The following is a 144,179-nucleotide window of genomic DNA, read 5'->3' on the forward strand; positions in this document are numbered from 1 at the left end:
GCAGCTTTGTTCAAACCAGTCATCAGGCTTGAGCTTAGATTGAGCATTAAATGGCACACCGGGGGCGTAACAAAGGCCCCTGCTGTATTGAGGGGGCCTGAGCTCAAGGAGCCCCCTCAATAGAGTAACCTGGCATGAGAGCTCCTGAGTGTGGTTGGAGGGGGCCCCCTCCATGTACTTTGCAGGGGGGGGCCTTGAAAGTTTGGTTACGCCACTGTGGCACGCCCAGCTCCACCACATAATTTACATAAGGGCAAATAAAGGGGTAGAGGAAGGTTTTCATTTGATTATCAAGAAACACTTTGGTGAAGCAGGATTACCAACTCAATGTTTCAAGATTCATCACTTTCTAACTACACCACATTGTAGTAAGTGAACTATGAGATGGAGCATTCTCTCCCACTCGGTTAATATAAAATGATTGTGGAATTTCAGCGACCTCTTTGCTGAGCTCATGACTCCCACCGCCCTCAGCTCCAATAACTTTTGTCCTCCTCAGCGACCTCAACTTCCATCTGGGTAACTCCACTGACCCCAACACCACAACCTACTAGACAGCATCCTCAACATTAGCCTCACACAGCTCGTGCCAGGCCTCACACACACAGGTCACACCCTGGACCCCATCATCTCCACCAGCAACGTAGTCGAGGTCAGCCACACCCTCCCACTCACCTGGATGGATCACTTCATCATTCATTCCAACATCTTCACATCACCTAACAAGCAAGGATCAACACCCTCAACCTTCACCATCCCACTCTCTCTGATGACACAGACAGAAACGCCCAGTGCTTTAACAAATGGCTCACCACCTGCTGCAACAGCCTCGCTCTCATCAAGGTCAACAAACCCAGAAGAACCTGAAAACATGCAAACTGGTATACAGATATCCTCAGGAATGCAAAGAGACACTGTAAACAGCTGAAAAGGAATTAGCAATACTTTCAGAAGCCCACCTACAGAAGCGCCTAAAGAACTCTCTCAGATCCTACCATCACAAACTGAAAGAGGCCAAGAAGAGGGCCCTGTCCCAGAAAATGAGTCAAAGACAGCAACAACAAACCTAAAGAACTCTTCACAGTCGTCAAATAACTCACACACTTCGCAGCCACATCCAACTCCAGCACACCATCGCAGGACCTCTGCAAACAACTCTCAGACTTCTTCTATGACAACATCTCAAACATCTAAAAGAATGTTGATTGTCCACCTCTTCCAATGACCCTTCCACCTTCACGGACCCTCACTACAGGAGCCCCTCTGCTCTCCAACTGGACCCTTATGATCACCAAAGAAACCACAGCAATTATGGCATCCACCCACTTGGGTGTCCCCATGGATCCAGTGTGTGGCTGCACAAACTTGTGGCCGAACCACACACCAGGCAACTACTTTTATTTCCATGATTTATATTAATACAAATTATTCCAAATTGATGGGCAGGTGCTCCTGTTTTCCTGGTGCTGGCTGAATTGTCTCTGTATAAAAAGATAGTGGCAGCAGATATCGCCTAGCTGAGAATATGTTGTATACATTTATTTCAAGTATAGCTCCTGGTAGCTCGTGATGAGGTCATCTGGTAAATGTATTGTTTTCTTTCACTCGTCCTGGTTCCAGATTCCAGCAAAGCGGTGGGCTAAAGATGCAGGCAAGTTGTGACAGGCCGGCAATCTCAAAACCAAAGTTGTACATCCGCCATGATGGGGAGAAAGGAGGGAAGCAAGATAGAAGGAAAGTGAGAGGGGGAATGAGGGATCGCGAGATAGGGAGGTAGAGGTATAGAGAACAACATAGATGGGAGAGAGACATTACTCAAATAAAAACCAAGAGAACTTTTCTCCCAATGCTGTGAATGCTTCTGAAGCGTAGTTATGTGTTTAATACCAGTATAACTATGGCATTTTGTCTCTTTGGAGCAGAAATTGTTTTGGAAAATGCACAGTTTCACCCCATTTTTTCAAAACGTTTCTCTGTCAAAAACCCACAAAGTCTCCCAAGGACTTGCGTGCTGTGCTTTCGCAGGCTAACAAATTACGTCTTTGATCTTAAATAGATTCTATCTCAGGACAGGAGGCTCAGATTATACTGAGAGTTTCTTTGCTTTCTTACAGCACAAGCAAAAAAGGGTGTACACTGTTCCCCTGGGGTTAAACAAGTAATAAGGTCTCTCTCACAGCTAGCTGAGAGTCAGCTAGAGGGTGTGGGGGTGCCGGGTAGTCAGCAAGTTCCTTGACGGAACTAAGGAAGCCTCACACAACTGATGAGCTGGATGACATGTCTCATTCAGCCTACTGGGGATGTTGTTTATATCATCGGCTTCCTGCTCCTGCGTCGGGCCGGCGCTGCAATGCCCGACGAGTAACAACAAGTGTCACACTTTTGCGGAGGTCTTTTGTTCCTTGCCGTGATAAGTAGAAACTTGTGAGGCTTAAAAAGTGAGGTAGTGAGCAAAACGGTGAAAAATTGTTAAAAAAAGTTGGATAATCCACAGGGAAGTCTTTATTCAGGTGGTTAGCCACTTTATTAAAAGGTATAGGGAGGGGTACTGAGGACCAACGTAGCTATTGGTGTGGCCTCATATCGACCCTCCATCTGGTCAACATGTTTCATGCCCAGCGGGGCAATTCGTCAGGACCGAAAAAATGTGCTCATATGAACCTAATGTGCCCCAGAAGGTGAGCTACAGGCTATTATAGATACAACCTGATAGGTCTAGGTCTAAGGAAGGCGAGGATCACTGCATCACCGTCAGACCCTTAGGAGCCAATTGGCAGTCTTCGCGGCTAGTTCCTGTGGGGACTGCGCTAGGGATATGTGGCCCTTAGCGGCGTGAGATACTCGCCGGTATCATCTACCCCCACACCGTCGGCGTGTGATGTCCGCGGAACAGCCGGTCTTACAGCAGCCAGGCGACAATACAAACAACAAAAATCCCGAACCATAGTGCATAAATAACCAATCAGCTATAAAAAAAAAGTCAATAAATGCATGCCTCTCACAATCAACTTCAGGAAAGGAAACAAGGCTGCCTTTAAAAAGAAAAGTGTTTCTGTTTTGTCTGTTCAAGAGTAGGCAAAAGTCCCCAACACCAATGCCAACCCAAACGTTTTTTTTTTTTAACATTCACAAAGTATGCAAATTGGTTACCATCTCTTCTGAGGTGTTGAAAAATATCACTGTTTTGCATTCGGATTTCAGTGACAAAACAATGATACATCAGCTTCTGATTCAAACAATCAATCAATCCGGGGTTTGTAGAGCGCACTACTCACCTGTTAGGGTTTCAAGGTGCTGGAGGGGTGGGGTGGGGCAGCTCCGTTGGGGGTCATTCGAACAGCCAGGTCTTGAGGTCTTTTCTGAATTCGATATTTGGAAGAGATGCCTACAAAACACCCCCTTCAAGAGACCGAATTAGAAGCCATTTGGGATCCCATTTTAGGAGTCAGAAGTTTTTCCAACTACTAAAAAGCCATTAGTACATAAGACAAAGTATTTTAACGGCCGCAAACGCAGAATTGAAGCATTTGTAGCTGTTAAAATGGCTAGTACATCTGGGACTAAATCTTTTATGAATAAGCACATTAAATGTATACGAGTTGTATGTATCTTCATAGGAAAACAATTTCATTAGAAATCCATTCCTGAGGAACCAAGCGTTTTTTTTTAGCAATTGTAGTAAGATTTGGTATGTTTTAAAATGTTTAAGCTTTTTTCCCAAACTGGGATATGACCTGGATTACACTAATGTTCCCCACTGTTAGCCTATACTTGGTTGCAGATTACCTCTCCTCTATATTTTGTAAGTATAATGAAATATTTGTATGTAGAGATTACTGTTTTTGTCAACTTTAATGTAATTTCCAATTTAATTGTGTTTTGTAAAAGGGTCTTTCCTTTAAAATGCTTCCTTTAAATTTTGATGTTTTTGTATTTCTTCTACCCCGCCAGTGGAGGGCATTTCAGCTACAACTTGTTACCAGGCCACCCTATGCGCTTTGCATGCCTTTCTTTTAAATTACTGCTCCAAGAAAGGGTATCCCTTATGTTGGAACAGGAAATAAAAAAAGTTTTTTATAAACTGATTGCCTCAGTATCATGCTACATATGAATGTATACATACTAACTATTCGGCTGTCCATTTCATGGCTTTAATGTATTTCACTCTTGCTGATGCGGCATAGCCTTGGCAACAACTATTTTTATAATTTTGCAGAGGTAAATTGACATCTGCAACAAGCATTGGCAAAGGTCACCTATCTCTTTTAAAAAGGGAGATCTATTCCATTGCCAATTCTACTTTTATATGTATCCAAATTAAAACTAAAACTAATTTTAAATCAACAAGGACATTCCTGCCAGTATGTAAACTCTTCCAATTAAAAGCTAAAAAGAAGAAATATAAGAAGTATAATACTTAAAGAATTACATTTAGAATAGCTGGACAATTTCTAACATTTTGGGAATTTCTGAGACACGTGTCTGACAGGAAGACATCAGATACAGAGTACATATGTCTTTTTCTGACCCCTTTTGTGTTGTACTATTGTTACTCCACCAACAAAGACACGATTGTGCCAGTGAGCAACAAAAGATATCAAAAATCAAAGTAAAACTACCACTCACACTAAAAGTTGTTTTGTATTGAAAGTTTAAAACACGTGATTGGAAATTATGCAAACATAAAAGAAAAGGGCAGAGCGCTATTTTCAGGAATTGTAACTACATGAAGAGGAAAAAATGAACTGACAACTACCAAAGCAGTGTCCTCTGACATTGCAGAGTGAGCCTGTAGATGTAATACACATTGCAGTTTTTTCTCTGTAAGGCTATGCTTATCTATTTTCCTTTATTTAAATAAATCAATAATATAGAGTAAATGCGTCCTCCATGTCTGTGCAATGATTTAAAAAAATGGATGAACTCACACAAAGTGTTCCGGGCACCCACTCATAACTGGAAATATTTGCTACTCCTGTTTTAAAAAAAATTGTTTCTAATAAATTTCAAATCAAATTCACTGTTTCAAGATTCACATTAATTCTTTACCCATTATGAACTTAATTTAACAATCCAAACATTAAAGGACAATTGATCTTAGATTGTCAGAATGTGGTTAGTACTGGTCTTGCAACTAATGTTGTAATTAACCACTCACTAGTACATTTCTGCTTTGGAACCACTTCCCAGATGTCTAGAGCAAGCCTATCAATACTGAAAGTTTATCTGGGTTCACCTGAGTGTCTAGGTAACTCATTTTAAATCTTTAAACTGTATCCCAAAATCCTCCCAGGTGAACACGAGACCAAATCATAATGGTCTAATTTCTGGTACAGAACACCCTTGGCAATCTCGCGCAATATTAGGACTGCTTTGGTGCAGATAGACAGGGGTGTAGTACACTAACGGGGGAGCATAAAGTATATTTGTCCTGTAATGGGCAGCCAGCAGCACCTTTACATTTAATTCACAAGCCTCTTTCCAGGTTAAAAGGTTTGTTTTTTCAAGGTTTCATTGTGCTACGTCCTAATTTTTTGTTCTAACAGTTGGCTTGTGTTGTTGTTTTCTGACTGTAAAAAACGGGCCCAGTAGTCAATCCCAAGTTGAAACACACACTCCTTATAAAAATGTCTAACTATATATCTAGAACTTTTTTATCTCTGATTTTGAGATGCTAGGTATACAACTACAGGTTTGTTGATAGGGGAAAGGATGATACCACTGTGAAGAAGTACAATGATCCCAGCAGGTATACTAATGCTTCTTTATTGAGGTTCTTTACATGAATAGAAACGTCCTTACACAAGGTACTCAAACAGCCACTGACTATTGAAGTTCTAAGAAACAGAGATTGCAAGATGTACATTCCAGAACACTTAACGGTTCTACAATTAAAGAAACAGGCGGAGAGGCTGCTAGCAACAGGCCAGGGTACGAATACAAGAATACCACACATCTTTCCCTTTCCCTTTTTAAAGAGACCCACAACATAAAAAAAAAATATATAACATTTTAGCGTAGAATAAAGTCATGCAGTGCTACAGGGGCTTTACATGTGCGAAAGCTCCTGCGTAAGGTTGACGGAACATCAGAGGGTACCACAGGGGCATCCAGTTTGGTCTGTCTACCAGAACGCATGAGGGAAATCCTGACCAAGTTCCATATACGTCCATCATCAAGCTTCACTGCATTACGTAACATTTTTGTCACCTTAAAAGGTTGAGAGGATTTAGGAACAGCAAATTTCCGAGGAAGACACACTCTCACGCTGTCACCCACATATACATCTGTCTGAGAAACAGCATATCTAGCATCAACATTCTCTTTTCTCTTGATGGACTTAAGGTCTTGAACTGTTTGCCATGGAACCACATCATGATCCTCATCCACAACACCTTTTACTCTCATCCAGGACTGAAACGTGTAAGTGTTGGGACTCCGGCCCCTAAACAATTCATAGGGTATTTTTCCTGTAGTAGAGTCAGGAATTAGGCGATAAACCATCACCCACTCAACTATACTGTCTTCCAGTTTTTGCCCTGGTCCTTGGCCAACTGAATGTACTCCTTTAGCACTCAGTAGAACCTCTCCACCATACCGCTAGTTTTCAGGATGATGGAGAGCACAACACTTGTGGTTGATACCTCTCTACAGAAGATGTTATACAAGAACTTGACATCATCTTTTATTTCAATACCTTTCGTCACTTTGACTTCGAGCTATATTGAATACATATCCATCAACACAAGGACATAAGATTGACCAGTCTTACTTGACACAGGCCCCAAGCGATCTAAAGCTACTTCTTGCCAACAGCGTGTGGGACCATCCCATATGACCATGGGTTAAACTCTTGTTTTGTATACTTTATCACACGCATTGCACTCCACGCACTCCTTAACGCGCTCACCAGAATGTCAATACCTGGCCACCAGAATTCTAAACTAATCCTCTCCTTAGTTTTGGTAATTCCCTAGTGTCCCTGATGTACTAACTGGATAATTTTCATCCTTGCTAATGTTGGAGGAACAAGCCTAATGCCCCTACAAAGTAAATCTCCATTTAATGAAAGTTCATGCTTGTCCATCAGAACTCAAACAATGTATGAGTAGTGCAGATTTTCTTTCAGCACTAGGGGAGACCCCACACACTCTGGCGTAATTAAGAACAACTTTTTTCCATTTTGACCAACGTATGTTTGGCTCACCAGGTTTTGAGAGAAAGAATGGAGGAGTAACATTTAGCATTTTAGAATAAAGAAAAATGGGTGAAATTAGGAAAATGCATGCTGGCGGGCACTTCAATTTTCACGTTGACCTAAAATTGTATACACCTGTTTTCCACCAGAGTAAATGAGTTTGAGTTTTTTTTTTTTTAGTAATGCTTCATTATTAAAGGTTCTTAACATGAACAGAAACGTCCTATCCACAAGGTACTCCAAGAGCAACTGACCATTGAAGTTCTAAGAAACAGAGATTGCAAGATGTACATTCCAGAACACTTAAAGGTTCTACAATAAATCAAATAGGCTGAGAGGCTGCTGGTAACAGGCCAGGTTATTATTACAAGAATACCACAACCACCCTACATTTGAGCTTTTGTTTTGCTTACATACTCCCAGGATATTGTTCTACCATTAATCAACCAACCTCCCCCCCCCCCCCCAACGCTGCCTAAACCAATTGCTTCACATCGCTAGGGATAATTCTGTAAGAAGTGTGGTCAAATATAATTGTATAATGAGCATTTTTTATTATACAACTGTTTTTGTCTTGTGTTATAAACAGCTGATATTCAATATTTTATTTTATTTTCAAATGTGTTTTATTGATTTTAAGAGCAAATATATTTTACCAGTTTGGGAACATGGATTTTCTATATAGTGCTCTCCCTTCATTATATTAACCCCTTCCACACTCATGACGAGCTGGGCTCGTCATGCAGTAGCCTCCCAGCACGCTCATGACGAGCCCAGCTCGTCATGAATAATGGGTTTTTGCATATTCCAGCACAGGGCTGGAACTCATCGAGCATCGATGTGGTTAAATAAGTAAATTTCAAAAACTTTACTTTTCAACAGATTAAACAGCCTGACAAAGGCCATTAGCGAGGCACCCGATAATAGCTCCTAAAATTAGAGATGGCTAGTCCTCCCTACTACCTTTGGGGCTGTAATTTCTTCATGCATTTTTGGGGCAGCCCTTATTTTTAGAGAAAGTTGCTAATCATTCCCTCAATTCTCTTATTTTTTTTCTCATGTAGCACAAAAGTGTATAAAATTGAAAGATCGGAAATGATAGGATACTCATTTGATTATTTGCAAGTCTCCCTATTATTGATAATGGAAGATTACTCCACCTTTGTAAAAAAAAGACATTGAATGTTTTTGGATTAGCAACTAGATATTTTTAGGCGTCTGCTCATATTTGAATGCTAGGAATTCGGGAAGCCATTCCGGAAGTGATTCAGTTGAGGCATTAGAAAAGAGTATCTTTGTTTTTGGCCTTTTCACATTATACCCTCCTACATTGGAAAAGGTGGCAATGATATAAAACAGGGATTTAGTAGATCGTTCATTAGCAGCTATATATATAGAACCATATTTTCTGCTAAGAGTTTTAGCTTTGGTGACCAAGGAACTGCTGGTTTAATTATGTGTGGCTCTTCTTGCAATTTCCAGAGGGTCAACATACAATCCAAATAAAATGGGTGGCAAAGGACAACCATGTCTGGTTTTCCAAGTGATGTTAATATCCTTAATTACTCTTTCAATTGCTATTAGTTAAGCAAATGAACTTTGCATTAGCAAAGCTATTGTCCTGATTAACAGGGCAGGAAAGTCCATCTCCTGAAGTACTTTAAACAAAAGCCTCCAAGGAAAAAGATCAAGCCACTTTTCTGTGTCAAAAAAAATAATGGCTGCTTGAGTCTTAGAAGATGCATAAGTTGTGAGACGAGACTACTGCACGTATTTGAATTGCAAAATAGTTTTGAAAATATTTTATAATCAGTGAATAGGGTGTTAGGATGATATGAATTTAGATCTTTCCTTTTTTAGACAGCTTATTAAAATACATTTTTAAAGGATGTAGGCACCTTACCTCATGCTAGGATATAGTTGAATAGTGTGTTAAAGGGTTTTTTAATTGCTCATCAAAGGTTTGATACCATTCTGAAGGACAACCATCCTCCGCTGTAGATTTGCCTTTTGGACAAATGAAACGATAGAAGCACTTCAAACTACATTAAAGAGGCTGATAATGGATAATGAATTTGAGGCCCCAAATAAAATCCAAGCATGGGTAAAATTCACTTCAGATCTTACAACATTAATGCCCAGGAAATAAAACAAGACTAAAAACAACAACAACAAAAAATGAAAATAAACAAAAATTAACAGAAGGGGTGAGAGCCTTGAAATGTTAACTAAAAAAAAGCCATCAGGAGGCTAAAAATAACATTCCTCGACCAAGCAGCCTGAGACAATGTACGTCAGCTGAGAGAAACTTATTTTAAAAAGTTACGGGAAGAAAATAGAAACAAATATACATTTTGGGCTGAATTACTCTGTAGTGCAAAGAAAACCAACTTGAATACATTCTGGGAAATAATAAATAAATTGCACAGGCCGGTAAACGTGCTATCTTTAAATATACAAGAACACGAGTGGGCTAAATTCCTAACTACAAAGTTTACAGAAATCACAATTCTCGACAAGCCAGCCTTGAACAACAAGGAATTAATGGAGGTAAAAAAATAAATCGGAAAATATCATACAAGGGGTTAGTGATACAAGCAATCAAGGTGAGGACAGCACAAGCAACTTAATAGTAAAGAAGGATTCTGGTGCTAATCCAATGGAGGAAAACACTAAACTGCAGGGCAAAAATGGCACCAGTTCCCACAAAGCAAAGACAGACCGGTCCTCCATGTCGGCTGATGGAATAATACGCACAATACAGAAAGGCAGTGGAGACGGTGCTCCAGGGCCTAATGGCATTCCTCAAGCCATCTTTAAGAACGATCCATCCTTCTGGAGCGAGTATTTATGCATGTTATTTAAAGAAATAGAGCTGCTAAATTGTATTCCACCTAATTGGCAAGGCTCGATAATGACACCTATTTTTAAAGGAAGAGATACAACAAATCCATCGAACTACAGGCTAATCGCCCTTTTAGATGTCGAAGCCAAATATCATGCCTCACTTATTTTGGAAGACCTGCAGGAATGGTCAAACAATCTTAATCTGATTCCAGTCAACCAACCAGGTTTCAGGCAAGGCATAGGGACGATCACGAACATCTTAGCTCTATCACTAATAGCAAACAAATGGAAGCAGAGGAAACAACAACTTCACCTCTGTTTTGTAGACCTAAAGGCAGCGTTTGATAGTGTAGACCGTCACCTCCTATGGAAAAAACAGCGAGCATGGAATATCCCAGAGAGGTTGCTACAAGGAATACTGCAATTCTATTCTAATACATAGATAAGAATCAAGATAGGAGACTGCTCTAGACTTTCCAGAAAGCTGACTACGACTAAAGGCCTTAAACAAGGTTGTGTATTGGCCCCACACCTTTTCAATTTGTTTATGTCTGATCTTGCACAAAGGCTAGATTGTATTAATTCCCATCATCCGCAAATAGGTAAATTATTACTAACATATCTCTCGTACGCCGACGATGTGGTGTTAATGAGTTTAACTAGGTTCAGTCTTCAAAGAGCTTTAAATGAAATGTCAGATTATATCTCATCTAACAAATGTTATGGAATAAAAACTTGCCATACCAGTCCTTCAAACAAGCAAACATATTATACACAGTTGATTAAAATTATTATTCCTGATTCTTGTCCATTTGCACTGGCAGAATTCCAACCCTTTCAACAAACTTGATTTTATTATTTTTAAAAGTTGGAGTCAATACAGGCCACGCTCACACATACTGCTGATTCATTCCAGAAAACCTGGCAACCGCTTCTGTCACTCCTGTCCAGAGAATTTCACGAAATCACATGCCCGAAATATCTCCGCATTCTGCGGCTTACGGAACACCCACGAGACCAGACACGACCCTGTACGCCTTGATGCATATCAGCCTGTAAATGCTATGATGGAGACTCTGGACAACTGGCATACTGGTCGGGGAGGAGGGCGGGGGTTGGCGTTGGGGGGGAGGTTGGGTTTTTTGTATTGTTTTGTTCGATTACAGCTCTTACATGGCACCTTTACCGATCTGTAGGCAACGCTTCTCGATATAGGCATGATTTATCTGCATTTTTATCGATTCGTAGAGAAGATATTTATGCCTGTCTCGCTCGCCATATATGCCTATTGTATATCTATTGCATTGCATTGCCTGTCTTCTTTGCTCTTAAACTTAATAAAAACACTTTTGAAATTAAAAGTTGGAGTCACATGCTGTACTTTGAAGGATCAAACGTTACCACCATCGGGTTGGCTTTTTAAAAAATCTGTTTTCAGGGCCTGGTCAAAAACATTAAGGAACTTAATCAATTTGCAGTTCAATTGTGGGTCAGATGGATTTAGCCCTGAAATGATTGCGGCTCTGCAGGTCCTGATACCTCTGGCATTAAAAGCTTTTCTAAGTAAAATGACTTGTGCATTGTGGAGTTTATTGCATATACAGATTATATGAATAAAATCCTCTTTAGGATTGCCGCAAAATCGACATGATTCATGCCCTGTGTGCTCCCAGGTAGGATGATCCGCTGTGGACGGTAGCTTTCCAAAACCTATTGCCATCAATTGTTTCTTCAGGTACATTGAGAATGTCATATTCAAGTAAGGAGCTGTTGCAAGAGTTTTATAGTTATTAATCACCATCCAAGCATGCGACCTTGACCTGAAGATATTTTTGTCGAACAGTGATAAATGGATTTTTGCTGCTTTGTTCATATCAGCTACATATTGATGTAAAGTTCTAAAAACTAGAAAATATTATTTGAATTTTTAAATGTCTTTTACATTGTTAAGGTTTTAATTGACTAAACAATAAAACTTACTTTGACTTTGCCTTTTGAAAGAGTTTTTTTAATTACATGTTAGATCTCTTTTTACTGGAATTGGTGCATTAGCTCAAAAGTCTGTAGAGGGGTTAAGAAGGAGATTCCCAAATGGGTTGAAGAATTATGTAATTTTCTGTGTTGAAGATGGGTGCATGTTTTCAATAAATGTTTTAAAAAAATGCCCAGAACTAACTTTCTATCCAAGATGGTTCTCTTATAATGAAGTTTGTTTTAGGATCTAGTATTTTAGTTATTGATTTACTTACAAAAATGGGTTTCAATAAGCCAAATATTCTACCTACATACTCCCCATTTATGTGTAAATGTGCTGCCCTACTGCTCCAGAATTAATGATCTCCATTTCTAAAAGTTATGATATCAATGTATCATTTGCAGCCTCCCATTTGTGATAGTTGGTCTGTTATTTTTTAGATTTGGGTTAGTTCTCCCTTGGTGGAGGGCATTCTGTGATGCCAACAATTCCTGTCTAAGGAACTCATTTATTTGCACAGAGAGGGCTATTACCTTGCCTCCAAGCACGGTGTTTCCTCAAGGAGCTGTCCCTATGTTTTCCCTGAAAGATAATTTGGCTCTTTTTTTTAATTAAAAAAAACATTTGTAACTAAGTAATTTACAAACTAATTCCCAACTAAAGATGGATTTTGGTCCCGGTCTCAAGGATACATTTAAATAAAGCTCTGTGTGATCTAATAAACAATCATTGATAAATGTAACCAAGTATTTTTCTAAGTTTTTAGAAATAATAGAAAATCTTTGTGGAAGGCTGTCTGAAATCTGTTTGAAAAAAAGTTAAATGCTTCCCAGTACTATGCAAGGCACTCCATTGATCTATTGCTCCCACCTCTGCTTTAAAAGTGCTCAGAACTCTAGTAAATCGTCGCTTTCTCAGTATATAATCTTCTTTGGAGAAGTCCATAGTTCTAGATTGAAGAAACTTTAAATCCTCACCTAAATATGAGTAATTTCAGAACTGAAGCTAGATCAGAGGTAGATTTTGGCTCATCCTCCAAAGAGCCGTAGTATGATGGGGCCGTACCATGATATCATTGTCAGACTTCGCTGATTTACCTCAAGAGCCACGGCCACCCAGCCAGCATCATCTTGTTCAGTTTTTAGAATGACTTCAGAGAACTTGTTAGACAAAATTACTACTCATCTACGTGCTGCAGAGGTCAAAGAAAAGGCTGCAGGAGAAAAATGGACCTATGAGAGATTTATTTTCTTTAAGAATTTTCGATAAGTGCCTCTTCCATTAATAATACTGATGGGTTTTGTTTGAAAAGCTAAGATAGCAATGCTTTCTTTTTTCTCTTTTTTATTATTCAGGCCATTTGGAATTGCAGAGAACATTCTAAGTTCTGTCTTCAAAGATGTGATAGTTATGATGGTGTTCATAACAATGATGTTGTCTATTTACAACAATGATTTTAACATTGATCTGGATTCTAATCTTTTTTCCCATATATTCCCGGCTTCTTGGCAACCTCCCAAACCCTGTGGTCTCGCTAATCCACCTTGTCACACTGGATAGCTGTCCCTTCCTAATCCTGGTGCAATACTGTGCACCCATTTTTTCTTTGCTGCCAAGTAAAATCTGTGATCAAATTAGTTCCATAAAGACTTATGCAACTGCTGAGTTTTGGTCTCTCAGCTCTAAATTCCCTAGACATCTCAAAGTGTATCGCCTCATTCTATTTTCCTGCTCCTCCAATTGAGTAAAGATAATAGTTTTCCTCTGAGTAATTAAATTTGCTTTTGGAGAATGCATTAAGACTCTTCACAGTCTGTTACTCTTTGTGGAAGATCTTCAATATGAGTAGCAAGACCATCAATTTACATTTAAGTACTCAAGGATGATGCAGTTGAAGTTTGATTTGCTTTGATTTCCTTAATTGCTTCCCAAATGGCTTGGAATAATGAATCAATCTTTTGATTTGTGGAACGCTGCTGGTCACCCGTGAGAGTATGCAGGTGCTGGCAGGGTCCCTAGGTTTAGCCAAAGAGTGAGGACATGAGCGTCTTACGGAATTCTGGTACAGTAGCCGAGGTCTGGAGGTGAAGGGGAAGCTAATTCGATACGGTTCCTCATGCCCTCTTACTTACCAAACTAGCGGCCATAGGCATAACTGGTTCCGCTCTCGGCTGGCTGACATCTTTTTTAGATAATAGGTCCCAGCAAGTGTGGATGCCGCCTTTTTCCTCCTCTCCCAAAAAACTTTCAACTGGTGTCCCACAGGGCTCCACCCTCAGCCCCCTGCTTTTTAATATATATATGACCCCTCTCATTTATCTTGCAGAACAGCTAGGAGCAAAAATTATGGCCTATGCCGATGATACACAGCTTTTGTTCACATGGCCTAAAAACAACTTGGACATATCGAGAGCTCAATTCTGTTTATCATCGGTCTTTCGCTGGCTGGCTTGTGCCCAACTTAAATGTAATGAGAGCAAATCTGAAATCCTGCTGTATGGCTCCTTTCCAGATAACTTTAGTGACTCCCTCTGGCCCACCGATCTCCCATGTCCCAAATCTATCGGTGGACCTGCAAAAAACCTAGGAGTCCGGTTTAGCGACAACCTCAGATTTGAGGACCATCTGAAAAGACTTACTGGGATTTGCTTTTCCACACTAAAAACCCTGCGCAGATTTCTCCCTCTGCTTCCGAGAGAGGCCAAGGAGGCGGTCATTCGCGCCCTCATATTATCCAGATTGGATTATGCGAATGCCCTCTTCTGTGGACTTCCGGCCTATCTGATTCATCGCCTTCAAGTCCTTCAAAATGCTGCGGTTCGGCTGTTGTTTAATATACCCAGAAGTTCTAGTGTCCGTCAACCTCTTAGAACTCTCCACTGGCTTCCAGTTGCTCAAAGGATTTTATTTAAAATCCTTGTGCTTGCATACCGAGCAGTCCATCAAACGGGCCCAGTTTACCTGAGAAAAAGATTTTCCCTTTATATCCCCAACCGCCCTCTCAGGTCTACCAATCTCCACCAAATGAATGTGCCAAAGTTTAAATACAGCAGGCTCGGCGGCCAATCCATCTCTGTCAGAGCGGCGAGAGCTTGGAATAACCTTCCTCTCCATTTGAGAACATCCTCATCCATTACGGCGTTCAGGAAGGGACTAAAAACCCATTTCTTTAACATCACTGCCTAATGGTTGTCCCTCTAATCTGGATATAATTTGATCTGTCCTCCCTTTCTCCCGCGCCAGGATACTATCATTTTAGTAACAGAGCACGCTACAAAAGCCTCTATAAAAAAATATAAAAAATAAATAATTCCATGCCTTGGCTGTGAGGTAGGAGAAGGAGCGTCCTGCAGTCCTGCTCCGGTGGATGTGGGGGTGTAAGCAAACGCGATAAAGGTGGAGCAGAGGTGTCTGGTAGGTTAGTGGAAGCTCAGGCGAGGGTTGGTATAGGTGGGTCCAAAGTTGTGAAGGACCTTGAATGCGTGGGTGAGTTGCTTGTCCTTCTCTTCTGAACCTGGTGCCAGTGGAGCTCTCTGAGGTGTGGAGCGATGAGCATTTGTCGTGAGAGATTGAAGATGAGTCTAGGTGTGGTGTTCTGGATGGTTTAGAGTCTTTGGAGGAGGAGTTTTGCGATTTCTGCATAGAGTGTTTCCGTATACAAACAAGCTGGTGATCAAGGCCTGGGTGATGGTGCGTCTGGAATTTGAGGGAGCCACTTCAAGATCTTGCATAGCATGTGCAGTATGAAGAAATAGGAAGAAGATACAGCATTGACCTGAGAGGTTATGGAGAATTTGCTATCCATGATGATGCAGTGGTTTCTAGAGTGGTCCGTCGGGGTTGGTGAGTGTTTGAGCTCTGTGGGCCACCAGGAGGTGTCTCAGAGGGAGTTTTCGTTGCCGAAGATCAGTACTTCCATCTTGATCGTGTTAAGCTTCAGGCGATTCTTCTTCATCCAGATTTTGATTACTGGTCATACATTGGTGGAAGTTGGTCTTGGCGGTCGCAGAGTTATCGGAGAGGATGAGTTGTGTGTCATCAGTGTAGGCGACAATGTTGAGTCCATGGCTCAGATGATGCTGACCAGTGGTGTCATGTAGATGTTGGGCTGAGTGATGAGCCCTGAGGGACCACAGATTATCTCCTTGGGTGTGGAGGAAAATGGTAGTAGGCAAACTTGTGTGTTCTACTGGTGAGGAAGGAGTTGATCCATTTGAGAGCCATTCCTTGGACGCTAATGTCATGCATTCTGGCAAGGAACATGTGGTGGGAGATGGTGTGAAGGACATGGAGAGGTCAAGGAGGATTAGTGGCGCTGTCTCCCCCTAGTCGAGGAGGACCCAGGTGTTGTTAGTGGTTGCAATTAGGGCTGTTTCAGTACTGTGGTTGCTGCGAAAGCTGGATTCTGAGTTCTCCAGGAAATTATTCTGTTCTAGGTATGTTTTGAGTTGCTGCCCTTTTCAATTAGTTTTCCTGGAAGAGGCAGTAGTGAGAAAAGTCTGTAGTTATTGAGTTAGCTGGGGTCAGCTGATCTTTTTTCAGCAGGGCATTGACATCTGCATGCTTCTAGTCTCCTGGGAAGGTGGCCGTGGTCAGGGATGCCTTAAGTAGGGTGACATTACATTACAGATTACTTACTGTAGGATGCGAATCACTCCAATAGGAGCATTGCGGCGCTCAGCGCAATGAGCAAATGAATCAACATTCTCGGAGGCTGAAAGAGCAGCACTGAACAGCCATGTTTAACATCTTTTTAAATGTGGTGTGCTCCAGACAGGAACGGATGGAAAGGGGCAGTTTATTCCAGTGCAGGGAAGTTAAGTAAGAAAAAAGATCTGCCACCTTGTCTATAGTGTGGATTTGTGGGATATTTAGGTAGCCCTTGCTAGAAGATCTCAGCAGTCTGGGGGGCTGATAGAAAATAAGTTTAGAGTGAAAGTAAGTAGGCAGGGCCTTATTAAGTGCTTTCTGTGTAAAGCGACAAATCGTAAAAATGATCCTTTTTTTAACGGGCAGCCAATGAAGGTACCTTAAAATGGGAGCAGCAGATGTGCGAGGGGCAAGTTACAGATTCACCCTGCTGTATTTGCACAACTTGAAGTTTAGTCATCAAAGACTTGTTGGCTGCCCCTAATAATGCACTCCTGTAATCAAGACGATATGATAAGGGTCTGGATCAGAGTCTTTCTATATCTGGGAGGGAGCGAGGGAAGGTTTTCCTCAAGACCTGCTGTAGTAGATTCGACATGAGACTTCATAGAAATGGTTTGGTCAATGTTAATGCCCTGGTTTTTCACCACCTGTTTGGGACAGAAGCTGAGCCAAGCTCAGAATGCCGCCAATCGGCTGACCAGATTTCCTGTGCCTTGCCAAAAAGCACAATCTTTGTTTTAGCACTATTTAACTGGAGACAGTTGTTAGTAATTCAAGCCACGATCTCGCTTGTACAATAAGCAAAAAGAGATTGTACTTTTATTAGATCGAGCCAAAAGGAAATGAGTAAATGAGTATCGTCCGTGTACGATACAGTCTCAAATCCATAGGTTCTAACTATCTGTGCCAGAGGCGCTACATAGATGTTGAATAATGTAGGGCTCAGGCAGGAACCTATTCCCTTATTTATTCTCATTGTTCTAGATTGGATAGCGTCTAAGCAGATATTCTGGGTTCGGTTATCAAGAAAATCTCTAAGCCAAAGCAAGGCATTGCCAGAAATCCTAACCTCAAATAATCTATGAATAAGGAGGGAATGAGAGACGTTTCAAAGGCCGCCGACAAATCAAGCAGAACTAGCATTATCGAGGTCCCTGAGAACAATGATAATCTGAGAGAGTAAGATACCGCCACTAGAGCGTTCTCCATGCTATGTAAAGCTCTAAACCCAAATTGTGAAAAGTCTAAAATCTTGTGTTCTTCTAGAAAGAGCTAACATAACTCTCTAGAATTTTAGCAAGGAATGGTAACAGGGAGATCGGGCAATAATTAGAAAACATTTCTGGATTGGCAGAAGGCTTGTTAAGGATGGGTGAGACTTGGGTGCATTTCCATTTCACAAAGTTTGGCTAAGGTTAAGGAGAGATTAAACAGTGCCATAACTTCTAGTGCAATATTGTTGGCAAGACAGGCAAATATCCTTGGAGGACAAGAATCTAGAGGGGAGCCAGATTTGGCTATAGAGTTCTTGGCTGATCCTGGTTATTCCAAGGTTGAAGCTGTGGTGCAGGAAAGGTTCGGCTGGGGCCCCACAGTGTACCGTTTTCATGATGGCTGTGGTTTCCTGTGTGATAAGGTGGCTCGAGGAGGTAAGTCAGGACTCCATTGTGGGAGGGGGGTGGTTTTGCTGGTTGTTGAAGAAGTCGGTGGGCTTTAGTTGGAGGGTGAATTCTTGTAGATTTTGGTAATCTTGTTGTGGAAGAAATTTGCGAGGCGGTTGCAGAGTCCTGTGAGGGTGTGATGCGATTTGTTACAACTGCGGGGTTGGAGAATCCCTTTACGATGGTGAAGAGTTCTTTGCCGTTGTTGGAGTTAGCTTCAATGCGTGTCACCAGGGCTTTCTTCTTTGTCTCCCGTAGTTGTCGGGGGCAGAGGTTGAGTGCCATTTTGAAGGTGTTTCTATTGTTTGCCGAGGTATTTGGAGTACCTCAGGTATCTGTATACGAGCTTGCTTGCTTTGTGAATATCCTGTGTTTTTTATTGCTGATGAGGACAATGCTGTTGGAATAGGGCTTTACTACCCATTGTCAGGTTTGTTACATGAGAGATATGCTTTTCATCCTGATTACTTGATTGTTCGTACAGTAGATCTTTCTGTAGCTCCTTGGCCTTTTTTGCTGATGTGATTTGGCTGGCAGCTTTTTGAGTTTTGTTTTTCTCAATGGGGCAGAGGACTTCTTAGAGGACTTTATAGAGGACTCTGTGGTATCTCCTAGAGAAGCGTATAATTAAATCCTCCATCCCCTTTGTTAATTATTTTGTTGGGCTGTTTAGTTCTTGCACCCGACTGATGAGCTCTGGTTGTGAAAATAGTATGTTTTATTTGAGATTTCTGTATTTCCATATGTAATTTGATTGGTCTGGTGAATCTCTAGTTCATTGGCAAGACTCTCCTCTGACATGTTTCAGTTTTCTTGGTTCTTGCCTTGAATTCCAATATTGCTAATTAATCTTCTTCTGATGCTAATGTCCTGAGTTTGAAAGCTTAGACATTCTTCTGCTATTATAAGCGCTAATGATTGGTAGTAGATGTCAGCTGTGCTGCTTATAGTTTCTGAGGCTGCTGATATATAACTGGAGTACAGCCAAGCATGGGGTAATTTGCTACTGTTTTCCTTGACCATTGTGCCTGTCAGTGTACTGTCTATGGTCTTCTTTATCTCTTTATTGCCTTAGTGTTGCCAATTAACAAGGACATGTTTAGCCTCAAGCAGTTTGACGGCAGTAGTAGTTCTCTAATTCATTCATGTGGACTATTTCTTTTTAAAATGCAGCTGCATTTTATGTCCTGTAATTCAGTTTGGGAGGGCTGGACCTTTTCTAACCGGTTTAGGGCTAATTTTAGCTTTAGGCAATAGCTAAGAAGTTAGCCTGAGGAGAGAATAGGGAATCACGGATGACATTCGAATGCATGCGGACGCTGGCCAGGCAGTATTTCTCTTGCTGCTTGACCTGTCCGCAGCATTCAACACCATCTCACAAGATCTTGCTGGAGAGACTACGAGCCATAGGCATCCAGGACAATGCATTAAACTGGCTGACAGATTTCCTGAAGGAGAGAACCCAAACAGTAAACCTTGGTCCCTTCAAATCTCAGACCACCATGGTATCCAAGGGCGTGCCACAGGGATCTTGCCTTAGCCCCACATTATTTAACATATATGTTGCCCCACTCTCGTCACTTCTAAGGAACATTGGAATCACGCCCATTTCCTACTCTGACGACACTCAACTTCTCCTTTCCTTCGACAAAAACACCCCTAACATCAAGAGCATCTTCGCGGAGGGTATGAAAACCATAACAAAGTGGATGAGCAGCAACTTCCTTCAGTTGAATGCAGAAAAAACTGAAATAATGTTATTTAAAGATGCAATAACATGCTGGTCACCCAATTGGTGGCCTGAGGAACTGGGACCAGCACCATCACCCAAAAAAGTGGTATAGAATCTTGGGGTCCTAATAGATAACAAACTAAACCTAGATGAGCATGTTGCGGCTACCAAGCGGGCATGCTTCCATGCACTCGGCCTGCTTCGTAAAGTCTTCCATTTCCTCCCCTCTTCCACTCGCAAGACCCTGGTACATGCTCTGGTTCTAAGCCGCCTGGACTACAGCAATGCCCTGCTAATCTCTGCAAAGGAAACCTCCCTGAGCAGCCTACAGGTGGTCCAGAATAAGGCCGCCCGCCTAGTAACCAGTGCTGCACCCATAACAACCTAACTCCCCCCTGCTTCGCTAGCTACACTGGTTGCCCATACGCAAAAGGATAACATTTAAAATCAGCTGTATGGTGTTCAAAGCCTTAAATAAAATGGGACCAAGATACCTGGCGGACAAACTGGTAAGATACACTCCTTCACGCGCCCTCCGATCAGGAGGACCTCCTTTCCGTACCTCGTATAAAACAAATCAGACTAGGAGGCAAAGCCTTTTCCTACCTAGCACCTCATACCTGGAACCAACTACCTTTGGACATTCGTCAATGCACCAACTTCATGGCCTTCAGAAAAAAACTAAAAACCTTACTGTTCTGAGCCATCTACTTCACGGTTTCGATTGCGGCCTTAGCGCGGAGATACCCCAACCGGGGTGATTCAAGCGCTCTACAAATGATATAAATAAATAAATAAATTGCGTAATGCTCTTATGGTTAGGAAGAGGGAAAAAAATATCACTACTTTCTTTAAGTTCCCTTTTGATAAAAGTGGGCAGGCTTCTTCTGCGGAACTCTAAAATCTCAACCCTTTGCCCTTTTCCCCAACATAATCAACCTGAACCTTCCAAGGTAGCCGCCCATAGCTTCTCACACGGGCATCCCTATCCGACAGGGAGGCTGGGAGGGTACGCAGAAGGGTCTGTGCTGATACAGATCTCCTGTTTGTAACTGTTGCAGGCGCTGCACAGGCTGGAGTTTGCTTGCTCCCAGTTCATGCCTGTTCCACTGCCCCACCTCAGCGTCTTACACAGATACCCCTGAAGCGTAACCCCTACATGAGTGGGGCCAGCAGGGGATCCATGCACAGGATTCTCGGTTCTGGAGCTTCTTTGTTTGGCGTCCTCAACGCTCAGCCATGTGATGCAATATCGCAGGATGGTGTGGCGTCATCCGTGGATCGCGTTAAGAAGCCACATCCATGCACCTCCAACTATTTGCTATTCATGAACATCGGTGAAGGTCACATAATGAGGAAATATCTTTTTCCCACATCCAACTCAGGGTTGCTGCATATTGGCATGAACGATGCCATCGCGTAAAAATAACAAAGGCCTGGAGGATATTTCTAGTAATTCCGTCGCCACTGGCCCTCAATGGCTATCTGGTCATCTGTTACAGGAAAATTGTTATTCAGGATGGGCATGGTAAAAGTAAGGGAATTTCATCTCATGAACAACTAGTGGATCAATCGTATTTTCTCACCACGGTTCCTTACCCACCCTACCATTCCACACTTAACTACAAAAACTCCTTACTCATTCACTTTAGCCTGATATAACTACACTCTTACCACAAGGACTCAAACACCTGACATGAAGGTTACAGACACACACAGCATACCCTCGCCATACAGCCTGCACATCAAAACACTAAGGTGTCAGGACTAAATACATTTTTTTGGCAAGATAAGTAATGGCTTTCAAGACAAAAAAGTATACACTTAAACAAGGCAAACTTAATTTATGCCTCACAAAAAATAATGTACTAAACTCAACTTTGAGAATTCTAACACACGAACCAAAATCTCTGTCTCTGCACCTCTTTTCATTCTGTCACTATCTGACTGGCAATAGAGTAATCTCTGGCATCGCACACTCTCAAGCCTGAAATCATCAGCCTCATGGTCAGTACCCCCAACTTCCTCCACTCTCGTCCCTCGACAGCCCTACTCTCTAAACCTCAACCCCTCAAAGTCTCTGCCAGGCATCTCCTCAACCATATACTAGTAACCCTATACATTTCGTAGCTCTACACCCTCACCACGCATACACATCCACTTTCCCCCATGGCAAAACCACGCTCCCGACCCCCAGGAAGACCCAAATCCACCACCAACATTCCCTGGAATCTCCACACTTTACCGTAGCATACCCACACCCAACCAAAGCTGGGGAAATAGGCAGATGCTGCTGTTTCCTAGTTTGTTGCTTGATGCATACATGTATTTACAGCCTTAGGGCACAGTGTGCACGCATTTAATACAACATACCAGCAAGACTAGATAGACCTGGTGCTAATAAGTGGATGATATGTTTTTTGTTATTAAAAGCTGTCAAAACGCAACTGCATAAGGAATCATAAATAACTCCACTTTCATTTCCGTTTAGTCCCAAAGAGAATGAAAGCTGAAAATGCTACATAAATACTAAGCAAGTCATTGGCGCGCCATTGCTAGTAAGTGTAGAAGTTAGAAAGGTATTTGCCTTTTTCACTTGTTCTTAAGGAGGCAACATTGTGTGTGCCAGCGCCCTTGCCAATGAATCCTGGATTAGAAAGATCAGGTGCATTGGCTCTCAAATCAGGGGCAATCTAGAACCCAAGCTCTCTTGAAATGATCTTAATCTGCAAATAGCAAATTACACAGACATTGTTGTAACAGCCAGACACTGAAAGAAGCAAAATACAGGCTCTACACTTATGTCTCCAGTACATTAATTAACTCTTTGAACTTTTCTACGAGGATTTGAATCTGTAATACACAGTTTACACAAAGATCTCGGTAATAGGCAGATGCATAGCCTTATGGATGTATTTTGTATATTAAACCCCTTATACGCTGCAATGCAGCAAATAGGTCAGTCTTTGCCTTTAATAATTTCCCTATCTTTCCAGTGCCTTTCACACATTTCACATTGTTGTTTCAGATACCTGATCAGCAGATTACGTTTTTACGCGGTAATCTCCCACGTCTCCTAATCAATATCTTAAAACTAAATGATGCACAGAATAAACTTTACTGTAAACAGCATTTTCTTTTTATTTATTAACAAAATAGAATATCTGATTACACAAAATGTTCATAATTGAGTATTTCGTGATTGTGAGAACTTACCGCAGCATCACAATTAGCAAAAAAGAGGTAGATTAGTTTCCAAAATCTCCTCCACTTACATTATGTTTTGTTGTTAATTACAGCTCACTGTTGTCACTTTGATTACCCTTCGGCCTGGCAAGGAAGGTAGCCAGAGAGTTGTTTATTATCAATGGTGCACGATTGTCGCCCCTGAGGAAAAAGCGGAGTATGCCAGTACCAATGCATCGAGCACCCCCAGCCAAGGCTAGGTAGCACTGTCCCATTATCTTAGACCATGTATTCCTACAGGTGGCAATTTGGGCCAAAGGTAGAGTTTGGCGGATGGCTACTCCATTACAAATGTGACCGGTATCCTGTCCACATTATTAAAGTGCATATTATCGTATGGTACCTGTAAAATTCTAAAATCAGGCCAGTTCCATCCCTGAGTTAATAACAATTTGAACAGTGATTAAAATATATAGATTGCAGAATAAAAGGTCTAGCATGATTTCAGAAAGTCCGCGTGTGCACTGTAGCTCTTACAGCGCATGTCGTGGACACCTTGGCAGTAAGCGACATCTTACAGAAGGATTGCCTGGTTGCAGGCACCTATCAGAAAGAGGACCTTCCCAATGGCACTCCACAAGACTGTTACAAACTCCCCTGCCAGCCTGACCTACTTGCAGGGTTCATACTGGGTGACCAGTGAACGGTACGACTTCCAGATGGAGGGATCATTGGTGCATACTGTGCCCCCACCCCGCTTCTCCTCCTCCATATCCCGGTTCATGTCCCCAATGCAGATCCAGGCTTCCTCGGAATTATCAAGGGAAACACTCCACTTGGAGTGATCGATGTGTGACGTGAAGCTGGTACCACATGGGAAGGTGATGCTCTGCACATTGAAGACATGGTAGGTCTGGGAACAGTTGGAGCACAGAACACCGCGAGAGTTGGGCCAGAACTGCACAAGAAGATCATGCTTTAGGGCACCGGCCAGCCAACCAGAGTAAAGATCTGAGGAGAAGGAGGAACAGTGAGTCACACTGATTGCATCAGTGCTGGCAAAATTGAATGGGTGCAAATAAGTGCTTGATTCTGACATCAATTTTGTAAAAGTTTATCAGCGAACACACAAGCTGAACCAACAACTAGTACGTTTGACTTATGTCTACCATTAAATGTGTCTACATAGCAGTCTTACAATGTAAATAAGCATGTGAGACATTGACTAAAATAGCTTACCATCATAAAACAAGTTGTATTTGGCAAAGCTGATGAATGTCTTGCCCCCCAGGGAATTCAATTGTATTTGGCGGTTCCAGGGCGGAGCCTTCACATGGCAGTGTTTGGCTGCGCTGGCCAAGTCGGGTAGATCCTCAGCGAAAGCATCAGGGACGCTGTAGTCGAACACCAGGATATTATTGTACAAGAGCTGGGTTCCTAATAGAGAGGAGCACACATTCAAATACAATTTTTTTTTAAACCGAAGGGGCAAATAAACTGTCCCGTACTTCCACATTTCTCCCGGTGCTTAGGTCACATCAGGTCTCCATCCTTCAATCTGACGGACATCATTTGGGGATCCAATTTTATTCTCACTCACAAATTTTAATTCCTTAATGTCTGCATTTTCTTAGGAATTTAACAATATGGGGGTGCTTTTTACTGCTCGTGCAGTTAGATCCTTTTTAGGAGAGGTTCAGAAGGTGCCTAAAGGTAGTTATCTGTCAAAGAACTGGCCAGCAGGACTTTCTAGAGCCAAAGGACCATTTCTTTTCTAAACAAGATACAGAGCAAGGGGTCGGCCAACTCTAACCGGTTCCTGTAATGCTATAGCTCGTAACTAACCTTTACTCAGGACTTTGAACATCAATAGTCTAGTTAAAGAGGGTCCACAAAATACAAGAGACAGAGAGGAACATAAAGCAATTCAAAGCAGAAGGAATACATTTGTAACAAAGATCTGACCTCTAGAACTATGAATTTAGAACGCTTGTGGTGAAGTGGACCATGTCACTGAAGGCTTCTAAAAGCTTTGGCTTGTTCGCTGTTTTCAGTGAGAAGGCCATTCCTCACTAAGGGTGATTCAAGACTGGGTTTAAGTATGCTGTATTGCTTCACCCACCATGCCAGGTGGGCCTCACCCTCAATCCATGATCTCCTTGGGGAAGGGAGAAGCTAGTGCACTTGATCAATGAACGAACTGCTCAGTATCTACTGCTGAAACACACAAAAGGTGATGGGAGGCTGCTTGCAATAAGTCCAACCACTGGCAATAGCTTGGGGTAGAAATATAGCCCATTGTTCTTTTGCTCACCATGCCAACTCAGTTTGGACCTAGCCATATGCAAATCAGTCTTGACCATGTTCCTCGTGGGAACAGTCCAGCCCGAACGGCCAAGCCAAGTCCTCCCTGACCAGAACACAAGCATCCCAGGACTGGTTTTGCCCCAGTGATGGGCTCTTCTGCCAGGTACAGCTTGGTTCCAGTGACACCGTGAGCATGGGACCCACGTCTGAGCATACCCATGCCACTGCCAAGGGGATGCAGCGTTTAGAACGCAAGCATTACCACGGAATACCTTTACAACGCGGGCGTAACAACGAAAGTTGTTACCACGCATTGCGCTGGGGGGCGCTCAAGGATAGTAAATGATTTAATTTACTATCCCAACACCTTCCCTACTATCCACGGGGACTGGTGTTGGAATAGTAAATTAAATTAATCAATTTTGCGCCCCCCAGCGCAATGAGTGGTAACAACTTTCGTTGTTACGAACGCGTTGTAAAGGTACGCGTTGTCAATGTATGCGTTCTAACGTCATAGATCCCTGCCAAGACAGCCACAGACTTCCCTGATCCCCCAAGTTGTACTAAGAAGACTCACATTGAGGTGAGTTGTGGGAGGTTTGAAACTTCGACTATTAGATGTCAAACAGTTATGTCAGTAAGGCACTCACACTGGTAGCAATTAAGCAGCCTGGGAAGATGGTGGGCAGGACACAGGAGTGTAACCTACACACTAGTCATTCCTTTAAGAAAAGTTGGGCATATTGTATTTACATTGGGGCATCTATTACGAAGGCCATCCCATCAGATACTGTGCCTCCCACGCAGCCTTTCATCCTCCCGCGGTCGATAAAATGGGTACCATCAAGTTGGGTAGCAATAAACACCTGTTAATCAGTGCCAGGATATCTATTGGGGTGAAGGTGCGCACACACACTAATGTTATGTTTAGCATAGTCTATGTCAACCACAGTTGGGCAGCTTTCCTCACTCTGCGGTAAGGACAGGAAACAGAAACGCATGCAGAGTCGCATCTGCCTGACACAGCGCTGAGATTGTGAAGCGCCACCTGAAGCGCTAGGTAAAACACATTATTGTGTAACGGTCCAGCCTGTAGATATTAAATTAACGATCTTCCCGTCTTCCTTACCTTGTCTGGAGGCAGTCTTTGCAATAAGAATTTAAGATACTGCTGTCTAAATCGCATCAGCAGCATGCAAAGGCACGTCCCCACTACATACACAGAAGTACAATCATGGTATTGGCATGACGGGCATCTCCCACTAAACCACCAAGCAAGTTAAAAATGAAACAGTAACAAAACAAGCCATGTTCGCAGAGGTTACACATAGAAGTAGCACATAGCCCCAAACAACAGCAGTTCATGGTATTCGACGACCAGTCTTTATGCAAACGTTTTGTGGCAACCTGGGATTCGTGGCGGCACTTGTTAGGGAACGCATGGCCTCAAAACCCTGGCATGCAAAGCATGCACCCTGGGGCATGGAGCACAAATGACTGCCTTCACAATAGGAGCAATAGGAGCAGAGCCAATAGGTTTGGTATTCAGCACAATAACAATAATGGAATAACATTTACTTTCAACAGACCTGGGCGCATACAATTCTAATGCATTTTAGTCGCAGCTTCAGCCAGCTGATCTCATTTCGAGTTTCAGAGGCTGAGGAGTTGTCACTTCTTTAGAGGTATGTCCATGGTAAAATTTGTGCTTATTAAGGTTCTCAAAACCAAATCTTTGTTTATTGTATCTTTCCAAGGGGAAGAGATATGTTAGGTACTTAAATCACTTATAAAGTATAACATTAAGGTGGGCATTGTTAAATTTCAAGTTGCAAGCAGGAGATTCTCTCATTAATGTCAGCAACTGCCCACATTGCCAGCAGTCAAGCTGCCTGGGAAGTCTGGGGGCGAACACCTCAGATTAAAATGAACAAGCAATGCCGGTAAAATAGGATGGATATTAAATTGATTGCCCATTTAGCAAAATGACTACTGCACGGGACAATGGAGGGTGATCCAAGGAGGACAGGTGGTGCGATGGCAACGCAAGATTGTCAGCATATGCTGGGTAGAAGGTTCTGTATCAACAACCAGAAGGGTACTAGGTGGCAAAAGCAATAAATAGGTTTAACATATGTGTATCTCTGGTCTTATGGTGTAGAGCCATTCTCATTTAGAGGTATATCCATGCGAAAATGTTGTGCTTATTAAGGTTCTCATGACCGATGCGGTTTGTTGTATCTTTTCAAAGGGGAAGAGATTTATGTTAGGTACTTAATCACTATCAACGAAGCACATTAAGGCAGGCAGTGTTTAATTTCAAGTTGCAACCAGGAGATTCGCTCGTTAACGTCAGCAACTGCTCACATGACCTGCAGTAAGCATCCTGGGAAGTCTGGGGGCAAACACAACAGATTAAACCATACGGGCAAATTCCTGAAAGAAAGGAGGGATACATGGCAAGTACACGAGGACTCCTTTGCCTAATGTCACATATTTCTTAGCTCATTGGATAGTTAAGCCTTTACACATCAAAGTGGGATAGTCACCAAGGTGGAACAGGCTATTGGATATGTCTTGCCGGGACAGTGACACACACTTCACAAAAACTGGAGCCGATATAAAAGATAAATGCTGAAAATAAAGACTGGGGTATGTTTTGGTCAAAAATCATTTTCCCCAAGCAGCAGGGTGTCATGTTGTTGCAAGGTGTCTTTGAGTGCATTAAGGGGCTGTATTAAGTAACGAGGTTACTTGCAGGGAGGCAGAGAGGTCCCAGCGGAACCATACTAGGTGGGCTGCAGCAAAACATGAAACTGGGAATCTTGGATTCCAACACTACCTTGGATTAATAATATGCAAGACTCTCTGGCTATATGGGGTAAAAATGTTCCAACATGAATTATAAGGTGACCAGAATGTAATCCGAACTCTGCTTTGATTCTATGGAGGGCAATTATTCCTGGGAAAAATAAGTGGACTGTGTCTATTGCTGGTTTAAGCATCAAGGATCACAGCTGGTTAGCAGGTACTGTGCATCTGCAATCAGACGGCACTTGAGCAAGCCTGGTGGGCTGCGCAAGTTGTTACTCCAAGAAATGGTGCAGTGACGGCAATAGTGTGCACCATACAAACATTCCCCTCCAGATTTGACACCATTAAAGGGTTCGCTAGGGCTTAGCAATCAAAAAGGTCTATGCAAATCTCTGGTCAAATTTAGAAATGTACGTGCACTCTCGCCAGAGGGCAGGTTACAGGTTGCTTCAGTGAAGCAAAAAATTCCCCACCCTGATAGCCAATGCAATGGAAGCAGTCATCTAACAAGTGTGCTGCTGTCCCCAAAGTTGGGGACACAAGGTGTAAAGCACTAAAAGGCTACAATGTAAACCCCTTCGATGCTCATGACAGAATGGTTCCCTCATGAGCATCGGTGCCCATGTGCTCTCGACGGAACCATTCCGTTATGAGGACAGGGGCCGGAAATCCCTCTGCTGCAGACAGCAGAGGGATTTCCTTCTCTCCCCTGTGACCTCGGGAGGTGGGGAAGAGATGGGGGGGGGAGCTTCCCCAGCTCCCGAGGCCATGACGATCAGCGCGCACATTACGGTCCAGTTGCTCTCTTTATGAATTGGCCATTCATCACAGGCAATGTCCAAGAGCTGGGCGGGATTGGGTGCTTTAGCCCTCTTCTTCACTTTTCCAGCTGAGTGACAGCGTATTCTACAATTTAAGGCCACAAGAGAACAGCCAGCGAGAACACGAGACAACAGTCAGTGAGAACACAAGACAACAGTCAGTGAGAACACGAGACAACAGCCAGCGAGAACACGAGACAACAGTCAGCGAGAACACGAGACAACAGTCAGCGAGAACACGAGACAACAGCCAGCGAGAACACGAGACAACAGCCAGCGAGAACACGAGACAACAGCCAGCGAGAACACGAGACAACAGCCAGCGAGAACACGAGACAACAGCCAGCGAGAACACGAGACAACAGCCAGCGAGAACACGAGACAACAGCCAGCGAGAACACGAGACAACAGCCAGCGAGAACACGAGACAACAGCCAGCGAGAACACGAGACAACAGCCAGCGAGAACACGAGACATCAGCCAGCGAGAACACGAGACAACAGCCAGCGAGAACACGAAACAACAGCCAGTGAGAACACGAGATAACAGCCAGCGAGAACACGAGACATCAGCCAGCGAGAACACGAGACATCAGCCAGCGAGAACACGAGACAACAGCCAGCGAGAACACGAGACAACAGCCAGCGAGAACACGAGACAACAGCCAGCGAGAACACGAGACAACAGCCAGTGAGAACACGAGATAACAGCCAGCGAGAACACGAGACAACAGCCAGCGAGAACACAAGACAACAGCCAGCGAGAACACGAGATAACAGCCAGCTAGGCCACACGAGACAACAGCCCGCGAGAACACGAGACAAAAGCCAGCGAGAACACAAGACAGCAGCCAGCGAGGCCACAAGACAACAGCCAGCGAGAACAAGAGTGAGTGAGAACGACATGGAATCAAGTAGGTCTCACAAGAGTAACAACAGGGCCTGTAAGGGAAAATATCTAGAGCCTGTGAACCCAAAATAACGGACTACTGCCAGGTTCCTGAGGAGATGGCACAGGGGAGCCCTATGAACCATGGCATGTAGACACCAGTTACCTTTTCCAAAATTTTAAAAAAGCACCAGCTTTGTTTCCAGTCTTCGGTGTGGTGGAGAGGATCAAGCTGGGTAAGGAGAGAGAGTGAGAGTAAGCTCAGGTGTGGGTAGAAAGCTCCAAGAGATGTCCCACTGCCCACCTACCGATGTTTTTGAACTGGGCGTAGCTGTAAGTGACGCAGAGAAACGACTGTCCATTTCGAAGCCCATTCTCCGGCCAGCTGTAGTGGTCTTTCGCCGCAGGTGGGAAGCGAGGAGTGCTGTGAACCAGCCAGAAACCCTGGGTTCTATCCAACAGGACCACTCCTAAAAAACACAGATTGAATATGCGCCGAGAGGCACCAATTACTGACTGCAGGATTTAAAAAATATAGTGAAGAATTGCAGAAACATGAGAGCAGGAGAAGGTGACAAGAATAGAGAGGAATAGCAAGCCAGCATCATGGATAGAAGCAAAAAAATGGTTGCACATAAAATGGTAAAACAAGGTTGGTGTGTGTTTGAGTGTGTGTGTGTGAGTGTATGTGTGTGAGCCTGTGTTTTTTTCGTTCTCTACATCTCTTAGTGCTTGTATGTGTGTATGTGGGTGTGTGTGTGTGTGTGTGTGTCAGATGGTGTCTGGGCAAAATTTGGTATTTATAAAGCAGGGGGCATGGCGTTCATAAAGTTGGTTCTTTGTATGTCTGAAATCAAATAACACTGTGGCAGAGGGAAGCTCGAAGGCTGAGGCTGCTTGAGTAGCATATGACGGTAGGGCATAAAGCAAATGCAGGTAGGTCATTCTTTAGCTAGAAGCAAGTCAGGCACCACACATGGCCAGGAAAGACACCAGGAGCTTTTTAGTAGAAAGTATCTCAGGGGGTGCAACGGGCATTGCGCCCACAGTTTGCACCCCTGTGGCACTGATATTACAGAAAGGGCGGTAGCTGCTTGCACTGCCCATTCTGTAATACAGCTTGTGCTTTTGCTAATTGTGTGCCGGTGCAAAGAGTTAACCAGGAGGTGGGCTGACGGCACCCCATAGAGGTGGCATATAGTCAGAGTGCCCCCCACAAGGAGGGGAAGTGGGTTCAGGGACCAACCCCAGGCACCCCACCTGTATACAGGTGATGTCACTCCCTGAACCCACTTTTAGGAAGCATTCTGCTCCTCCTTTAAATGCTGCCCATGCACAGTGAAAGGCATACTAGTGGCTTCAAACAGCCGAGGTATCTTTTCACCAATGTGCTGTTGCCCGTGTTCACACCTGCTCTGGGAACAGCGCCTTCACAGGGATACAGGGCATGCCCAAGACGTGCACCTTCTTAAGTCAGACAGGGGAACAGTGTCTCGCGCCCATATGACGGGCGGCCCCAGATGTTTGTCAGGTAAAACAGTGTACGCAAGAAACTGGTTGGAAGCTAGAGAAAGCATCCTACTTGCATCTAGGATGAGAAATAGCCCAGAAATCGTATTGCAATCACCCCCATGTGCAGAGTCAGTGTTACCTTTAGTGTGTCCACCTATGGTGCCAGACAACTCCTCGGGTGGCGGCTGGTCATTGTACAACACGTAGGCCAGGTCTTCACTCTGAAAGGGAAGGCAAAAGGTGCAATACAGGGTCAGCAGGTTGTGCAATATTACCCCCTCTTTGTATGCTTTAAGAAGGCGAGAACCCTCCAAACTACATAGAAACCTATCACTGGTGTTATATTGTCATGAACTGGTATTTAGAGCAGTGTCATAATTTGAGAGAAGCATTTATGGGTCATACTTTGCAGCAGCAGCAGCGTGGTGGATCACAAGCAGGAGAGGAATACTATTTCCACAGAGGACTTGAGTGTACTCATGCACAGTGCAGGAGAAAGGGACAACTGTTTCCATTTAGAGATGGCATGAGTGTGCACAGTAATTTAGCCCAATAGCCGAAGCAGATTTTGGGCAAATTGAGAAAGTCCCTCAGAGTTGAAAGAAGACATTCAACTGTGCCTAGAGCCCCAAGATTAGGTGTAAAAACATAGAACTGATACTAGGACTTGATCAGAGCACTCAAAGAGCTGACAGAAGAGGAAGAGAGTTAGAGAGGTAAGGAAACTGAGGGGGCATACGAATGGAGGGATATGAACTGAGGTGAGCGAGGAAGGAAGCAAAGGGAAGGAGAACTGAGGGGCATATTATCAAGAACAGGCTATACAATTATCGGCGCTTTATCGGCAGCAAACTGCAGCTAAATCGGCGATAATGGGCTTGATAGTGTGCCCTTGTGAATTCCCATAGCAGCCCAGGTTAACACCAGAACCTGGGCTGCTATGGGAATTCACAAGGACATATTATCAAGCCCATTATCGTCGCTTTAGCGGCAGTTTCTTGCCGATAAAGCGGCGATAATGTTATCGCCTGTTCTTGATAATATGGCCCTAAGTATCTCCCTACCCGCATCACAGCGCTTGGCTACGTCAGGAATATCTCCAAGCACTGGTGAACCGATCACAATGGTACGTTTTCTTTCCATCATGGACACCCATGCTCTACATAAAGAAGTTTGGATTTATACGATTTTACTGTCTGATGGGAATAGAGAGTTTTATCAAAGCACGCCATATTAATTTCAAGATCATTGGACATTGATGCCCTTGGCAGATTCACAAATGAAGTTGTGTTACTCTATGCTGTACACGGATTGGACTCTTACTCCTGAGTAATTGTGAAATGAATTCATTGTCCGCACTATCAATACAGTGTGTTGCACTCATCATGTACTTCGTTCAATACGACCGTTTCGCGTTACAAGTGGTTGCTGCCCCAGTCAATAGGAATGGTTTTGGCCACATCTCTTCTAATAGAAAATTGTTCTTTGTTCGGCTCAGACTAAGGCCTCTCCAGTGTTAAATACAAGATGAGGAGATAGCTGAGGGTAAAACAAAACCTAACAAATTAGTTTTGCATTATCAGAACACGAAATAGAAGGGCCTTGGCATATACTCAAAATGCAGGCAATACCTGAGGAAATGACAACAGCTTTTGTCTCTGTGAAAGTTGATCATTACCTGCCTTTCTCCTCAAATTTCGAAACCATGGTTTCATGCGCCCATTTTCACCCCTTGTCGGCAGACCTATGGTATCTTCTCCAGTAGGGGCCTCCAGGGAGGTTATACAAATCGTCTGATTTTGGGAGGCATAGTAGTCCCCCAAAAATAACTGTCAGATTATGTATTGCAGTCAACACCTGTGCAAACTCAACTTCTGCTATATTTATGCAATTGTATACATCCAAAAATATACTGCAGGAGACCACAAAGTGGGTGGTCTTCAGTTTGGTGATCCATTCACTCATGTGACAGCTCTTTCAGCCACACCAGGGAGCCCTCACTTCCAACGTTACCTGGTTCTGGCTGGACTTGTACAACTGAAGGAGAGTCCTTCCAACAGCCACCGCTGTGCTGTTCATCAGAGATTTACCATCCACCCAGCCGCCTGTGGAGCTGTCCTGGTACTTGTACATCATGCCTGTCTCTGGAGGACCTCTCTTTACCCGAGGGAGTTTGTAAATAATAAACCTATGGAACGGTGAGAAAGGAGAGCTGTTAGTGACCGGCAGGCCTGAAATGTTGGATAGACCAATCACAGCTAATGATAGGAGGTACTGTGAAGGAACAATGGGGGCACTGGCACAGCAGGGACTGCTGGAGAGGGGAAGCAGGAGCTACTGAGGAGAGATGGGGGAAGGGACAGCTGGGAGAGAAGAGCAGGGCAAACACATGGAACTAGAAAGGATGAAGGGAGAAAAGCAGGTAGATTATGAACTTTTGAGGCAAACAGGAGAGAAGCATGGTATGTAGGAATGGCTGAGTGAAAAGGAGACGAGAGAAGAAACAAGCAGACAGGCTATAGTTGGCCATTATTTTATTCATGTGGAAACTGTTGTATTTTTAATTCTAGATTTCCATCTGTAGGAGGCAGGCTTAGTATATGGTGCACACTTATTTACGTGAAGCACCCTGCACTAATCCAGGCGACACTTATGGTGATTTTAGTGGTCTTAGACAACCATAGAACGCTCTTTAAGTGGTAGCTGCGGAGAGCAGCCACTGTCTTAGTCCAGGAGTGTTAAGCAGCTTGTTTTACCAGACCTAATCAAATAGTGTAGGTTAAACAAAATAGAACCACACAGTGTAGTTATAAAAATAGTTATATTTTTATACACACTCACTAATTCATTGGTATATCTACTACCTGGAGTTATCAGCACAACACACATACTACTTTAGATATAAACAGGTAAGTAAGCACAAATACACAGTGGTCTCCAGGGGGAGACCAAATCATATACTAAAGAAATGGAATGCAAACTGTGACCGAAGTCGGGACTTTGGGCCAGATGTACGACCCGCCGATTAGCGAGTCGCAACTCTCTAATTGGGATGCACAACCAGGTTTGAGACCCTGTTTTCGATTCCAATGGGGTCGCAAATTGAATGACTCATGCATATTAATGGGGGTGTCGCAATTTGCTAGCCCATTGGGAATGACTGGCACTCCAAGGGATGGTGGCCTGCTGGGGTCAGCAGAACTCCATGTCAGGGACTGCTTTTAAATAAAGCAGATTTTTTTTTAATGCAGCCCATTTTCCTTAAAGGAAAACAGGATGCATTTAAAAAATAAAAATTAAACTTTTCAGTTTCTTTTTTTACGGGCAGGTAGTGGACCCAGTGGAAGTCCGAAGGTTGGAGAGTCACCCCACCTATGGAAACCCCAGGAACCAGGATACCTACATCAGAGAAGCCGCGTACATAGGTGCGAAGTGAAGTCAGTAACCGCCGTAGACCACAATGGATGGCTTCAGGAAAGATGTCACTGGCGAAGAAGGTGAAAGAGTCTGGTGGAATCGAAGGATGGAGTCTTGAAGTGGAGTACATGCAAGCAGAGGGGACAGAGTCTATGCCACTGGAAGGTGACGAGGAGGCACGGAAGACCAATGACCACCGATAATGGAAGATGCAAGAGTGATGACGGTGACCTTGTTTGTCGCTGCAGCTGTGAGGACCAGGTGAAGCGGTGGAAGACCAGGAGTCGTTCACGAGCTGTCCCACATCAGAAGTCAAGAACCAGGGGAAGGTGTCTGGAGGGAGCACCAATAAGCCTTGGCAGCTGCAACAGACATGGTAAACAAAAAAAGTGCAACTTTGGGACCAATAAGATCCAAGGGACTCACTAATTGCAGGAGAGTCAGAGCAGGCCCCGAGGAAGTAGAGTAGTTGGTTAAAGGGAAAGCCCTGGCCAATTGGCCCCTGGGCGAAACACGTGTCGGCTGTTCTTTATTATTTTTTCACTTGTCTTCAAATAAAGAAGAAAAAGCCACTTTAACCGACTATTTTACTACCTCCATCTACTGCGCTCAATCTGGAATCGGGGATTAAGATACCCTAAAAAACTCATATGATTAGGAGGGCACAAACCAATTATATACTTGAATACTTACCTTAGAACAGGTGGCCTCTGGGTGAAAGCACCGTTTTGGTATGTACCAGAGCCCAAATTGGGTCCGGACGAATTGTGTGTGAACCCTGGTAACGCCCATCATCTGCAAAGGTTTTACATGGTGGTGATGACAAAAAAAAACTGAAAAAGTCAACCGACCACCTGCTCTAAATTTGGTGGACAGTGAGGTGGCTAATCTCTGAGGTCTCTTACTCCATTTGGCCATTAGATGTGTATGCTGGTGACAGAGCCAGAGTAGGCTCCATCGCCAACATATTTAAGGTCGATCCTCTTTTACATTGGGTGGGTGGACCAGAGTTTGGCAGAGAGGATTTTCGTTTCAACAGAGTACCCTCTCCCCCAAACTCTAAATCAGCCCCTTGATTTGCTTGTGAACCAGCTCAACATGGTATGGTCTAGCAAATTGAACTGGAGTGTTGCCTTTGAGGTAGGACCACATCCTGTTCGCCCTCACCTACAAGTTAAAGATACTAAATGCTCCTATAATAACAACAAGTAGGTCAGGGTGATTCAGCGTTTTCATCCATCACTTTTTTTGCAGCAAATCTTCTTCACATTGTAACTGTGCACAGTATAAACAAAAAACTTTCTTCCTAAAGCATGCACGACCCATTCCTGAAGAAGACGGAATCTGAATGTAAGTCGGTTGTGCGAAAGAGAAAGGATGGTTCACAAGATCGCAACAACTTCTGGAAGAGAGTTATTTTGAAGTTTGGCCAGTTGTGTGGAAGAGACAAAATGGTCCGTCGAGCTCTTGTTACATAATTCAATGATTTCATGGAAAAAAAACAGGAGGAGGTGCTCAGTTAGCAAGTTTTAAACAGCCAGGGTGCGAGTTCTGAGTGATAAATGTAAGTAACTTCTTTATTTGGAAATTTTAGAATATATTGTTTATAATTTAGGAGTGAAGTATTCTTAAAGATCTATGAAGCAGTATCAAGATAGCATGTATGTAGCTCTATTGGTATATGATGGCAACCTGATGACGAAAAAAATAACACCCAGTCCCCAAAATTAAAAGCAAGTGCCCATCTCTTACAAATTTGCATTGTGTTGGACTTTGGCCCTTAGGGCAGGTTCACCCCTAGACTTTTTGCTTTAAATGGTGACCTGTCAATGGTGATTTTAGGGATTCTGCGCACTTTCACTGTGTCCCAGTGGAAAGTGCGTGCGCACTCTGAGTGCATGTGCTGAGCTAGGCCTGCCCGCCCATAGGAATGCATGGGGAATGTATGTGTCCCTGGTAGTTCCTGATGCGTGGGGTGTACAGGCTTGAGTCTGGTATGTGTGAACTCGTGTGAGTGAATGCTGCGCAACGGTGTATGCAGCATGTATGTGTCTAGTAGGGAAGCGCCATTTCTAGACATGGCTGTACGTGTGCTGTGAGGGTGCTGGCGTGTGATTGGCTGGAGCTGGCTGGCATGCCAGGCTCCAGGAAGTCTGGATGGGTCTGCCCGGTGGTGAGTGGGAGATCTGCATGAGTAATGTGTGGGAGGAGTGTACCTGTGTCCTGGATGGGCTGGGTTTTCCCCACACAATGCTGGCTCCGCCCCCCTGTGGTGTGTCTAATGACCCAAGCCCTGCCAGTGAATAGAGAGGGTGGTTGAGGTAAACAGAGTACTCAAGAACCAGCTGCGACTGGTTCCGCCCCCACTCTACACCCTCAGACAAAGGAATGCACTGTATAAAAATGGGGCTGTGTCCCCACTGAGGTTGTTCTCTTCCAGGATCCTGAGGGGGCTGCTGCTGCTGTCGCTGGGCCAGAGGACCGCCACTTGGACTGTCTCCCTGCCTGGAGACCCAGTGTGCTGGCTCTGGGCCCAGCCCTGCCCCCCTGCCTGCCTACAAGGACTTTGGGGCCTGAACTTTGCCTCTAGCGCTTGGAAGCGCTTCCTTGTGGCCCTTAGCGCTTGAGAGCGCTTTCTCTTACCCCTGAAGCGTTTGAAGCGCTTTATTTGCGGCCATAGCGCTCAGAAGCGCTTTGCTTATCAGCTGAGCGCTGGGAGCGCTGTCGTTGTCCTTCCGCGGCTGCCCACGCCGCTTTTGCTGATTTTGGAGTCCCCTGGCAGGTGCCCACCCTGCCCGGGACATTGCCGCTGTTTTGATTTATAATTTACCTCGAGGGAGGCCACCCCTCGGTAAATTCATCCCCCGCCTGCCTGAATCGGGCCGCCGCGCTGCCCGCGGTGACCCGGAAGTGAAGGGCCGGCCGGCCAATCCGTGCGCGGCCCCGGGGGGGAAGCAACCGGAAGTCCCGCCTCGCCGCCGGAGAGGAGAGCCCAGCAGCGAGGAGAGGCGGCGGGAAGGTGCAGGCGGGGCCCCTTTGCGGAGAGGAGAGCCCCGCCGCCCACAAGAGGGAGAAGTGTGGGAAGGGAGCCCCTGAGGAGCGGGAGCTCCCGTGAAGAGCCGCCGGGCAGAGGAAAGCTGCAGCGTCACGTCCCGGTGAGTGCTGGTGCTTGGAAAGGGGAGAGGGGGGCGTCGGGACACATTGCCGGTGTCCGCCCCCTCTCCTTAGCGCGACCTCGCGCCTGTGATTCTTCAGAGCCTGCGAGGCTCTTGGCAGCCAGTGTGGTCTAAAGCCCTAAGAGGGCTCAGGGGGCATTTCCTTGTGCTTCGAGTCCCCAGGAGGGGGACTCCAACACGCCCGCATTTGTGCTCGAGCCTAAGAGAGGCTAGAGGCACTCCCAGTGGCCCGGGTCCCCCGTGAGGGACCCCCACAGCCCAGTGAGGCTGCACCTGTGTATTCAGAGCCCAGAGAGGCTCAGGGGCCATTGGTTTACTAAGAGCCCAGAGAGGCTCCACAGCGCATGTGTCATTGAGAGCTCAGAGAGGCTCTAGGGGGCACATCTTTGTTCTGGGGCACCGAGCCCAGCGAGGCTCCCACGTTGGCCCCAGTATTGTCTCACACAGCTGCCCAGCACTTCGTGGGCAGCTGCTCCGTTTAGGCCCTGACATTGGGACACATGGACAGTCACAGGTGGTGACTTGTGAGATTGGCGCAATTATTATTGTTTTTACACCTCTGAATGTATTGTTAATGCATCATGTGTTTTCCTCCTTACACCTCTGAATGAATGTTATGCATTGCATCATGTGTTATGTTCTTACACCCCTACAGGTATTGTAATACATAGGTGGTTGTTTTCTCCCTAGTACAGGTGGTGCTAGTGAGGTCCTGGTTACCAGTAATTACTGGTTGTGCGCTCTATTTTTATATTGTGTGCTATTTTGTGCTACAGTGATTTACATTTAAAGTGCTATTTCTAAAAAGTGCTACTTCTGATTCCTGACAGTGGTCCAGATGGCCCTGTCTTGTACATATCCCTTGTAAATTCTGCCCGTGCCTCTGGCACATTGTAAAGTGTGTGTTTTATCTAATGTGTTTTGGTGTAATACAAAGGCTATTTTTATATAACCTTGTGTGGAGTTTCCTTTGTGGTGGGCCTTTGGTTGTTGTTGCTGGGGTGCGTGCGCAAATACTTAGCCTACATCGCCTCCAAGTTTAGCCTTGCTGCTCGCGCCACGTTACCTAGAGGGTGAGTAGGGGTTATCTTGGCGTGTAACTCCCTTGCCCTGACTTGGGTGTGGTGGTCTCTGACTGACTTTGGCGAAAGCCCTGGCCAGCCGGGGATCCCACTTCCAACACATTGTCACATGTAAATAAGTTATATATTTTATTCTATGAATATTTAAAATCATTGCAATCAAATTCACCCATAAACACTACTAACTTTACGGATTTTGACTAAAATTTCTTATCCTTAAAAAAAGTAAGCCAAAGTACAAAGCAATGATACAATCAAAGTTCCTGATCTTATGAATTTCAAAGCACAGGATTTTAATATCCTGGCAGTTTGAACACGAACACACACACACGAACACACACAAACACACGAACACACACACACGAACACACACAAACACACGAACACACACAAACACACGAACACACACAAACACACGAACACACACAAACACACGAACACACACAAACACACGAACACACACACACACACACACACACACCCCCCTCCTCCCCCCCGCCCCCACCCCCCCAAAGAATTACGAAAAAAACGGCCAGTTTATTGGGGGTTGGCACCATATAGGCATGCTTTAGTTGCTTCATGCAGTTTCTGATGTTTAACCTCAGGAAACATTGTCTTGAAAATGTCCACCTTAGTACTGTGAATTCATGACAAATGCAGATTATAAGAAGCAATGACACCTTATCACTTCCACACAGGCTGCATGCAATATCGGTTACGCCCATGAGGCAACCACAGAGAAAGTCCCTTCCTGGCAGCAAACGAAATGTTGTTCTGATCAACAGTCTCTTTCTCACTATACTGATCAGTAGATCACAATAACTTAGGGCCACAGGAATTATGTGATACAGCTACAGCTGCTTTTTATGCATAATTATGGATTTGATGCATTTGCCACATAATCCATCCTCTGCTGCATTATCTGTAGATTTTAACAAAAAAAGTTTCTAGCTTAAATGGATCAAACGTTACTTAAAACGTGGTGATATGTTCACACGCACTGGAAAGCTGTTCGCAAAGGTTAACTGGTCACCTTTCATTTGCTTATTTATGTATGCCGTTAAACTGGTACTAATGAGGTGAAATATTCGCCCAGAACATTACCATGTATAAAAATTACAAAATTATGTAGTAATATAATTATAATAAATATGCCACATAATTTGCCTTTTCTTGACACTTAAGAGTTTGATAAAATGCCCTCTGTTAAATATGACCATGTTATCACATGAGCGGTATTCTGGTAGAAAAATTAATTTACTAAGAGATTCTTCTAGTACAGTAAATAAGAAGGGTTTTTGTAACTTTTGATCTTTTCAACGAATAGGCTTTACTGTTTGCTGGTTTTTGTTCAATTTCACAGATATTATTTGCGTTTTGCCGAAATATTATTGTCTATATTATCATTGTTTTCATGTTGCTCTAATTTTAATTAACAAAGTACTGTTTTTTCCCTTGGAGTTAAATCTAAAACTAGGAATTTAGCTTTAAAGGAGTGTTCTTCTGATTGCATCTTACTGTTTCCGGTGTAGCATTATTAGGTTTCGAACTACAGTGCGCATACACTGTCAACGAAAGCTATTGTAAACCAAAAAAAAGCTTAAAAACAAGCTTAGAGCCGGTCCCATACTTACCATTGATTGCATCCCCCGTCGCTCTCATTTCTTGTTCAGTTTTGCCTTTAGCACGCATGCACTGTGGGTAAAAGCTATTTTCAATAGAAAAAAAAGATAAAAACAGGCTTACAGCCCGCCCCATACTTACTGTTATTCACCATTGGTTGGTTCCCACGTCGCTCTCATTTCCTTGCTTCTCGTTGGTCAGGGTCTCCTGCTGTCTCCACTTTCTCTTTAATTCTTCCTTCCGTCCACTCCTCCATGGAGCTTTGACCAAGCACAATTTCCTGTCTCTGCGGCCAGTATCCTTCCACTGGTCGCCAATTGCAGGGGTACTTTTTTTTCTTTTACCTAGCACTCCTTAAGAGTGCATGTGTTTGCAGGCCATTTATACCCTTCTAACCCGCTCTCCCGTTCAATGTTATGCACTACTCCTAAATTTAGAATCTCATCGCGCAAAGCTAATTTTTCAAATGATAAATAGAAAACATGTCTTTATTGCTGTACTCAACTGCAGTGGTTTAAGGACCAAATGGCATTCTGTGTTTATTCAGAATAGAAATGTATAGCTCAATATTATGAGTATGCTTTTTCTGGCCAGCTGCTGCATGGGCTCTGATCCACAGGCATACATTTCATGTTTCAGCTAAACGTGAAATGGATAGGAGAAACCCCACTGTGTACTTCAGCCACAAATAGCTTATGTTTGACGGGTTAACTGCACTCTTAAGCGACATGCAGTGGTGGCTTGTGACATTTGAAAGGGGTGGGCGTAAAAGTTCAGAATGTTTGGGCTGGTTTGCATCAACACCCAAACATGTAAAAATGACATACAACATGCCACATAAACTTCCTTTACTCACAAAACATTTTGCATAATGCGCCTTTTTCATGCCACAGAATTTAGTCAACCATGCCACATAATTTGCTCCTGTAAAGCTGCTTATTTCCAATACTTTGGTTACAAAGATGGCGAGTAGTCCTTGGGTCAGAGAAAGTAGACTTCAACATTACATACTACAGATATAGGACATACAAGCTGAGAATATGTTGGTGAGAGATCCTCTAAAATTAACATGTGGAAGAAGGGGTCAGTGAGTTAGTGTCTGGTTCATTTGATTGTCCAGCCAGTTTGCCTGCAGCTTTTTGATGGCAGTTCATAGCTCACTGAGCTACATTGTGATAGTAACTAATGAACTGCACAGAAACAAAAGGATCTCTGTGACAAAAGCAGTATCCCACTGAGCATTGCAAATAAAATACTGTTCTGTGATCTACATAGTACAGGTTCTTTGCAGCAGGCCTTAAACCCTCTGTGCTACCTCAGATGAGTCAACACTGCCATTAGACAAAACTCCGATCTCTCCAGCAGGTACATTAATCATCAAGATTATCTTGGCACTTTTATTGTTGCCTGTGGTGTGACTTTTTTTTTGTTGTACTACATTTTGCTTTCGCGCTTTCTCCCATATTGTGCACATTATTATTTTTGGGCACAGAGCTTTTGTTGTTTTTGGTGACAACGTGACGTTAAAATGAAAGCAAAGTCTTTACAAATGCTGAGAATACAATGGGGGATCCAAAATATTATCTTTCATAAATAACAATGACGAGTTATGAACAGAAATGTTACAAACCAAACTTGCATCTAAAAACACGTTTAGAATAGTTTTACTGAACAGTATGCCCCTATCATATATTCGGAGAGGCGCTATCCCTGTACATCACATGGCACCTAGAAACAATGTACCTGCAGTGTCTAAGTACCTCCAGGAATGCAGACCTTGCGTGCTGATGTCGGAATAACTTCTCGCAGAAACATTGGAAAGTATGTGCGTTCTTACTGTCTATAGAAAGTAGGGCCATCCAGAGGGGCTGTGGCAGTCATGCCGACCCTTGTTTTGTCTTTTACTGTTTCATGTTAACACGCTTTTGTATAGGCTGAACACTGTTGGTTACAAGGAACTCTTCAGTGCTTGTAAAACGCACTGCTACAAAACCGGCACAACAACCCTTCCAGCCCCCTGGAAATGCCTGATGCATGGTATAGGCAGCCCGCCCTTGATGGGGGGGCTAATCCAGTGAGCATTATGATTCCAGGCCTGCCACAAATCATGCAAAACGGAGTGACCCGAAACCGACAATGACAGATTTATTTAAGACTCTAAACAAACAAGCATTTGCAATGCAATAGGTCTCGCATTAATTAAGTTTGAGCCATTGGCATTGCTAAATATTGCAACACCAATTGCAACAAAAGTCTATAAATTGTAGGCCAAAAAAATGTGTATTTATTTTTGTCGCAATGGTGGAATGCTGCGCTTTAGATGAATATGTTTAAAAGTAAAGTGCGCCATACTGCGATTCCTACAATAGTTAATTGTGTATGTGTTAACAATTGATGTCTGCACAGATGGCTGGTGGCGTGTGTGCCTGTAGAAATTGTGCACTGGTGGTGTGGTGGTGTGTGTGCTTGGTGGAAGTGTGCACTGCCGGCTGGGGGTGTGTGTGCGTGGTGAAAGCGTGCACTGACGGCTGGTGGTGTGTGTGTGCCTGGTGAAAGCATGCACTGACGGCTGGTAGTGTGTGCCTGGTGAAAGCGTGCACTGACGGCTGGTAGTGTGTGTGTGCCTGGTGGAAGCATGCACTGACAGCTGGTGGTGTGTGTGTGCCTGGTGGAAGCATGCACTGACGGCTGGTGGTGTGTGTGCCTGGTGAAAGCATGCACTGATGGCTGGTGGTGTGTGTGTGCCTGGTGAAAGCGTGCACTGACGTCTGGTGGTGTGTGCCTGGTGGAAGCGTGCACTGACGTCTGGTGGTGTTTGTGCCCGGTGAAAGCATGCACTGACTGATGGTGTCTGTTGAAAGTGTGCACTGACAGTGTGGTTGTGTGTGTGTGGATGTGTGTGCGTGTGTGTGTGGATGTGTGTGGATGTGTGTGTGTGTGTGGCTGTGTGTGGCTGTGTGTGGTTGTGTGTGTGGTTGTGTGTGTGGTTGTATGTGTGGTTGTATGTGTGGTTGTATGTGTGGTTGTGGTTGTGTGGTTGTGGTTGTATGTGGTTGTGTGTGAGTGTGGTTGTATGTGTGGTTGTGTGTGTGGTTGTGTGTGGTTGTGTGTGTGGTTGTGTGTGTGGCTGTGTGTGGCTGTGTGTGTGGCTGTGTGTGTGGCTGTGTGGTTGTGTGTGTGTGTGTGGTTGTATGTGTGTGTGGTTGTGTGTGGGTATGTGGTTGTGTGTGGGTATGTGGTTGTGTGTGGGTATGTGGTTGTGTGTGTGGTTGTGTGTGTGTGTATGGTTGTGTGTGTGGTTGTGTGTATGGTTGTGGTTGTGTGTGGTTGTGTGTGTGGCTGTGTGTGTGGCTGTGTGTGGCTGTGTGCGTGGTTGTGCGTGTGTGTAGTGTGTGTGTGTAGTTGTGTGTGTGGTTGTGTGTGTGGTTGTGTGTGTGGTTGTGTGTGTGGTTGTATGTGTGGTTGTATGTGTGGTTGTATGTGTGGTTGTATGTGTGGTTGTATGTGTGGTTGTATGTGTGGTTGTATGTGTGGTTGTATGTGTGGTTGTATGTGTGGCTGGGTGTGTGGTTGTGGGGGTGTGTGTGGTTGTATGTGTGGTTGTGTGTGGCGCTGTGTGTGGTTGTGTGTGTGTGTGTAGTGTGTGTGGTTGTGTCTGGTTGTGTGTGTGTGGTTGCGTGTGTCTGGTTGTGTGTGTGTGGTTGCGTGTGTGTGGTTGCTTGTGTGTGTGGTTGTGCATGTGTGTGGTTGTGCGTGTGTGTGGTTGTGCGTGTGTGTGGTTGTGCGTGTGTGTGGTTGTGCGTGTGTGTGTGTGTGGTTATATGTGTGGTTGTGTGTGTGGTTGTGTGTGTGTGGTTGTGCATAGGAACACGCACACAGCAATGGTGAAAGAGATTTCCTGGAAACGTTTGCAGCCCTGAGTTTCCAACAGGAGGCTAGCTCTTCTCAGGCCCTTGGAGACTGGTCCTTCTTCTGGGACACAGCACTTAGCAAAGTCCTTGATTTTCAAGCAGGGGGGGGGGGGACACAAGTCACAGCAAAGTCCTTCAGCCTCACCTTCAGCATAATCAGCAAACTGCAAGCCAGCCCCAGAACACACAGCAAGGGCAATGCTTCTTCTGAGTTTCTTCCATTGATCGCCTTGGGCAGAGGTTCCTCTTGATTGTAGAAGTCGTCTTGGGTAAACTTTTGTGTTCCTGAGTTTTAACAGGAGGCCAGCTCTTCTCAGGCCCTTGGAGACACTTATTCCTGGACACAGCAATGTCCTTCCTTCAAGCAGGTGGGGGGAACACAGCACACAACACAATTCCCTGTCCCCTTCCTTAGTAGTAACAGCTTTAGATGACTATGTTTAAAAGTAAAGTGCGCCATACTGCGATTGCTACAATCGTTAATTGTGGATATGTTAACAATTGATGTGTGCACTGATGGCTGGTGGTGTGTGTGCCTGTAGAAATTGTGCACTGATGGCTGGTGGTGTGTGCCTGGGGAAAGCGTGCACTAACGGCTGGTGGTGTGTGTGTGCCTGGTGAAAGCATGCACTGACGGCTGGTGGTGAGTGTCTGGTGAAAGCATGCACTGACGGCTGGTGGTGTGTGCCTGGTGGAAGCGTGCACTGACGGCTGAAGGTGTGTGTGTGCCTAGAGACAGCGTACACGGACGACTGGTGGTGTGTGTGTGCCTGGTGAAAGCGTGCACTGATGGCTGGTGGTGTGTGTGTGTGCCTGGTGAAAGCGTACACTGACATCTGGTGGTGTGTGCCTGGTGGAAGCGTGCACTGACGTCTAGTGGTGTGTGCCTGGTGGAAGTGTGGACTGACGGCTGGTGGTGTTTGGGCCCAATGAAAGCGTGCACTGACGACTGATGATGTCTGTTGAAAGTGTGCACTGACAGTGTGGTTGTGTGTGTGGTTGTGTGTGTGTGGTTGTGTGTATGGTTGTATGTGTGGTTGAGTGTGTGTGGTTGAGTGTGTGTGGTTGTGTGTGTGTGTGGTTGTGTGTGTGTGTGGTTGTGTGTGTGTGTGGTTGTGTGTGTGTGTGGTTGTGTGTGTGTGTGGTTGTGTGCGGTTGTGTGTGTGTGTGGTTGTGTGTGTGTGTGGTTGTGTGTGTGTGTGTGTGTGAGGTGTGTGTGTGTGAGGTTGTGTGTGTGTGTGAGGTTGTGTGTGTGTGTGTGAGGTTGTGTGTGTGTGTGTGAGGTTGTGTGTGTGGTTGTGAGGTTGTGTGTGTGGTTGTGTGTGGGTGTGTGTGTGTGGTTGTGTGTGGTTGTGTGTATGTGTGTGTGTGTGTGTGCGCTGTTACATCACTGCTCTTTATCTGATGCTGTGTTGGCCCAGAACGGACTAGTGTTTATCAAGCGCAAGGATCACTTATAAAGCAGCTCGGTAATTGCTTGGCTGGGTTAAGCGTGCAAGCCAGGCAATTACAAAGCCAATCGATTCAGCACAGGCAGCACATACTGCACGACGATGGGTTAATAGTACTGATAGACTACTCACGGTATCATCAGCAACTGTATAGTTGGAGCAGGCAGCAGTGAGCTGCCAAATAACACTAACGGAGCGGGTACAGGCATTACTGCGAGGCGCTGAGAGACAGTCAGCCTTTAATTAATTTTTATTGCGTGACAATCTTGGGGCATTACACTGATACAACAAAAATCAGCAAATGCGTTAGTCTGGCACAAGATGATCGTGGCACTTTTAGAAATGTCAGCCATCAACGACACTGTGTGCCCTGGGGAGGTTAGCAGTCTAGTTCTAGTCTGGAAGAGGAACTTCGAGGAAGGGGAGGAAACAGGAAGTGGATAGGGGGCAGTAAAAGGCAAAGTTAGAACAGCCGACGCAGGACGGCAGAAACGGCAGGACAGCAGAAATTAAGGCAGATGCTACAGTGAAGCATCGTGACGTTTCTATAAAGAAGAGACTTAACACATTGCAGGGCTGTTTTCCGCCTGAAATTGCAGCTGCTTTATAGAAGTCAATTGGGAAAATACGACCCCCCCCCCACCATGTTTTTCCCCCAAAACCTCCTTGTTTTCTGTTCTAACATGTTGACATGTATGCAATTAGAAAGTCAGGGTAGGACTCCCCGCACCAGTCTACTTGCATTAGCCATAAAGTGCTTGGTTGATTGTTGTTGAATAGGGCACGTTGCTGCTACGCTGATCCTGGGCGGGTTACTGGTATATTACAGGCGCAATAAGACCTCTCAAGGGTCACAGATCTGCGCAAAAAGTTGTATATTTTTTTCGGCATTCTGGTATCTGGTAAGTTTCGATATTATATAGACTAAATAGGCCAGCACATCTCAGCATGTGAAGAAAGAACTGACCCCGACGAGCAAGAAACTGACCTTGATGAGTTTACTCATGCATGAACCTTGGAAATGTTAAAGCCCTGCTCTTTAACAGTGGGATTCTTTCCACGGTGTGTATGGCAACGTGTGACAAACACCATCAGCGCATTAACGTGCTTTGAGGCCTTGACAAACGGTAGGTAAGAGCTATAGTAACGTATAGGTGTGCGTGCGTCCCGCTATACCCCCCGCTCAAACAGAACTTTAAATGGCGAGCCTGTCATTGAGGGCGTTTTAAGCAAAGATAGGATTTGCTCCATTTGTAGTAACTATTATGAATCACTTCGCAACCGAACGCTGACACTTGTTAATTAGTGAACGAGGTCCTTTTGCACACTATTTTGAAAAATATTAAGCAGTGGAAGTGCTCCCACAACGAGAGGCCAACAATTGTGTGAATTGCACCCTGGGGATACCAGAATGTGAGCTGGGGGGCACGTGTGAAGAGGACAGTGTCAGAGGCCTGCCCTTCACCCGCGGACTGATAGCGGCGCAGTGTGGGGCCACGTCACTGCAATATCATAGGGAACAGCGAGGAGAGACATCCCTGAATAATCCCACTATTGAGGGGCGGCCTGTGTTACTGCGGCAGCCCCAGCCATTGAATTCAGTGCTGGGCTGCCCTGTTGCTACTGCGACGTTCATTGCGATGTTCACGTCATTACAGAGGCCCAGCGGGCTGGTGGCATGGGGGCTGTGCTTTTGCTGTGTTTGTGTGAGCCTGTGGAGGTGCAAGGCGGGGTCTGCTAGTGCCCCCGAGCTGCAGTGCTTGTATCTGTGAGGCCCCCCCTCAAACAAGCTCTCGGCATTGCTGTGGCGGTGGAGCGCATTTTCTTTGAAGTCTGATGGTGGGGGGGGGAGGCGGGGGAGCGGATTCCTTTGAAGTCTGATGCCGATGCTCAGACAAATGGTATGGTATGCGATGTGGCTGGTGATGTGCATGCGCCTGGCTCACATGATCTGTACCCGATCCGCAGCAGTTTGGGTAGACTTTTGAAAGCCTTACTATAATCTCGACAAACAAGCATTCATTGAGACCTAAAAAGGCCAAGCTATTCATTAAAAGTGATTCTATTTTTAGGTAACGTCTGAATAGAGAAAGTACGCCCAGCCCAAGCCTTGACATGAGCGAGTGAGATTATTATACATTTAAATTGTCGTCTAAGTCCCAGGGGAGGAAGTCACTGTTACTACACCCGATTTCCAAAGTTAAACCATTTACGAAGCAGCTCTTTTTTAGGTCTCGCCTGGAGTTAGGCGCAATTGCGCTACTCTAGCCATTCGAGGGCCTCTTGGAATCAATACAATTCTTGCGATTAGCTTGCTTGCATTGGTGCGCGTCATTTTGTGTCACCAATTATGCAAAACCGGGTGTTACGATTGTCCAGGAGGCTTTTTAGTCCCTATTGGTTACCACCCTGTCCACTTTTGGCCCCGCCCACTGGGATTGGATCTTTACTTGCGGCAGGAGACAGTGTCTCTTAATTAGCTGCTAAGCACTTTTTTCTTTTCTTTGTAAGCCACTCTCACGGCAGGCACAACGTGTTTTTTTTTATAAACGGAGCATTGCGCTTTAAAATTTAATTGCAGTACTGGGCTGTACAGAGCCCTCATTGCTGTGCGTGCGCTACATGAAAGGATATAATAGGCTCTTGCTCTACAAGGTCCGCTGGCTGTTTGTTTAGCAAATTCATACAGAGCAAACTGAACTCAAGAGTAGTAGAGACCTTTACAAGACACCCAGTTACATTACACAAGAGCACATTCACACAGGAACACATTGCCTTTTAGAAGGCACGGGAGATTTACTAATTTGCCCAGAATCACACATTGGTAAGCCAACGCCGTGACTCGAACAACACCAGCTTCCGCATGTGATCATCATGCATGATTAATCAATTAATCTCCCTATGCTCCCCTTGTTTACTAAAAATGGGGTGCTAAGGAACTTTCACATGGGCTATAAGAAGGGACCACCCCGTTAAATACTGTTTCATGTTCTATCTGCTCGACGTTTTTTGTTTCTAATATTCAGCCTTTTTCTGTGCTCCCATGTGCCCCCTTCGAGATCCTCCTCTCCTTCCACATTCTGCCAGCATCCTACTACCCAATAGTCATCCACCACCATGTCCACCACCGCATTCACCACCACATCCACCACCACGTCCACCACCATGTCCACCACTTCGTCTACCACCACCATCATCACCACTTCCACCACCACCCCCAGCACGTCCACCACCAACACCATGTCCACCACCACCACATCCACCACCAACACATCCACCACCACATCCACCACCACCACCACGTCTACCACAATGTCCACCATCACCACCATGTCCACCACCACCACGTAGTCCACCACCACCACGTCCACCATGTCTACCACCATGTCCACCATCACTACCAGCACCACCAAGTCCACCACCATCACGTCCACCACCACCCCGTCCACCACCACCATGTCCACCAACACCACATCCACCACCACGTCTACCACAACCACATCCCCCACCACCACAACGTCCACCACCACGTCCCAGTCCACCAGCACCACATCAACCATTACGTCCACCACCACCACCATGTCCACCACCACCACCACCTCCACCACCACATCCAACACCACCACGTCCAACACCACCACGTCCAACACCACCACGTCCAACACCACCACGTCCAACACCACCATGTCTAACACCACCACGTCCAACACCACATCCATGTCCACCACCACATCCACCACCACCACGTCGTCCACCATGTCCATCACCACCACATCCACCACCACCACCACCACCCGTGAAAGGTAAAGTGTCACTGGAGGGCAAAGGTAATAGGAGTGTCAACCCCGGCTGTACATGGCACATTTAAGGATGCATTGGGTGCGAGAAGACGGGAATAGGGTCTAGAAGTATTACACCAGACCCAAGATACATTTTTGAAGAGGCGCAATGTCACAGGGGCTCCTGTAAAAGCACTCGCAGCATCTCTACCTCACAGTGGCATACCTGTACGAGCCACGCACTCAAAACAAGCATTGGCATAGCCAATAGGTCCCACCTTTGGTACCTTATATGTGTTTAGCTATGCAACACTAGACTTATTGGCTATGCCAATGCTTGTCTTCAGATCCATGCGGTCTGTCTCTCTTTGTGCCCTCTGAAAAAGAAAGACAGCCTCCTCCCACCTAGTACTCTACCAAGTCTTTAAGCCAATCCAGACATCACACACCTATTACAGCAGTGCCTGGATTGTCTGGGGCAGACATCTTGCTACTCATACAGAGCCCGAAGGGGCTGCCGCTATGAGTCATCCCAAGCTCCTGTATTGTGCAGGTGGAGAGACTCAGAGTAGTCGGTTGTACGCATGTCGGGCTGGCCGGAGAGACGCACCCATTCAATCTAACATGCACACTTGGCACCCAACTCTGTCTGTGTCACTAATATTGTAAATCCCACTCACTAAGGCTCGCACTGACTTCCCAGAAGTCAGGACCCGCCCTTGGGGATACTGCAACTGGCTCCAGCCAGCCGCGGCAGATAATCAGTCAACTCACAGTCAATATGGGGGCAAAATATAAGCCGGGCAACTCCCCAATGGATGCACCGCCCACCTTGTTATGGCTGTGCTTTGCATGCCATTGTACGTATCTGGTTGGTCATGTACGCAGAACGCTAATGTCGCACCCTGGCCCCTTCTCCCCATCTACCCAGCCCGTACCCCTTGCACTCCCCTGCTGTATGCATCCTTATAGGGATTCGAACCGTGGTTGGTGGAAGCTGGAGGTGGGAGGTTCTTGGCAGCACAGTACTGTTGTCGCAAGTTGTTGATATATTGTTGGGAGTTTGTAATTATAAAACTGCATGTACAGTACACAGGCGTCCCCAAGCCTGGGTTTGCAGAAATGAGCAACCTTATGACCAGTTTTTCATGTTGCAATGACACCGTGAGAGTTAAAATACAACTAACTACTCAGCTGAAAAAACTTCTGCTTTATGTGAAACTAGTGTAGAACCTCCTGCATCCTCAAATGTAGTCCATGTCTAGCTCATTTTATGTATTTTAGTAACTGGTTACATTTAAAAAGCACAGCAAAAATAAATTCCTTCATTTGTATTCAGTGTAAGGAACCATAAACGCTTGTCCGTATGAGTTGTGCATTGTGGTATGGGGGTAATATAGTGGATTTGCTTAGTTGATTTGCTTAGTTGCTACTAAAGAATAAGTACACCCTTACATGGTGTTGGGGGGGGGGCGTGGTCACAAGCAAAAATAACATACACCTGCTGACACAGCTCCAGCAACGGCCTGCACATCGGCAGCCTCCTAGCAAGGCATGCAGTGCCCTCTGCTGCTACACTGCAGCGGCTGCAGCGCTGGAGACACACCGCTGCCCGCCCGGCGTTTGGGAGGCCCAGGTGGGATATAGATGGAGGCCAGGTGTTGAGGAGGCCTACTTTCTGACTGCTGGGCGTTGGGAGTGGCCGGAGACTGCTCCTGCCGGGGTGCGACATGCACCGGGGCCAGGGGGGCAACCTCTCTCCCCATCAGACGGACCATAGCAGCTTTCACCCACGTTGACTACCCTACTGGTAGTACTCAGACCAGCAATGCCCATTGGGCTCAAAGGGCTTCAGCGCCCCCTCCCCCCCAGTCGTGTGTGGCAGCCCGGGCTGAGACCGCTTCCCAGGCGCACACAGAGCCGCACCTGAATACTTCACAGGTCTTAAAAAAAACATTTACTTGTTAATGAGGCTTTTTGTTTTTTTACCTCTTCTCAGAGCCCCTGCATCTCCACTCTGACTATCACTGGAAGAATCAGCACCCACCCCCGCCCCGAAAATTTGGCTTTAGTTGCGCCTCTGCTCAGACGCCACAGACTTAATCTGTGCCGGAAGCTGTGTGAGCAGCGATGCCGGTCATGAAGTGAGGCACCGGTGGCCCCCCCAGAGAACAAGCTCTGGTACGGACCGGGGAGTTGGAGTGGAGTTGCCCGAGAGCCTTCGGTTGGCTAAGGGAGGACCCTCCTGGATCGGATGAGGCCTGGAGTGCTATTGGCAACCCGGTCTTGCCAGTGCTGTGACTGCCCGAGAGGTACGGTTGCTCCCACCTCTCTTCCCAGTCAGGGCCTGGACGGACATGGACATCTCGTCCCCCCCAGTAAAGGCCTTGCTAGACGGGCTCCTGCACCAACACTTACGGGGGACCCACTATATTATTGGGGTGGACTGTGGTAGCTGCTCCTGCCGGTCTTTTCTTGGTTGAGGCGCCTGGGGGGGTTGCGCTCTGGTAGGTGGCCCTCCATTTCCCTTACTGTGGAACGGACGTCTGCAGATGCAGTGGACATGACCTACAATACCTAGGCAGTGATTCCTGCCACTGCACATCTTCTGCTGTTGTGTGCCCCAGATGGGATGGCTCCGCTCTAAAAAAAGAATGACTATGATTACCTATAACACCCAAACCCCTCCAGTGGCTGTTCCGGTGCTGACCCTAACCACTGCTGAGGCACCTGACCTCCTGTCCCTCGCAAACCCTCTGGACAAGCTGGATCTGATCCTTGCAGCGGTCCAAGAATCACAAATTATGATGGAATCCAAAATGGTCGCCCTTTCTATAGATTTCAACCTGCTCTGAGAAGATCATTGCAAAACGAAAGATAGGGTGGCAGCGACAGAACAAACACTCAAAGAGCTTTGCCCCAATGCACAGAGACAACGCTGTTTATACCAGAACTCACAGAGAGGGTTTGGGTGCTGGAGGAGCGGTTTGAAGATGCGGAGGGACGATTGCGACAGAAAAACCTGAAGATAATTGAACTGCCAGAGGGGATGGAATGGCAGAACCACACATTGTACTTTGAACACAGACTACAAATGACTATCCCATCTGACGGACTTTCTGCAATGTATGTAGGGGAGCAGGCACACCGGGTGCCTGTCAAGCTGCCCCTTCCTGGAGCCCTTCCATGACCGATACTGGACAAACTCCTGAACTATCAGGACCAGGATTTTGTATTGCAGAAAGCCAGAGAGCAGTATCCCATCATGGAGGGAGCATCCTGGGATTCCATCTTACCGGACTTTATCCTAGCAGTACCACAATGTTGGGTCTTCAAGGAGGTCAATAAGAGGCTTTGAGACTTGTCCCTGAAATACACACTTTTGTTCATTGCCCGCTTAAAGGTAATAACAGACTAATGCACTTATTTTTTCACGGACGCTGAAGAGGCCCAGGCTTGACTGACAGAGAACAAGGGCCCGGAAAATCACCCTGCTACCCAGGGTACTGATGGTGGCTGGCAGCGCTGGCGGAAATGTCTGAGACAGACACACCCCAGGTCACGATGCTCGGCTCCAACTTTATCCTTGCAGGCTCAGACACACATGGAGTACCGAGCAGCCATTTAGATAGCAGCCACCCTTCATGCCCCTCTGCGACACTCCAGGCGCTTTGTCTGGAGACGGATCAGTTTCAAAATCATCCGCAATTAACTCATCAGCCCTTCCTTTGATTACACCACAGACTGAGGATGATTTGCGGGCAGCGACCTGCCCTTCTGGACAAGGACCTACCCCACTTTTCCCTCCACGATGCAACTTATAGTTACATAGAACTTCCAGTACTGGTGGGGTGGTGTGTGCCTGTGGCAATGCCCCCCCCCCGCCTGGGCCCCCTATGGGCCCTCCTCCCTGAGAAGGCTTCCTCACTATCTGTCTCCAAATAGCCTGCCTGCTTGAATATCCCTTCCCTTTTTTTGGGTCTCTTGATGTTGCGGGCTCCCGCTGATTGAGCCCCCTCCCTTGTCGAAGCTTGACTCCTAATAGCAGTGAGAACACTCCTTCTTGAAATGTTTACTGCCTTGTTGCCAGCAGTCGGTGTTCGAGCCCTGTTGGGAGCAGTTTAAAGTTTGGCCGGTCCCTGGTTTGTTGCTGACAGTACTGTGCTTCCCTTTTGAGTCGAGTTCCCTGGACAGGACGTCCTTTTCCCTATTCCTAGGACCCTGGGTGGAACTGCTACACAACGGCCCTGGTCATTCACTCGTGAAGTCTTTCATCTTCTCTGGTAAGCTATTAATGGCTACCACAGGGGCACAGGGTAAATAAACGTTCTTTACCTGGAATGTGTGCGTGGCATGGGTAATACCTATAACCACTATCAGATATGAGCACAGCTTTGTCGACAGGGGGTGGACATTACCTTCCTCCAGGAGATGCATTTTAATGCTGCGGAAGTACCAGTCCTCCAGTGCAAGTGCAGTGGGCAAGTCATTAACATTTCCTATTCGTTCTTTGCCCAGGATGCCACCATCTGGATTCGGGCTAGGGTCTGCTTCCAGCTGAAGGACACCAGAGTCGAACAAGAAGGCCAATTCGCTCTGGCCCACAGGTAGCTGGATGGCCAGCCTGTAGTGTTGGGATCTGTGTATACCCCTAATGCCAACCAACCCAGTTATTGGGCTACCCTTTCTGCTCAACTAGCACCGTGGCAGATCTTGACTGGCTATTTGTATTTGGGGGGGGGTTGGCGGGAGTGGGATGTACTATAGCACAGTCTTAGACACGCTCCTGGATAGGTCACACCCTCCATTGCCTACTGGTCCTGCATTGTGGCACTCAATGGCGCTTTTGGACTAGCTACACCAATGGGGGCTTGCTGATGTATGGAGAAAACGCAACCCACAGCTACGACACTACTACTTCTTTTACCCTGCATGTACACCTAGACCGTTTGGTCTGTACAACCTCCTTACAATCAAAAGTCCTTGACTGACTATCTGGAAAAAACTATTTCCGACCATAACCGGCTGCGTAGGTATATGGCTTGGGGCAGAGTCCGCACCCCAGTGCTCACATGGAGGATGCATCCACTAAGGCTTGAAGATGAGGCTTTACGTGAAACCACATGTGAAGCCACTATACACTATTTCCATGAGAAAGCAGACACTGCCACGCCCAGGGCAATGGAGTGGGAGGCATCTAAGGTAGTTATTTAGGGATTGACAATTGTGTACCAAAATAGGCATGCAAGCCTCTGTGGCGGCTGAGTCCATAAGCTGGAAACACCCTTGCATGACCTCCAACAGATGAGAGATGAGCCTGTCAGTTTGCTGGAGAGGCTCTGATGTTTAGATGCAAGGCTTAGGCGTCCAAAACACACGCTGAAGTGAATAACCCATGATGGTTACTGGCACACCTCATCCAGCTCCTGGAGAAATGTTCTCCCATACTCGCTTTCAAGGACAGTGTGGGATCATAGGTGTACAAGTAGAATGCTATTAATGCAACATTTGCACAGTATTATAAACAACTTTACTTGACGGGCCATCCTCTCTTCTGGTTTTCCAACAGTTCTTCGAAGGTCTTTAACTCCGTCATATCCCACCGGAAGCCATTCAGGAACTTGACTCCCCTATTTCGCAGCAAAAGATCCGGCAAGTAATCGGGAAACTAGCCCAGGGGAATATGCTGGGGCGTGACAGGATGCCTGTGGAATTGTACCCACTTAGGAGGCACGCCACAACTGGAAACTCTTTGCTGAGGCCCTCCAACCTGGTGTCCTTCCGCACCCAACAAGGGAAGCAATCATCACTTTGATACCAAATCCCAATAGGGATCTGACCGACGTTGTCTCCTACCGCCCACTATCCATACTTAATATAGAAAATTAGGAGTAAAATGTTGGCAGATCATACAGTTCCACATCTTCCAGACATCATACATCCTGACCAAAATGGGTTTGTGCCTTGGCGGAACACCTCTCTTAATATAAGTCGACTCTACCAGATCTTGGAGGGGGTGGCATGGGCCTGGCCTGAGGCAGCATGCATTTCCATTAATATTGAACAGGCCTTCAATATATTTCACAGGGAGTATATGCTGAAGGTCCTCCAACACTTCTGCCCTCGCATGCTGAAATGAATCTGGCTATTGTACTCTGCGCCAACGGCCCGGGTCGGGACCAGACGGCATATCTCTGAGGCATACTTACTAGCCTGTGGAACCTCGCAGGGCTGCCCCATCTCCTATTTTGTTTGTCCTGGCAGTGGAACCGCTGGCTAGAATGCTGCGCATGGCTGAAAAGCATTGGGAAATACCACTAGGGGACACAACACACACTGTCTTACTCTATGCAGTTGACATGCTACTATATATCAGTTTGCTCCAGTGACCAACTTACATGCTTGCTAACCAAGTTTTAGGCCCTGTCTGGGCTCAAAGTAACCCTGTGAAAACCTTTATCTTACCACTGCTGCCGGAAGTAGCCCTGCACTTACTTACACTACGGACAGATCCCCTCCAGTGGGCACCAGGTCTTGTTTAAATACCTAGGCAATAAAAAATGTCCACACTCCCCGGGACACTGTAGAGGGCAACCTGGAACCTGTAACTAGGGCAATCCGAGCCAAAGTCGCTTTTTGGACCACCCTACCGCTGGCGGTTGCGGGGAGAGTGCCCATTTCTCAATTGGTGGTGCTTCCATGGTTGCTCTATTTGTGAACCACCCGGTGCTTATTCCCGGGAAGGTCTTTGTTGACTTCTACCTTATATTAAACACTTAATATGAAGAACAGGGAAGCAGAGGATCGCCTTGTCCAAACTCTACCTCCCCATTGATCGAGGGAGGTAAAACGCACCCAACTTTTGAGCAAATTACTTTCGGCCCAGCTACAATGGCCAGCATTTTGGCTGGTGAGCCACACTCTTGCTGAAACGGGGCTCACAACAGAGCAAATAGAGGCTGGGAGGCCCAAGATATTTTATTTCCATCTTCTAGAACCCCTTTTCAAAGCACGCTACTTCTAGACATAGCACGCACTTGCGTATGCAACACCATGACCCCCGTATGCCCCAGCCATCCCATTGAACAGCCGCGGCCCATATAGGTAAGGGTAGTAGGGCTGGGGGCGTGTTTTCGACAAACGACCATGAGGGAAAATTAATTATTACATTTCCCCTTGTGGTGTGTCGAATCCCCCCCAACCCGGCCCCTCCGCCGCACCACTTTTACCTGCTCGGGCGTAGCAGCCATTGAAAGGTATGACAAATTGGCTAACATGGACTTCCTCTGAGGGCTTGATACTCAGCAGGTCTTGGCACAGTGGGTGACTTGTTTGAAGACGGCCTCCTCTTGGACTTTTACGCCCTGAAAAGCTGCGAGGAACTTCCGGCTAGAGCGTTCCTTACTTACGACAGGATACGACTAGTACTGCACCAGATATGGCAGGCGGCTTGGCAAGAACCACCCACACACGCGGCCCTATAGGCATTACATACCATGGGGCATGGGAGGTTAGTGGCCTGGCTATATACGGGAATGCTCTATTACTTACCAGTAATCTTCATTACTCCGGGTCCCGTTGTCCTCGTCCCATTCATTAAAAAGTGGCGTATGAATGGGACGAGGACGTAAGGGACCTGGGGGTAATGCTCTATTAGTTACCGGTAATCTTCATTACTCCGGGTCCCGTTGTCCTCGTCCCATTCATACGCCACTTTGTAATGAATGGGACGAGGACATAAGGTACCAGGGGGTAATACGGGTGCACGCAAATGCCTCCCTACATATACGCTGTGGACGGCCTGGGAGAATGGACTCCATATAGTCTTAAATGATAAGGAGTGGCAGGCTGCGCTTCAATTTCCCTCACACAGTCCTCAGAATGTGCAGTGTAAGTTTATTTAAACCTGCATCCTTCACAGGGCATATCTAACCCCTTAGAAATGACAAGTCCTCTTCCTGTCAACTTCCCTGAATTGTGGTTGATGCAACTAGACGCAGGCCCACTTCAAGTGCGAATGCGCAAAACTGCAGCCCTTTTGGTTCCTCGCTACCTTCTAACACCTCACAGATGGGCTGCTGCAGCACTCTCCAAGGGTGATCCTAATGGGGGGTGAGGGGGGGAACTACCCCTGCCAGAGGGAGCTAAGCTCACGACCAGATTGCTAGATCTTGCTCTCCGCCTGATTCGCTGAGCCATCTCTCGGCTGTGGAAGTCAGCACCCCCCTCCCCGTTTTGCCCTCATGGCACTGTGACCTTCAACACTGGGCACATGCCGAAGGCACGACATTGCACAGGGAGGAAAAGTGAGGGCTCCTGCAAATTCCTATTTCGGATCTGTAGGATGCCCTAGAAGAGGCTCATAAAGACATGATCTCCACTGATGACCTCCCACCATGAGAGAGGCCCCTCTTCTTCCAGGTGCCCGGACTCTAGGCTGTCCCTCCGTGACTCTCTTCCAGGGACTATAGTTATACTGTGACACCCCAGAACACACTGCGTGACTACTCTAGATACACATTGCTGACCAGGCCTCCTCAACCATTCACTACAACCACTAGGGATCTACAACCTGACCCCCACTTCCTCGCTTGTACCCCCCATTATACTGTTTATAGATTGTATTGATGCATTGCAGCAACGCCAATGATAAAGTTCAGGGCAGAAGTTTTTACACTTGCAATGATTTGTCATATTTCCTCCTGCTCTAAACTATGCTGAGCACTGAGGTACTGCCTATCGATGTGTCTTGAATTGTTGTAAGCCTACCAAAACTAATAAAATAACAAAATTGGTTAAAAAAAAGCCTGTTTTACGAAAAGTATGGTGCCTGCTTGTAACATCTGCGATATAATTTTAGATTCCAAAAGGGAAGATCAAACATTTCAGTTTAGGAATTCCTATTGACATCTTCCCTATTAAAAGTAAAATGGTGCATTTGTAACCTTTTGAATGCATGTACTGACGTGGTTGAGACGTTTTTTTCTGCACTTAGGGCCATATGTATCAACACATTTCCCCATAGACACAGAATGGGGAAAACCCTTTGATACATCTGGCCAATAGTTTTCGGGGTCTTTCAACAATTTTTTACAAAGTGCATTGAAACTGCGGCATTTGCAGGTTTCCCCTTTTTTTAGGTCGAAGCCTACCAGACCGCACAACTGTCTGGTTTGCTAACAACTTCTTGCAGGCATTCTGAACGGTTTCCTGGGAATGCATTGCGTCCATTGCTTACCATTGGCTTTGTGGTTTGTAAGTTACAGTTGCTTGCTTTCTATTTGCTATCTTTATTTGCTTTAGGCTGTCCAGCTTGAGTTCGTCCATTCCCTGGAGCATCCCTTGTTTAAAGTATCCTTTCAGAGTCCTGGCTTTCTATAAACAGGCCCATAAGTCTTGTTCTTGTCTAGTCACATTTGCTGTGCAATCAAAGACAGAGGTTTTATGTTAGGCTCTGTTTTCCCAGGGAGCTTGGTGTTTACGTTATTTTCTCTGACTTCGGAGTCAGAGAATTTGTGTGACAATCCTGCTAGGTACCCATGTGAGAGGAGAGGATGTAGGATGTTATTCTTTCTAGCAAAAAGCACTAGCATAGCCAATAGGTCTCGCCTTTGGGACCTTATAAATGTTTAGCTAGATGTATTGACTTTGCCAATGTCTTTAAGCTATGCTGAGAGAAGTGTGACTGCTGTGCAGCATGCTGAGAAGTTATAATAAAAAAAGTGTCAGAAGCATTTTTTGTTACCTTATATATGACGAAGAAGGCATTATCTATGTTCAGCCCAATTTACTACTTTGAAACCAATAGTATTTCCATACATATTTCTTAACTACAAAATAGATGCAATTCCTGGGCAATTCCTGGGCATAACCATCAGACAACGCAAATAAATTCTATATAAAGCGCGAGAAAAGGACAACCTTTCCTGGTGCATCAGCCGTCTCTGCTGGGAGGGAAAATACCTCAACTTGAGAGTAGCTCTGCCGCTTGTTTGAGAACATTTATAAGGGTGCTTTTTGTTGCCTCAGCTGCCTTCACTGCAGGTGACCAGCTTCTTGCGTACCCTTTTAAATCTTCCCCTTACAGCTTAAAATATTTATGAGATGTTAAAAAGCCATTTACAACTTTTATGAACATTCCACCTAGTATACGGTTCACATCCAAACTACCTCAATAATAAGGGGGAAAAGTGCTTAGAACGATGTGCAGTACCCTAAAAAGTCAGTCCCGTAGGCGCCACTAGCACTGCACTGAAACGCAGGAAAATGGAAAGCTGTGAAGATATTGTAAAGCCGAATGTGATTTCTTTCAAGAGCGTCTCCCAGTTGCTTTCTGTGCCAGCAGCTGCCCGAGTAGCTTAGCAGTGAATGGAGCTGCATTGAAGCAGAGCTGCTCGTGCACTAGGACACAATCGGGTCAGGTCAGCACTCTCTCCAGAACCTGATGCCCATCATAACACCCACCATCTCGGTACCACTGCATGACCACCCACTCCCAGAGAGCGCAGAATCAGTCACAGGTCACATTTCCCACACATTCTTTACTACACACACCCGAAATGCCCGATGGGTGCGCTACTCCAATCTAACTGCAAAAAGCCCATGCCTGCTGATGAAGAGTACTAAAAGCAACTACGCCCGCACCCAGTTAGGCAACACAAAAGCTTCCACTAAACCTGATCTGCTCTCAACCATATCCATTCTCTCAACTTGTGATGATGATGTTAAAAAATATGGAAGCACGGGGACCAGATCGACAGAGAACCTATTGCAAACACCCCGCCCCCATCTAATCAGTTTAAACCTTCTTAAAAAGCAAGTGGAGGGGCTGCAGTGACCAACCTCTCCCTGCACCTTCAGCGTGTTGCATAACATTAACCCTGTAGTTTATAAATTGACTGCGCGCCTGTGTTGTTAATCTAAAAGGGCAAAATTCAAGTGTCTGCATGTAATTTAAATAAAAATGCAAGACGAGAGAGGCGCGTTGTGAAAGTTAAATAAAAGTTGTACTTACACAATGGCTCCTTGCAGCATGCCGCTTCGGAGCCTTCGGAGAGTTGAAAGAACAGGAAACATGCGCTTACAAAATAGGGGGGGGGCTGAAGCAAGCAGAGGCCCCAGAAGGGGTATAATTAGGAGTCTACAAACAACAAAAATTCATGGCTGCTGCACAACTAATGCATTGACTGAATGCCCTGCAAGAGTAAACGCCAGCAGTAGTTTTCCGAAAGACGAAATTTGCCGCTTCTGAGTCTTTGTAAGCTTGAAAGAACAGGAAACATGCGCTGCGAAACGGGGGGTGGGGGGGGACTGAAGCAAGGAGAGGCTCCCAAGGGGATATTAGCTACAAGGAATGTCAGGAATGCAGCGGACACCCGGCCGCGCTGCTGCTTGCTCCCAAGCTCCCTAGGCTAGGGAAGTTAACTTTTAGAGAGAAGGCGGGACATGCACCCGCCTTTGGCTAATTGCGGGCTTTCCATTTATGAAAGCCACCCGCAATGGGCAATCACTTCAGCTTTTCAGCAAACTCATGCGTGTGGCTTTTGTTAGCCACAGCCAAGAATTTGCTGAAAAGCTGAAGTGTTTCCAAGAGGTAATTTTCTGGAGCAGCGCAAGCGCGCTGCACTAGGCTGGACCTAAAAATAGGCTGTGCTGATATTTCAAAATATATAAAAATTAGGAAAGTACAAATGTAGCAAAAAAAATTGAAATTCGGAAGTGTGGTGGAAACAAATACCTGAATGCTGGAAACAAACATTTAAATCCAATCAAAACACATGAATACACTAGGTGATGACATTTCCACACATTATCGTTTGTGCGCAATAAAACGGTAGGTATGTGCAAATATAATGGTCACTTCAGTTAAATGTGTGTTGTCTGCACCGGCAGTGCCCTACCACATCATGCATACTCCACACTAGGCCGCTCCCCTTTACATTACTCCACTCCACGACACTCTACTCCACTCCACTCTATGCTCTTCCACTTTACGCTCTTCTATTCTACGAACACTCCACACCACGCCACTCCACTCTTACCCTACTCCCTTCCACTCGACGCCCCTCCACACCACTCCAATCCAATCGATCTCAATCTATCCCATTCCACCTCACTACACTCTACCCCACTCCACATCCGTACAATCTACCAAATCTATTTGACTCCAATCTACTCGCCTACACCCAATCTGCACCACTCTACTTCAATATACCCCACCCCACTCTACCCCACGCCAATCTAATCTGCAACACCACAATCCAATCCACCCCAATCACCCCACCCCAGTCGAATCCACTCCATTCCAAACTGCCCCACTCCACTCCAATGTACCCCAGTCTAATCTACCACAATTACTCCATTCCAATCTATCACTATCTAACCCAGTCCACTCTACACAAAACTACCCCACTCCACTCAAATCTAGCCCACTCCAATCTGCTTCCCTCTACCACCACTTATCCCACGTCACCCCAATCTACCCCACTTACTCCAACCTACCCCACCCCATTGCACCCCAATTTATTCCACTCCAATATATCACAGTCTCTCACACTCCGCTCTACCCCATTCCACTCCACTCTACAACCTTCCACTCTAAGCCACTCTATGGCACACCGTCACTTCACTATGCCACTCCACTCAACGCCCCTCCACCCCACTCTAATATGCTCAACTCAATTCCAATCTACCCCACTCTACCCAATCGTCTCCACTCTGCCAATCTACCCCACACCAGTCAATCTACCAGACTCCACTGTATCTCAACCTACCCCTTTCCATCCCAATCTACAACAATCCACTCCAATCTACCAGACTCCAATCTACCACAATATAGCCAACTCCAATCTACCCCAATCTATCCCACTCCACCCCAGTTTACCCCACATCACTCCTATTTACCCCACATCACTCCTATTTACCTCACTCCAATCTACCCCAATCAACCTCATCCCACTCCAGTCTACCTCACTCAACTGCAATCTACCCATCTCCAACCCAATCTACCCTGCTCCGCAGCAATCTAGCACAAACAATACCACTCCACCTCCCTGCAATCATACCACCCCACTCTACCCTACTCCACTATGATTCAATCTACCCTACTCCACTCTACCTCACTCCAACCAATCAATTCTAATCCAATTTACCCAAATCTATGCCACACCACTCCAATCTACTCCATCTAACCCAATGAACCCCACCCCAATCTGCTGCACTCAACTCAACTCTGCCCCACTCTGCTCCAATCTACCCAATCTACCCCACTCTGCTCCAATCTACCCCAATCCATTCCCATCTACCCCAATCCATTCCCATCTACCCCAATCCATTCCCATCTACCCCAATCCATTCCCATCTACCCCAATCCATTCCCATCTACCCCAATCTCAAATCCAATATACCCCAATCCATTCCCATCTACCCCAATCTCAAATCCAATCTACCCCAGAATACTCCACTCAAATCTACCTCAAACCAAACCAATCCACCACGCTACACAGCAATCCACCACTCTACACAGCAATCCACCACGCTACACAGCAATCCACCACGCTACACAGCAATCCACCACGCTACACAGCAATCCACCCCGCTACAATCCATCCCAATCCACGCCGCTACAATCCATCCCAATCCACCCCGCTACAATCCATCCCAATCCACCCCGCTACAATCCGCTACAATCCATCCCGCTACGCCACAATCCATCCCACTCCGCCACAACCCATCCCACTCCGCCACAACCCATCCCACTCCGCCACAACCCATCCCACTCCGCCACAACCCATCCCACTCCGCCACAACCCATCCCACTCCGCCACAACCCATCCCACTCCGCCACAACCCATCCCACTCCGCCACAACCCATCCCACTCCGCCACAACCCATCCCACTCCGCCACAACCCATCCCACTCCGCCACAACCCATCCCACTCCGCCACAACCCATCCCACTCCGCCACAACCCATCCCACTCCGCCACAACCCATCCCACTCCGCCACAACCCATCCCACTCCGCCACAATCCATCCCACTCCGCCACAATCCATCCCACTCCGCCACAATCCATCCCACTCCGCCACAATCCATCCCTCTCCGCCACAATCCATCCCACTCCGCCACAATCCATCCCACTCCGCCACAATCCATCCCACTCCGCCACAATCCATCCCACTCCGCCACAATCCATCCCACTCCGCCACAATCCATCCCACTCCTCCACAATCCATCCCACTCCTCCACAATCCATCCCACTCCTCCACAATCCATCCCACTCCACCACAATCCATCCCACTCCACCACAATCCATCCCACTCCACCACAATCCATCCCACTCCACCACAATCCATCCCACTCCACCACAATCCATCCCACTCCACCACAATCCATCCCACTCCACTACAATCCATCCCACTCCACTACAATCCATCCCACTCCACTACAATGCATCCCACTCCACTACAATTCATCCCACTCCACTACAATCCATCCCACTTCACTACAATCCATCCCACTCCACTACAATCTACCCCAAACTGCCTCACTCCACTCCAATCTGCCTCCACTCCAATTTGCCACACACCACTCAAATTGACCCCACTTCAATCTAACTCTCCTCACACCAATCCACCCCACTCTAATCTAACCCACCCCCCTCCAACCCAATCTACCCAACTCCAAGCTACCCCACCAGTCTACCCATCTCTACTCCAATCCACTCTACTCCATTCCAGTCTACCCCACTCTACTCTACCATACGCTACTCCAATCTACCCCAATCCACCCCACTCCAATCTACTTCGCCACGCTCCACCTCAATCTACTTTACTACAATGCACCCAATCTCCTGCTCTAATCTACACCACTCCAATCTACCCCACTCCACCCTAATCCACCCCACTTCACTCGACTTTACCCCAATCCACCCCACTCTGCTCTTCCCCAATCTATCCCACTCCACTATACTGTACCACAATCTACCCCACTCAAATCTACTCCACTCCAATGTACTTGCCTCTACCCCAATCTACCCCTACTCCACACTTCTCTACCCCACTCCAATATACTCCAATGTATTTGCCTCTACCCCCAATCTACCCCTACTCCACACTACTCTACTCCACTCCACTCCATGCCATTCCACTCCACTCTACCCTGCCCCACTCCAATCTACCCAACCCCACTAACTTAACCATGCTGAAGAGCAGCCACACTGGTATAAAACATGGTTAAAACACATTGCCAAAGTCAAAAGCTCTTGCATAGGCTTGGTAAATGCTGGTTTATATAAGGAGAAATGGGGCCTCTAGAATCTCAGAGAATGCACATTAAACTAAGTTGTCCATTCCGTAATTATTTTCAATGACTTATTCCCTTTGCCTGTCTGCATCAAAATGTAGTTTGCAGCTTATGACTTGCTGATATGGCAGAAAGGTTGGCTCTGTAGGGGAATGCGGTTGATAATTTTGTGAAAATGGCCTAGGTGAATGTTCTCATTTGAGTTATGTAATTCAGATAAGAGATGCAGAACTCATGCTGTACAAGTCTGTATAATATGAGGTATATCTCATTCTACACATTTCATGTTTGTCAGCCTGTGTCTCTGGGTCAGTGGTGCACAACCCAGGCCATGGAGCATTCAAATGTGCCCTTTTTAGGTTTCGCCTGTACAGCGCTAGCAAAATCTCTTGTAAACAAAAAAAAAAAAGCTTGAAATAGGCTTAGATCCTGCCCATTTCTTAACATTACATACCAATTGTTGGCTTCTATGTCACTTGTTTCCTTGCTTCTTATTGGTCAATGCCTCAGGCTTCATGGTTGTCCCTGCCATGGAGCATGGACCAAGTCCAACTTCCACTGGCTGCAGGCTCCTGTAGGTTTATTTTGAGGTTTTTTCTTTTTACGTGCACTCTTATAGAGTGCATTTGTTTGCAGTCCCTCTCCCTCACCTCTGTCCTCCTCCCGCTATCACCCCACAACTCTCCCTTCCTTTCCTACTGTTTTTACATATAAAGCTATGTGACCCAGTAAGTGCTGGGCACTTCATAGCGCTTTTTTTATCTTCTTCTTTAAGCCATGTTGCACAACAGCTTGCACTGCTGTGCAACATGTAATAGAAAAAAACACTGACAAAGCCAATGGGACTCGAATGGGCGAAACCTACTGGTTTTTGTCAAGGCCTGTTTTTAATAATACTTGGGGTTGATTTGTCAATTTCTCAGGCTTGAACGGCTGGTGGTGATCTTCTGGGTTCTCTGTTCCCAAATTCTTGGCACCATATTCGTACACATTTTTATAATCCTTTATCTTACTTGAATTGACAGACTCATGTTTGAGTATGATTACTCTAGTTGAGTTTTTATTTACAAATTCTCTTGTACATGGGAGACTTTGCAGAAAAGATGCTGCCTGCTTATCTGCTTCTAAACTGTTTTCACCTTTTTCTACTTCGAATATTGGAATACAATTGGTGGTTATTTGGTAATTAAGACCATGAACATTAATAGTATTAGTTGTCTTTTTATTTAATCGTTAGTCTCTTTATTTTTTTTTTTTACAAATGTTTGCTAGAGGGGTAGGTTCAAAACTGGAAATTGTGTCCGAGTTGGGTGCATCCTCGTGTGAAAGTGACTGAACTCCATGTTTGTATGGCGAGATACTCGGCGCTCTGCAATCACTTTAGAAGTTTGCACTTGGTCTAATACATTCACTGCTGTGCGTGTTGGGCAGTCGGGTGTCGTTTATATTCTATTGCCTTTTTTGGAAGTTTCCTTATCTGGGCCTTCCCTTGACTGGCTTCCTGTGTGTATCTGTTGATTTACGTCGAAGACTATAGTACTTGATTTCTGGTGCAGCTGCGGAACAGTTTTTTTTTTACAGCAAACCTTCCTCTTTAAATAGGGCAGAGATGGTCTAATGCATTGGCACTGATGGCTGTCAGTCAGTGTAAGGTCTAAGCCAGCAGAGGCAGTGGGGGCATAACAAACATAGACATGTGGGCCGGCCCAACTCTAAACAGTAGGGGTGGACCTCAGTTTGGAGGAGATGGCAGTCCACCGTGTTTGTGACCGAGTACCCTGTCCGATAAACTGTAAACAAGGTAATTTAAAAACAAATTGCTTCCCTCAACACTTGAGCAAACCCTCTATTCGATTTGCTTCTATTGTTATATGAAAATTAATGAATATCTAAATATGCAGCTGTAATAAGTGTACACTGATTGGGGTAGAGTTTTGGAAGACACATTCAAATGTGATTAACTATTTAGCAGGTCAGGTGAAAGACTATGATTTGAAGTAAACCATGTCCACATGTATCTTCACCATGTTTACCAAAGATTATAGAGAAATGCAAAAACTAAGGAACATGTTTTATCTATTTTTTTTGCTAATTTTCTGGTTGTGTGTTCAGCTATAATTTATTTTCTCAAACCGTCTATGCTGTGAAAAGTCCACAAAAGAAATGGTTGATAGAGAATGAAAGAAAATGTTGAGCCAAAGCTACAAACAACAAGGGGGAGGGTGGGGTAAAAAGTAAATGCATCTTAACCAGAAGAAACATTGCCTCAGTAGGAGGAGCCCCACATGCTAAAAGAGGCAAGGAAAAGAAAAAATCAGCAAGAGATATGACATGCCAAATATTTTTACACCGTGCTCGCTGTATGTGAAAATGGGGATAAAGTTGTTGAAAGTCCATATTCTAAACTGAACACTGGAAGTATTACAATCAAGGATCCACACCCACAAGAAGGCTGCTTAGGGCTTTACAGTGCTGGAGCTGGTTGGATCCATGATGTGAATTTAAGGAGTGCGGAAGAGGCCACCAAAGGGAAATGAAGGGGGGGAGGATTTGGGGTAAACGGTTCATACCACCTGTCGCAGGTGAACTCACCAGTCCACGGGCTGCCCATCATCGTTGTAGCAGGAAATGCTGGCGCTGGCGCTCCAAAGTCCAGCGAGGAGCAGCAGGGGCAGGAACATGGTCCAAAAGCTGAAGCCTGTTTCCAAGTGCCTACAAAAAGACATAGCGACACTCAGGAAAGAGAAAAAGTCACAAACGCTCACCACTTAAGCCTATGGTTACAGGCTCACTGCACTTTCCACAAGAGATATTGGTGAACACTGCAAACTAAACTGGCTTCAACTATAGCAAATTTCATTCAGACAAAGAGTGTGACAACAGAAAAGGCCCAATCCTCAGCGCGTGCCCCCTTCCCGCTGACGGACACGTTTTTTCAGTTTTGCCCATAAGTACTCATGAACATTTGTCCGACCAAGACAACTTGAATGATTTTTCTCTATCAGTTATCACCACCACTTTCACATTTGTTGCCCTTTCTTCATAAAATGATCTTCAAATGTAACTACCAAGATTTCCCTTCAGGTTTTCTATTGTTACTTCTTAAACCCGAGCCTCTCTTCACCCAGCCTCGTATCTAAAGTAAGTCTAGACCCATATCTCATCTTGGGACCTTTCACAACTGACCTTCTTTCCCATCGCTACTGTGATGGGAACAAAAAACAAACGTTACTTCGTAGTATAACGTTTGTTTTTTGTTGCATCTGATGACTTGATATCATTTGAAGTAATATTGCTATTCTTGTCTTAAGTTAGAAGTGCATTGTACTGTATGTGTTTATGTTGATCTAGTCTTCATGTATTTTGTTCACAGACCCCTGAGGAAGGGTCCCATACGACCCGAAATGCATTGGGTTAATTAAGGACTGGATATGTTTATTATTTGAATTACACTAGTGCCAGGAAGAGCACCATATTATGATCAATAAAGCATCATTGAAGTAACAGATCGTGGAGACTTTAATGAATAATTTGGGATTTGAAACATCAATTAATTTTGGATCAAAAGAAGATTAGAAACTGCTCAGTTTCTCGATAATAGTGCACACACCTCAGGGAAGGGTGTTCCCAACCCACACGGGTATTCGATTTCATATTGGCACTGCTAGACACAGTGCAACAGGTGAAGTAGCACAATCATCTCAAATAAAGGATTTAGTTGTTAACATTCGAGTGCACCAAGAAAACTTTGTCTGAAGTACTCCATGTAAATGGAACACACAATATGTGACACTATAAATAGTGTTTATTTCATGTCAATTCTGCTGTACAGTGGTAATGGGCTGGAATTTGACGTTTGCACTGTAGTAATAGATGTCTAATGTTTCTTAATTAGTACAATTGCTTTAAACAACATGTGCTGTTTTCAATGGCGGCTGGTAGGGGACGGTGGCGGGGGTAGTTGGGGGGGTGGGGGGCGGGGGGGGGGGTTAGGAAGTAAACAAAAATAAAGAAATCCTAGCTGCTGATCGCCAGCCGCCGTCTCTCCTCGCAGGAACAGGGAGCACACAGGCTTCCAGACTACCCTGACCAAATACAATGCTGCGGTTAGCGGCACTGTGATTGGTCTGAGCGCCGTGGTTCGGGGCTCAGAGAGGGAAAGGGAACCTGAGCATGCAGCCTGGGTGGAGAACATGCAAAGTGCGCATGAATGTCTGTCCGACCTGAGATGGCCGGCCAAACAGTCATGTGCACTTTAGGTGCAGCAGCAGTCACTCCTACTCCACAAAATCACGGGTCCCCAGCCCTGCCCTGGCGGCAAATGGAATACAACAAAAAAATAATAATAATACATTCTGTTATTATCTTTGAATTTTTTCCATTGTACTGCTTTAAAGCAGTGGGGCGATGCTCGGTCTTACTGGAGGAGCCGCCACTGGCTGGTCGGCGATATTTACCTTAGGCCATGTCAGTGAAAAAAAATAAGCTCTAATAACACATGGGATTCAGAAGAAGTGTGCTAAAAATCAACCTTTCACTCATTTATTACTACAAAGCAAAGGTTACATTCATGATTATTACCAAGTAAACTGTAACCGACTTGAGAAAACAATGCTTATTGTGACAAAGATTTCATTGAAGACCAAGCACTGGCAAAGTCAATAGCTTTTGCCTATGTGAGAAGTGGACTAGATTTGAGTGGAGTGGAATTGTGTGATGTGGAACTGAGTGAAGCGCATGGGAATTGTGTGGAGTGGAATCCAAACAGTGGAGAGCAATAGAGAGGAGTGGAATTGAGTTTTTTTAATACTTTATTTAGCATTTTCTTAGTAAACAAAGACATTGCACTGATAACATATAAAGTATGACTTACACAAAAATACATGGCTAATCCGTCAGGTTTTTCTCTCTAGTACAGTTAGGGTTATGAATAATAAAGCACTACAGTTTAGGGAATTTGCACTCTAGTCCAACCAAGCGTCTACCGTGTCCCATAGGCATCATCACAACAACAACAGGTGAATGAACTGTGCCTCTTGCCACCAACTAACCCCATGTTCCGGAAAACTGTAGAAACATAGTAGGGCCTTAAGTGGTGTAGTCTCTATGCCCGCCTATCCCACTCTTGTCGGGACAATGCCCTGTTCCTGTTGTGTGGGGGGGGGGGGGGGCTCATCTGTTGTGCGGCTAGGAATGTTCTGAAGGGGCCCCAAATGTCTTCAGGCCTCAAGGAGGACGGATCCGTAGTGGCATATAGCTCACTTCTCGTAGAGCACGATGCCATGCTATGAAGCCAACCGTTAATCTTGGGTGAGTGCCGGCTTCCTTAGTGTATAGCAACTTCTCTTTTGGCCAACAATAAAGAAATAGCCACAAATCTGCAGAGTTTCTTCTGGGGAATATGTACTACATAACCAAACAAGGCTATTTCTGGCAGAGGCACTATGGGTATCCCAAACATGCTGCTGAGTGTTTTGTGTATTCCTGTCCAATAGGTATGAATGCTCGGGCATGTCCATGCGAGGTGTGCAAAGTCAGCGTGCGGGGAGTTAAGTTTCTGACAATGGTGCGATCTAGTGGGGTCCATCCTGTGCGCTTTGATGGGGGTAATGTACATTCTACGTAGGAACTTAAAGTGGATCAGCTTATGGCGACTATTGAGGGAGACATTGTTCGTGACTGCGCAACAGGCTGCCCATTGCTCGTCCGTTATAGGGTTGCCCAGATCCGACTCCCATGCGCCACGTAGCTTTTCGTCATTGACGGGAAGAATGTCAGCGCATGTCTTGCAGAGTCGGGATATAATATGGACCCTGCTGCTACTTTCTATCACTGTCGTGAGGGGGGGAGAAGGATGCAGGTTCAAGTGGGTAGTCTGGTAACTTAGCCCGCAGTGCGGAACGCAGCCTCAGTAGGATAAAGCTGTCCATGAATGTGATATTAGGGAAGGTGGACTCGTCTTCAGGGTCAAAAATGTGCCCCCCGGATATAAATCCCCCATTTTGGCAATGTTAGATGTAGTGCAGGTTCCTTGTACCAATTTTTCAGCAGTGATGGGAAGCCATTTAGTGTTAGGGAGTGGTAGGGCGGAGGAGTATAATGTTGGAGTGTTCGTGATGCGTTCAAGTTTAATCCAGGCCCAACTCGTGGTCGAGACCGGCTGTATGTCTTTGGGGTCCCGGGGAATACCCGTGAGCAGAACAGAGGACAGGGTGTCCGGAAGAACAAAGTCTGACTCTGGGCGCAGGAAGGGGATCCTAGCATCTGGGTGGTACCATGCTTGCGAAAAACTGCATTGTGCTGCCAGATAATACAGCTGCAAATCTGGGACTCCAAACCCTCCCCGGGTACAGGGAAGTGTCATCACTTGCCAACGCACCCTGGGCTGCTTGATTCCCCACACTAGCTTGAGCAGGAGGGAGCGGAGCGTGCCAAAGAACTTATTTGTGAGCGGGGTCGGTATATTCTGAAACAATATAGAAATTTCGCAGGACATTCATCTTAATGAGGGCAACCCGCCCCGCCATGGATAGGGGGAGCTTAAGCCACGTGTCAATTTGCGTTTCTAGTATGCTCAGGTACTTCACGGAGTCTGAGCACCACTCCAGGGGGAATTCTAGGTCCCATCTGGTTGTGCTAGCTGTGAGGGGGAATACTACAGATTTGTGCCAGTTTATATACCCCCCAACTAGCTACATTTAGGCCAGTAACCTGCAACGAGGTAGATGCAACCTTGGCCAAAATGAAAAGCGGATCACCTCTGGATCCAGCACCAATTAGATTCCTCAAAACCGTAGCCCCTGTCATAGTTCCCACGATCACAGAGCTTATTAACAGCTCGCTTGCCCAAGGATCTGTCCCCGATAGCTGGAAGAGCGCAGTCGTGAAAGCACTCCTTAAAAAACCCCAGCTAGACCCAGCAGACATGGCAAACTACCGGCCAATCTCACTCCTCCCTGGCATCAGCAAGGTAGCCGAGAAATTGGTCAACGGACAATTGTCTCAGTTTCTCGAGGCAAATAACATCTTACGGCAATCCCAAACTGGGTTTCGCCCGGGTCATGGCACTGACACCGCCCTTCTGACCGTTATCGAGGAGGCAAGGCGCATTTTGGATTCAGGAGGGTCAGTGGCAGTGATCCTCCTGGATCTTAGTGCAGCCTTCGACACAGTCAACCATCGTGTCCTCCTCCAACGGCTGGCGGCAGCAGGGCTCACCGGGATGGCGCTCAGGTGGATAGAGTCCTTCCTTGCCGGGCGCACGTTCCAGGTATGGGACAGCAATCACCACTCGTCCACCCTCCCCCTCACGAGCGCGGTCCCCCAGGGATCATCTTTAAGCCCTACGCTTTTTAATGCTTATATGGCTCCCCTTGAAGACGTGGTGACACCCTTCGGCATCAAAATTGTGAGTTACGCGGATGACACACAGCTGGTCGTCTCCCTATCCCAACTAGACGATCACCCAGACAATTTGGAAAATTGCCTTACGAAAATCTATGGCTGGATGTGTGAATCTTCACTCAAATTAAACGGGTCGAAGACCGAAGTGATGCTCATGGGAAAGCAATGGGTGACCATCCCCCCATCAGCCTGGCCAGACGTGTTCGGGGAAATTCCCACCCCGAAAAAAGAAATTAAGACCCTAGGAGTCTGGCTAGAACCCGAGCTATCAATGAAAACACAAGCGGCCAAAACTGCAGGAACCTGTTTTGGGCTTATGCGCACCACCCGCAAGATTCTTCCCCTACTCCCGCCCACCTCCAGAAAACTCCTAGTCCAAGGGCTAATACTGTCACGGCTGGACTACAGTAACATGGTTTACCTGGGTGCCCCTGAGGCCACCTTGGCTAAAATACAACGAACACAGAACGCTGCAGCCCGACTACTCATGAACCTTCCCTCCAGAGTGTCAGCTAAACCTGCCATCAAAGCCCTGCACTGGCTCCCGGTGCGTCAAAGGGTGGAATTCAAAGCCATGTGCACGAATTACAAACTGATTAATGGAGCTGGCCCTCCGATTCTCAGCGACCTGGTAACGCCTTATATAGCTCCCAGATCCCTGCGGTCCGAGAATGAACTTCTAGCCAACATCCCCAAATTTAAAAAGACACGCACTGGTGGCCGACGCTTCTCTGTGAAAGCTTCCACCAGATGGAACTCACTCCCCCGTACCCTCAGACTGGAACCCAGCTATCTTATTTTTAGAAAAAAATTGAAAACACTTCTATTTCCGAAATAACGTCCCCCCCTTTTTCTTCCTTTTTTCTCCTCCATCTCATCTGGATATCAAAATCATTACAGCGCGGGGATGCCTTCGGGTCACCAGGCGCTCTACAAGTCGTTAAAATAAAATAAATAAAATATCTAGCCCGGAAAATGTGCCAAATCGGAGTATCTCCCTAATGAGTGGGTCTAGGTTAGCCTGGGGGTCATGGACATACAGTATAGTGTCATCGGCATATAGGGACACCAATAGCGGGCCAGTAGTGAATTGTAAACCGCGGTGTAGGTGCTTTTCCTGAAAGTGTCTGATTTGGGGGTCCATTGCCAAAATAAAAAGCAGAGGGGAGATCGGGCAGCCTTGTCTTGTGCCACGGGATATGGAACAAGCATTTACAATGCAATAGGTCTCGCAGCATTAAAGATTGAGTTATTGGCATGGTGTAGCAAACTTTGAATTGGTGAGCAGTGAGAGAGTATGCTGTTCTTGAAAGCAGTGTGGTAGAGAGTGCAGGAATTTGGGTGACCTGAGCAATGTGGATGATGCACCTCACGCACGGGGCTGACGCAGTTATTATTCACACAGCTCTGATGATGCACCTTAGGCACGGGCTCGCTGCTGTTATTCACACAGCTCTAATGATGCACCTCACGCACGGGCTCACAGTTGTTATTCACACAGCTCTGATGATGCACCTCACGCACGGGGCTGACACAGTTATTTACACAGCTCTGATGATGCACGGGCTCACAGCTGTTAGAAACCGGTCCCCAGAAGCTTGTTTCCTTTCCAGTAAAGAATTGACTTGGTAGTTTGGTCTGTCCTGTTCCCATGATGCACTGGGCCAGGGACAGACTAATTTGCATGTAGCCAGTTTCTGAACTGGGATGGTGCAGTGAGCTAAAAAACGGTGATGGATCAAGCCCTGATCTTTTGACTGGGTAGGAGTGTTCTGCTTAATTCAGATACTCTGTCCATCACCACCCCCCTTTTTGAATCGTTTTGGCCACCACAAGTGTGGAAGGGTATGCTCAGATGTGAGTCCCTTGCTCACTGCACCATCAGGATTCAAGCAAGCCGGGCCGAAGACGGCTGTAATGCCAGAAACCGGTCCCCGGAAGCTTGTTTCCTTTCCAGTAAAGAATTTGCTTGGTAGTTTGGTCTGCCCTGTTCCCATGATGCACTGGGCCAGGGACAGACTAATTTGCATGTAGCCAGGTTCTGAACTGGGATGGTGCAGTGAGCTAAAAAACGGTGATGGATCAAGCCCTGATCTTTTGACTGGGTAGGAGTGTTCTGCTTAATTCAGATACTCTGTCCATCACCACCCCCCTTTTTGAATCACAGCTGTTATTATTCACACAGCTCTGATGAAGCACCTTAGGCATGGGATCACAGCTGTTATTATTCACACAGCTCTGATGATGCACTTCACGCACGGGGCTGACGCAGTTATTCACACAGCTCTGATGATGCACCTTAGGCACGGGCTCACAGCTGTTATTATTCACACAGTTCTGATGATGCACCTCACGCACGGGCGCACAGTGGTTATTCACACAGCTCTGATGATGCACCTCACGCACGGGGCTGACGCAGTTATTATGTACACACCTCTGATGATGCACCTCAGGCACGGGCTCACAGCTGTTATTATTCACACAGCTCTGATGATGCACCTCACGCACGGGCTCACAGCTGTTATTATTCACACAGCTCTGATGATGCACCTCACGCACGGGCTCACAGCTGTTACAGTGCTTCCTTCTTTTTAGTGGGGGCAACCTGGCTGGATAAATGCAGCGAAGTTTCTCAATGTAAAGACTTTGCTGCCTCAGCTGCATGTTTACTTCGTTTCACTGTCTCAGAAATGTCCCTTTAAGTGGTTAAAAGGCTACCTAAACAAGAGCAAAGAAAATACACCCCAAAAAAAAAACTGAAGCCCGCTTACCGCTGGTGCTGTGGTGCGCGTGCCGAAAACTACCGTTGGGCGGGACTTCCGTTTCCTGCTGGAAGCTCGCGCCCACGGAGTGGCTGGCCAGGACAGGAGAGGAGCAGTCAGGAGAGGAGCAGTGGTGACGCGGGGCTCCCATGCCCGAGGGAGAGCCCCGCGGTAGCAGCTGAAGTCCGGAGTTTCGCCAATGAGGTGATTGGGGCTTAGTTGTAGTCGGGGGGGTGAGGGAGGGGGGGGGGGTGTGTCTGTGTGTGTGTGTGCGCGCGCTCTTGTGTGTGTGCGGCGGGGTGGTGTTGTGTGTCTCTGTATGTGTGCGCTCGTGTGTATGCGTGCATGTATGTGCGCTAGTGTGTGTGTATGTCTCTGCGTGTGTGCCTGTGTGTGTGTATGCGCGCGTCTCTGTGTGGGTGTGTGTGTGACTAGTCTGCCGGAATCGGAGCGCGTGGTTGTGCGCGCCACCCGCTCCGATCCCTCTCTTGACGATACGCGCAGCCAGGTCTTGTCTCCTGGAAAGCGAAGTTAACGCCACGAGACCTAAAAACGCTAAGCCGTAAATAATAAAGCACGTGAATGTGGAGCATTTTACATAAAATAATCGCCTGACACGCTGTACGAAAAAAAAACGCTACGTTGTAAATATTAAAGCACGTAAATGTGGAGCATTTACAACAATCATGCCCTTGCCCACCTGGCACGCAGTACGAAATAAAATAATCGCCTGACACGCTGTACCAAAAAAAAAAGCTATTACTTAACTGACGTATTAAAGCATTGTAAAAAGCCGTACATTTTTAGCATTCACTTTAAGACGTAAATATCAAAGCACGTCAATATGGAGCATTTACAACAATCATGCCCATGGCCGCCTGGCACGCAGTACGAAATAAAATAATCGCCTGACAAGTTGTACAAAAAAAAAACGCTATTACAATGCTGCTGCGCAAACCTTACAAAGCCACAGAGGCAGCTGTCCCGCCATGTACACAAAAGCATACCCTCACACGGTGTTTTGATATTTACCACCGCCAGCAAGGCGCCACTTGATTTTAAGCAGACGCTGCTTTTACAACCCAGCGATACAAAAGTAAGCAAAACTTAATTGTAGCCTGCTTAATGGAGCGCGTGTTCATGTGCGCAAGGGAGTCACAAAGCCAGCTCGACATAAGTAAGAACAAAACTGAAAGTAAACGAAACTGAAAGTTGGAAAGGGGGAAAAAAACGATGACGTTCAAAGTTTACTGTGTCTGTAAGCGCGCATTGCAAGGGAATTGTGGCCTGCTCAATGGAGCGCGCGTTCTCGTGTGCGTGGCCCGTTCAAATCGCTTTCTCGGAGAGGAGATGCGCGCTGCCAGGTCCTGTCTCCTGGAAAGCTGAGTCGCTGATAATAGGTCTCTGGCGAGACAGCGCTTCGCGCTGTAAACGCCAAAAAGACCTAAAAAGGGGCTGATAGAGTAACATTCAGCCGGAGCCTGGCAGTGGCCCGATTGTACAGTAAGGCTGTGTTGGCGATAAATCCGTTGGGCATCCCCATACGCTGCATTATGGACAAGAAGAAAGGCCATTCTAGTGAATCAAAAGCCTTCTCTGTGTCCAGGAGGATCGTCGCGGCAGGGACTTCTGGGTTTATTCTGTGAAGGGTGTTAAACAATGTACGTAGATTAAAAGCAGTTGAGCAGTGGGGCACAAAGCCAGACTGTGCGGGCGATATTATAGATTCCATTAATAAGGAGCGGCGGAAAGTGAGAGCCTTAGCCAAGATCTTGTAGTCGAGGTTTAGGAGAGATAAGGGTCTATATGAGCCGCACAATTGGGGATCTTTTCCGGGCTCAGGAAGCAGTATTATAACCGCCTCACGAAGAGTGGGGGGTAAAACCTGCCTCTCCAACGCTTCAGCACAAACCACCAGTAAACGGGGAATCAATAAATCCTTACATGCCTCGTAGAACTCTCCTGTGTATCCGTCCAGGCCAGGAGCAGTGGATGAGGTGAGGGTAGAGATAGCTTCATCTATGCTTTCTTCAGATATGGGTATCGCTAGGAAATCTTGCATGAATTTTTCAAGGTACACTAATGCAATCTCTGACAGATAGGCCTCCTGATCTGTACGATCCTCCCCTAGTCTGGAGGTGTATAATGTTTTGAAATAGGAAAGGAATTCTATCTGGATTTCTAATGGGTTGGTAGCTAATTGCTCTGATGTGGTCTGTAGCTTGGTGATGTATGCCTTAGAGTACTGGGGTCTAATCATTTGGGCCAGGACCCGACCCGGGCGGTCGCACTCCCCATAGATCTTGGCGTTGTGGTACTTTCCCATAAAGAGGATTTCCCTCTCTGCAGTATCTCTATATTCCAAGAGTAGAGACGCTCGTTGTTTATCTAGTCCTGGGCTCAATGCCTGCATTTGTCTCGCGTCCAGGGCCCAAATCTCTCCCTCCAGGCATGCCAGGGAGCCATGAAGGTCTCGCAGCATGCCGGCTTTCTTGGAAATGCACACACCTCGCAAGTAAGCCTTGAAACCCTCCAACAGCATTACCTCGGATTCGACCGAGCCTGTATTTATAGTGAAGTATTATTCTAATGCTAACCGGATATCCTGTCGAAAAACCTCGTCCTCTAGTGCGCGATTGGGGAAGCGCCACTGCCTCTCAAACCCCTCCGATCGGGGGATTCTTAGGGATAGCAGAACTGGGGAGTGGTCAGAGTAAGTTCTGGGAAGTGTCTGAAGGCCATGGAACCAGTTGGAGATCTCGGGTGTAGCAAGCCAATAGTCAATCCTTGTCCATGTGTCGTGGGGGCTTGTGTAATGGGTATACGTGGTATGTCCTGGGTCCCAGGTACAGCCCAGGTCTATCAGGGAGAGCTGATCACATAAGGACCTCAAGGCCTTGCGCGCTCGGGGTTTGGGATCTGGTGCAGTTGAAGTGCTGTCTACGGGAGGGTCAAGGGCAATATTAAAATCGCCCCCTATCAGCAGAGGAAGAGGGCCAACCTGTAATAGTTTAGAAAGCAATGGGCGATAAAAATCAGGGGAGTATGTATTGGGACCATATACGCAAACCAACGCCATCTTGTGGCTCAAAAGCGTGCCCACTACTATCACGAACCTGCCTTCGGGGTCCCATAAAAAGTAATGGTAGTGAAAAGTGATGCGTTTGTGAATGAGTATGGCCGTGCCCCTGGCATAATTGCTGTAATTGGCAAAATATATATGAGGGCCCCAATTGGCGGCAAAGCGGGCTGGGTCACTAAGGGAGGGATGAGTCTCCTGTAAAAAAAAAAAATCACATCGACTCTATGCCCCAGCAAATAATGAATTACTTGTCTTCGCTTACGGGTGTAATTCAAACCTCGGACGTTCCAAGTGGCCAGTGTAATGTGCGAAGAGCCCGAGTTATTGCCTATCCGTGCCATGGTGTAATGTTAGGGTGAGTGACGATGAGTAGTATATGTGTGTGTCTGCGGGACGCAACCTTGTGCATGTCTGTGTTAGATCCAGTGCAAAACAACAAAGAACAATTCCCCCCCACCACCTCCCACCCAGCCTACCCGCCCAGTCGGAAAGGCAATACCAAATTGAACCAACCATCGCATTGTACCATGAATGAACTGAGAAAGTCGAAAAAGAGGCAACAATCAAGGTACATCCTGTTCACTTCTAGGTTCTATGAGGTGAACACCAAAGGGGGGGCGGTCACTGTCCAGCGGCATAACTACATAATGAAATATATTATGCATAATAAACCAGTTCCCCAACATAAACAATGAACATTCAAATGTGCCGACTATCTCTGCAAAGAATACAGTAAAGCGATCAGCCGGTACCCGAGCCAGAAAACAAGTCCATGCTCGCATCTGACCCACTGCGCGGAGGAGAAAGTCTGTCTTTTTCGGAGGATGGTCTGTTATTGTGCTTATAGGTACGGCAAAACTCCTGCACCTCTGTGGGATTTTCGAAGAGACGCGTTCGGCCATTGATCTCCACTCGTAGTCTAGCCGGGTATAGCATCCCGTATTTCAACCACAAGTTCCGAAGTGTCTCCTTCACCCCTAGGTATTTCCTCCTTGGTACTTGAACCATTACTGTAAAGTCAGGGTACAAAGACAGTTTGGAGCCCTGCCACAGTGTCTCTCCACGCTCACGTGCCAGCCGCAGTGCGGTATCCCCGTCTCGGCAATTCATCACTCGAGCGACGATGGGCCTAGGTGGGCACCCAGGGTTGGGTCAGAGGCCCAGCGATCTGTGGGCGCGTTCCACTAAAAACCCCAGGGTGAAGGCCTCCCTCCCAAATATATCAATCAAGATAGTCTCCACCAGGGTGTCCGTACGCCCCGCAGCTGTAGACTCGGGCACCCTCAAAATGCTAATATTATTGCAGTGGCTACGCGCCTCCAAGTCCTCATTCTTTATAGCGACTTCCTTGAGAATACGGTCCATGCGGTCAATTCGTTTTAAGGATTGCGCCATCCCATCCTCAAAGTCAGAAGAGTGGGATTCCACAACGTCCAGGCGTCTATCATGCAACGTGATCTTTTAGCCAAGGTCCGCAATGTGCTTATCCAGTGTGTCGAAGCGCACATCCAAGGCCTTGAAACCCGTCCTCATTTCCTGTAGCAGTGGGCCTAGTTGGACAAAGGAATCCTCAGGGACAGTAGGGGCCTGACCGCCGTCCGCCATGTCACTGGGAGGGTCAGTGGTGGTCTCTGCTACTTTCTCGAAAGGGAACAACCGCTGTTTAGGATTTCTGCGGCCCATGCCGCTGTAGCACAGGAGAGTGGCTGATAGGACTATGGGAGTCGCCCCTGACAGTGATCCAGGGAGAGTGCAGGAGGTCAAGGCGAGAAGAAAACTAAATGTGCGGTAGGTGAGCCAATCTGTTCCTATTTTGCGCGTCTGTCCGGTGGGTGGATCTGGGCCTCACCTAGTGAAGGATGTGAGGCGGTGTGGGCGTTGGTGCGAGCACCAGGTTGCTTATGGAGGAGGAAGGCAGAGTAATTCAAGACCTGGGTGGTCACCTGTCGCGGGTGAAATGGTCCGTTTTCGCCATGCCTAAAGTAGTTGCGACCGCTCCTGAAGCTGCGGTCGCTGCGGGCCAAATCTGTTAGTTTGCTGTGGGGAGGAGGATTCACGGTCCCGGCGCACACCGGAGGGGAGGGGGGAGCGCGGGTCAGCCCCCGGAGCCGGCACACTGTGTGAATGGCGCTCTCCGGGACGCCGGCCTGCGTTGGACTGCCAAGGCCTGGAGCGAGGTCGGAGCCGGGGCGTGCCAGTAGGCCCTCTCCCCACTCTCACCGATGCAGGCCTCCGCCAGGCTCCCTGAGTAGCGCCCGCGGGAGGTCAAATGGACTTTCCGAACAGGGGGGGGGGGGGTTTGCTCGGTGTTGGAGTGTGCGGTCTCGTAGCACCCGGGGCCCAACCCGAGACTTACCACGCTGCGACAAGTCGGGTGCAGCACCGCTCGATCACTCCCGGTCTGCTTCGCTCCTTCTCAGTCGCCGCCATCTTGAGCCCCTCTCGGAATCGTCTTCAGGCTATTCTGCTTCTCCCGCAGCTCATCGGGGCCTCATACGGCAGATGGTTGTGCCAGAGTGTTGTAGGCACCAATTCAAGGCTGCATCATGAGTTTTGGCCGCATTGGGGATCGGGAACGGCCTGAATGTCGCGTCAGCCAGGAGAGAGTCAGCTCCGTGTGGCCATCGCGGTCCACGGCTCGGCCACGCCCCAGAATTGAGTGGGTTGAAGTGGCGTGGAATTGTGTGAAGTGGAGGTGTGTGGACTGAAAGTGTGTGGAGTGTAATCGTGTAGAGTGGAATTTTATGAAGTGGATCAGAGTGGACCGGAACTGTGTGATGTGGAATGGTATTGAGTGGATTGGTATAGAATGGCTTGGAGTGGAATTGTGGGGAGCGGAGTTAAACTGTGTTGAGTTGAATTGTGTTGCAAAGACACTTTCACTCATTTATTACTACAGTACAAAGGTCAAATTCATCATTATTACCACAGTACACTGTAACTGACTTGCAAAAACAGAGCTTATTGTCACAAAGATTCCACTAAAGACCAAGCATTGGCAAAGTCAATAGGTCTCGCATATGTGAGATCTATTGGCTTTGCTGGACTGTAGTGGAGTGACAATGCATGAAGTGGAGTGGAATTGTGTGGAGTGTAAATTAGTGGAGTGGAACTATGTGAAGTGGAGTAGATTTGAGTGGAATTGTGTGGAGTGGTAGGCAAATGTGTGGAGTGCCGTGGAGTGGAATGGAGTGAATTTGAATTTTGTGAAGTGGAGTGGAGCAGAACCGTGTGGAGTGGAATTGAGTAGAGTGGTATTGAGTGACATGTAGTGGAATTGTGGGGAATAGAGTGGAACTCTGTAGAGTAGAATTGGGTGACAAAGACACTTCCACTCATTTATTACTACAATACAAAGATCACATTTATGATTATCACCATAGTACACTAGAAATGACTTGAAAAAGCAATGCTTATTGTCACAAAGATTCCACAAAAGCCCAAGCATTGGCAAAGCCGACAGGTCTCGCATATGAGAGATCTATTGGCTTTGCTGGACTGTACTGCAGTGGAGTGGACTGGCAATGTGTAAAGTGGAGCGGAATTTTCGTAGAGTGGAATAGAGTAGAGTAGAAATGGGAGGAGTGGAGTGGAACTGTGTGGTATAGAGTGGAGTAGATTTGAGTGGATTGTGTGGAGTGAAGTAGAATTGTGTGGAATGGAAATGTGTGGCATGAAGTGGACTTAGGTGGAGTGGAGTGGAACTGCGTGAATTAGAGTGGCCTTGAGTGGAAGTGTGTGGAGTGGAATTGTGTGGAGTGTAGTTGAATTGTGTGGCTTGGAGTGGAATTGTGTAGCATGGAATGGAGTTGAATTGTGTGGAGTACAGTGGAATTGTTTACAGTGCAATTGTGCAGAATGGAATGGTGTGGGTGGAATTGTGTGAGGTGGAGTGGAACTATGTGGAATGGAGTGGAGTGGAATTGTGTGGCATGGAGTGGAACTGTGTGGCGTGGTATGGAGTGGAATTGTGTGGCATGGGGTAAAACTGCTGCAGCGTGGAAAGGAGCGGAATTGTGTAGCGTGGAGTGAAACTGTGAAGGGTGGAGTGGAATTGTGTGGTATGGGCTGAATTGCGTGGAGAGTAATTGTGTGGAGCTGAGTGAAATTGTTTGGTGTGGAGAGTAACTGAGTGAGTAATTGAGTGGCGTGGAATTGTGTTGAGTGGACTGGAATTGTGTTAGGTGGAGTGAATTTGTGTTGGGTGGAGTGGAGTGGAGTAGAGTGGAATTGCGTGGTGTGGAGTGGCAGTGTGTGGTATGGAAAGTTGACCCGAGTTGTCCATTAATACCCTAAAGCACTTCAAAGTCTCCTAAGGGCTAGTAAGTGCTATATAAATGAAATTATTATACAATATATTACCAATTAACTAGACCTACGATATGAGTAAACTTCTGATGTGGGGAAGAAGCTAGAGGGAGTAGAAGAGGAAGGAGCAATACTGACAGAAGACTAAAGAATCTCAATGAGCAGTGGATTGACAGCGGAAGGACACTAATCCAACTAAATCAATCAGTACTTGGTTAATTCGCACATAGGAAACAGCACTATTAAGTGCAGGCCAATCAAGAGGCAGCAAATACAATAAAAAGTGACAAAGAAGCCAATGAATAATAAGAACTGGGTGGGCTTCAAGTCCCTTATAGTAAACAATACCCCTCAGAAAGCGACAGTCCATGCTCTGTCGGCAGGCGAGATTCAATCAGTTGCCAGAAACAAGCACCAGCAAAGCCAATAGGGCTTGTCTTTGGGATCTATTGGCTTTGCCAATGCTGTTTGCCAATGCTGTGCACCAGCTTCAAAAAGCCTTTTAGTTGGCAATGCTGTGCATGAATTGGCCAAAAGAAAAATAAGGGACGTTGCTACAACCACTGACACCATCATTTCATAGGCATTCACATAAGGGATGACATAAGCACGTTCTTGTGGGACCACCCATATGCATGCCTATGAAATGATATGCACTCTGTGTGACTGGAACCAAGCCATACCCAGCTGATGAGCCCATAACAAGGACAAAATCTGTTCTGTGTTACTTGTGTTCCGGTTCAGGAAGGACCTGACCTGGCAGTTCGGACTGGACTGTTTGCATTGGAGCAGGACCAAGACTGATCTGAATATGGCTCGGTCCAAACTGAGGTGGAATGGTGTGCAAAATAACGATGGCCTGGGATGCGGCCCGAGTCATTACCAGTAGATGAGATTAATTCAAGGACTCCATCCATCACTTTTTTTGCATACTTTATGTACCAATACATTTTTGTTAATGATTTAACTGGCGTGAAAATACTTTACGGTGGAACAGCTGGAAGCAATTGGCAGCCTGGCCCTGCCAGAATAATTAAATTATATTTGCTAAAAAAGAGGACGATGGAAGCGGAGGGAGCAACAGAGGAGTGGGTTTTGAGCCTGGAGGGTGCTGGAGTAAGCAATAGGGAGCAACAGAAACACTTGAAGGTGGACCCAGGGGACAGAACAAATAATATTAAAAAGAAAAGCCTGTGATGGGGTGTGGAAAGCAATGAATCAGCTTTTGGGTGGGGGTGGAGGCAAGGAGGTTGCAACTCTGGGTGCATGCGGTGTGCAGGTGTTTGGGGTAAGGAGGCAGCATATATCAGGGTGAGATGGAAAACGTGAACTCCCATAAGGTACGGAGACTGAGAAAAAAAGTATTCCCTGAATGTGGGCGGTCAAAGAATACAAGCCATCCAATCAAAATAATGGCAAGCTATCTATGCTCTAAGGGATGACAAATACAAGAAGAAGGCAAACCATCAACTAGGAAGCAAGCAAATGAGAATGGCAGTGAAGACGATCAATTAGCAAGCAACGAGAGAGCTAGAATTCTACTGTAAGTTTCTGGTATGGTGCACAACAGGAGTTGCCTACAGACATAAGGCCAGACAAAAAAACTGTGTGTCGTACGCACAAAACGTGGTCATTGTGACTATCTCACTGCATGAATATAATAAGCCCTTGTTCTTGGGGTGTGGTGCTGTAGCTCTGTTTATGACTGATGCACACAGGAAGAGGCACCCTAGGGCATCATGACTACCTCAAGGCCTCCCATTCCGCAAGTCATTACGCTCAGTCTATATCTGCTTACACAATATATATTTACATAGTCGCACTGTGGGAAACCTCAGGCACTAGCCTTCGGAACTCCCTCTCACGTCATCTCCGCGTGGACGAAGACCGCTACAAGTTCAGACAAGGACTGGAGTTCCCCGCCTGCTTGCTTCAGCTTGTAACCACACCCTGTACAGCCAGAAGCACAAACAGACTCTGTCGACCGTCACGCACCCGCTGAAATCTTCTGAAACCTTTCCCCACCTGAGAAGTGCTTAGGGGCAGCATAACTGAGTTCTAAACGCACTAAAACAAAATAAACATTGACTGGCTACCCCGATAGTCTGACTATGCTGTTGTGTGCAGCTGCAGAAAGCACTGGGCAGCAAGGCCCAAGTGGCAGGCAGAGGTTGAAGGCTGGGCGGGGATTAAATTAGAGGTGGCGGGCAGGAAGGAAGCAGGAGCCTGGCAGCAGGGGAGAGGACTGAGAAAGTGTGACCAGCGGCTGAATTTTTCAGTAAAAAAAATATTAAATGCGTGATGATGGATAGTACAATAGTTTATCATCATGCATGCAAAAGAAAGCTGGACAATACATGCAAACAGCCGATAGAAAGACAGGCGCTCCTGTGGGGTTATCCAAGATGCGATTGACATGTCTCAAGTTAATGGCCGAAGGGTCCTAAGTCAAAGGAGCAAATGCAGGAAGAAAGCTGAAACAAAACACTCTATACATTAGTATAGTTTATAAAAATTATAAATAGTCCGCGTAGCTAAAAACTTAAAAATATAAGGGATGGAGTACCCCCCACCGTACATTATAAGGATATTGCAAGTCCCCAAGGATTTCCATAACCATAAAGAACGAGGCCGAAGATGGAGCTCCTTCATAAGGTTATGGAACTCCGAGGTGGCTTGCAATATCCTTATTATGTACGCCAGGGGGTACTTTATCCCATATAATGCATAGTCACACCATCACCTTTCACATAAACCAGGTAAATCCTTGGTGCATAGCTCTTCCGTATAAAAGAGCAAGCTTGTTTGCAAACATGAAGAATAAAAAGTAAACTTCTAGTGCAAAATTGAACGCATCAAAAACCTGTTAGATATGTGTTGGTAATAGATATTAAAAAAAGTTCAAACTGTGGGGCGCACTCCCATGGGGGGGCCACATCATCCCCTATGGGGGGGTGGTGGCGCACATTCCAACCCACCACATCACCATCCAGTGTTGCTTCCAGGCCCATTGGGCTCAAAGGGCTTCAGCCCCCGTCGTCATGTGTCCAGGGCTGCTGCTGCAGCTTGAGCTGCTGGGGGCTGGGCTGGACAGTGTCGGGAGTCTAATCTACGGCACGCCCAAGTTTTTCAAAGGTCTTTGAAGACCATTTGCATATTTACATAACTTTGTAAACTGGTTACAGAGGCAGTTTGTTTTCTGGTTCCAGTACACCCTGGGCCGCCAACCTGCCTATTTCTTACATTTGGATTTTACTTTTTACTGCCTTAGTGTGAGAATGTATTTCATGAAAAGGAATATAAAGTAGGGTTACCAAAAGAAAAATGCTGGCCATGTGTTGTTTAAAGAGCCTGCAAAGGCCTTGTCTGGACACTAAATAGGGTTATACATAAAATAGTATGTATTCATTTGTGATGTGACTTTTCAATCTTTGTTCCCCTTAATTATCAGTCATGGATCATTCAGGCAGCCCTAGAACACAATGAAAAATGCTTTCTATTTATCTTTGCTGTTCCAAGTATGCACAGGTAAGTGCTGAAAATAGGCTTTAGGGACCTGCCTATTTTATACGGTCTGGGACATCAATATAATGAGCTGGCAACCCTGATCACAAGACTGGAAGTTTGTTGCAGGATAAGCACAATATTTATTTCCTCCACCCTGGATCCTGAATAATGCATAAAAGCAATAGTTAAATGTATATCTGAAACTTTATGCCAGTCCTTAATAACATGCTGAGTAACTTCAACGGTGCCTGGGAATGCACCCTGCATTCAGACAACCCACACCTCAATCTCGCCCTTCACTTTCACACTCACCATGCACTCACACCACCCACTCACCCTGCACTCAGTGACCACACTCCACTTATGCCACTTGCCATGAACTCACACAGTTCTCCCTCCATTTACCCTGTGATCACATGAGCACACCACTCACTCTGCACTCACAGTGATCACTCTGCACTCACAATGCTCTTGCGCTTTTCACCCTGTACCTCACCCTGCAGTCACACAAGCACACTACTAACCCCGCTCATGTGACACTTCACTCACATGTCCCCCTCACTGCTCACTCTTCAATCTCACTCAAACAAGCCCATCACTAACCATACATTCACTTGTCCCACTCTGCACTTACATCTGCACCCAAATTCATATGATCACCTTACTCACCCTGCAGTCACTCCTCTCACCCTACCCTCCCTCTGTTGCATCCCTCACCGTGCACTCACATGGGCACTCTTGTCACCCACACAGCGCAGAGGATTAATGTGCCAGCTACAAAGAAAGTGTACCATGCAGATCACGGAACTGAGTGTTAGTAAACTACGGGTAGCCCTATAAAAAAGTGAAATGTTGGTCAGAAAGGGGCTATAGAGAGATGAGGTGCATTGTTGGCGAGTGGTAGTGAGGGAATTCATGGGGAAGGAGGAAATGGGAAAGGGGGCGCACAAAAAGACTGTTGCACTGTCCCCCCCCCCTCCAACGTTTGGGTCTAGTTGTGCCCCTGGTTGTTTCCCACGTCGGAAATACGTTTGCTGCCTGTTTTTCATACCAGCATTTCGAGCTAACGCTCTCTGATTGGAGTCATTCAAAACCTCCATTCAGCATGTAATTCCTGCAGCAGAGCACTGCTTTGACGTCAGCACTGACGTTCGTCCAATGAACGGTACAGCAGGAGAGATGCGAGGGAGTGAAGCAAATTTTGTTTACATAAAGTTGCAAAATGCTTTAACTTTGCTGATGAAACAGCACTTCTTCGCTGTTGCCTTTTGCCTCGTGGTTGCTGAATTTAACATCTGGTTGCTGCAGTTCACCTCGCTCTTGAAACCTTCCCCCTCAAAGTTATCCTGGTTTGTACCCTTGCAGCTACCGCATTTCAGTGCAAGGAATTCACAACGGTTGTATCCTTCATGAAGATTCCATTTTCTGGCAGGTAAGAGAGAAGAGCCTTTTGTTTTATTTTTTTTAAAGTCTCGCTCCTTTCCCCTTTATCCCACTACTAGTGGGAACGTTGGAGGCTTCAAGGAGGAGCAGATTTGGCATCAATGCCATAGGTGCTGACATTGCTTCTGGGGACCCGGGTTTGAGTCCTGGCATCGGCTCAACATCATGTGATCCTGGGCAAAATCACTTAATTTACCAGTGACTTACAAAAAATGAATTTGACCTTGATTTGAGTCGCTGGTGCTGGTTTAACATTTTCCAATCCCTAGAGCTGAGTCCACAAACCTAATATAACAAATATTGTGAAGTATGCCTACCATCTGTCCTTACTTCTTTCATAGGCCAAATTTTAATGCTTTCTTGTGCAGGTATTTCTGAAGTTTTGGAAGGCGGTCTTCTTTATAAGCCAACTATGCTAACAAATTGACTCTTGATGCTGCTAGAGAATAAATATGTATATATATCCTCTTGAATCACTTATATCATGTGTATGATGTAAATGTCTCCAAGGCCTTCTTAGAAACTGTGGCTGGCCTTACTGGCATGGCAACACCTGGCCATACTCCACATATCACAGATGTTTCAATTGTGTCAGAAAGCATGTTTTCTGGAAGCCCTTTTTCTGTTATCTTGACTAGGGGCAAGGATGTGGCACAACAGCCAGAGCTGATGACTGTGGAGCTGGGGAACCAGGTTCAATTCTTGGTGTCTGCTAAAAATCCTGGGATTCTGGGCAAATCACAATCTCCCTGTGCTTACAAAAATAAATGTGTGCTTGTGTAATGTAAAAGATGCTCCTGTAAAGCACTCCAATACCTTTGGGTCATGTTTGTGCGATATAAAACTGCAAAAAATATATTACAAAATGTTGTGAGCACTACCGTTTCCAGGTACTGCCCAAGACTGGAATTGGAGCACAACCTAAGGATCACAGAAGCAAGAATCTATCCACACATTGACTGCCTCTGTGGAGAAAAAACAGGCACACCACTCACCTGTGTTTTGGTAGTGTTTTTACTAATCTATCCTAAATTTTGTGTTTTATGTGAAAAATAAAGCACCAATGTAATTTTTTGTGGAAATTTTTTGGGGGAGACTTTTCATTGGACTTTATAATAAGGACAGACACTACAAAAACTTCAGTTTACTAAACACTTTCTTTTTATTTAATATTATTTGCCCTATATGACCTGGGCTCTGAAAGAGGGAATGGCCAACAATGATGCAGAGTACCAGCTTCCAGAACTTTTTTACCCCAGCCACTCTGTCTCTATTTTAGTTGGAGGAAGCTACTCTCTTCAGAGGGTAGTCTGGCATGAACAGGGCTAAGGGGGCTGCAGAAAGAAATTAAATCTACAGCCCCATAGGAGGCCAACCCAGCTTACGAAGGGGCTTACACGGCAAAACGTTTGTGCAGGACCTAGCTGTTCACAGACCTCTGGTCTTCTTCACCCTCCTACAGCACAGGACACCTTGATTAAGAAACTCTGCCTGATTTGATTTGGCCAGGTTAGCATTTGCGTAAGCCCCCTCCCACACCTCCTTTGTAGAGACAAGACCCCAGGATACCTGGAGATACGCCGGTCAATGAGGTGACTCCAGGCCTCTGTACTGCCACCTCCCTACACTGACCTCATGTACACGTTTTGATAGGAGATGTCCGTGCTTTATTTCAACCGGTGGTTGTCACGAGCCCACTGGCACGCATTGTTGGGGACCCGCACTAATTTTATCTCATCAGACGTTTATGGAGAGCAAGAGAGGGGAAAACACACGAAGGGGACAGACGGCGGAGGAGAAAGACGAAACAACTGTGACAAGGGAGAAAGCAGGAACTTGCAAGAGCATGATAAAGAGTCAGGGAGTGTCTGGCGATGGATTATGGAGGCATGAAGTGGATTTAAAACTATTGAGCCTTGGTATGTGGCACTCAGTCACTGAATAGCACCAGCCACGGGCTTCTGAGCAGAGCTATAGGCGCAGCGCTCTGTCTTTTACAAATGAAGCACTGGCAGAGGCAGAGGGGTGTTGCCTTGCACTCTGTATGCATGGTCTTTAGTCTTATGACGCGTTGCTAAGAGCCCTGCCGGGATAATTCCTGATGCAAAACGCGTGCATAGAGCCTCTGCCAGGAAAACCGGTCTCCAGCTGAACACTGCACTTCACTCCTATTGATGCGAAGACCTGTAATGGAGTTGGCTACTCCAGGAAGAACTCTTGTTTTGGTGAAAAGTGTAGTTGCCTTTCTTGAGATGTTTAGCCTCACCTAAAGTCGGTCTCTAAGTCAGGGGAAGTTAATATCATAAAAATGACAGCGCCTTGCCTTACCTTTGTAATTTCTATTCAGTAAGGCTTCTATCGCCAACCTCATTTAACATATCATGCAAACATTTACTTAGTTGTGTACTGATTTAGCTCCACAAAGTACTCCACACAGCTCTAACTTTCGAAGTAAAATGAGTAAGAGATTCTCATATAGTCGCTGGAATTGCACAATGTGAAACCAGGAAACCTGTGATAAATCCTAACTTACTTCCTTTCAAATTGTGTGATCCTCAGCAATTAGTTTGTTTCAATGTGTCTTCCCCCAGCATAAAACTCTGGTAAGAGTGTCAGAACAGCCCAGGGCAAGGGAATACAGCAGAAAAAGAAGGTTGTAAGCGCTTTCAGAAAGTCAAATGACCAGAGATCAGCTGACGATAAAGAGGGGAGGAATTCTAGTGCTTTGGGCCCAGTGAACTTAAATGCTTTGCAGCCACAATGGGGACTCCTAAAATGAGGAACCCGGATAAAAAGTTGAATGTTCCAATACGGTGATCGCCCAAGTCTATATGGTGGGGGGCAGGAGAAGCACTGCTTGAAAATGGGGGGCCTATTTGAATAATTCTCTGCGGCAGAGCGCCTTGAAGAAAATTCCTTGGTGCAGAAGGACCCGGGGCTGAGCTCTTACCGTGACAAGACCAAAATGTATCATCAGAGAAACTAGCTGCACTGTGTAATTGTGAAAATGCAGACACTTAGCAAGAGTCTAATATGTTACTACAAGGCACACGGAAATGCACTAATGCGGCCATGAGAAGAGATACAATGGCAGTGTATTCTTCTTTCACCAAAAGTGTAAGGTTTTCTAACACTCGGGCCTTTTTCTTGTGAATTGAAGACCAGGGGGCTGCTTTCAAAGCTGAAAGCCCATGGATGTCCATTCTGGTTGATACTTCCTGGTGTGGAGCTGGTTTGACCAATTTTGCCTTGGGTGACTTGGCTTCCAGGCTGGCCCTGCTTCATAATAACTGAGAGACAAACTCTGTCCTTGAGTGTGGATGTGCAAAGGGGGACTTTCCAATGATTAATATGTAGAAAGATTATTGCAGGGGCTCAAAGTTTCTCTTAGAAGCTTGCCGCTGGGGCTACTGAACGCTGAGGCGACCAGTTACCAAGGATGCGTATGCCCGAATCCACCTCATGCCTCTTCCACTATTCCACACTTTCTGTCTCTTTACCTCACTCTTACATGCCGGACAAGAGCCGCAGGGATAACCGAGGGTTAGCAGGAGCCTCTAGGAACTGAGCTTGAGGAGCAACCTCAGGGATTTCAATAGAGATGGCAGCCATTGGGAACTCGAGACTGAGTAGGATGCTTTGGAAAACTGCAGAAGGGGGTGAAGCTTTGGAGGTCTGGGGTTGCACTGGAGCCTGTGATCTTTAGGGCACCAGTGGGGCTGAGGGCAAACAGGACATTTCTGGAGACACATGACTATGGTGCACACGATCAGTGCAGACCTGAGGGTGCCCAGGATTTTCCAGTTAAGAGAGTGCAAGAGTTACAGGGCTTAAGGGCGAGCAACGATAACAGGGGACTTCAGGGTGAGAAAGATTCCAATGTCATGTGAAAGGGAGCAGGAGCCTTTGGAGGCCGTGGGTGGAAATACCCTTACTGATCCTGAGGGTGAGTGGGAGTCTGAGGAACAACTGATGAGGAGTCAAACACTGAGGAACCTAATGTGAGCAAGGCTCCTGGGATCCTGGGCATGAACGAAAATCTCCAAACCCGAGGGTGAGCTTGATCTTTTGCCATTCTGTTGGTCAGTGGAAACTGAGGACGCCCAAGGATGATGGTGATGAGCATTCATGGGTCTCAGGGTGAGTGGGGCTGAGGGACCTAGGAGTGAGCAGCAGATTAAGGGAATTAAGGGTGGGATGGAGATTAAAAACCTGAACATCATGAGACCTGAGGGTGAGTTTCAGTGTAATAATGGCATTGTCAATCTTTACCAAGGGTACTCACCTTACAAGCTTTAAAAAGCCGAACTTAGTGGAAACGACTACCAAAATTGGTCCCCTCATAGACGGAATGTTTTGCACAAATTCACCATCTGCAAATGTGGCCCACTTTTTTTTGGTGTGGGCGAGAGGGTGCGGGTCTATTTTTGGCCCTAATCCGACATTGATTATTTTTCCCTACCACCGGGAACTGCACTTGCACACCTAGCATTAGTGTCTCAGAAGATCACCATACCTGGACTACAAGCAGGATCGGCCTTTTGTATGTGCAAGCTGGGCCCACGCCCAGGGCGTAGACCCCTAGAGGGGCGCAGAAGCCGCCTGCAGCACTCTTCTCTGAGGTGGCTCCAACCAAAAGTGCATTTCAACACTCTTTCTAGAGTCTGCTGGTGCCCATGTCTACATTTTGACAACTTTTCGTCTCATGGCTCAACATTCTCTTCCCCCCTCCTACCTCTCGTCTCCTATATTTTTCAACACACAGACTGTTAAAGAGGATGAGTGGGCGGGGTGCCAAGTTTGGTTTTGCTCAGGACGCTCTCTGAGCAAAGGCGAGCCCTGGCACCAGGTGCCATCTTTTAGGGAGGGTGGCACTACACCTATGCTCCAAGTATTTTCTATCAGCATTAGGTAGTGTGACCAGAATTTTAAAGCCAAAAAACGGGTCATTTCCGAAAAATAGAAGAACTACAATTTTACTTCAACCCAGCGCACAGAATGACAGTGCTCCTTAGAGAATTACAGAAGAGGCACTAAGAACATACATAAAATGCCGATGTTAAATCCAATAGCATGTCTTTTAATTAAATCATTTTCTTATTACAGCGCTAACTATCCCTGCTCTGCAAAACATAAAAAGATGCCTCCAGCCGTTTTCAGCCAACCCTCTGTAAAAACCGGGACATAAACTTAATTTCCTGAAATCTGCCCGGACAGCTGCCGAAACACCGGGACTGTCCGGGCAAAGCCGGGACTTCTGGTCACCCTAGAATTAGGGCACTACCTATGCCTTGTGAGATGCAACACTGTGCCTGCGCCACCCGCGCTGGTCTTTACTGCAGGGGGACACAGTACTTGAGCCCAAATAGCTGATCTCTGCTGGAGGGAAAAACTGTACCTGTCGTACGAGAGTTTGTCTCTGAGGTGGCAGGCACTGTATTTTACGCCATAAATGGATTTGTGCGGGAGAGGATAGTTGGACTAGGGGCGAGGTGAAAGCAGGATGGCTCTCTCACTGTACCTGTGCTGTTAGGGTGAGGGCGACGGGCTGTGCACCAGTACTCCTGGTGCGAAGGAGCTGTCCCTGTAACCTGGGTGTTGGTTGTTACTGGGAATGGGGACACTGCGCACGTGCCAAAGTTCATTTTTATAGGGGGGTTGGGGGGGTTGTTACACTGCGTTGCTGGTGTTGGCCTCGGGGGTAGGGAGGGCCGGCTGTAGCATGGATTCTGGTCTATGGAAGATACTGTAGAAGTGTTCAAAGTGTCGGTCTCTGAGGGGAGGGGTGGGCACAGTACCTGTGCTGTAGCTGTAGGGGGTGATATCCGTGGGGTGCAGTATCACTGCTGCAGGTGTTGGTCTCTGGGGGTTTCTGCGCGCGTGCTCCAGGCGCTGTCCTCCCTTGCTCCGAGCTGCTCACAAACTGCCCTCGGTGATTCCCCCTCTGTCCCTCCCCGGCGTCCGTGACTCAGAGACAGGCACAAAAGGGAAGTTCAAGTTCTTGTCATGTGATCTCGCGGGCCACGTGACTCCATCCAACTTTCTAGTGGCATTTTTTTCTCCGTCCAGATTTAAGCTTTGTGGCAGAATAAAAGGGGCCAGATTTCTATTTACCCCCTCTCCACCACCAGAACGGAGAGTATTTTGCAGTTTTTTTTATATCGGGCGAACTCGACATGACGGTTTTGGAACGCTTTTTACTTGATTATCATTATCAGTTACTTTACACAGGTGATATTTTTATACTTTTCTTTAGGCACGGAGGAGAGATTAGCTGATCTGCCAACAACCACAGGATGTTCAGTCGAGAGACTCGTACCTGGTTCCCCCAAGTCCAAAGTCGCCAGCTCTGGCCCTAACGACACAATATTTAGTCACAACTGTAGAGTGCGCATTCTAGTTGTTGCACGTCACGCAGACGTGACGTGCGGCGGCCTTGTTGGCCGGCTGCGCGCGCATTGCCTGTGCGCGCTGAGGGAAGGAGATTAACGGCAGCGCCGGCCGGCGCTCCTCGCATTGAGCTTGTAAAGTAAATAAAGAATACTTAATTGAACCCTACGAGCGGTATGCTAATTATTTAAAGCAGCAACTTCACAGTGGCGACGAGGATGGGATGCTCCAGCTGACCCACCCCAAGGAAAAAAAAAACGGACCCCCCACGTGGACAGCAGCAGGGCTGGCAACCCTACCACATCAACAGCATGATGCTGAGCCATCCCACACAGCCCACACAGCAGAGGGCATAGGGGGGCACAGCTGAGCCATTAAGACAAGCTGAGGAGCGTGGCAGAGCCACAGAAAAAACGGAGAGGCGGCGAAGGGGCCGGAGAGCCACCAGCACGCCCCACAGGAGATAACCCACGGTGCAACCCTTCCCACCACGCCGTGCCCTGGAGAAACAGCGCTGGCTACCAAAGAGGAGGAGGCGGGGACTAGCACTGAGAGTCCCCAGGAAGATACCAACACAGAGGTAAAGGACAGCACCCCAGGGCGTCCCACCAGCAAGGACGTCAAAACGACAGCGATCAGGGAGGTGAGAATGAGCACGCCAGCAGGCTATGCGATTGCGCCGGTGCAATTCCTACCGAAACCCGGGGACCCCCTGATGAAGTGGGAGGACTGGAAAGAATATATCGACAATTTCATAGGGGGCCTGGAGGATGAAAATGAAGAGGCTTTCACCCCCCAAAGAAAGAAACGGATCCTATTACTGAACCTGGGACCGGAGGGTCTCAGGATTTACAAGAGCCTGGTGCCCAAAAAGAGGGACGACGCCGACAAGGATGTATATGCACATGCATTGGAAGATCTGGACGAACGTTATCGCCCCACTATCTGTGTATCAGTGGACAGGTTTAACTTCCAGCAGAGAAGACAACGGGCTGGAGAAAATATTGAGGAATATTTGGCGGCCTTGAGGAAGCTAGCTGCCCCGTGTAAATACGCACTGTGGGAGGACGAATTCATAAAGGATCAGATTGTGATGCATACCACAAGCACGAACGTCCAGGACAAGTTATGGGCAAGCGGCGACACCACACTCAAAGATGTAATGGTCATTGTAAAAAGGGCGGAACTCGCAAGGAGATGTGCTGATGCGACCAAGAAAGACGTAGCACCCCCGATGATGGTAAACAGGATACAAGAGGGAGACCACCGGAAGGACCAGAGAGGCAAAGAACCAGCGGCCAAAGGAACTAACAGATGGCAAGGAAAGCAAGTAGGTAGTGATGGCAAGAAATTGTGCTACAGGTGCGGCAGTTGGTCCCACGACGCGCGCGATCGCAGATGTCCGGCGTTCCGAGCCAAGTGCCTACACTGCGGCATCTTGGGCCACTATGAAAAGGTGTGTAGGAAGAAAAATCCCAAGGAAATGGTGAAAAGCATAGACCAAGGCGAAGGAGATCTAGAGGAGATCGCAGAGGAAGAGGTGGTCACCGTTCTATGCATATACGACCAGATACTGAGTGTAGAAGGGAAGAAATCCACGAAACCAATCCTGGACATGTCTATGGGAGGAATCACCATCACTGTAGTGGCAGACACTGGATCCCCCTTCACCATCATCCAGCGGGCAGTGTGGGAAGAAACGTTCAGACCCAAGTTGGGCCCAGAGCTGGAGAAACTAGGCATTCGGCCAGTCACCTACAACGGCGACCGCATTCCAATGGTGGGGTTCCGACGCCTGTTGTTCGAATTTAGGGGCCGATCAGCATGGTGCAAGCTGTACATTGCGGAGAAAGGACCCTCCGTCCTAGGATGGCTAGACCAGGGCGACCTAGGGATAAAGCTGGATCCAGGAGGAAAGGAGCAAATACTACTCGCAGAACAAGAGGAATGGCCGGACTTGAACAAGTGGAAGGAGAACTATCCAAAGGTGTTCGGAGGCACGGTGGGACGGATGGAAAAATTCCAACACAAGATCGTGCTCAAGGAAGGGGCCATCCCGGTGGCTCACAAAGTGAGAAACGTACCGATTGCGGTAAGAGAGGCGGTCCAGAAGGAACTTCAGGAGTTGGAAAAGAAGGGAATAATAGAACCGATAACCTGTGCAGAATGGTTGGCGCCCCTAGTGGTCGTGATGAAGCCCAATGGAAAGGTCCGGCTCTGCGTGGACCTGAGAGAACTGAATAAAAATATCGTGGTGGAGAAGTTCCCCCTCCCCAGAATTGAAGAAATGTTGGCCAAGACCAGAGGAGTGAGGTGGTACTCCACCATCGACTTGACATCGGCCTATCACCAAATAGCACTTCACCCGGATAGCAAAAGCCTCACGTCCTTCATCACCCCGTTTGGTTGTTACCAGTTTTGTCGCATGCCGTTCGGGCTGGCCTCGGCGGCTGCAGTTTTCCAGAAGATGATGCACCAACTATTCAGAGACTGCAAGGACGTCCAGTATTTCCAGGACGACATCCTGGTGATGGAGCGAGACAGGCATGATCATGATCAGAAGCTGGGGCACGTGCTACAGACGCTAGAAACCAAAGGTCTCACAGCGGAGTGGACGAAGTGTCGGTTGGGCTTACAGTCGGTAACGTACCTAGGACACGAGATCGGACAACAGGGCGTTACACCCAAGTTGGAAAATGTAAAAGCCATCGCTGATGCTCCGCCACCCAGAAGCAAGGAAGAAGTCAGATCGTTCTTGGGGATGGCAGAGTACTACAGCAAGTTTGTGGTCCACTTCGCCTCAAAGACCCACAACATGAGGCTGCTGACCAGGGAAAGCACTGTGTTCCAGTGGACACCGGAAGCTCAAGCTGAGTTTGAAACAATCAAAAAGGATGTCATAGGAGCTGTTCCTCTCAAGGGCTACGACCCACAAGGCACCACCGTACTGACAACGGATGCCAGCGACAAGGGCCTGGGCGCTGTGCTCATGCAAGACAGAGGAAGAGGAGAAATGGAGACAATTAGTTTTGCATCCAGGGCACTGACGGATACAGAGAGCAAATACAGCGTGATTGAGAAGGAGATGCTGGCGGTCGTGTGGGCCATGGCGAGATTCCGGCAATTTCTGTGGGGAACACGTTTTCTACTCAAAACAGATCACAAGCCATTGGTGAAGGTGCTGACCTCGAGTGGACATGCCAGTGCCACTCCCAGAATATCCAAGATGTCATTGAAGCTACTCGAGTTTAGGTATGACGTGGAGTACATTTCCGGGAACCGGAACCGAGTAGCGGATTACCTGAGCAGGGCTGCCGCCATGGAGCCTGGAGAGGAAGACCCTGCAAGCATGGGGGAGTTGGTAGCTCTTATAGAAGACCAAGAAAAGTTGATAAGTTTACAAGAATGGACAGAGTCCTATGAGGAAGATACGGACATGAAGGAAGTAAAGGAGAACATTGTCCAAGGATGGCCTGAGAAAAGGAACGTGAGGGCGAGCCTCAAGCCGTACTTCGAAGTGCGAGAAGAACTGTCAGTAGGGGACAAGGGGGTATTCATCTACAGAGGAGATAAGGTGATTCCCCCCAGGAACCTCACCTCGAAACTTTTGGACTTGCTACACGAGGGACACCTTGGCATAGGGAAACTGAAAGCAAGAGCAAAACAAAACTACTGGTGGCCAGGCATGGACATAAGGGCTGAAAGGCATGTCAGGGAATGTCCACAATGTCAACGGGCAGATAAGACCTTGAAACCCTTGAGACCAGCAATAGGGAAGTTTGACCCTCCTTCAAATCCATGGGAAGAACTATCGATAGACATTTTGGGACCTGTCCTAGATGACCACGGCACACAGAAATACGTGTGCGTACTCATGGATCGATATTCAAAGTGGCCGGAGGTGAGAATAGATGAGTCCATGGACACAGAAAACATCATAAAGTTTCTGTCAGAGACCTTCACCAGGGAAGGAATACCCAAATCGATCTTGAGTGACAATGGGCCCCAGTTCACGTCGGAAAGGTGGAACAAGTTCATGCAAAGAAATGGCATCACCATCAAACACACGGCGATCTACCATCCGGCCGGTAACGGCTTAGTGGAGAGATTTAACGGAGTAGTGATGGGAGCTGTACAAGCCGCCATATCCAGTGGACAGAGTTGGGAAAAGGCGTTAGAGAACATGGTGTGGGCCTACAGAATAACCCCCACTGGCACGGGGTACAGCCCATTCCAAATATTGAGGGGACGTGAACCATTCACCCATGACAACAGGATTTGGAAGGAAAAGGTCGTCACCAGCGAATGGTCCCCTGCAGTGGTGCGGGCCAACCTGGAGAGAGCTCAGACAATTTACAGTAATCACTACAACAAACGAAGGAATGTTAAAAGTACAGGATTGGAGAAAGGAGAGTGGGTGAGAGTAAAGTTGGCCACCCTACAGAAGAAGGGAGACAGCAAGTACAGCAAGCCGATGCAAGTCGTGGAGGTGTATGATCGGGCTGCCTTGCTGAGTGATGGGAACGTGTGGTCCCAGGACCGGATGGCTAGGTGCAATAAGGTTTTGGGCTGGGAGCAACATGGAACTGAATGGGAAGACATGGAAGGTTCGAACGTGGAGAAGAGACAAGAAGCCGGTGAACAGCAAGGTGGAGTAAGAACCGAAATGGAGAATGAAGGGGAAGAAGAGAACGGAAGTCGAGATACGGAAAGGGACAGGTTTGAGAGAAGCATGATTGAAGATGGAGCTGTGAGTGAAGGAGCAGAAGGCCAAGAGGCGCGGAGCCAAGAGACTATGGAGAACCCGGTTAGGGTTACAAGAAGTGGAAGGCAGGTGGTAAGGCCCTCCAGATTTCGAGATTTCGAATTGGACACTGGACTGTAAGTGACTCAGAAAAGTTTGGTAAAAAGGGGAGATATGTAGAGTGCACATTCTAGTTGTTGCACGTCACGCAGACGTGACGTGCGGCGGCCTTGTTGGCCGGCTGCGCGCGCATTGCCTGTGCGCGCTGAGGGAAGGAGATTAACGGCAGCGCCGGCCGGCGCTCCTCGCATTGAGCTTGTAAAGTAAATAAAGAATACTTAATTGAACCCTACGAGCGGTATGCTAATTATTTAAAGCAGCAACTTCACAACAACGTCCCCAAGAGAAGAAAAATACTTTTTTTTACATTAAATACAAATAGTATGAAACCGCGGGAATACAAAGTATAGTCGTAATTTCTACTTTGTGTTGGAAGCAGTAATCTGAAGTGGAAGGGAGAAGCCTTATTTCGATCAGTTTGTGGCATCCAAATATGAAAACGTCATGAATCCGTGTAGGACCAAGGAGACAGAATGGGGCAGACAGTGCGGAACACATTTATTGCTTCATGCCCATGAACGTTGAAGGTTTATTTATGAAAGTGTAACGGGTTGGAAGCCAGATTACATTACAACCATGAGGTACTAATGTTATGTTCTGTTATGTTGTTATGTTAAGCCATGTTATGTTATGTTATAGGGATTTGTAAAGCTTGACTAACTCCAATAAACATAGCATGTTGTCCAGCAAAGAATATTTGTTATCATAATAAAATATGGAACAGATTTGTCCTCTAAATCCTACATTCTGCCTTGTGGAGTTCCACAAGGTTCACCTCTGAGCCCTACTTTATTCAATCTTTATTGCACTCCACTTGCCAAACTCATTAGGTCCTTTTCACTGTCTCTGGCATCCTATGCAGATGACACACAGACTGGTGTGTCATTGGCTAAAAATGCTAGTAATACCGGTGACTCCTTCAGGGAATGCATGGTGGAAGTTAATTAATGGACGGGAAACCCACAGTCTAAAACTAAATTCATTCAAATCGGAGGTTATCCTATTTGGAAATAGGCCCTCGTTCTGGACACACACATGGTGTTGATCTGGGTCCACTTCCTACTCCGGTATCAAAGGTGAAACATCTAGGGATAATGATGGATAATGAAGTGAAGCTCAAGGATCAAATCACCAAGGTCACTTCGGCCTCTTTTGGATCTCTGAGACTGATTTATAAAATTGCGAAATATCTGCCTTTTAACTCTTGAAAACGGTGGTCATTTTATTAGTGCTGACAAGATTTGACTATTGTAATAGTCTTTACCTCAGTAGCTCGGTTGAGCTGTTAAAAAAGCTTCAAACTCTGCAGAACGCATCAGCACGCTTTCTTCTAAAAGTGCATAGATTTGAATCAGCAATGGGAGCCATTAACTCACTACTGGCTTCCAGTAAAACAGTGTATCATTTTCAAATCTCTATGCACAGCATACAGGACCCTTTATGGGCATGGACCTGCCTACTTCAGAAAACATCTGAGTTTGGTACGCTCCTAGCAGGTCTCTTCACTCAAGCATGGCTAAGAGTCTTGTAGTTGCTCCCTTCAGAAAAACCACATGGAATGGGAAAAGATTTTTCAGATCCACTACTCTGCTCTGGAATTCCTTGCTTTTGGAATTCAAAACATCCCCTTTACAAGTTTTCTAGATATCCCTCAAAACTTGGCTTTTTGTTTCAAGCTAAAAAGTGGTTTAAGTTTCACCTCTTGTCTGGGCCAACATATTCACAACAATACACAAGATAATAGGCACACAAGACGTCCCGGACCCCTTACAGGGTCTGTTGGGTTATGTAAAAGATTCACCAGTCAAGATTCGGAAGCTGCATGCTATGCTGCTTTTGTTCGCTAAACGCTGTGTGTTCAAACATTGGGGGAGGAAAGGGACTCCCAGTATAAAAGAATGGCTGCGAGACGTAACATTCGTGCATTCGCAATTAACCACTTTTTGGGAATTAATGCCATCAGCGTCCAGACCTAAAGATATATGGGATCCATTTGTGCTATGGGCTCGGGAGCAGTAGGGGGAGGGTGGAGAAGAATAGCAGATAACAGAGACTACTTTGAAAAGTACAGCGAGGTCCGTAGAGTATTGAGCTATGTGGGACGAGGGTTGTTGCACAATGGGTGCCATGGATAAATGTAACATGTCTAATGGGAACAATCAGACAGGATGTATGAGATGAGTTGGACCTCAATTTTTTAATCTACTGTTCTAAAATGCCTTGTGATGGCGCGGCTACCCATCACCAGCACATACTTGGTGGAGAATGATGCACGTCTGAATCACTAACTGTAATAATTGACATACGTGGATGTACAGACCTAGATGTATTGATTAGCAACTGGCATGTTGTTTGTATATGACATTGTTTGAAAATACCAATAAAAAAAAAAAGTTTCACCCCTTGTCTGGTTCTCCAGCGCCGAGACGCCTCCAGGCAAAAGTTTGCGCTTAATAAATACTTTTCATTTAATTTCATTTATGTGCAAAGAAAGTAGAAATTATGTATTGGCTCAATTGCCCTAACCAGAAGGGATGCGTCCCTTTATGGTGGTGCAGGGCCCACTATCTGTCAGTCCAGGTGCACAACGCCCATTGGGCTGAAATGGATTCAGACCCCTGCCCCCGTCGTGTACCGAAGCCCGGGCTGTTTGAGAATCTCAAAGGAAAAGGAGAGGATGCTAGCTACAAGGCAGTGGTGGCTTCACTTAATGCCCATTTCAACTTGCAACTGAACCCAGACTATAAGCGGTTAAAGCTCCATCAAGCCCAACAATCTGAAGACGAAACTATCAACTGATTCCATGCGCAGCTCAGGGCCCTAGCAAGCACTTGCAATAGGGACAACCTGATGAAGAGGTGAGAGCACAACTGATTCAAGGGTTTTGCTTGTCTGTTTTGCATCGCCTCATTTTATGCCAACCAGGCATCGAGCTAGAACCCTCACAACCTCTCCAACAGCCCTGTTGATGCGATGGAACTAGCCTTAGGAAAGGGGCCTGCCACCACGGCCCGACCAGGCCTGGCAGCATCAAAATCGTGGCAGTCAATGTTGTGTACATGTAGTCACCCTAGAATCAGCCGACACCATCACAACACCTCCTCAAGGATATTGCTGCAACTGCAGACTAGAGTTCCACATGCCAAAAAGCTGCCCAGCACAAGGAACGGCATACTGCTGATGTGAAAAGCAGAACCTCTTTGCTGGAAATTCCAGGGCCTTGAAAAGGGGTGACGATCACAGGCGTGCCCATGCCTCATGTCCACATTATCACAGCTGACCCTTGATGACTACTGACCTGACCGCGGTGACCGATGGCCATCAGCTTTTGGAAGACAAGGTCGACAGCAGGGAAGACGATGTATTCATGATCTCCTAAGCAGGGTCGTATGGCAGCAGAAGGCAACCTCCTCCCTTGTGCACCTTCACGGTGGAAGAAAAGACAATGCAAGCCCTTATTGACACAAGGGGCTTTGTGAACATTATGAATGAACGCCAATACCTGGCAATCATGCCTAGGCCACCCCACCAATGCACCAATACAAATGTCTATGCATATGGTGGCAGGAAGCCTCTCCCTCTGGCAGAGGTGATAGAGGTTGTAGCCACTAACAAGAAGACCCAGGAGAAGGTCCAGTTCCTAGTCACAAGGGAGGGTGAGTGCACCCTCATTGGGTGTCACGGTGCAGAGGACTTGAGCCTAGGTTTCCTCACTAGGCCAGTACACAATTCCCAAGCAGACGAGATTCTGAAGTAGTTTCATCTGCTATTTCATGGGCTAGCGTACCACACGTCTACACATTGACCATACAATACAACTAACTGCACTTTGGCTTAGGCAAGTGCCTTTCCATTGCTACCCTCTGGTGGAGAAAGCATTCCAAAAACTAGAGGAACAAAGAGTTGTTGAGAAAGTTTCAGAGACCGCTCCCTGGGTGTCTACACTAGTGGTTGTGCCAAAGCAGCCTGGCACCATTGAGGTTCCGTGAATTCTGAACCCGTTTCATAAAGGTCATGGTTTCGTTATGAATTTGATATTAGCTAACCGTAACTAGTTAGTGCGGCAAGTATGAGTGTTTTCGTCATGTTAGACTGATGGATTCACTACGTATTTAGGGATTTCGTTCTGAACCCTTGGGTTCCATTTTGTGTATGGCAGCCATTTTGTGGTTGCCCTCACATAGACCGATGACTGTGGCTGAACAAGTCTTTTAAGTACATGTACACCTTAGCTCCAGTTCGTGCTGACTCCTGTTTGACCTGAGTGAACTGACCCTGTTGCCTGAAGCCGACCTTGTTAAACCAGTTCCTGCCCTTTAGCTGATCAAGATTAAGGATCAGAGCACAGGACATCGTAAAGTTTTATTGCACACAAATATGCCTTATCCTACTCTCACCTGTTTCTGCTCCTTTCTTTGTGGTCTATTTATGATTGGGTTGTGGCCTTTTTTATTATGGGTTCGTTCGACCTGTCTAAGGAAGAATGTTGGGTTTGACCGATGATTGATCATGGGCTGGGCAACTGAAAAGTGGGTTTTACTCTAATGCGATACCTTTGGTGTGAATACATGTGATTGGACAGTTTGTAAATATTGGGTATTTGTCTGGAATGTGATTTTTGGCATAAAAAGGGACGACTTACTGTGTAACATTGAGCAGTCTCCTGAGAACTCATACCGTGATGATTTCTAGGACTTCTGTTACTGGCTGCAGCCAATAAATTTGATCTTTGACGCCACCAAGAAGTTTCCGTGTCTCTGAATTCTAAGACAGGTGGAACCCGAAGACTTTGGGCATGCCCCTGGCGCCGCTGGGTATTAAATAACCCGGTTCTTCAGTTGGCGCCCAACATGGGGCGACTTCAGCGGTACCGGTCCAAGCCTGAAGATCGTGAGGAGCTTCGTGAGGAAATTCTGGAGGACGGCCACCACTTCATCGACCCCGGCATGTCGAATGTGGACTGAAGGTCTTTTCTGCGAGGCTTCCCGCTTTCCTGACGGCTACGAAGGACTGCTGCCCTGACTGTCGCCCTGTCTCGGACCCATTTGTGATGCTTTGTACGGCGAGACGATAGACGGGTCTTCTGGTGGCGTGACTGATTACCTCAGTTAAGTATAAGTGGGTCGCTCCCAGTCCTTAGTTTTTGGTCCTTTGGTTCTTAGTTTGTTTGGTCCTTAGTTTTGATTTGAAAATTGCAATTTCCAAAGCCGAGGGTCTTGTATATTTACGAGTGTATCGGTAGAGATAATCCCTTGAAGTTTGAGGCTCGATTGGTGAGCGAAGATGCCTAATCGTAGCAAATTTGGTACTTGGTTTGGTTGTGGTTGCAACAGGGATTCCCGATTGGAGGATTCGTGTCCGATACCTCCGGTTGGAACTCCGACTTATGAGCTCTATTCTAAACACGGTGTGGGCCCCATTACGTTCAATGAAGTATGGGTCCACTACACTAGAAAAGATGGTGTCTTACAATGGCCCCAACATGGTAACTTTAATACAGAGATATTAGACAATTTAGAAACTAAATTATTTAGGAAGAAAGCCCGGCCGGCAATGTTTGACTCCTTTCGCCTTTGGCGTAAAGAAGCTAGACAACGAGAAATTAAACAAGCTAAAAGAGATAAAAAAGAGAAAAGGATGTATCAATAATGCAAGCTGCTAGGCAGTTTAAAGAAAACTAAGAAGATAAAGCAATTGAGGTGTCAGATAGGCAACATAATATGGCTATTGATAAATGTTATCCAGCTTTGCCATCTCTTCTTGAGAATGCAACGAAGGACCCTGAGAAGGATCCTTTGATGTCACATTTGTTGAGATTACCACCCCCTTATGCACAGAGTGCTACGGCACCTCCGCAACCCCCAGTTGTTCAACCCTTTGTTGTTCAACCTCCTGCTGTTGCTCAGGCACCTGGTACTCCACAGGTGGTTTTACCTCCTCCTGCGAAACCCGCTCTAGGGTTGCCAGCTTTGCTATCAGCTTTGCCTCAAACTTCTTTGCCTTCCGCTTCTGCATCTGAGACTCCTACTGTTCTTATTCCTACACCTTCTTTGCCCCAAAACACTTATTCTCCTGTTCTTATGACTGCTTCTCCTCCTTCTGTTCGAAAACGAATGACAGAAACTGCTTCTAGTTTATTGTCTCCATTGTTTGGGTCACTGAATATGACCCCTGTTTCGGAACGTAAGCAGAGTCGTAGTCAGCTTCCTGGTTCCGAGGAACGGGCTGTATTGGATTTGTTAGCTCGTAAATGGATTATGAATGCCTCAAGGTATAGTTTGCCAGCGGTTATGGATGTTTTCTTTCAGTGGAAACCGCCTAAGCAGAGGTATGTTTTTAATATGATGTGTATGTTTCTGCGTCAGGAATGGGAAGATATTGATTTGGGTTTGATCCCGCAGGAACTACTTGATGTTCAGTCGGATTTTGCTAAAGGGATGATAGTGGAATCTGATATTACAGATGCCGTAGAGAGGATACTGGCTTTTAGATCTAGCCTTCCGCCTCAGACATTGCAAAAACCTGATTCCTCTGTTAGGAGAAAAGCGAGACAGTATCCCATGAGAGAAGTTCCCCCAGTTTGTAAGGAAGGGGACCCAAACGCTAATCCAGCTATTCTGCCTCATTTTCAGCGAGTATGGGTACGTGTCCCTTGGAAGAGAGCAGAGGTCTTGGCTCTTAAGCAGACCTTACCTGATCCCCGTAAGAATCCTGCTGGCTATTACAAAGAATTGTCCCAGACAGTTGATGCATGCATCATGAATTTGGCAGACATAGATATGCTGTTGGGTAATGTAGTACCTCAACCTCTATGGGCAAAGATTCGTCATGAGAATCATGCGGTAGAATTAGGAGATGCTTGGGCAAATATTATTGCTGCGGATGGTAGACAACAGGGAGGTGCTAAACCTGAACCTTTGGTTACGGAATTGCCAGGTAGAAGTATTAATTTAATGAAAACAATGATGCCAGCGTTACGAGTAAATTGGGACAAGTTAGCAGCATGCAAGCAGAAGAAAGATGAGAGTGTGTCTGATTTCTTCACTAGATTTGAAGAAACATATATAGATCATAGTGGTCAGGATATGAGTACGGAAGGTGGGCAAAGATTATTTGTGGACAAATTTGTCTTTAATTTGCTCCCTGAACTTTCTAATAAGTTGAAAGATTCTGAAAGTTCTCGGGCTGTTTCATCGTCGGCCCAGATATTAGCGACTGCACAGTACTACGAGAATAGGGACAAGGACGAGAAAGAAAGAGTAGAGAAAAAGACCAAAGACTTAAAGACAAAGGTTCTTTTGCAGCAGGTGTATCCGCCTCTCTTGAATCAGCAAGAGTCACAGCAACTCCCACAGTTTCAGCAACCTCCCCCATTTCAGAGACCGCCACAGAACGCTGGGTATTTTCCTCCAAGACCCCCCTTGGGTTTGAATCAGTGTGCGTATTGTAGGGAGGAAGGTCATTATAAAAATGAGTGCCCTGTGTTGCGACAGCGCGCGGGTGGTATGACGGCCCCGAGAGGCCGTGGTGGTTTTCAGCAAGTGTCTAGGGGTAGAGGACGTGGTGCGTTTCCTCAGAACGAACGTTCCTTTCCCCCACAGAATTCTATGAATTGTTTTGATCAACAGAAAATTGCATCTGGTCAGTCGACTCAGTACTATGCTGATGACTATTATGTTGAGAGTGAGAATGCTGATTATAATGATTGCTAGGACAGCCATGGACAAAGAGAGGGAGTAGTCTCGGTTCCAGTAGATCATAGTGGGCCTTATGTTGCAGTAGCCACATCGGGTGTGGTAGAGCCTTTTCTTTTGGATACTGGTGCAGCAAAGAGTTCTATCATGCACTCTAAACTCCCTGGCGCACCTTTGTCTGGCTTAACTAATGTTTCAGTAGGATTCGCTGGCACCCCAGTTCGTAACCCAGTTTCTAGCCCCTTGTCTCTTTCTATAAGGCCTTGTGAGTTGGAAGCACCTCTCATTTTAACGACAGGTTGTGGTGAGAATTTGTTGGGTTTGGATTTGTTGAAAAGGTTGCATGCAACATTACGTTGTTCTCCTGCAGGAGTACAGCTTACATTGGGTAAGAAAGTGATCTCTCCGATGTATTTGTCTAAAGATCGGCTTCCACCGGAATTGCGTTCTCTCCCTGATACTCTTTGGGCTACTGGTCCTAATGATGTGGGTCTTTTGGAGATTCCACCTTATGTTGTAACGCTTAAAGCGAATGTTAAAATGCCGCGTATTCCCCAATATCGGATTTCTAGCGATGGTGAAAGAGCACTTTTAGCGATCATCTGTGATTTGATTGAGAAAGATGTGATTGAAGAAACGAGAGGTAATGTGTGTAACAGTCCTGTTTTGCCTGTCCTGAAACGCACTGACTCTTCTCAGCCACCTGTTTACAGGTTTGTGATCGATCTTAGAGAGGTTAACAAGATTGTTGTGCCACAGTTTCCAGTTGTTCCGGATATTACTGCTTTGTTGACTTTGATTCCTGCTTCAGCTGCCTGGTTTTCGGTTATAGATCTGAAGAATGCTTTCTTCAGCATTCCAATTGCCGAGGAAAGTAGAGATATTTTTGGCTTCTCTTTAGGAGGCCGAGCTTCCGGTTTAAGAGAGCTCCCCAAGGCTATTGCGAAAGTCCTTCTATTTATAGCCAGGCTTTGAAGACTCAGCTTGATACTCTTGTGTTGCCTGCTGGTGCTGCTCTTATTCAGTATGTGGATGATCTGTTAGTGGCCGCTGATGATGAGAAAACTTGTAAAGAAGCTACTCTTTCTTTGTTGCGACATCTGTCGGACTTGCATCATAAAGTGTCACCTTCTAAGTTGCAGTATTGTCGCCAAGAAGTGACCTACTTAGGTCATCTCTTGTCAAAGGAGGGAAGAAGGTTGACCCCAGAACGAATTCAAGCGATTGCGCAAATGACTGTACCAAGCACACAGAGAGAAGTGCGTGCTTTCTTGGGTATCACGTCGTATTGTAGACAGTGGATTCCAAATTTCTCTCTATTGGCGAAACCTCTGTTGGCTTTGACTTGTAAAGATACACCGAATCCTCTTCCGTGGTCTGACGATTGTCAGAAAAGTTTTTCTGAGTTGCGTGATGCATTGTGTTCTGCTCCTGTGTTAGGTACTTCCGACTACAGTAAGCCTTTTACACTCTATGTCCACGAGAGAGAGGGTTGTGCATTGTCAGTTTTGACTCAACAATTCGGTGATAAGCAGCGTCCATGTGCGTATTTCTCGTCAACTTTAGATCCGGTAGCTAGAGCGTTGCCGAGTTGCTTGAGAGCTACAGAGGCAGCGGCTGTTTCTATCGGACAGTCTGCTGGACTGGTGATGGATAATACGTTGATTGTGATGGTTCCACATGCAGTGGATACTTTATTAAATCGGACAAAAACTCAACACCTTACTAGTGCAAGGTTGTCGGGTTATGAGTTGACACTTTTGGCTAGTCATATGCATATTAAGCGATGCAATGTATTAAATCCAGCAACATTGTTGCCGACGTCTGTGGATACAGATGGTCAGGAACAGCACGATTGTTTTCTGAGGACGGAAGAGGAGACGAAGGATAGGATCAATTTAAAAGATTCTCCTCTTCCGGATCCTGATGGTACGTTATGGGTTGATGGTTCATTCTACAAGCTTCCGAATGGTGACACGACTGCAGGATATGCCGTGACGACATTAAGCACAGTTGTTGAGACTGCACGAGTGAGCTATAATTCAGCACAAGCAGCGGAATTGATTGCATTAACGAGAGCGTGTGTTTTGTCTGAAGGAAAGAGAGTGAATGTGTATACCGATAGCCAGTACGCGTTTGGTGTTGCTCATAGTTTTGGACGCTTGTGGAAAGAAAGGGGATTCTTGACATCCCATGGGACTAAGATTCAGCATGGACAGTTGGTGAATGAGCTTCTCGATTCACTTACTTTGCCGAAGCAAATTGCGATTGTGAAGTGTAGTGCTCATCGGAAAGTTACGGATGATGTTGGCCGTGGTAATGCATTTGCGAATGAAGTTGCGAAAGACAGAGCAAGAAATCTGATGAGTCGAATGTATGTGGCAGGCCCTGCGAGATGGATTGGTGATGTTGGAATGTGCGAAGATACGATTGAGAGTGTGAAATCGATACAGGCTGAAGCTACTGAAAGTGAGAAGAATGTTTGGAGAGAAACTACGCGTAGATTGAATTCGACTGGTTGATGGGTTGAATTGTCAGAACACCAAAAATGGATGTTGCCAGATGCGTACGTGCTTGCAGTGGTTACTATGGCACATGGTTTGTCTCACATCAGTGTGAAAGGGATTTGTAAGTTGTTGGCTCCAGTATGGCAGAATGCTGGAATTCCCAAGTGTGCGGAGAATGTGGTCAAGAATTGCATGGTGTGTTTAATGTATAATCCTGGCAAGGGAACCCCAACTCCAGCTTGTCACTTTGCTCCTCCGACGTATCCGTTCGAGCTTTTGCAATTGGATTTCATCCACATGGAAAGGTGCAATAATTTAAAGTATGTCCTTGTAGTTGTTTGCGCCTTTTCTAGATGGGTAGAAGCATACCCCCTAAAAGATAATACTGCCTCGTCTACTGCTAAAGTCCTGGTCAAAGAATATTTCCCTAGGTTTGGGTTGCCAAGGATGGTATGAAGTGATAACGGAAGTGAATTCGTGGGGAAGGCGATGAAGAGAGTGTGTGAAGGGTTTGGAATTCACCAGAAATTCCACGCTGCGAATCATCCCCAATCAGCTGGTTTAGTTGAGTGCTATAATGGCACGTTAAAGTTAAAGCTGGCTAAGATTCAAGCGAGCACTGGTCTTCAATGGCCTGATGCTTTACCATTGGCACTTTTGTCGACTAGAACTACAGTACATTCCTGGATAGACCTTAGTCCGTATGAGATTGTCTTTGGCCGTCCGGCAAACGTTTGGGGAGTGCCGAGGCCAACGAAGTTTAGTGATATCGAATACCCTATGCTAGTGGACTACTTGTGTGACTTGACGAATAAATTGCGTGTCTTACATCAACAGGTTCATGATAAATTGCCGCCAGCTTCTGCGGACCCAGGTGACATCCTCAATCCGGTGACTGGGTCCTGGTGAAAAATTTTCAGCGGACTAAGAATGATCAGCCCCGCTGGAATGGACCGTACCAAGTCCTGCTATCTACGAGGACTTCAGTAAAGGTTTTCGGGAAGAAAAACTGGATCCACGGCGTACATTGTAAGAGGGCGCCATTGCCTCTGCCGTACGACCAGTGGGTTCGTGAAGGTATTGCAGATTCAGAGACTGAAAGGGTGCCGAAGTTTGCACCGTTTAGCGACGTTGAGTTGGTGTGCAGAGGCTCCGAGAAAGAAGATGACGATGTCCTTCAAGAAGCTGTGCCTGTGTCTCAAAGATTAGACACTACTGAACCTGAACTGTTGTTTCAGCCTCAAACGAGGCTTGGAAAAGAGCGTTATAATCTACGTCCTAGAAACAATGGACTAATAAAATAAATGAATTCCTTTTTTTGATTTTTGGAACTGAACTCTCTCAGCCAAGAAACTTTTTTGGTACATTTTTGTGAACCACCATCCGGGTTCAGCTGCAGGGTTGCGGTGTAAAGACTAGAGAGTGCAAGCCGAAGACGCAAGGTCGACGGTTCTGGTTGGTCTAAGGGAGTTCCCTGGGCTGACAGAAGCATTCCTTAGCAGAAGAAAACCAACCGCCGTGAACAGCATCGGTTAGAGGATGGAGTTTTTTGAGATTGAGAGAGCCGTTGAAAAAATGAACTTTAAGAAGAAACTGTGTAAAATTATGCATAGCAAATGTTTTCTGATCACATGTCTTTTTATGTTTTTTAGCATTACGTTAGCTTTGGTGGGTTGGTTTGTATTTTCTCTTCACCTGATTTCTGCACCCATTTTCCAACCTACGACTTTACCTGCTACTACTTCTTTGCATTCTTTTCATACTTTACCTGAACACGAACAGATTAGAAGGTCAGAATTTGTAAATAACTAATTCATACAGTTATTGCATCAACATCAGTTGGTAGTGAACATCACTAATTGCTGGGTGTGTGGTCTTATGCCGCATACTACGGATAGAGGTGTTCCCTATTTGATTTTACCGTTTAGTCAGAACGGGTCTTTGTGGGCTTTTCAGACTATGTTCCTTTATGCCCTTGAGGTTTATCCTCCGCGTTTTGGAAGAGAGAACACGAGTAACCAAGCTTTGGTGAAAGGAGTTTTAAACATGAGTAGAGAGATCGATACTTATAGAACTATTCCCAGAGATGAGTTAATGGCATATGTTGGTTAGAATGCAACCGGATATCGTATTAGTCTGGGTGAGAAGCAGAGACGAAAAAGGTCACCTCCGATTTGGATTGTACCCCATCGTGGTCATTTTTGTCTGCAAGGGAAAGGCAAGAATCCGAGAGATCAGTTAGGGAAGAGTGTTTGTACTCAGACGTATGTCTTTGCGTCCCAAACTTCCCCACCGGTTTTAGCAGCTAAGGGCACGTATTTTGTCTGCTATGATAGAGCATATACATGGTTGCCCCCTGATTTTTCGGGAACATGTTATGTTGCATATTTGTTGCCTCCTACGTATACTGCTGCTGTAGATTACCACAGAACGAGAGTTGTTAGGGGTGTCTTCAGTGAGGAAGATACTACGGGACAAGAAGTGGGAGACTTATTCAAGGGTTTCCTACCGTTTTGGGGACCTATGGCAAACAGTAGAAATATACGGCAATTGACAAGAGGGGTTGAATCCACCATAAATGAAACTGCTGGTGCCCTTAGTAATCTGACCGCTGAGCTTCAAGCGGATCGCCTTATGACGTTACAGAATCAAATGGTTTTAGACGTCATACTTGCAGATCGAGGTGGGGTATGTAAAGTGATCCAATCGAGTTGCTGAGTTTTCATACCAGACAATGCTCCTACAGTATACCAGGCCATTTCTAAGTTACATAAGATCTCTGAGTGTATAAATGTGGATAAAGGAGTTTGGTCGTTGATTGGATGGTTTTGGGAACTGTTATCGACCTGGGGATGGAAGATTCTGATGATCATTGGGATGGCTTTAGCGATTCTTTTCCTGTTCTGTCTTTGTGTGCAGTGCGCTCCTGCTATATGTGGCCTCTGTGCTACTACGTGTGCAAGGAGACCTGTCCCAAGAGAGGTACTAAGTAATAGGATTATGCTCCAGCAACATCTTGATGATCTGATGAATATAGACCTGGATTCAGATTGACGCAAGTTTAGGTTATTGCCTATGTAAGGGCAAAAGGAGGGTCTGAGGTTCCGTGAATTCTGAACCCGTTCCATAAAGGTCATGGTTTCGTTATGAATTTGATATTAGCGAACCGTAACTAGTTAGTGCGGCAAGTATGAGTGTTTTCGTCATGCTAGACTGATGGATTCACTACGTATTTAGGGATTTCGTTCTGAACCCTTGGGTTCCATTTTGTGTATGGCAGCCATTTTGTGGTTGCCCTCACATAGGCCGATGACTGTGGCTGAACAAGTCTTTTAAGTACATGTACACCGTAGCTCCAGTTCGTGCTGACTCCTGTTTGACCTGAGTGAACTGACCCTGTTGCCTGAAGCCGACCTTGTTAAACCAGTTCCTGCCCTTTAGCTGATCAAGATTAAGGATCAGAGCACAGGACATCGTAAAGTTTTATTGCACACAAATATGCCTTATCCTACTCTCACCTGTTTCTGCTCCTTTCTTTATGGTCTATTTATGATTGGGTTGTGGCCTTTTTTATTATGGGTTCGTTCGACCTTTCTAAAGAAGAATGTTGGGTTTGACCGATGATTGATCATGGGCTGGGCAACTGAAAAGTGGGTTTTACTGTCATGCGATACCTTTGGTGTGAATACATGTGATTGGACAGTTTGTAAATATTAGGTATTTGTCTGGAATGTGATTTTTGGCATAAAAAGGGACGACTTGCTGTGTAAAATTGAGCAGTCTCCTGAGAACTCATACCGTGATGATTTCTAGGACTTCTGTTACTGGCTGCAGCCAATAAATTTGATCTTTGACGCCACCAAGAAGTTTCCGTGTCTCTGTATTCTAAGACAGGTGGAACCCGAAGGCTTTGGGCGTGCCCCTGGCGCCGCTGGGTATTAAATATCCCGGTTCTTCACCATCAGGCTATATGCAGGCTTGAGGATCCCCAGCAAGGCGATTGAGAGGGAGAGGCATCTGATGCTGAATATGGATGATATTAAGGCTGACTTAAATTGGTTCCTGAAACAAGGGGAACCAAGAGTTTTTTTGACAGGTCCAGCACACTTACTCCCTAATAATAATAGTTTAAATGTAAGGGTGTGCAGTTGCTAAGGAAAGTAGTGGTGGTCAGGTCTCTGGAATAATCTCCAAATGGAGGAAGTGCCCTCACACACCCAGAGAGGTGTCATGCTTCATCACTTGGGCGTGCTCCCCGTTGGGCCGGCGCTGCAATGCCTGACGGCACCTTTCAGTATATCAGAACAATCAGGTCAGAGATGCTGTGAACATAGTATCAATGTGTGCGCTCATAATTGCACAGAGAACAAAACATGTATTGTACCATCCCGATACAACTCATTGAGCTATATTTCTAAGGCGATAGAGAAGAAGAGGAGAGGAAGAGAGGATAGGTAAAGATAGGGAGAAGAAGAGAGAAAGCAGAAAAGAGAAAGAAAAAGGCTAGAGTAGAGAAGAGAAGGTGGTGCACCACGTTATGGCAACTCAGCACTCACCGGAGCACTTCAGATCATGGAATACGTGTTCTATGTGGTATATGTGCTATACCGGGGCCCCGGGAGCTGTTGAAATTCGAAGGGTTGGTAAGTTCACGGAGGTTTATGGGTTTTGAAGTAGATATCTAAGGTGTTCCACAATTTTCTTTGCGAGGTTCGCCATGGAGTGCTTTGGAGAGTAATGTTGTCTGCCCCTCGGAGGTTAATCACCCAGTTCAACCAGCATGCATAGCTTGCCTTTTTGGTGTCTTTCCAATTGCTTAGGACGACCTTAACAGCCGCCGTGAGGAGAAGATCTAGTAGGGCTCTGTCCAGTTCAGGAATTTGGGTTTCCTTAGTAAAGCCAAAAACAAGATAGGGAAGTTCCTTAGTAGGTGTTATATTGAATACTTTGTGGATAAAATCAAATACCCTGTCCCAATAGGCTGAGACGCAGTCACACTGGAGGATGAGATGGTCCAGATCCCCTTCCGCACGCTTGCAATTCCAGCAAAATGCGTCAGGGCAGAGTTTGTGGGCATACAGCTGAGCTGGCGTCCAGAAGACTCTGTGCATGAGCCAGAACTTGGTTTGTGATAACGTAGGGCTTATTTTATGGCTCATGCAGGATCTCCACGTTAAAGACCACTCCGGTTCAGAGATGGTGAATGATGCGAGCTTTGACCAAAACTGCGTAGACTTGTCAGTCAACCTGGAGGACAGTGGACTCAGGAATTTATATAACCTTGAGACCTGGTGTCCTAGTCTATTTAATGTGGCGAGAAATGTTGGAAGGGCCGGGGGTGAGGGAGCTAAACCTGCTTTTGTAATGGCTGATTTTATATTTAGGAAATTGTAGAACTCAGACTTATGGATCCCGAATTTTGATTGGATTTCTGCGAAGGACAGAGGGTAACCGCCATCATAGAGTTGGTGGGGTAAAAGGATTCCCTTTTGAATCCAGGATAGGTTAAATAGTGGTTTATCTTTATATGTGATTATAGGGTTTCTCCAGATCGATTCCCATCTAGATTTTCTTATTGTCGCATCTAGCAATTTGTCTACTTTGAGTAAGGCTAGCTTAGTGTTAAGAAATATGGGTTTCGAGCAGGGGATTTGGTTCACTTTCATTGAGAGGATCGATATGGGATGGATTCCGTCTAGGAGAGCTTTTTCAATATCTAGCCACACCGGTGAGTACCTCACGGGGGGGCAGCCAGTAGGAGCCCTGTTTAGCTAAGAAGGCTATTTGATATCTTTTAAAGTCGGGGAGATTAACTCCACCTATGGATTTATCCAGTCTCAGTTTCTGAAGACTGATACGCGCTTTTTTACCCTTCCAGATGAAATTATTAAGAGTCTTGTCTAGTTTATTGTGGAACTCCTGGGACAACAGCAAGTGGAGCATGGTGACTAGGTAATTTACTAGCGGAGTAACTATCATCTTGTCCGTCTCGAGTCTGCCCCACCAAGTGATGAAGCGGGGTGACCAGCCTTCTAGATGTTTTTTAATTTTTTCGAGAGTCAAGGTCTCGTTGTGCTGTAGGGTCTCGATGATGGAGCCACCAAACTCAATTCCTAAGTACTTGATGTATTTGGTTTGCCAGACTAATTCTGATGTGCCTAAAGATTCTTTGTGAGTGAAAATGTTGAGAGGTTTCACCTCCGATTTATCACGGTTCAGCTTGTAACCCGAGTGATTTGAATAGGATTCTATAGAGACCTTCAGCGCAGCTATAGAGGTCTCTGGGCGTTCAGTGACTATCAATAAGTCGTCCGCATAAGCTGCAAGTTTTACAGTCCTATCTCCAAAAGCAATTCCATTAATGTTGTTATTTTGTTGTATGTCGCGAAGGAGTGGTTCTAACGCCAGCAGGAAAAGAGCGGGAGACAAGGGGCAACCTTGTCTGGTCCCTTGTTCCAGTTGGAAAGGCCCTGAGAGTGAACTATTAATGGCAATCCTAGCCGAAGGGCAGGCATAAAGAGCCATAACCATGTCTATAAATGTGTCACCCAGGTTAAATACGTGCATGCATTGGCGCAGAAAGGGCCACGACACTCTATCAAATGCCCTTTCTGCGTCAAGGGTGATTGCTACCGCGGGGGCATTTGAGGTTTTCGATTTCTCCAGGACATGGCATAGGAGTCTGGTATGGTCATTTGATAGTCGGTGTCTTAGGAACCCCACCTGCGAGTTATTGATTAGGGATGATAGAACAGCGTTTAATCTGCAGGCTAGGGATTTCGCATAAATCTTACAATCCAAATTTATGAGGGATATTGGTCTATAATTCGTAGGCTGCAATGGGTCCTTTCCGTCCTAAGGTATCACTATTATTGTTGCCTCACTCATTGTGGGAGTGATTCTTTTTGTTAGTAAGAAGGATTGGAATAGTTTGAGGAGTCGGGTGTCAGTTTTTCCTCAAAGGACTTATAGAAAATGTCCGTAAAGCCGTCAGGCCCCAGAGCTTTGTTATTCTTTAGTGTTCTGATGGCGGACGAAATTTACTTAAGCGTAAATGGAGCCCCTAATTTGCTCTTGTCAGTCTCGGACAAGCCTGGTAGGTGTATTGAATTTAAATACCTATTGCAGTCGTCGGCGTTGAATTGATTTTATCCTTATATAGATCATCATAGAAAGATTGGAAAGTTATTTTTGTTTGGTGAGGGTAGTGTTAGACTGGTCTTTAATAGACGTTATATGGAATTGTTTTTTATGCTTAAGGTATGATTCCAGGAGTTTCCCTTCTTTGTTACCTTCGCAGAGTTTCCGAGCCTTAAATTTATTGATCCACGCTCCTGCACGTTTACTTAATATGGCGTTATATTTATAGTCAGGCGGTCCACGGTTGTCTTATTGTTCAAATCGGAGAAATGCTGCGTCTCCAGCTGTTTAATTTGTCTTTCTAGTGATTCTAATTCAGAGTTTATTTCTTTATTCATTCTGGCCCTGATACCTATCAGTGTACCTCTTATTGTGGCCTTAAATGCATCCCATACTAGAGCGGGATCTGTTTCTGGTTGTGAGTTCAACTGAAAATATTCTTGTATGGCCTTCTCTATAAGATTTTTATTCTCCGGTACTAACAGTATTTCCTCGTTGAGACGCCAGCGCCTCGGGGGGATAAGTGAATGTGAGCCCGCTAGTTTCAAGTGATACAAGCATGGTCTGATACCAATATAGGGGCTATATCTGTTTCATCGATAAGGTGGGTATAGGGGTCTGATATCAGTAGGTAATCTATTCTTGTGTAAGAATTGTGAGGTGGTGAATAGAAAGTGAAGTCATGACCGTCCGGGTGTTGGAGACGCCACGAGTCATGTGGGTGGAATTTAGCACACAATCGTAATAATGCCTCGTGAGAACGAGAAGGGTGGTACTCACATTTAGACTGCCTGTCTAGTAACGGATCCATTGGGAGGTTAAGGTCCCCACCTACTACCAGATGCTCATCTTGGGGGACGTTTTCAAGTTCTTTTGACACGTATTCCCAGAACTCAGGGAGATCTGTATTGGGGCCATAGATGTTAGCCGCAAAGATATGGTCCTCATCTCTTTGGAGATGTGCAATGCTTACCCTACCGTCGGTGTCTACAGAGTGAGATATCAGGGCTAAATTAGACTTTTTAGCGATCAAAGTAATCACTCCCCTTTTCTTTTCAACCGCTGGGGAACAAAGTGTGTGTGATATCCAGTGCTGACTGAGATAATCCGCATCCTCCTGAGATAGTTTAGTCTCCTGCAGGAGAATTATATCACCTTTAGTTTTGGCCAGATAATCTACAATTTTCTTACGTTTAACTGGGTGATTAAGCCCCTTAACGTTTAGCGAAACTATATTTAGAGAGGCTGCTAGACTTTTATCTGTAGCCATGGACAAGGTCGGAAGTCCAAGTAGGAAAGTGTCGCCCGTAACAGTGTGTGTATGTATGTCCAGGTACCTTTTCATATTGGGATCACCAATACGAGTAGGCAGAGCTATGTGAATTATTTCTACCCTCAGAGGCACGGTGCGTCTGATTAGACATCATGACAGGAATTAGAAAGTGACCCTTTAGCGTGTGGCACACAACGACGGAGAATATGTAGTAGGAGAAGGAGACAAGATAAAGAAGAAGAGCAGAGGAAAGAGGAAGGAAAGAGGAAGGGAAGAGAATATAGCATACGAAAAATATAGTACACAGCAGAAACAATGCTGAAACATCCGAACTTACTTCCCCTCTGACCCACAACCTGCCTAACCCCCCCAAGCCTCCCCCTCCCCCATCCCGTCGTCCCATCCCCCCTCCCATCCCTCCCTCCCTCACTGAAACTCGAACTTGAGAGCTGCGATGGCAGTACTGTCTACTCTCACACCGGGATATAAAAGGATAACTGATATCAGAAACAGCGAGGTCATCAATGTCCCTTTTTTATGTGTGCTAGAGGAAGAACTTCGTTAACATTCCACAAATATCCTAGCAACACCTAACTTCGAAGAGGAGTAAGAGAAATAACAGTCTCACTGAAGAGGAATAACACTCTCACTGAATAATCGTATGATAGCTACGTTCTGGTGTCCCCTCACTTAACTATGTTATCCCCCATGTATCCATTACAAGATCTCAAACACATGCAGAAAGTATACAGGCACTTATGTTTACATCAAAGAGCCGGGTCACTCCGAGTGAGTCCTTAGTCCTTAGCCCTTAACGTTGCATCCCTTCTGGAGTTAGTCCACTGTAACCAGGTGAGGCAGTATGACGGTGATTGGCTTTAACTGATGACATACTGATGACACTTTTAAAAAGGCTAAAATGGCTAAAACTGGAAGAACGGGTACCAAGAATAAAAGCAGTAGGAGGACAACAATATCGCCCTATGTAGGACGTAAAATAGGCATACCAGTCATGAAACTTTGGATTTGCACATGATAAGGAATGATATTACTGATATTGTTTTAAATGTAAATGTATTTTATGATTATGTAATCGAATAAAGACTTCTTGAATTGAATTGACTTCAATTTCAACACAAAGTAATACAAGATTACTTTCATGGGAATATCGAGTAGAAAGCGATTGGACCTTCGGAAATAAATCTAAACTACAGATAAAATAATCTATGATTGAAGACTTAGTTGGACCCAGTCTGGTAAATGCCGCTGGAATATCACCGTCTTTTCTTTAATTTATTATTACGCCATTAATTGCTTCAATAGATGACAAAAGCATTTTCCCCCTTTTATCTGCTATTATTTTATCGGGAGGATGGGAGTTAGTATTGAACAAGCTTCTCCCTGTGGAGATTTCCCCCTATTATAGATTAGTGAATTTGAGATCTTTCCATTGAAGGCCCCAGCCATTATCATCATAGGATATCCCCTTACTTCTGGGATTGATTCAATTTTGTTTGTTGAATGCTTTGGTCAAGATTTTATCTTTTGAAGTTCCTGGTGCAAAGTATATATTAAAAAGTAAGTCTCCATTCTTTCTTTCCGGCACTTGATGCTAATGCATTGAACGTTTGGGAGGAGCGAAAGCTCAATTTCCTCCCGGTCCCATTGTATCTCTTCTCTCAGTAGAATTGCTAGGCCTCCTTTTGCGTGACCTCTTCTAGAAGCCTCTGCTGATTTAACAAACACAAAATAATCTTTTTGCGAGAAAGTTGTTATGGACCATGTTTCTTGCAGTAACACAATTGACTGTGACTGTTCTAGAATAAAAAGCATGTTATCAGTCGTCTTTCCCGCAATGTTCCTTGACACTATTACATGCCTATCGCTAAAAAGGTAATTTCAAATCCTTGCCCAACTTATTCCTGTTCAGAGATCCCGCTATCCAAGCACAGGAATTTTCATCCAAATTGGGCTTTTGCCATGAGTCCGATCCGTTCCAGAATTGCCGGAGTCCATCTTTTATGGAGATCTGCAGAGGAATATCTTGTACGTGTTTCCTTTCTTCATCTTCCGTGCTCTGCGGTTTAAAATTATTGTTAGGGATTCTTTGGCTTCCCTCGTCTGTTTGCAAACGGAGCTGGCCTTTTTAACCATGGTGATATCAAAGCCATTTTTATGGAGGATGCCTTGTTCTTTGATTATAATAGCTGGAACTACATTTGACCAAAACTCTACGCGGGCCACTGAGCTGGTCATTTTATCAGGAAAAGAGACTCATTTTATTTCTCCTGCAGTTAACGATTGAAGCAGTCCAATCTTATGTAACAGTTTGACTATTCTCCCATCGGTTTAGTGGACAATTACCACTAGGGAATATAGCTGGAAATTTTAGCAGGTTTGAGATTGAGCTTTCGGAATCATCCTTGGAATCTTGAATCATACATTTACCTTCTGTTATATGTTCTATTGATTTTGAGCAATTTGATGAGAAATTCAGAGCTAGCTTATTTAAGACTTTTCGTCTTTTATTTCCATTAGAGTGATTTTTGGAGGAAACTGCTGACAAATATTAAATGATCCGTTACTACTCTTCTTGGTATGGTTGGTTTCTTCCCCATCTTTCTCTATTGGTATTACTTGGAGAAATTTTATTTTTCGCGAATATTCTCAGTTTTGCTCTTCTCTTTGTCAGCTACGGCTTATTTGTTTTCCCGGACTTATAATTCTCCTTTTTATGAGGGGTTCTTACCAATTTGTGGAGGGTTCGTGCTGAATCTGGCCACGCTGTATGAACGCCTTTGCAATTTCATGAAGGCCAAAGAAGTGTGGAACTGGGACTGTAAAGTAAACAATGCCTTTGAGGAAATCAAATGCGCTCTCCTTCGGAACGACACTATGGCATACTTTGACCCCCACCACAGCACCACCTAAGTGTAGACACAAACCCCATAGGGCTGGGCACGGTGCTGACTCAGGCGTAAGGGTCCCCATCACATACAACAGCAGAGCACTGAATGACACAGAGACGAGATCCGTCCAGATTGAAAGAGAGGTCCTGGCCATCAACTGGGGTTGACAACATTTCCATTTCAGCCTATAACAGAAGAGAGCTTCAGGTGGTCACTGACCTCAAACCATTAGCTTACGTATATACCAGCACCTCCAGACATTCACTGCAGCGTATCGAGCAGTGGGAGGTACATCAACAGCTGTACAACTTTACCATTGTCTTTCGTCCTAGGGCGATTAACTATCCAAGGTCATCGGTGGATATCTGTGCAGCAGTCCATGGACTAACATCTGCAAAAACAACAGGTGATGGACAGAATGCTGAACAATGTCAAACATTCACCCCAGTACAGAGATCTGGGCCTACATCGATCATTTTTTTGCTCCCCATGCCATTCCAGTTTGAACCCAGCATTATGCAAATCAGTCTTGACCCTGTGCCCCATGGGAACAGTCCAGCCCGAACTGCCAAGCCAGGTTCTCCCTGGACTGGAAACAAGCATCCAAGGACCGGTTTTGGGCTTTCAGCCCTCATCAGCCTGGATAGCTTAATTCCAGTGGCATGGAGAGCACGGGACTCACGTCTGAGCATACCCCTCCCACCTGGGGTGACAATTGCAAAAACAACAGGTGATGGACAGAATGCAGAACAATGTCATACATGCACCCCAGTACAGAGAGCTGGGCCTAAATCCATCATTTTTTTGCTCACCATGCCATTCCAGTTTGAACCCAGCCATATGGAAATCAGCCTTGACCCTGTGCCCCATGGGAACAGTCCAGCCCGAACTGCCAAGCCAGGTTCTGCCTCGACTGGAAACAAGAACCTGGAATGGGGCCGGCATCAGTTTTTAAGGGCATACTGGCACATGACCCACAGCACAGCTCTTTCTCCCCCATTGCTCTGATGTTTCAACATCTAATCTGTGGCCACCTCGCCACTGGACCAACCCAGTCCCGATGGACATTGACCTGACCCAGGAATGACACCTTGATAACAATAACCATGCCAGTAGGGCGCACCTCCCGGAACTTCCAGTGCTCCATCTGGAGATGGGACGGGCATCCGGGTTGGAAATTCTGCCCCAATTCCTGCATCTATATCTGTAAGGTAACTCCCAAGATTCATGGCTATATTCCCTCCCCAACGCTTCATACCTGCCTACTTGATGGGACTCTAGGCAGCATTGAAATTGGAATGTTGTTACTGGCAATGTTACATGGCCGTGGATTAACCATTCTTTGGATGGTGACTCAACTACGGTGAAAGGTAATCGGCCCAATTTTTCATTGTGCATCATTGTATACTTCGCATCTCTCTGTGCCATTATTGTCAGCCTTGTTGTTAAATTGCAGGACGAGGACAGAGACATACTGTTAATATATCGCCAGGACACAAGACCAGAACACAATGATTGTAGCATCCAGCTTAATAATAGAATAGATCGCAACTGTGATTGACCATATTGTAGGATGGACAGTTCTTGATCCATTATATCTATAGTAGAAGACACAATGTTGCCCAGTGAGTACATCCTGGATGTTAGTGTGATCATGCCATTGTTGACCACTGCCAAAGCCTTTTCCAAGCTAACCCTGTCATTTAATGCAACCTCTCCGCAGCTTCCTGTTGAGAGATTTTCCAAACTTTGTAGAAAGTGATGTATAAGAAGTATTTATGATGTGGTTTCCGGGACCTAGCAAAAATTCATGTAATCTGATAGCAAGTATAAGTGTTGTTTCATCTGGGACAGTGTTGAGGTTCTTAGCCTCTCTAGGCATAACTTCCCAACACTGGATGTTCTCGTTGTACATAGCATCGATCAGGCCTATGGATACTAAACCCTTCGGTTATACCATTAAATCTTGAATGACACCCATTTGTGTCAATAGGCCTAACTAACCACCCCTTCCAATTTGGGGTGTGAAGAAATGTATAAACACTCATGTATAATGTCATTCAGTGTGCTCTCACTAAGGGCCAGATGTAGGTAGGCATTTACCGGTCGGTAACGGCCGAATTCGGCCGTTACCGACCGGTAAATGGAATTTGAGATGTAGGGGCAGATTTTTACAGAATCGGTAAATTTACCGATCGGTAAATTTACCGATTCTGTAAAATACCGAATCTGTATTTTTACCGATTCGGTAAATATGATATGTAGGTGGGACTCTTCAGAGTCCCACAAGCATTACAGAATCGGTATTTTACCATCAAAATCAATTTGATGGTAAAATACCGATTCCGGTGTGCATGCACATGTGTGCATGCACACCTGTGCCATATGACAGGCAGACCTGCCCTTAGGGCAGGTATGCCTGCCACATGGCACCCAAACCTGTTTTGGGGGTGCTAGAGGGTGTCAAAGTGACACCCCCTGCACCCTTGAGAAATTCGGTATTTACCGATTCGGTAAATACCGAATCGGTAATGCCCATTCATTCCTATGGGCTTCAAAGCCCATAGAAATGAATGGGCATTACCGGTCGGTATTTACAGAATCGGTAAATACTGACTTTTACAGATTCGGTAAATCCACATCTGGATTTACCTACATCTCGGTACTTCTATTTTAACGATTCATAAATACAGAATCGGTAAAATTCGATATTTATGAGTCGGTAAAATAGAATTACCTACATCTGGCCCCTGGTGATGTATAATTCTGCCACCCCCTCAAAGTCTGTAGGTGAGGGAATCTGAGGTGTGTTCAAATCCTTAATCTTGGCTAATCCAAGACAGGACGTCTGTTGCACAGTATTGTTCAGGAAGATAATTTGCTGTGGTATGAGGCATTCCCTGAATAACGCCTCAGTTCCCTGAACTTGCCAATCTTAAGTCCCCCAGATAGATTTTGTGTCTTATAGTGTCCTTCCAAAAGTCAAAACCTTGTAAAGTCAGCTGGGAAATAAAGGAAACAGAGCATATATGTTTTGTGTTGGTGAGCATATTTTTCTTTGCCGGTGTAGGTGCAACCTTATAATAGTATGAGGTTGGTTCAGAAGTATTAAACCCAGAAAAATAAGCAAACTTTTGTTTAAATGTTTGTGATCTAACTTTTGGTGGTGTTGGATAATGTTCCCAATGATGGTAAGTAACAATATTTCATGGAATATTTGTCTTGTGCAAGAAATGATGACCATAGTGTTGGTAACAATACACGGTGTCAAAATCTGATGTTTCATCATACAATTCATATTTTGAAAAAGCAGCACTTTGTTCTAAATCAGACATCATGCTATTTACAGTTTCAAAGTCCCAATCATCAGAGAATATACTGGAGGTGATGATATAATTTAAAGACATTTTTAATACATGTGGTATTTCCAAAAGTTTAGTGGGACCAAATATATCAAAAGAAACCCTGTCCTAAACTATTCCTTCAGGGCCTCGAACTGTGGCAATGTTTACAAAAGACAGGTATCTTCTTAAACAATGAGATGACGTATGAGGTTTCAGGACCAAGTTCACATGTTGTACTGCGGAGCGTTCTGGGAGATAATGTCCATTCAGAAGCAGGAAAAAGACTGTCACTACCCCTATCCAGAGGACTAAGAAAAGTAGACCAATTGCAAACCAGAGCTTAGCCAGGAAGAAACAAAGTAAGTCTTTTTTAGCCAAAGATAGATGTGGTATACTTTTACTCTTGGGAAACAGAAGCTGGCGGTGACTCAGGTTCAATCAGATCCAGAGAAAAGGAATCAAAATCAATGAAGATCTATCTTTGGTAGCTCAACATGTTTTGTTGAACTCTTAGTTGATTCATTTTTAGACATATTCACATAGATGTCAGTATTAGGCCAAATTGAGATCTGTGTTTCATTTGCATTTTGTTGTTGTTCAGTTTTGGCTGGTACACGTTCCATTCCATTGGTGGCAACTCTGTTACTTGACAGAGTAAAATCTTCAAACGTTATTAGTCTTTCTTGCTGAACTTCCTGTATGGTAGCGAGAGGAGATCGGCGGCTACCCAGGAGCCCACCTAGCCTGCTATTCAGTATCGGCCACATAGTGTTGATTGATCAGATGAATGGAGACAAATCTCTTTTCTTTTTTACCTGCAAGACGTTGAAGAAGTACTGTTCTTGTTCCTTTAACGGCCAGGACAGATACAGGCGCTCTGTAAGATGGGCCAAATTCTTTTTTGTCCACAATCTATTCTCTGACCAAGTCCACAATATTTGGGACCCAGGTAGGTCTTGCCGGAACTGCTTTAACTTCCTCATTGGTGGTGCATTTTATTTGGACGTTGCTTTGTAGAATTCATTGAGTTCCTGTAAAACAGCCAAACAATCATTGATGTCAAATGCCTTTTCATCTGCCACTGTGCTGCTACCATCGAGGTTGGGTACCCGCATCCTTGCCCCAAATAGGACCTCGTAAGGAGTACGGCCTCCCAGGAAGCTTTTTGGTTTTATTAAGTGCCCTCTGGACCCCATATAGGTGATCGACCCAACTGCCACCCAAGCCTAGTACGCTTGCTATTAAGGATTGGTTTAAGTCCCGGTTTTTCCTTTCCACAATTAAATTTCCATCAGGATGATATGGAGAGGAGTACTGCTGTGCCACACCAAAACTTCCCTTGGCTTCTTCTGTAAGCCCGAGAGCTAAACACGGGGCCATGGTCAGAATGTAATGTGCAAATTGTGCATGTCCCTTTGAAGACACACAAATCCTTTATAACAGTTCGGGCATCCGCTGAGCGATGGGGCCAAACCCACAGGAATCTAGAGCATGAATCTACTGCCACGAAAAATTACTTGTAAGACCCATCAGATTGTAAGGGGCTGCAGTAGTCCAAATAGACCCATGTGAGCGGCCAGTCTGAAATCAATAGTTGTGTTTGTGGTGGACGTGCTACATTGGAACCCTTCATCTGCTGACAGATGTCACATTTAAGGACAAAGCCCTTGGTCTGCTTGGTAAGACCTGGCCACCAATAATGTTGTTTCGACAATTAAACTGTTGCAGTGATACCTGCGTTTGCTGAGCCCAGACCCTTGTGTGCAGCTAGTATTAAATCTAATCTGCAATCCACATTTGGCATTACTCTATCCCACACTCCTGGAATTTGACAATACTGAATATTTTGTGCATCTTATTTATAGGAGTACTTGAGTGGAAAACCTTTTGGCAAGGCTGTGCAGTTTTTACGTGAAGCGATGACATCTACCATTATCTATCCATCTACTCTTGTGCGAGAACGAGACATTGCAGCTATGACAGCTGTTCTCACTGTCGCCTTGGTGGCTTCATCAGCCAATTAATTCCCTTCAGCGTGCACGCCAACACGTTGATGGATCAGAGTATGAATCACGTGAGCCCGCGGCAAGCCATTTTCAGCTCTGCCACTTATTCCCGAAGTAATTTATGTTTTATTGATGAACCTTTTGAATCTTTAAATCCATTCTGGCTCCAGTAGTGAAGATATTCATTATATGACTGGACACAGTAAAAGGAATCACACACAATAAGTGTGAGGAATTCTCGATCCGTACTTTTTAGCCAGTACCAGGGCTTTTAGTTCTTCCAGTTGAGTCGTGCAATCTCCTAGAGACTGCGTCTGTGTATTGCTAGGGCGGAACTTACTGTCCTGCATACGACCCTTTGCAATTGCAAATGCTGCGTTGATTTGCTGTTTACTTCCTACTTCTGGCTGAGCAGAACCATCAGTGTAAATTATATATTCATACTGATCTAGAGGCTTTATTTCATTCGCAAGAGTATATTCTTGTTCCCATCGCAGAAAGGCTTGTGTTTTTAATGTAGAATCAATTTATAGTCTACATCTGTTGCTGTGAGAGAATTAGCGCATTGTATCCATGGTGGATGCAGTGCTTTAGCGTTAGTAACGCTTGCTTTAGCAACAGCCTCTAAGGTTGGTACTGGAGTCACGACAATTATTTGTTGCCCCTGAGCTAGTGCTCTTTCTCTCACTACAGCAGTCTGTACAGCTGGTAAATACATTTCAGTGGATGGAAACCGCATCTCAGCGTTTGTGTACAAATGAGATTTGTATGCAATGAGTACGGTTTCGTCTTCCTTGAAGGTGAGGTAAGTGTACCCGGATTGACCTGTGATTACACAGATCACCAAATTCGTAATATTTACACATGTGTAAAAGTGTTTGGAAGCTATCATGTCAGCTTGTAGGGAGCAAAGTATTTCTGTGTGTTCCTGTGTCAAATGTTGAACTGAAAAAGCAGGTCTAATTAAGTCATAGAAAGGTTTCACTCTTTCTGTGTAATTCAAAATGTATGTCCTGCAAAAATGTAGGAATCCTAAAATGGATTGCAAATGTTTCAGAGTCTTTGGAAGTTGGAGCAGCGCACCCTTTTCTAAAAAGTTTGCTGCATGGCTTTTTCCTTCACTTGAGAGCTCATATGCCAAAAATAGGATATTGAGATGGGCAATTTTTGATTTCTTAAAGTTAAATTTGTAGCACTTTGAGGCGAACCCTAAAATGATATAGTTCACCCAGGCCAAATCATCCAATAATTCATCGTCCATCAGATAAGTATCATCTACATAGGACAATGTTTCCTCATCAAAATTTTCAAGTAACTCTGATACTCTTGCTGAGAACAACCCTGGGCTATTTTTATACCTTTTTGGAGCAGTCTACAAAATTGACACTGAGAGCTCAGGGCTGAGAATCCGGTCACATATCTGCTCACAGGTGCTATTTTTGGGCAGAAGAATTCTTTTGAGATATCTAGTTTTTTTTTTGGTTTTTCCGCACAATGTTATTCATTAATGCTGCACTGTGTGTGTTTTGTACTATAAATGTTTTTGTGCATGTATTCAAATGTCTGTAGTCTAAAACTAGACAATATGAATTATAGGATTTCATTACGGGAAACAAAGGATTGTTTATAGAGGAGGTGCAATTCTCTATTACACCTTGATATTCAAGTTGATCTAAGATCTCCCTGTCTTGTTTTTTCGCGTCATGTTTGATAGGGTCCTGTCTCTGTGGAGTTGAAGTCGTTTTTGCTGGGATTACATGGTGAGGTGACTCAGCATCCCACCCTACATGATTGCGGTTAATGCAAAAGCTAGTGCTACCAACCACTCCTGTGCGTATGAATGTTTCAGTGATTCTGGAACGAGGTCGGAGAAGGCTGGTAAAATTACAGTTCCTCACTTTGGGCAGTCTATAACAAACTCAGGCAGCCAATCTTTTTCTGCTAAAAGAATGTCATATCCAAACGACAGGTTCTCCCAAGAGAGACCTTTAACTATCCTGGGTATCTCCCCCTCCATATGCCGTGTTATTTCATATAACTGATTTGGGAAACTTACCCTGGTTTCAGGTGTCTCCACCGTGATATATTCATTCAACACCGCTGTCACCAGAAATTCCATTAGGTTCTGGCGAGCTATTATTACTTCTGTGTGCTGTCTAGCATCGTCAGAACCCATTTCTCTGTTCAGAAGTTGTGTTCTCAGCAGCCTAGGCATTTCTTAGTTTAAGGCCAGCTCCTTTCTTCTTCTTAAATTGAGGTTTTGATTTTGGATTATTTTCTTTTTTGATATTATAGTCTGAAGTGCGATGTGTGTCTCTTGGCTTTGCTCGCTTTTCTGATCTGTGTTCTGAGCGACCTTCCCTCTCTGAGCTTTTTGTTGAACTCTGAAAGTAACGAGAGGAACCTGCATCAGTATCCTGATACCTGTCAGATTCTTTAATGTTATCATGGTTCCTAAGGTTATACCTTCTTTCAGAGGGCCCTGTTGAGGAGACCCACCCCGTGATTGCAATGCATTTTGCTTATTTTTCTGCTGTTTATTATCCCCTTTTTTAAGGGATCTGGTGTTTGCTTAGTGTTAAACCTTTTTCAGGATTTCCAACTACTTGTGGCTTCATAGGTCTAGCAACCAAATTAACTCTCCCTAATTAGGCATAGGTATCTTCGATAATTTTTGGTAAATCCCGTTCCTGTTATGCAGGAGTGCATTCCCTCAGGCGTTGGTGTATGGCCACCACTGCTGTCTCCCTTTGTATATTTGCTAATACAATTGTAGATACCTAGGAAAAATTGCCTATAAATGTCATCCCTAAGTTTAGAGCAGGCTCTGTTCCATACTCATTATGTATTTGCCTTAATACATATGGTATCACTGCTATTGAAGGGGTGCCATAAGTCCTGGTATAGATGGCAGCGAAGACTGTACCCCAGGTGTTACAATTTTCTATTGAGGGAGCTATTCCCATCGCCAAGAAAATTGTCAGTATTCTGTGCTTTTCTTGTGGGCCTGTGTGTGGAAACACTGCCTCTAACTGTGTATTTTCGGTGCTTTCCAGAATGGCATTTGCTCATGTCTAGTGGGCATTCTTCTCATAACTGCGTTCATTGTTTATGGGGCAATTTTAGTTGCGGTCCCTTGTAGTTGACCTGCTGGAGTACCACTTGTGGGCTGAGGTGTGAGTGTTTTCATAATAAACTGTGTCAGATTTCTGTAGAGTTTTAATATATGAGCAGACCAAATCTTACTTTGTCTGTGGTGTGTGAGAGGGCGCCTTTAAACCAGTTTATATGTTCTCGGTACATTAACTGGACTACAGTGTCCTTGTATGCATTGTATTCTTCTGGTATTTCATCTGGAGTATAAGAATGAAATCTATGTGTACGTGAATCTGCAAGTGGGAATTAAATCCACGAATAGAACATCTCCATTTTGTATGCTTCATGTGACTCAACCACAAGGGTACCAGTCCCATCTAATGCTGGCACTCCAAAATCTGCAAATTTTAAAGTGCATTTCTAACATTTTCTGAAATGTTTATAGCACCTTCCTGCTCTGCCTCTCCTGCTGTATTTGCATGTAATGCTGCTCCTTCGTTATCTTTGACAGACATTGTTAAAAATAGTTTCAAGGAGAATAAGATAAGGTTTTATGCACAATGTAGGGAACTATCAGCCAGATTCATGAAGCTAAATTGCGAGCGCAATAGCTGCGAAAAAGCAATTGCGCTCGCAATTCTAAAAAAAGGTATTCAAGAAAATAAATAGCAAGGAGGAGCCAAGATGGCGATCGGGATGGTTGTGTAAACGCTTCTCTCCGTGCGCCCTCCCGCCTTGCACGCATATCCTGATGCATATCCTGAGCAGCGTCTGTGGTTTCGAATAAGTGAAGGGATACACTCACTTACCGTCTGCTTCTGCAACCCCTCCCTGCAGTGGAACTGGAGAAATGTCCCTTGTGGTTTGGTGGCCTCTGGGGTGTCGAGACCGGGATCCCAAGTGAGGAGAGTGTCCGACCGGAAGTGTTTCGTCACCGGCCTCGGGTTCCGCTGAGACGCCGGTCGTAGAGATTCCGAGATCCGTGAACCGAAAGAGAAGAGATCCGCCCACTTCCCATAGTGGGCCACCCGGCGGAAGACGTGATATGGCTGTGCCGGAAAGAAATTTGTGAGGCCCAGCTCCCTCTCGGTGAGATCCCCGGTCATATTCATAGCCCGCCCCGGGAGCCTCTGGGTGGCTCCCGAGAAGACACGGAGGCTGGTCTAGCCTTTTGGTGCCTCTCCTTTCTGCCGCCTGCCCCGACCTGAGATCCTGTTGAGAACCTTGCAGTGGCCGGGTGCAGGACCCGAACACACGGCGATATGGAGGAACGGGAAACCGAAACGGCTGAGATGGCAGATGATGCCCTCCTGTGTGCCCTTCACCCGGGCGGGGCACCCAGTGCACGAGAGACTCCCGGGGTTTGGCACTGTGAGAGACCACCCACCCCCACAGATGTCCTGGCTGCATTAACAACTTTGCACGCTACCCTGATCCGTGAGGCCCGAGACTTGGGGGAAAAAGTGGATGCCGTCTTTGTTCCGCCATTTTGTGATGGCACGAACTGTTCTCCTGGTGGCGCCGCTGTGTCTACCTTTGATACATTGACCCCGAGTGAATCTGCTCTCGTGGAGTCGAAGACAGTTGTGGATCATGAGTTGGCTGTGGTTGCATCGGTTATGCCTGTGGTTGTTTCCTTGGGGCATATCTTTCAACTGCATGTGGAGGAACACCACCGGTCCATTGAGTGGGCGGCTTTGGCGTGGTATCGGCGCTTTCTGCTTCATGTGACTTTTTGTTCAGGGATGGCGGGACTGTATTCTGATTTAAAACTGCTGGCACTGTTGATATCGTCCCATTCCGTCTCCCGCCGTGCATCATTGACGAGACTCCGGTGGCCTGTGACCTATGGCACGACGGCGTTGCCAAATCCTCCCGGTGTGATCGAACCTCTAGTGCTATTTGATATCCTATCTGAAGACTGGTTCGACGTTTGTGCTATCGACAGAAGAGGCCAAGGGTGACTTTGATTGAGACATGGAGGGACTCATGGATGGTTTATGGTGATTTAAGGGGCGCTTGCAGAGCTATACTTGATTGCGTTTTTACATGATTGCTGCCACTTGTACTTTTCGTTCGCTGCTGTTCGTATTTTTAGCATGCGAAGGTGGGAGGAGCCGGAACATTAGATCGAGGGCCCTCCTCCTGTATATTTTCCTTTTCTTTTTTCTCTTTTCTTCTCTGTATTTCGGGTCTCTTATTTAGGGCGACAGGCACGCTGCTGGGGGGGTAGGCCGTAGCCATCCGCAGGGGTGCAGGGTGGGGGGTTGGGGGATGGGTCTGTTGTGTTGTTTTTCTTTTGTTTCTATGGCCCTTGGCCCTTTTCCCTTTTTGATGTCGCTTTCTTTCGTGTCACCCTTAGTGTGTTTCGCCATGTAGGATGGGACTTGTTCGCCATGATTATTTAGTGATTGTCGCGTCTCTCCTTCCGTGATGCCCCCTTCCCCTCATTTGCAATTTATGTTTATTGTTGGCGTAATTTCTTGCTTCTAGACTAGCTGTAATGGGGGTGTATATGATAGTGCGACATTGATACCACTTAACTTTTTTGTTATTGTAAAATGAACCGTCATTGATCCTTTTGCTTATGTGTTACTTTAAATGTATGACATGTCCTGACTGTTGACCTGCCTTCGACCCCCGGACCTCTGAGACTTGTATATTATGTTGTTTCTTTATCCTGATGTGCGTAGCGGCCGGCCGGATTGGTTGTAGGCCCGTGACTGTCTATCGATGCTGCTACAATAAAGGTTCTTTAAAAAAATAAAAAAAATAAATAAATAAATAGCGAATTCGTTAAGACATAATAGCGAATTCGCAATAGAATTCGCAGAATCCCGCTAGTAGCCCACTAGCGAATCAGGAAAAGCGAGAAACCACGGAATCTGCGAATAAGTATGCAAAATCGCAATACAATCGCTATCGCTATTCAAGAACAATCGCAAATAGCGAAAACCCCAAAAATCGCTGTTTCGAGGCGCTATTTAAGGACAACCCAGCAGGTGGTAACCATGAAAGTAAAAAAAAATTAAAAATTTGAAAAACCGTTACCCAATCAGCAACAGGTGCTGGCCTGACCAATCACACTTAAGGAGATGCAGCTGCAGCATTAGGACTCACAAAGCCAGGACTGTACATGGTGGTCAGGCGGCGAAGGCTACAGCGAGCTGCACGGAACAGGCGCAGGTTCCAGGAGAGGATATTCCGCCAGCGGGTCACCCTGCTGGGCCAAACCAGAGAGCAAATATACGCTAAGTACCGCCTGAATGGGCCAATGATCATCCAGCTAATCCAGGACCTGGACCCCCTGATGCAGCACCCAACAAGGCGGACCAATGCCGTGCCCACACATGTCCAGGTATTGTGCAGCCTGCGCCTTCTGGCCTCCGAAAGCTTCCAGGGGATAGTTGCCGCTGCTGGGGGGATATCCCAGCCCACCATGTCCCGCTGCCTAAGGAGTTTCCTAGATGCAATGCTGACCCAGCTACACCAGCACATAAAATTCCCCACCAGCCAACAGGACTTGGATGAGACCAAGCATCAATTCTACAATGTAGCGCAATTTCCACATGTGATAGGATGCATTGACTGTACCCACATCCACATCTGCCCACCAGCACAAACGGAATGCATGTACCGCAACCGCAAGTCCTACCACTCCCTCAACATCCAGATGGTGTGCAATGCCAAGACATACATCACGGACATAGTGGCACAGTACCCGGGGAGCACATGACTCCTTCATATTCCGGCACTGCGGCCTCCACACACGACTGGCCAGGGGAGACTTCGGTGAAGGCCACCTACTTGGTAAGTACACTTGCCCCACAATGTTACACTGTGATGAACTAGCTGCGCTGCACAGGCACTCACCCTCTGCTCCTCTCATTCAGGTGACAGTGGCTACGCTCTCCGTGAATACCTCCTCACCCCATACCTCAACCCTGCTACACCACAGCAACGGCGTTACAATGTAGCGCACATACGCACAAGGAATTGCATTGAGAGGACATTTGGGCTACTGAAAAGCAGATTCCGCATACTTCACAAGACTGGTGGGGCCATGTACTACAGTCCTGATGTCTGCTGCCGCATTGTGGCTGTGTGTGCAATACTACACAACATTGCTACCAAGCGTCGGATTCCTGTAGAGATATCTGGCAGTGAGTCCGAAGGGGACGACCGGCCACCTGCACATGCGCGTCATGCACGCGGGGAACATCCAGCTGAAGGACACAGACGGCGCAACCACATCACAATGAACTGTTTCTAGTGCACCCACTCCCCTCACCCAAGACTTCACAAATGCATGACAATGGAAATAATGACAGGAGTCCGATGTTCAATGCTTGAATAAATATTATTGTTGATAGCACAATAATATGGAATAATTGTTATGATTTACATGTGAGGAATATTGCGCCTTACTGCTCAATGATTTAGACACGACATGCTTATGTCAGCAGCATGTCCCTGCCCATGGAATAAAATGTCATGTGCGCCTCCGGCGCGCAGCACCCAGTCGCCTCTCAGGCTCCACCTCCAGCAGGGCACGTGATCCCGCACTGGGCCTGCTGCTGCGGCGTAGGACACCGACCTGTGTTGCAGACAGGCTGCTGACACTCGATGTCCCCTCGCTTGTGTCATCCCCACCAGCATTGGCTGGGCCAGTTGGTTGTAGAGCCAGGACAGCACTGGTCACATGCTCAAGTACACGTGCCACGTCCTCGCTGCATTGTACCATCTGCAGCTGCATTGCCAGACACCGACGGGACAGCTGGGAGGTGGCATTTCCTATCACGTAGTTGGAACGCGTGTAGGCCGAGAGGCGCGTGAGTAGCTGCGGGCGGCGGCGGCGGGCGATGTTGCGCTGGCTGATGATGGCCGCAGTGTTTGCCTCCATGGCAGTTATCATCCGGTCAATTCTATCAGACACATTGGCAACATTTCTGCCTATGTTGTGGAGCTGCAGTTGTATGGCACCTTGCCGTCGTGGCTGCAATTGGTGCACGCGCAGCATGCGGCGCTCAATACTGAGCCCTGGCACACGCACAACCATCGCCCTCCTGCCGGTGCGTGCTGTACTCTGCTGCGGCTCCCTGACATGCGTGCTGGCTGCCCACAGTGGGTGTGCGCTGTGTCGCAGGTCTAGCAGCACCTGATGTTGATGGTGCCACTGGGATGGGTCTTGCAGCTGGCACTGGTGCTGTGCCTGATGGAGCTGGCGTTGCTGGTGGTGGTCTGCATGGTGCCACTGGTGCTGTGCCTGATGGAGCTGGCGTTGTTGGTGGTGGTCTGCATGGTGGCACTGGTACTGTGCCTGATGGAGCTGGCGTTGCTGGTGGTGGTCTGCATGGTGGCACTGGTGCTTGGCCAGATGGAGCTGGTTGTGTGGATGTTTGCTCCTCCTCACCCTTAGGCTCCTCTGGTGCCTCATCTATCTGCAGCCTCTCGCTGTCACTGCTGGTGTTATCTGCGCCACCTGTGATGGAAAGTGGACGTAGATTAATTGCATGTCTCTTTGACATGTGCAGTTGGTACATGCATGCTGGCTACCATTCCCTGACTGGCTGTTGCATTGCAGACATTGGGACATGTCTGGCTGCATTGGACTTTTTGTAAGTTGTGGGCAGACTACATGTCCCACAATGCAATAGGGCATGTTCTGATGTGCATGGGCTGCATGACTGGGGTTGATCATGGGAGGCTATAGGGTCATGGCCATTGTTAGGGGACAGGGTCGCAGTCGCATGCCACTTACCTTGGCTGTCTTGGGTGGGTCGGGATGAGTCCAGAGGGATAACCCCAACACATGCCTCAATCTGCAGTGTGTCCTCCACACGATCCTCCAAGGGGGTGTTGGGAGGGACTGTTGGATCTCCCCCTCCAGTGACAAGGCTCTCACCCAGCCTCTCAGCCACCCTCTCCTTGGCACGACCTCGGAGGTCGTACCACCTCTTTTTGAGATCGTCTATGGACCTCTGTGTTACTCCCACTGAGTTGACTCTGGCGTGGATGCGCAGTCACAGTCGCCGTTTCTCGCCCTCAGGCACCCTCCTGGAGTCCTTGCCAAATAGTTTGTTGTGGTCATGGCAGACTCCATCGATTAGATGCTCCAGCTCCTGCTCAGAAAATATTATCTTGCGCTTGCGCCTGGTGTCACTGGGCCCTGCTGCTGCATCCTGTGGCATAGCTGCAGTCTACAATTTCCAAAATATCCAAGTCTGGAGGTGTTTTGAGAGGAGCTCTGTGTGGTGCTGCTTCAATCTCTGCCTCAGTGTTCTCAATGGGGGAGGGAACTGCCTGCTTCCTGGTTGTGATGTCATCACTGTGCTCGAAATGCGACTTCCCGTTTTTGCGATCTCGCTATTAGCGAGATCACAATTTCCGATTTCGCTAATTGCGAGATCGCTATTCCTACACGGAAATGGAGGGATTTAGCGATTTTTCTGCGAATTTGAATATTCGCTATCGCCTTTTGCGGACGGTTGCGATTCGCTTTTTATACTCGCTGTTTTTGATGAATCCCATTGTGCGATTTCTAAATAGCGATTCGGTATTAATCGCTATTTAGGAATCGCAGATTGAGGTTTTCATGAATCAGGCTGTATAATCCTTTAAACTTGAATAAACCTACAGCCAATACATAGGATATACCTACTCAGTTGCAGTGGATTTTTCCCTTCCGACTCCAGAAGTCTCTGGATATATGTGAGTAGGGGTCTCTGACAAAGCATGACTGAACTACTCAGTTTTGACTGTTAAATAAGAACCAAACCATTGTTGGCCGCACAATGTCATGCAGTTCCTACAAATCTATATAAGATCTGCGCGTTTAGACAACATAAAATTAGAGATCCGTGTTCAGACTCATTCCAGACACCCCCAATGGTTATGTTAGTCTGTTAGTCCTGCTAGCTCACAGTGCCACTATGAGCCCCTCTTACCAAGGAGAGAATAGCTTCTGGCAACTATCGAACAGGACAAACCTGATCCCTCAGGCACCATGGAAACAGTGAAGTACATTTCACTCAGTCACTCGTGCTCACTTTGTCAGACCACTGCGTGCTGGTGTGTCTGTGTGCAGGAACCGCAGCGTCTCGCACCAGCGTGTCATCAGCGTGTCAGCATGGAAGTCTGAAACTCCTCTAGTTTGCCCAGTGAAGATGTAGTGCTTATATACCCGAAATGTACCCTCAGGGGTTCTGCCTAGAAGTGTACTATGTGCAAGGATGACGATAGAGGTGACCCTTATACAGAATTATTATGTAGAAGAAGGTATCCCGCCGTGATACTGAGAATCCTCATGCATAATACATGAGGCTAGTTTTTGAAGAAAGTCACGCGACAGTCATGTAGAACCTAACTAGGTAAAAAGTCAGCGCCAGACCCATTATGTAGAACAATGGTAAGACAGATGTAGATAAAAGGTTGTGTAACTACCTAGGCCTATATTGGGGTACGTTGGGGTTTATAACAATCATACCCTTTAAACACACCGGTCAGACCTTATTTGGTGGGAGTTCTTGACACATGACCCCAGAGGTGGAAGAAGATGCCCATTCCTAATTCTTGCTTGAAAGCACTGACAGCCCTGGAGGGCGCAACCGTGAAAGCCAGTAACATCTGAGGGATTCAAAGAAGCCAGTGATACCACCTACGGCACAACTGGGCTCCCAGCTAAGCTCTAATAGACTATATATGCAACATGAGGCGGGGGTGTGACACACTTGGCACTCCAGGCATAGTCGAGGATACAAATAAAAGTGCTGCAGACCGCTCGTGTTCACACCTGTACCAGAGTTCCAGGTTTTGCTGTGGGTTATTATTATTGGTGGTCCCAAGGCACTGCCTGTATCAAGCCCTAGGCCACTACACGTCTGAAAGATTCCAGTAACCAAAATCATGATCAGTCTACCAAAGTGATTAGAAGTTCTGGATAGCATATGGCATGATGTAGGCAAAGCAAACCTTAGCCATAGTTGGTAGATATTACGCAATGTAAGCTGTTTGTCACAGTCCTCTTCAGTTTCAGACTGTCACAGTCGGCTGATGACTTTCTCATGGAGGTTGGTGGAGTTGTGCCTTGAAAGAGCTTAAAAAACATGAGCTCTGACAGATTGATAGATAGATCCTGAGTTCAAGTTTTCGTTTGCCTTTTTATATAGCCAACATTCAGACCAGGGGCATTGGAGCACTTTACAGGAGCACCAGTTAAATTACACAAGGTCAGATTCATTTTTTAGGCATGTGAAGATTAAGTGATTTGCCCACAATCAAAGAGTGCTAGATTGATTCCAGGAATCAAACCTCACTGTCATAGAGTTGGCAGCGCTGTCTGTAACGCCACAAACTCTCCCTACAGTTATCTTGGAACCAACCATTCATAGCTCTTAGGGTGAAAATGAACCTTTGTAGTGTAATGTTGGACAATAGTAAAGGCATGTCAATCTTCTTTCCATGTGAAGCTTTAATCTGGTTTGTGAGATTTCCTAGAGGATCATGGACACATGGAAAACCCTGAATGCATTATCGTGCTATGTCCATGGAACATCAAAGTGCCATGAGGTTGTTGGGAGTTGATATGTTTTTGGGAGCTGCTACTTTATCAAGATCTGGTTGTATACCTTTTTTTCTGAAAACATGTATCCATGAAATTTCAGTTAGGTTTGTTGTAGTTGCTTTCTCTTCTGTGGCGCACCAGGTTCCTATTTTAGCATAGTCTCATAGTGTTCTGTTTGTATTTTTATAAGCCAAGGATTTAATCGCCATAATTCATATACTTTATATATAGCATATCATTTGATGAATTTCTTCAGGGAAACTTCAATCACAGGCAAGACTCTAAAACTCAACTATTTGCAATAGTGTAGCCCTGGAAGACTAGGAGTATTGCAAACATTGGGCCATATTTACAAGGGCATTGCGCCACAGGACCGTCACTTTCAACGACGTTTCTGTGGCTCAATGCCCTGCTCCCTTTGTACAAAGTGACGTTAATGTCGGTTTGTAAATATGGTATCCTTTCACACAGGTATCTGCATGAAAAGGGCGTAAATGGGTGTTGCTCTGTGTGTTCCACTGCAGCATCCATTGCTTTTTGATACTGCCCCAGATTTACACAAGCATCTGTCAATGCGAGGCAGTGCCAAAAACTAACACCATGCAAGAGCAGGCGTTAGAATGGCAAAATAAGGAGAACTTCTTTTATTGCTCCTTGTTTTTGTTTTTTCTATGTGTGCTGCATTCTGCAGCACACATAGAAAGAGCAAAACGCCATGAAAGATTATGTGCAGGAAGGGACACCTTCCTGCATATAAACAATCATTCCCTACAACGCAGGCACCCCTGCCCTGTCGTACAAGGATGCCTGCATTGGCGCTAGGCAGCTAATTTTCACGCCAGTGCTAGGGAAAACACAGGGGTGCGCCGTATTGTAGTAAATATGGTGCATCCCTGTATTTTGGAAAAGTCGGAGCGTGGCGCTGCCGATTTTGGTGCAGCTCTGCGCTCCAACATTTCCTTGTACATATGCCCACTGTGCTGTATCTTGACTGTTCCTCCAGCTAGAGATGATGGTAGCCATTAAGATGTAGCTTTAAGAAGATACATTTAGTTTGTGCATCATATTTTTGATGTGTGAGGATTTGGGATCCTCTGGTGTTTTTGGCTGTCTCATATCATTGCATACTCTGATCTGTGCCCTAATTGTTTCTGTTGAACAGGAATTATGAGTGTTGGTCCAAGCACGGCCTCAAGGATGTCACGTGTTTTTGTGGGTTTAAATTTTGTTATTTCAGGATATTGAAGTTAGTTCCGCGATAATGTTGCGCCACTGGTTTTATGAACTCATCAATATATATTACGATTTAAGCTTGTTCGTAGCGCTAGGCCTTGAAATAATTTTAGGAAGAGCTTCTCAATGTCACAGCTGGCTTCCAGCGGAGCCTGTGGTAGGAGGCGGTAATAAACAATGTACAGGAGTCTCATTCTTACCAAAACCTTGAAACTAAGGAAGCCACCAGGGCAAGCCGTGCTGCTCCAATAAGATGCTGAAGTTTCATTGATGCTCCCAGCATTGCAGATTTGCTTGAAAACAGCTCTTAAATTAAAGGGATGGCCTGAGTGATCATGGTATACTTTTGCGTTGGGCTGTCTTAAAATGAGCTTTCTTGGTTGCTTTCTGATCTTTCCCTGTGACATAATGTGAACGGTCAGTGCTTTGTCTACAAAGAAAGATGCTTGGTCGCCCATTTACTAAGATTATTTGGACGGGCTCATCTAAGGTTTCACCTCCATGCAGCACACTGTTCTTAACAGATAATATGTAACCACTGGGCACAGGTGATGTAGATATGCAGACATAAGTGTCTCCAAGTTCTTTTTTCCTTGCTCTGTTCCTTGTTCTGCCATGTCTCTCAACTTGCCTAAGCTCTGTCCAGATGACAGCCTTTGCGCATGTTGCTGCATCTGCAATTCAGTGCAATTTCTGGATTGGGAAACGTTGCATAAATGACCATGTCTTTCTTTTGCGCCTGCATCTCTTTCCTAAGCCTTGGCATTTGAACTCTTTTTTTACTTATATTTTTGATTTTAATAGATATTGCAGCAATCATTCAAATACAAGTATCGCATGTACAGTGCCAGGAACACTATGGGACTCCATCCAACACATTGGTTCAGATGCTCCGTCCATTACCACCCCCTTTTGTACCACTCCATCCAACACATACATAATTCCAGCAACAATGAGGTAGTAATTAATAGTACATTTTGAAATGTCTTTCACTTTTTACTTCTCATTCGCTTCTGATTCACGCTGGTCGTCCCCAGCAGGGCCCGAGTTCAAAGCAGAATTACACACTTCCCGCCACTCAGTAAGGTCTGCCTGCAGTTTGTCATCCCTACGGTTTAGTTTCATATGGACTTCTTCTGCTAAAGTCCACTCACGGATGTCCCTAAGCCATGCTGTAATGTCCGGGCCTCTCTGCCCCATCCAAGTGATGGTCACCCTGCGCTTAGCTAGAACTAACATCAGTTGTAGCAACTTCTAAGCCATTTTTCGCTTCCTGGGTTTCTTAATGTGGCCCAGCAAGCATTGCAATGGCTCCTCCTCAATGCTGAATCCTGTACTCTGCCACACCCTCGCCACTATTGAACACAAAACTGCTTCACCCCAGGACATCTCCATGCTAAATGTAAGAAATCTGCCTCCTCCGCATCGCATCTAGGACACGTGTCACTTTGGGTCAGGGAGATGCGCCTTAGTCTCAAAATTATAGTGTATCAGTTTAAATCGCGCATTGCAGGATACTGTGTGTAAGCATGCTTATGGCTACCGTGGTCTTGTCATACAGGTGCCAAACTAAGTCTACATCTCAGGCTGCTCTTGACCGAGGAGGGCCAATCAAGTCCATCCTCATAGCTTTATACAGGAGGGAATTCAGCCTGAGCCCAGAGTGTGTGCAGAATATACAGTGTGTGGGTCAGGGTACGTGGGCCAGTTTATTTGAGCAATTTCCATCAGGCCGGTGTAGTGTAGATAGTGTCCTTGTCCTAATGCAAAATCACTACAGGCCTGCTCATATGTCATGAATGAATGATTCGGAGGATAGAGGTCTACCAAGACGTCGCACCCTCTTTCCCTCCACACCTTGAAGGACATATGTAGGCTCATTTCCCTCACAGGAGCGAGTATCCATATAGGAAGCTCCCTGTGGAACGGGCATATCTCAGTACCTTCTCCACGTATTGTTGCCAAATATTCGTGGTGTGGCGAACTATATAGGGCACATCATCAGAGACCCCCCATCAATGCAAACGGGAGTGTGTCCGGGTATGCTCGCCATGCCAGCAGTTGTGTCTCCCAATTGTCTCTGTCCTCTCCAAAGGGACCTGTGCTGTGGTTGCACCGCATAATAATATGAGTTCAATTTTGGAGCCTCTAGGCCTCTAGTCCCCCCTCCTCGTACCGATGTGTCAGTGGGCTCACTGACACTCTACTGCGCCATCCTGCCCACAATAAAGACACAAGCACAGAGTTCAGCTGCTTGAAGACGGACTGGGAACCAGACACAGTAAGTTTTGTAGCACATGTAGGTAGCGAGGCAGCACCACCATTTTGGACACTGCCAGTCTGCCCGAGTGCCAGCCTGCCCGAGTGCCAGCTAGTTGCAGAAGGTCACAAAACGTCGCAGCGTATCTATGACCCTGTCTACGTTAAGGTGTATCAGATGGGTGTTGTCATGTGCCACCTGGATGCCTAAGTATCGAAAGTGTGCCCACTCCCATCGTATCCCAAGCCGTGGACTTTAAACTTATATGACAGAAGCTCTACCTTCCGATTTAGGAACATCTTCCATTCGATATATAGTGTTTGGTCACTGAAATATGATCTTCGGTTTGTATAGGATATCAGCCGGCTTATTGGCCGTTTTTGCTGCTAGCGCAAACAATTCTCAGTATCCATTCAAGTTTCCCAGAGGATTGTAGTTGTTTGGGGCAAAAAGGTGATGACTCGCAGCCAGCTAAGTTCTGGGTCTACAAAGATTCTCATTTGAGAACTTGAAATCTGTTATTCATGTGAGAAACCATCTATGAATTAAAAAGGAGTCTGAAGTGTGAAATATAGGATGCAGAGCTCATAACAAATTTCTCTTTAAATCATGAATATTGAGAAAGACTGATTTGAGCTTGACTCATATATTCGTAATTGTCATCATCAGTCATGCCTATGGGTATGAGGAACATTTGAAATATATCTGTGCCACCATGGGTCCCAAGATTCTGGATTACTAGATTTCAAATGCGAGAGTGGTACTTTAAGTTTTGGCTTTTGAAATTGCTCTCAATGTACAGGCCCTTTCCCTGATGGGGTAATTTTCCCTTCGGATAATAAGAATGTGTTTTATATAAGTCTTCACGCCACACTTCTCTTGTTTATAAGCTCTGGAAGTCTGAGGTTCACAGTAGATGTCAACAGTGAGAGGTAACTCATTGAGCCATTTAGCTGGATGCAACGGGTTTTGTGGTTACTTCCTAAAATGAAGCAATTTGGCATCACAGAATATGTACTTGCATTCTTCATGGTGGTGGTTATGACTGGAAGTCTGCGATTGCACTGATCCGCAGACCATCTGTCTGTCTTGGTCAAAGGTGTGCTTGGTCCAAAAATGTTCTTTTTGTTGCACCAAACTGGATAGAATGCACATAGAACCGTACGAGGCGGTGAATGGGGATTATTAGCTCAATATTAGTATACCTTGCATTCTAAGACCTGGATGGCCATAACAGGCAGAGCTAGCACTAGAAAGTGATTCTTAGCATGGTTGTGCGCATAACAAAAAGCACTGATTGCCCAGTAGCTTCAATGTAGGTGTAGCATCAGATAGCCTGTTGGCACAGGGGCAAGTGTGTCACCATAAGTGGCACTTATGTCAGCTTTGCATGTGAGAACATGCGGGGAGCGCGTGGTCACACGCCCCAGTCCCAGGTGCACTGCGTACGAGAATGCAAAATCCAACTCTATTTTTTCATCATTCAACTTCTTCTCAGTTTATACAAAATTCATCGTGAGTGCTTGTCATGCTGTTGTCATGATATTCATCAAATCCACACATTTATCGTACTGTATTTCAAAAACTTCTCGTATTTCCCTGTGTCCATCCAGACTTCTTTCGGAAATAAGATCATCATACACTGAGTGGTTCAGAGCAGCATTCTTTTATTTTACTTCAAACCCAATGCATTTCGGGCTAAAATCCAGCCCTTCGCAGGGGTAACTGTGAATGGATAATTATAATCATGCGTTATTTACAAAAATATCAATATCTTCTTTTATAGACTCTTTTTTAAAAAAGTTCAAAATGCAAGCAATAAACAATGCTAAATAAATGTGCAAAGTGCATAAATGTCCAAGTCCTTTTTATCGGCTACAACTGTAGATTTTGACTAGCGCTCCCCCCTCCTGAATAGTCTGATTTGTAACCCCATTCAAACTAACTTTAGAAGGCTTTAAGGGAAAGTCAGTACAATATTCTGTTAACAGCTCAATTCTAACTAATGCGGTCGCTTTCGACAAGTGCTGTCTCTACTGCCATGCATTTATCCTCTTAACAGAACTGTAACATATTCGTTTTTATAGTACAAGCACGTTCTCGTGCCTAACATACCTGCTCATACTTCCATCTCTCTCAGCCCGCGTTGCGCGCTGCAGGTAATTAAGTTTCACTCGTGTCCCGACCTTAGCTTTAACTACTTCCTACTCCGCCCACTTCCTCCCCAACCTGAATAGCCTTGTTTATACATCTAACTACATTCCCCACAATACATCACAATGTAAGTGCAATATAGGTACCGAAATTACATTATGAACTTCGCGCTTATGTGAAATAAAACAAATGCTTGCAAAATGAGACCATAATCCATCTCTAATCAAAAAAAATACTTTTACTGTCCATCCATGTATTAGTGGTTACCACCACCGAAGAGTGTCACTCTGAACACGATGTTCAATTTTATGTGGAGTCCTGAATATTCGTCCAACATTTTATTCCTTTTCACTGGTGCCGGGTGCAACGACCAACGGGGGGCTAATTACAATATAAACATTGGTAGGTGGTCTGCACACCATGTTTTTCATTATTTTCCGTTTCATTTAGTCTAAGCATTTTTTTGCCAATTACGTGCGTCCCTGGATTGTGCCAGCCCGAATGCACTAATACTAAGTAAGAACATGCGGGGAGCGCGTGGTCACACGCCCCACTCCCAGGTGCACTGCGTACGAGGATGCAAAATCCAACTCTATTTTTTCATCATTCAACTTCTTCTCAGTTTATACAAAATTCATCGTGAGTGCTTGTCATGCTGTTGTCATGATATTCATCAAATCCACACATTTATCGTACTGTATTTCAAAAACTTCTAAAAAGAGTCTATAAAAGAAGATATTGATATTTTTGTAAATAACGCATGATTATAATTATCCATTCACAGTTACCCCTGACGAAGGGCTGGATTTTAGCCCGAAATGCATTGGGTTTGAAGTAAAATAAAAGAATGCTGCTCTGAACCACTCAGTGTATGATGATCTTATTTCCGAAAGAAGTCTGGATGG

The 144,179-nt window shown here is 45.9% G+C and overlaps 1 protein-coding gene across 1 annotated transcript; it reads right to left on the bottom strand.

The window, feature by feature from the left end:
- Nucleotides 1–23,182: 23,182 nt before the first annotated feature.
- DNASE2 (deoxyribonuclease 2, lysosomal) lies at nucleotides 23,183–93,823 on the bottom strand. The gene is made up of 7 exons (XM_078689237.1): nucleotides 93,640–93,823; nucleotides 67,928–68,047; nucleotides 33,608–33,782; nucleotides 31,734–31,815; nucleotides 30,391–30,552; nucleotides 24,492–24,689; nucleotides 23,183–24,263 (listed from the first exon to the last, which is right to left on the bottom strand). The coding sequence occupies exons 2-7, from the start codon at nucleotides 68,014–68,016 to the stop codon at nucleotides 23,923–23,925; spliced, it is 1,047 nt and encodes a 348-aa protein (XP_078545363.1). The 5' UTR covers nucleotides 68,017–68,047; nucleotides 93,640–93,823; the 3' UTR covers nucleotides 23,183–23,922.
- Nucleotides 93,824–144,179: the final 50,356 nt, after the last annotated feature.

The sequence above is a fragment of the Lissotriton helveticus genome, chromosome 1_1 (assembly GCF_964261635.1).
Source record: "Lissotriton helveticus chromosome 1_1, aLisHel1.1, whole genome shotgun sequence".
NCBI classification, from domain to species: Eukaryota; Metazoa; Chordata; class Amphibia; order Caudata; family Salamandridae; genus Lissotriton; species Lissotriton helveticus.

Bases quoted from the DNA above. Each gene is read 5' to 3' on its own strand.
- DNASE2 (XM_078689237.1), bottom strand. From the start codon at position 68,016: ATGTTCCTGCCCCTGCTGCTCCTCGCTGGACTTTGGAGCGCCAGCGCC. The intron at 30,553-31,733 runs GTAACACTGACT...TGTGTTTTTTAG, and splicing joins CATAGGTGGACACACTAAAG to GAGTGGTCCTGTTGGATAGA. The intron at 24,264-24,491 runs GTAAGCTATTTT...CCTTCTCCTCAG, and splicing joins ATACAACTTGTTTTATGATG to ATCTTTACTCTGGTTGGCTG.